Source organism: Prionailurus viverrinus, chromosome A3 (genome assembly GCF_022837055.1).
Source record: "Prionailurus viverrinus isolate Anna chromosome A3, UM_Priviv_1.0, whole genome shotgun sequence".
NCBI classification, from domain to species: domain Eukaryota; kingdom Metazoa; phylum Chordata; class Mammalia; order Carnivora; family Felidae; genus Prionailurus; species Prionailurus viverrinus.
This window is the reverse complement of record NC_062563.1, coordinates 11896469-12039099: the sequence shown is the minus strand read 5'-3', so window position 1 is coordinate 12039099 and position 142631 is coordinate 11896469. Positions and strand designations below refer to the sequence as shown.

The following is a 142631-nucleotide window of genomic DNA, read 5'->3' as shown; positions in this document are numbered from 1 at the left end:
GGTTTTGCCATCTGTTTTAGGAGTCAAGGGGTGGAATTTTTTTTCAAGGTCACACAAAGTCAATAGATGACCAGGAGGGAGTCATCAAGGATTTCCCCGTCTGCCTGTGTGTACTTGACCCCTTCATGTTCCTGGTTTGCCCAGGGTTCCTTATCTCCTCCAAGAGGCTTCCCTGATTTTCAATGTTAGCAAGGGGAGGACCTGTATGAAAAAATGACCTTGACATTCAAAGTCCATGAATCCAGAGAACAGCTGCATTCTATAGCCCCTTTTGTGGAGATTTATAGTGCATAATAGATGAAAGTCTCTGGAAAGTTCTGTTGGAAAGAAAACCACTTAAAAAAATTTTTTTTCCTCATCAATAAAATGAGGATACTAAAAGGACCCATCTCACAGAGTTGTCATGAGGATTGAGAGCACAAGTCCACAACCTCTTATCAGAAATCAGTGTTTCGGGGCGCCTGGGTGGCACAGTCGGTTAAGCGTCCGACTTCAGCCAGGTCACGATCTCGCGGTCCGTGAGTTCGAGCCCCGCGTCGGGCTCTGGGCTGATGGCTCAGAGCCTGGAGCCTGTTTCCGATTCTGTGTCTCCCTCTCTCTCTGCCCCTCCCCCGTTCATGCTCTGTCTCTCTCTGTCCCAAAAATAAATAAACGTTGAAAAAAAAAAATTAAAAAAAAAAAAAAAGAAATCAGTGTTTCAAAATTTAGATATTTCTAGATTTTAGAAAAGCCATGTCGTCTATGTTCCACATATTTTAGAGCCATCCCATAATCAAACATTGATATGAAACATATGAATACGGATTCACATGAAAAGGGTTTAACGAGATTATAAATAACCTCAGATCAGGTCAGGGTTTGCTCCCAAATGAGTTTGGGGTGCCAAATTTGTGGGAAACTGTTGTTTTTCACAATTGTAGATAAAGGAATGGGGGCTTAGAACAAAAATAATTACTAACATTTATTGAGCATTTGTTTGTTTATTCATTTATTTATTTTAAAGATTTTCTTTTTAAACAATCTCAACACCCAGCGTGGGGCTCCAACTCAGAACCCCGAGATCAAGAGTCACATGCTCCACCAACCGAGCCAGCCAGGCTCTCCCTTGAGCATTTATTTGAGTCGGGCAATGTTCTGAGCACTTCACATTTAACGAAGGGAATCCACAGGACCCCAAGTGATAGATAGATATTATTGTATCGCCCCATTAGGCAGAGGAGAAGACTGAGGCATACAGGGGCTAAGGAACTCACTCAAGCAGCAGAGCTGGGATTAAATGAGATTATGAATACGAATGGTTTATCACAGTGCCTGGCACATAATCACCATTCCATCAATGGTAGCTATTACTACCTTACTAATATCATCCTCATCGATGGTGGAAGAATTATGATTGATTCTCATCTTCTTCTCTGCACATATGTGAAATTTCCCATTTTGCTATAATGAAAATATCCTATGTGTGAGAAAAAATGTTTTTCTAAAGGTGAAACTCAATTTCTGAATTGAGCCTAATCTCTCAATGGTTCTTCTGATTCCTTCTGTCAAACTTGATGCTGCCCCTGGGCAGAAATGGATTTGTCACCTCAAATTTGACTTCTTTGGGCATAGCCAGGCCAGACACTGGGCACCCTATGACAGTCCTGGAGGGGCACAGCTTCAAGAACTTGCTAGTTGCCTGTGAAGAACGCAGCGAGCTGACAGCCTCCAGCTGCAACGTCTTAAGGGTCTGTCTCAACTTTCAAGGCGAGGCCATGCTCTTCCTGCGTTGCCCCAGGTCAATGACTGAGTATGGCGGGACACCAGGGCTGGCCATCTCACCCAACGTGGGGCTCCTCTAACCAACAATCTTTGCTCCGGAGCCCCCCATGGAGTTGACAAGGACTTTGCGGACCTGCATTGAAGTGAGGCCCCCTTGATCAATTCTGCTTTCTCTCACATTTATTTTTCACAAGCAGAACACCTCTCCTACCTTCTACAAACCTCACTCCGTCTGACACACTGCCCCTTGCTACCCCAGAGGCATTCCCACCCCGCTTCCACATCTTCCCTGCCCAGAGAACCTTGATTTGGGGCCCAGCTAAGGGGTAGAAATCCCTTGATCTTTGGAGGGTGGCTGGCTTTCCAGCCCCAGCAGATAAATCATGACCCATCTTAAGTAAAAGTGCGCATTCTCCTTAAGCAATGATTCGTCCAGAATGGGCATATGATCCAGCTCTCAGCCAATGAAAGGTCAGGGGAAATCTGAGGATCCACTTCATTAATAATATAGAGCTTCAAGGGGGTGAAAGCCTTTTGTCCCCCCATCCCTTCCTTCCTGCTTTGATCGGTGTCCTGTGATCAAACGTTCTATGATGCAGCAGTAGCTGGGATGGGCATGAGTCTGAGGCCAAAAGCCAACCACTGGAGATGACGTAGCAGAAAGACAAGCCTGGGTCCTTGACACATCAAAGCGACTTTGGAGCTGCCGACCTCCAAACTTTTTGTTATAAAGGATAATTCCACTTCTTCCTCGCTTAAGCCACGGTCAGTCAGGCATGCTGTCACTTGCAGTTGAAAATATCGTAACCGGTGCGGTCACTTTCCCCATGCTCTATTGCCCAGATTGCCTGGGGGGAAATAGAAGGAAAGGAAGGAGAAGGAAGGAAACCAAAGTTAGCAAACCCTCGAAGATGCAGGGCTCAGGGTTGCCGTAGAGGTATTTGGACTTTTCCTGGAAGGGCGACATCAGAAAATCCTCCCATCTCCAACTTGCTAACACCTCTGTATGACACGTCCCTCCCCCTGCTTCAAATCCTTCCATGACTTCCCGTCGCTCCTAGGACAGAGTTCAAACTCCTTGTTATAAAGACCTGCAAACACCCTGGCATCGCCCTGACCCTCTTTATCTCATACTTAGGCTCCAGTCAGACTGATCTACTTTTAGCCCTCCAATATCCGATTTCACCTCTAGGCATTTGCATGTGCTAATTCCTCCCCTCTTCCCCCATTTCAACCGGCTCTCTCTTTACTATTTAGGTCTCAGCTCAAACGTTGTCTACTCCAGGAAGACTTCCTTGGTTTCTAGACTCGATCCAGTAAACCCTTGCATCTCTCATTGTACCTTATGTTTGCTTCTATTAAAACACTCACTAAGGGGTGCCTGGCTGGCTCAAGTTGGAAGAGCATGCGACTCTTGATGCCAGGGTTGTGAGTTCGAGCCCCATAATGGGTGTAGAGATTATGAAAACAAATGAACTTAAAAAAAAGAAACACTTGTCAGACCAGTTTTGTAGTTGTTCTGTTCTCATGATTGGAGAACTTGTCTTTGCTTTCCACTATTCCACTTCTAGCTAGTCCTGCTGGCCAAAAGCTGTCTTAGGCCCAGGCAGACTCACAGAGGTAACTACTTCCCATAGATCTCTCCATTAACTCCCTACAGAGCCTGCCGTGGGGCTTGAACTCACGGACCAAGAGATCACGACCTGAGCTGAAGTTGGACGCTCAACCAACAGAGCCACCCAGGCGCCCCAAGAAATATTGTTTTTTAAAAAAGAGAGCGAGACAAGGGGGTGGGAGAGTATTATTCAAAAATTTCAAAGTCACACGAGACAAAGAAAGACTGATGCTCCAGATGAAAGGAAATTAAAGAGACATGACAACTAAATGCAATATCTGACCCTAAATGGACGGGTTCTTGTGCTGGAGGAGAAAAAACACTTTAAGACATTTTTGGATCAATTAGCAAAATTGTATATTATTGTATATAATTGCATATTATTGGAATTAGTAAAATTTGTATATTATTGGAATGCAAATGGTAGAAAAGGTAGATTAAAGATTTTTTATCAATAATTTTAAAGTATGAAGGTTGAGGGGCTCCTGGCTGGCTCCGTTGGTGGAGCACGTGACTCTTAATCTCGGAGTCGTGAGTTCAAGCCCCACGTTGGGCGTAGAGATTACTTAAAAATAAAACGTTAAAAGGAGTGCCTGGGTGGCTCAGTCGGTTAAGCGTCTGACTCTTGATTTCAGCTCAGTTCATGGTCTCACAGTTCATGGGATCGAACCCCGTGTCACACAGCCTGCTCGGGATTTTTCTCTCTGCCCCTCTCCTGCTCATGCTTTCTCTTAGGTGTTCTTTGTCCCATTTTTATTCATCCAACTCTTCTGTAGGTTTGATATTATTAACAAATAAAAAAAAATTCAACACAAAAATTACACTGTTAGAGGCCAAACTCCTAGGTTAGCCCCGTCTTACCCTCTACATGGTAAATGCTTGCACAGGGCTTCAGGAAACCTTCAGACTAACAAGGAAGTTTACACAATTCAGCCCAGAGTGGTGGGGTCCTGATGAATTATTAATGCTTATTCAGCCGCAAGAGCTTCACGAGGAAAGAGTCAAAGAGCAAAGTGGGAGAAGCCTGACTGGCTGTAGAACCAGAACAATCTCAGAGAAGTGGCAGCCTTTTTGGTTCTGCCTTCCGTGCTTTAAACTTCTAAAGTCTGCAGGTAGATCCGTTAGGGCACGTTTGGGCTGCAGGTAACCTGACACTCAGTTAAGAGAGCCTTAAATGTCGATCTTTATTATCTCAGGTAACAATAAGTCAGTAAGTAAAATGTTTTGGGATTGGGAACTTCGGCATCTCAGTATTAGGGCAACGGATCAGTTTCTTCAGTGAGGATTCCTTCGGCCATTCCCTTAGAGTCTCAAAGTAAGTGCTCTAGCTCCAAAAGTCACGTCCTAGTACAACCATGTCCAAAGAATGGAGGAATATATGTATGAAAGAAAAGGGGTTGGGGAGAAAACTTGTCTCTTTTAACAGAAAGGAGAATCCTACCCAGAAGCCCTCAGCATACTATCCCTGCTGCCTCGCTGGCCAGGATTGGGTCCCACGCTCACCCCAAGACTAGGTCAAAGGGAGACAGGATTCCCATGCTGGCTTAGACCAAACAGAATTCATCCTCTGGGACTTGCACGCTGCTCCTTGGTCCCGCAAAATTCGGTTCTGATGGCCAGGAAGAAGGGAAAAGAAGCAATCCACAAAGCCTGCTTTATGGTTTTGGTTATTTCCTGAGTAGGAGCCTAATATTCTCCTTTTGTGATCTGAACCAAAGAATAACTTGGAGCCACAAGGGTGCCAAGAAGCCCAGAGCCCTCAAGATACATGGCCTACACCAGGGACTCCACCCTGACCACAACCGGCCTTGCCTGTCCAGAATTCATTCCCCCATGTTTGCACACACCGCTCAGTACTTCTTCAGGGAACTTCCTCTCCCTATGTCCAGGTGGGGCCATCCCTACCCCAACAGGCATGTGACCAGACCTGGACAATCTGAACGTCACCTTCCTTTGGTGACAGTGACCGGTTCAGAGACAGACCATGTCCTAAGTTAGTCCAATCAGAGTGGATGCTGGAACTACAGTAGGGTTTTCGGGAAATGACCCTCCTTTTCCCACCGGACTTGTACCCAGCAGAATGCAGGCCTGGAGCCCCACTCGCCATCTTGTCAAGTGGAGTCTGAGAACGGAGCCAACGCACTGAAGAGAAAAGGCAAGAGATGGCAAGAGACTGTCTGGCGACCTCATCTGAGTTCGTGAATCCAGCTAGGCCTAAAGCCAGAACTCTTCGGTTACTTCAGCCAGTCCTTTTTCAGTTACTTCAGCCAATAAATTGCCTCTTTTGCATAAGCTAGTTTCAAAAGGGTTTTCTTCACTTAAATAAAGGAGTCCTAAGTTTCTTAACCTTTGGAGAAGCGTGTTTGAAAGACAAATTCCCGGGTCTGGTCCTCAAAGGTTATGGCTGAGTCCCCCCAGGGCTGGGGCCGGAGACTCCACTTTGGAACCAGGTCCTCCAAGGCCCCCCTCGTAGGTGGTCCTGCTCACCACAATCTGAGACTCTAGGACCTTGGGGAAGGACGGCCTGTTTTCCTAACTGGGGGTAAAAGGAAACCCAGATCTTTCGATCACAAAGTCCAGCTACCTTCTTGGCACAGAGTCGGGGAAATACCTTTCATTCTTTCCCAATGACTCAGGAGTTGAGGAAATGAAAAGTAGTTGATTTCTCAAACAGGTTATTCCGCCACCTTGAACGTTGGTAACTCCCCTTGCTCCACAATGTTGCTAAAGCAACTCAGAACACTCAGGCAAGAACGATTTCCCGGCCAAACCCAGGGACTGCAAACCCTGTCACTCGAGGGGCCAGATAGGGAGGGCAAACCCGAGGAGCTATGGGAAATAGGCCTGCCTGTGGGGAGCAGGAGAGCTCAGGATGGACCAGGCTAATAAACGGCACTTCAAATTATACACTGCGCTGGAACCAGGGAGGCACATAATATGCCACCTGGATCTGATTTCGCTTCCTCAGCTCAGCACCAGCATCCTCTGAGGCGGCTTCATCCTCAGAGAACACCGGCCCCCAACCTAACGTCCCAAGAGTTTGGGGACCGCAGCAGAAAAAGGTTCCCGTTCCCAATCGTCTCGGTAGAAGTCCAGGAAGAAGCTGTCATTGGCCTGGTTGGGGGTCACGTGACGACCCCTGAACCAATCACTGTAGCCAAAGAGGTATGGTGGTGTGATTGGTCAGCTCCGAGTCATGTGCCCATCCCTGGAGTTGGGGGATGGGGTCGGTCTCATTTTTACCGCATAGACAGAGACCCGGAAGTGGTGGAGACAGTCGCGTGCGTTAGCTTGGGTTCCCGCACGAGGAGACCCTGACACAAAGATCTCGAGTACAAGTAGATTACTTGGGAGACGATCCCAGGTGGCACCATTTGGAGCTTGAGGGAATGAGACGGGGAAAAGAAGGCAGTCGATGGAGGATGTGTTTTCACACAAGTTACTACTATAGTCAATTGGAGCTTAATCCCATCGGGGAACTCTGGGAGCCAGCATAGAACGTATGCCTCAGAGTTATCCCATTTTAGGGTTGAAAGCGCTAAGAGGTTTAGCTACCAGCGCCTGTCAATCCTTGTTGGAGGAGCTGCTCCCACTGGCGTTAACTGCCAATTGCATAATTTTAAGTATGTAAGAGCAAACTGGTCCCTGGTGACCTAAGAAAGTCCTCGAACATGGAGCGTTAGAACAGCGGCTAGGGGGGCGCCTGGGTGGCGCAGTCGGTTAAGCGTCCGACTTCAGCCAGGTCACGCTCTCGCTGTCCGTGAGTTGGAGCCCCGCGTCGGGCTCTGGGCTGATGGCTCAGAGCCTGGAGCCTGTTTCCTATTCTGTGTCTCCCTCTCTCTCTGCCCCTCGCCCGTTCATGCTCTGTCTCTCTCTGTCCCAAAAATAAACGTTGAAAAAAAAAAATTAAAAAAAAAAAAAAAAAGAACAGCGGCTAGGTCAGGAGATTGGAAATGGGCAGTTCGAGCAGAGTGACCGGCCACCCCAGTTGGGGACAAGAAGGGTTCTGGTCAATGGTAAAACCCAGCTGCAGGATTTGTGGCCAATCCCACGTCGCCTGAGACCCCAACTCCAGTTTGAGAAGTTTATCCTCTGTACTGTCTCCTCTTCCTAACAACCTTCTCTTTCCGGGTATCAACTCCTCTTTGGCTAAAAGACGGCCGGGGCTTCTGCCTATGCTCTGTCCTCCTTGTTGGACCTCCTTGGCCCCCAGCTGTGCCCTGCCTCCTGGGAACCCCAGTGATGCCAGAACCTCTGTCCAGCTCCCCAAATCCCCCACGTCCTACCATCTTGTTTTTCGATCATCTCAGCCCTGGGAGTCCAGGGCTTGCAGAGCGAAAACTGAAGGATCAGAGTAGAGAAGGCACGAGCCGGTGTTTTTCACAGAAACAAAGTCAGGACTCAAACTCCTGGCCCAGGTGTTTCCCTCTGTACCCCTCAAAATCCTTAGTGTCTGTCATTCGGCTAACTAGACATTTCTCCAGAGCTGAGATAAAATCCTCCCACGTGCCCCTGTGCTCAGCAGGCGGCAGAGGGCATGGCGTGTAATGTGGTCTCAAGAAACACTCTGCAAAATACCTCTAGGGTCCTCTTCCCTCTAGCTCCCAAATGATCTCAGGGACTGCTCGACTTGTCCGAACACAACTTATCCCTTCCGTTCCCCAAGCCTGTCCCCCACCACCCCAGACAGCTGGAGGTTGCTTTTCGTGTTTGTTTGTTTAGTTAGTTATTTTGGAGAGAGAGAGGGAGAGAGCAAGCAGGGGAGGGGCAGAGAGGGAGACAGGAGACAGAATCCCAAGCAGGTTCTGTGCTGCCAGCACAGAGCCCAATGCGGGGCTCGAACTCACAAACAATGAGATTTTGACCTGAGCCGAAATCAAGAGTCAGAAGCCCAACCGACTGAAGTACTCAGGTGCCCCTGGAGGTGGCTTTTACCCCAATAACAACAGGATCCTGGAGAAACTGGAGTTTCTCAACATCTGCACTATCGATATTTGGGGACAAATGACATTGGGGGGTATCCTGTCCTGTGCCCTGGGGGATGTGGAGCAGCATCGTTTGGCCTCCACCTACTAGATGCCCCCACTATTGTGACGATCGCAAATGTCCCTGACACTGCCAGATGTCCCCTAGAAGACAAAGTCACCGCTGGTTGAGGACCACTGATAGAGACCATGGATGTTTCCCGACTATTCTATGAAGAATAGCCATAAGCAACTGAGAAAATACGGTCATTTTCATCGAGCTGTAGATACCATCTACGTAACAACCTCAAGCCCGTCACACAAACGCAGCTTGCAGTGAAGGCTCTGGCAACCGCTGCCCGCCACTTGGCTTCTCCCAGTGGGTCACACACAGATTCTGGCACCGGGGCCACCAGCCGCCTCCTCCCCACCCCAACACACGCGCAGCACACACAGAACAATGGAGCCCTCTTTGGCTCTCTGAGCTACTCCACACACCCACTTAGCTTTATTTTCCTGCGCCGGAGAAGGTCTCTAGGTTGTGGGCAACTGTGTTTATGCTAAGGCAATAGAATGGTCTCCCTGGCCTCCAACTTCATGGCCCATTAATACATTTAACCTGAGTTTTTTTACCTTGGCACTATTGACGCTTAGGGCTGGATAATTCTCTGTTGTAGGGGGCCATCCTGTGCCCTGAAGGATGTCCGCCAGCATCCTTGGCCTGTACCCACCAGATGCCAGGAGCACCCTCCCCCCATTATGACAACCAACAATGTTTCTAGACATTACTGCATGTCGTTTGGGGTACGAATTCACCCCCAGTTGAGACCCCTTGTCAATCTGTCCTGCAAACGCTAAGGTTCATAATATCACCATCACTTTACGGATGAAGAAACCAGGGTATGGATAGGAAGGGATAGACAGGAAGACTTGCCTAAGCAGTAAAGGGCAAAGTCCAGGATTAGTGTTAATGTCCCAAACCAGTGATTACCAAATTCTCCAACTGATAAAAGCCTCGTTAACCGAAGTCCCAGACCCACCCAGACCCAATGCCTCTGAACTTTTAGGGATGCAGCGGGCAGTTCTGTATTTCCCAGCTATACAAGCCAGACATCAGCAAACCCCAGAAAACAGCAGTTCTCAATATGCCACGGCTCCCGTCCTCCGTCCTCACAGCTTTTCTCCTCACATGCACCCCCAGTGTGTTGACATTACCTTGCTTATCAAACAAAACCTGCTTCGAATGTAATCACTCATACATACTCCAAATGGGATTAGCTGGATTAGCAAACTGAGTTAATAACTGTCACTCATTGAGTGCCTATGAAAAAGTCAAAGGTGTCCCCAAACAGAGAATGAAGCCAACAGTGTGTCCAAGCACTGTTACTCTAACTTCTGCTGTATGTTGGGCCTTTTAGCTGGGTTATTATTTTTTTTAATATTTATTTCTGAGAGAGAGAGACAGAGAGACAGAGACAGAGAGAGAGGGAGACACAGACTCCGAAGCAGGCTCCAGGCTCTGAGCTGTCAGCACAGAGCCTGATGCAGGGCTCGAACTCGTGAACCGCGAGGTCATGACCTGACCTGAGCCGAAGTTGGACACCCAATACCGACTGAGCCACCCAGGCACCCCTTAGCTGGGTTATTTTTAAGGCCCACAGCAAACACTGGAATGTAAGAACCATTCTCATTTTAAAGAAGAAACTGAGGCACACAACTTTAAGTGAGATCGAGCCCAAAGCCACATACAAAGTGAGAAAAATGTCATTACCTGCCTAAACCCACCACTGGCAAGTAGATGTTATGGCATTATCGTGATTCACTTAGGCTCTATAGGATTTACATGTATATGTGCACTCAGACACAGAAAATTCTAGCTGGAGACAGGCCCAGCCTTCCTCTTAAACACATGGCCATCCAGTGTTCCCCACCCTCAAATTGAGGTTCTGTAGGCAAGAAAGAAGGAGCAGGATGGTTATTAGATAGGTACCCAGCAGTGTCTCCCTCATTTTATAGATGGGAAAGGCCCCACAGCGAGTTAATTGGCAAGGCTGGACCTCGAGCTCCAGTCTGGGCCAGCAGACTCTCTACACTGTTCCAAATGAGGACTGAGTATCTGCTGGAGGCTGTTTCCTGGGGAACAGCAACCAGCCACTGGCCACAGGGACACACAGGAGCCCCCCTCCCCTGACAGCCCACCCCCCCCAGAGACTCTGCCCAGAATCCACCTACTTAAGGAACAGAAGGTGACCCTTTGGTCACTAGGGAACTCCTTGTCCACGTGAAGCCCTGTGAGTCATTCTCCAAGGCTCCAAAAGGACTTCCAGACAGGGGCCCATCCCAGAAAGAAATAAAACGTTGGCTCAAGGCCCAGACTTTCAGGGAAACCAGCTGGCTCACTGGGGTGGGGGCAAGGGGAGGGTCACCTTGAACCGAAGCCTAGAAAAGAACTGTTTTCTTATTCAATAAGTTGCGCATCAACTATAGTTATGCCTTTATTCCTTTATTCAACACATATTATTGACAGGGGCAAGGTAACTCCTTATACCCTTTTGAATTGTATGCGTTTGGTATTACAAAAAGCACACACTCCTTTGTTCAGCTTTGTTTTTAGTTAATTTTTAATAACAAGTGATACATAAGCACATTCTCCTTGTAACCAGCGTGAGACAAGGTAATTCACACCGTGACTCACAGGTAGTCTCTTTCCAGACTTCTTTTGTGCATATCCGTGCAGATCCACAGAAAAGTTTTGAATCGTTTTGTGTGTGTTTGCATGTACGCTATCATGAATTCGTTTGTAATTTAAAAAAAAAAAACAATGAAAATAGAATTTATTGAGATGCTATTACGTGCCAGGCCCATCTAGGTGCTAGAGATACCGCAGTAAACAAGGTACAGCTGCTCTGTGAGTCTAGCGGGAGATAGAGCCAAACAAAGCGATCGTTATAGTACAATCTAATAAGTGCAAAGAAAGTGGAGAAAAAGGGTGTCTTGTGAAAGTCCAAAAGGGTACCCACTCCAGCCCAGGGTGTGTTCGGGTCCAGAGAGTATTCGTCAGGTGACAGAATACCCACTAACTAGTGAAAAAATATAAAGTGAAAAAAAAAAGAAAGAAAGGGAGGGCAATTGACTGGTTTATGAGAAATCGTGACATACAATTGCCCGCACACATGACTGGATCCAGGGGCTCAGATGATGTCAAAATCTACATCTCTGTTTCCTTCATCTCTCTCGTTCTCTCTCTCCATCTTTCAGCTCTGGTTTCCTCTGTTTTGGATCTAGTTTCAGACAGGCTTTCTGCACTTGTTGGCAAAGATGGCCAGCAGCAATTCCAAAGCCAACTCAAGTGTTCTTTGTTGCAGGGATACATGCCCATCCAGGAGCCAATCGCCGTGGCCAGGGGGATGGAATATGCTGATTGGCCAGGCTCACCCAAAGAGCTGGGGGTGGGGGAGCTCATACCGGAACCCTATAATAAGTGTAGGGGAGGGAGTGGTTCCCCATGGGAAATTGAGATGCTGTTTTCTGATCCAGAGGAAATCAACGTTGCAAGGTCAAGGTAAAAGATCCCCACCACTGTAAGTTTCCAGGAGAAGTTGACTTCTAAGCTGACAGGGAGAAAAGAAGCAGAAAGGGCGCATCTGGTAGAGGGAACAGCATGTACGAAGTTGTGGAGAACATTGCTTGTTCCAGAAATTGTGAGTGATTTAGTGTGACCCGTGGGTACTGTGGGAGGAGGGAGAGGAAGTGATGAGGTCAGAGAGAAAGATGGGATGCCTTGCGGGGGGGGGGGGGGGGAGGGATTGCAATTTTAGCCGGGCCCCTCCCCTCCACTTCTCCACCCCCATCCCAGTCCCAGGACCATGACTCAGTCATGGGGTATTCACACTCCCCGGCTTCAAGTTTGGCACAGCTTCTATACCCTGAAAATGTGTCATCCATCAGCAGACCACATCACCCCATTGATCCACTCTGTGGGTTCCTGAATGTCAGCTGATTGTCACAGATTAGACAACAACTCTTCCAGAGTTTCGTAAGGCAAAGGAACTCCAACTTGAAAATCAAGGGAGGATTAATACATACGACACGAGCCGGATGCATAGCACACAGATGTTCACGCAAATTTTTTGTTCAGTTGGAAAGAGGAGAATCACATTATAAGCAGGTCTACAACCGCCTTTTTTTTTAAGTTTATTTATTTATTTTGAGAGAGAGAGAGAGAGAGAGCACAAGCAGGGGAGGGGCATAGAGAGAGGGAAAGAGAGAATCCCAAGGAGGCTCCAGGCTGTCAGCATGGAACCTAACACAGAGCTTGATCCCATGAACCGTGAGATCATGACCTGAGCCGAAATCAAGAGTCGATTGCGCAACAGACTGAACCACCCAGGTGCCCCTGCAGCCACCTTTCATTGAGTGTGTCCTGTCCCCTGACAGCTCAGGCTTCTTTCCTCCTCAGAAGAACCTTATGAGGGAAACGCTTTGGCTGTCTCCACTTCCCAGATGAGAGCAGGATTGAGGAGACTTGCCCCAAATCTCACATGCATGAGCTCTCTTTCATCCTCACTGCGGTGCATCCCCAATTTAGAAATGGGAAAACCGAAGCCCAGAGAATTGAAACAACTTGCCAGAGTCATACAGCAACATATGCTGCTGTGAGGAATGAAAAATGGTGCAGCCTCTGGAAAACAGTTTGGCGTTTCCTGCAAAGGTGAAACATAGCATTACTGACCATAGCACCCAGCAACCCCACTCCCAGGTGCAAACCCAAGAATGGAAAATGTATGTCCACGCAAAAACATGCGCGTGTAGCTTTAGAGCGGTGTTATTGTAGCCAAAAGTAGAAACAACCCAAAATGTTCAATAGCTGATGAATGAATTTCAAAAAACGTGGTCTACAGACAGCCCCTCTGGAAAACAGTATGGAGGTTCCTCAAAAAACTAAAAATAGAACTACCCTATGACCCAGCAATTGCACTACTAGGTATTTATCCAAGAGTTTTGAAGGAGCACATGCACCCCAACATTTATGGCAGCACTATCAACAGTCACCACAGTATGGAAATGTCCAAAGAGCCAAAGTGTGGAGCCCAAATGTCCATCGATGGATGAATGGATAAAGAAGATGTGGTGTGTATATATGTGTGTGTGTGTGTGTGTGTGTGTGTGTGTGTGTGTGTATATATATATATATATATATATATATATATATAATGGAGTATTTCTTGGTGATATATATATATACATTATATATATACATTTTATATATATATATATACATAAATATATATATATAATGGAGTATTTCTTGGTGATCAAAAAGAATGAAATCTTGCCATTTGCAATTACGTGGATGGAACTAGAGGGTGTTATGCTAAGCAAAATTAGTCAGAGAAAGACAAATATCATATGACTTCACTCATGTGGAATTGAAGACACAAAACAGATGAACGTAAGGGAAGGGAGGCAAAAAGAATGTAAAAACAGGGAGGGGGACAAAACATAAGAGATTCTTAAATACACAGGGAGGGGGACAAAACATAAGAGATTCTTAAATACGGAGAACAAACTGACGGTCGCTGGCTGGCTGTTGGGTGAGGGGATGGGCTAGATGGGTAAGTATCATAAGGAAGACACTTGTTGGGATGAGCACTGGGTGTTATACCTAGGGGATGAATCACTGGAATCTACTCCTGAAATCATTATTGTACTAGATGTTAACTAACGTGGATGTAAATTAAAAAATAAATTTTTAAAAATCCAAAAAAGTAATATAAATAAATAAATGAATGAATGAATGAATAATGTGGTCTATTCATAAGAGATACATGTTATAACATGGATGGATCCTAAAAACATGCTAAGTGAAGGAAAGACCCAAAGAAGCACGTATTCTATGATTCCATTTATATGAAATGTCCAGAATGGGCAAATCTCGAGAGATGGAAAGTAAATTAGTGATTGCCTGGGGCTGGGCTGGGCTGGGCTGGGCTGGGGGGGTTGGAGGGAAATGGGGAGTTACTGATGATGATGTTTTGGGGTGATGGTGAGTGTCCGTGGGATCCAGAGCCAACGGCCAAGAAAGAATTCTCGAAGACGTCTTTGGTGCAAAAAGTGATTTTATTAAAGCACGGGGACAGGATCCGTGGGCAGAAAGAGCTGCCCCAGACCCTGCAGAGAGACTGGTTATATGCTTGGGAGTTGGGGGAGGTAAAGTCCAGGGGAAGTTTCCAAAGAGATTTTCATGTGCTAAAGAAGACTCAAGGCTACAGGAAGCCTAGCCATTGTCAAGCTCAGGTTGTGTTTCCCTCTGGCAAATCATTTTACTCTGCCCGCCTCTAGTATTTGTCAATGCGCTGTAGGTGGTAAGGAAATTTAATTTTATCTGCCATTTCCTTCTGTCTTTGTTTCCCACATCAACTGATAATGGTGCGAGGTTTCTCTTTAGGGTGATGAAAATGCTCTTTGTGGGGTGATGGCTGTGCAGCTCTGAATATATAAAAAACCACTGAAGAGTGCACTTGACATGGGTGAACTGGATTGCATGCGAATGATACCTCAATAAAGCTGTTAAAGAAACAAGTGTGACAGGAAGGGCTATGGTTATGACCACGGCCCCTGTTTGAGTATCTGCTTCTATGTACTTGACCAACAAAAGGGGAAAGAGGTAGAACAGAAAAGCTCACAGACATTTCAGGTTTGGCTACATCCAGGAGCTCCAGAAAGGTCAATGGGCCTTGTCACGCTCAGATCTGCCTCGGTTGCCTTTCCTTTCAAAGAGAAGGCCTTGGTCACCCCAGGCTGCCTCACTCTTAAACATCCCCACCACCCTGGGAAGTACTGCACAGCTTCAGTAAAGGTTTGGGGGAGGGTTCTCATTGGCCTGGCAGGGATCACCTTTGAACTACTCACTGTGACCAGGACAATCTGTTGCTCCGAGGGCCTGGGGCTAGGTGACACTATCCATCCCAGAGTCAAAAAGTATGGTCAGCCCCACTCAGACCACATGGTCAGAAGTGGGGGCAAGAGGGTCCCCAAAGGATGGTTGGGGTTCTGGGCAGGTGCAAGCCACAGATGCCCACAGTACTGCGGGATCATGGACCCACAACCCAGGTTTGACTCCTGCTTCCTCCACTTGCGAGCTCTGTGACCTTGGCAAAGTACTAAACCTTTCAATGCCTCACTACCTATAAAATGGAGCTAACAGTCCTGTGTCCCTCACAGGCCCGTTCTGAGGTATAAATGAGATGAATTCAGGGACGTGCTTACAGGGGTGCCTCCCACACGATGAGCAGTCATTACATTGTCTGTTACTATCACACACGCACTGCTAAACCATCTCCGGTTACCCATGTCACTTTGGGGGACAGCAGGAAAGCAGATACTAAAAATATCGATCAAGTAGGAGTTTGAAGGCAACCGTGAAGACAGAGGAAGAGACAACCCTGAAACGTCATGGGTGACTGGCTCAGGAGTGTCCACGGCGCCTTGACCTCCCCCAGCAGAGTATCTGTCATTGTTCTGTAATTGCTCAACCCCATCCCTGGAAGCTCCCTCTCTGACTCTGGGTGGTGATGGGCTCTGAAGTTCATGCAGTTTTAGAAAAAGAATACAAAGCTGTAAATATGACATAAGAAAGTATTTATTGACAAAGAAAAAAATAGCTCATCTCGAGTTATTGGACACTTGGAGAGTCAGGACCCTTTCTTCTGAGATCTCTTTAGGCAATTTTCAGAGAAGTGCTTCCTGACTGTACCCTAGCTGCCCTTCAGTGACCCCAGAACATTCTAGAACTCTTAACACCTCCCAGTACCGGTAAATCGTGGTAAACCTGCCTTTGGGCCCAATAACGATTTTCAATAAATGTCTGTTGAATGACTAATTGGTCAAATAGCTACACCCTGGATTTTCACAATGGACAATCACACCCACAGGGCTAAGAGCCATATGCCTTTTTATTTCCTTCCTTTATTCTTTCATTTAAACAATGAAAAAGTTTTTGCAAAATCTCCTCTCCTTAAAGGCAAAGGTCCTGCCCGACTGACTTCAAGGTCTTTGAAATGAGACTGACCTGGGTTATATAACTTCTGATTCTGGTGAATCACCTGCCTTCTCTGAGCCTCAGATTCCTCCTCCAAGCAATGGGCCTCATTGAAAGGAAGAAATGAGAATCATCTCAAGCATGTAATTGACTTCACACACTCCCTAGAACAAGTGTCTAATAAAGGAACTTCTGTTATGTTTCGCTTTTTACTGGTTTATTTGGCTAGGTCATATCTCTAAAAAGTACAAAAGGTTGAAAAGTGGGTTCTCCTCTTCCTTGTTGCTTTCCCCACCCATTTCCGCCCCCCCCCCCCGACACAACCACTCTTATGGGTTGCAAAAAATAGTTTCAAATTTACAGAAATGTGACAAGAATAATTTTAAGACTGCCAGTATACCCTTTACCCAGATTCACCAATTAAAAAAAATTTTTTTAATGTTTATGTATTTTTGAGAAAGAGAGAGAGAGCAACAGAGCACAAGCAGGGGAGGGGCAGAGAGAGAGGGAGACACAGAATCCCAAGAAGGCTTCAGGCTCTGAGCTGTCAGCACAGAGCCCGACGCGGGGCTCAAACTCACAAACTGTGAGATCATGACCTGAGCTCGGCTGCTTAACTGACTGAGCGACCCAGGCACCCTCCCCCTGATTCACCAATTTTTAAAATATTTTGCCATGTTTGTTTTATCATCCTCTCTTTCTTCATGTGAATATATGTATTCATTATTAATATTTATTTTCCTGAAGCATTTGAGAATAGATTACGTACATTATGCACCATTTACCCCTTAAAATTTCAGCACATACTTCCTAAAACAGGATGTTATTTTCTGTAACTAAGTAAACATGGTTACCAAATTCAGGAAACTTACTTTGATACAATACTTTAATCTACGATCCATATTCCCGTTTTTGTCATCTATTGCAGTAATGTCCTTTAACATCATTATTTCCCTCTAGGACAGGATCCAGCTCAAGACCATGCTGTGCACTTAGTTATTATGTCTCTTTAGTTTTCTCTAATCTGGAATGATTCCTCAGCCTTTCTTTGTCTTCTGTGACATTAACATTTTTGAAGATTACAGCCCAGTATTGCATAGAATGTTCCTCATTGAGGATTTGTCTGCTTAACATTGCTTTGTAACAAATTACCCCAAATTCCTACAGGACAGGAATTCAGAATCCTGTATTCAGAAAGAGCATGGTGGTGAAGCCTGTAATAATATGAGACTTATTCATTCACCTGTCTGTTGATGCTGGCTGCTAGCTGGGGTTTAGCTAGGCTCTTGGTCTGGACATCCACACAGGGCATCTCCATGTGTCCTGAGCTTCCTCACAATACGGTGGCTGGGATGAAAAGACGAGCATCCAAGTAAGAGAGACAGAATGGAGGAAGCCATATTGCCTTTTATGACCTAGTCTTGGAGGTCATGCACTGGCTCTTTGACTGTTTTCTATTAGTCGAAGAAACTACTGTGTTCTGCATAGGTTCAAGGGCAGGGAACGTGGACTCCACTTCTGGAGGAGGTATGCCAATGTCACTTTATAAGCAAAGCATTTGGGGTGCAATAAATATTGGTGTGACCATCTTTGGGAAACACAGTCTGTTCCATTTTGATTCAGGTTATGCCTCCCCGGCTGAAATACGGTTTAAGTGGTTTGTATTTTTCTCAGGGAGTCACATGTGGAGCGACATGATGCCCCTCTCCTCTCCTTGATGATGTTGGTTTTGACGTTGATTTTGAAGGCACAGTTCTCCTTAAAACTGATACATAATCTGATTAGGGGACACGCGAACACCAATGAAATATTTTGTTCCTCATAAATTTCTCCGAGCTCTCAGATGAAGCATTCATTGATCATTTTTGCCTGAATCAGTCTGGGATGGTTTTAAAATATTATGTATATTTTTGTTCACATAAATCTACACATTCCTCCACTTTAGTTTTGTTTGTTTTGTTTTCTTGTAAAGATTTATCTTCGAGTCTATCCCATCGTGGTACAGTCGTTTCCGAGGTTAGCTTTTATTTTAACAACGATGGGTAAGTATACTTTTAGCGATGGTTGCTCATATGCTACTTTGCTGCTTTTCCTCGTGTCTCTGACCTTGATCATGTTGGATGTGCCCCACACCTCAGTCCTCGGGCATCTTCTCCTGCTGTTTCCTGGCTCGAAATAGCACCTCAACACTGACATGCTGGATGTATGTCTTCAGCCAAGACCTCCACATCCACATCAACCTCAGTCTTTTTGGTACCACCTTCAAAACACATCCAGTATCAACACTTCTCTGCTGACACCATTTCGAGCCAAACCACTCTCATTTCTCATCGGGATTGTTCCAGCAGCCTCCTTGTTGGTCTCCTTGCTTTTTTCTTAAAAACTTATTCTCAAACCAGTAGCTGAAGTTAAGATAGAATCAGACCACGTCCCTTCCATGCTGAAATCCCTCTAATAGCTGCCATCTCACTCAGAGGAAAAGCTGAAATCTTCCCCTTAGCCCACAAAGACCCGGGGGATCTGCACCCTGCACTTCTCTGACTTCAGCTCCCTGCTCTCTTCTTTTGCTAGAAAGTTCTATCTTCACATCCTCACATGGCCCATACTCTCTCCTTCTTCAAGTCTTTGCTTAAACATCACCTCCTCAAGGAGGCATTCCTGAACAAAAGTTGCAGTCCCACCCCAACCCGACTATGTCTTGCCTTCCATATCCCCATCCCTGCTTAATTTTTCTCCATAGCTCTGGTCACCATCGAAGCCTTCATTAACAAATCAGCTCTGAGAGAGCAGGGACCACCTCTGCTTCAACACAGAGACGCCCCCAGTACCTAGCACAGTGCCTGGTAAGTTGATATTTATTGGTTCAGTTGATATTTATTGCATGGATGAATAAATGAATGAAGCACCTTTGTACCAAACACAAACGTGCCTACAGCCACCTGCTTATTGGGTACCCAAAAAGGGTTTGAATTAATGAAATAAAGAATGGACAGCACTAATCCCACTCGTGAGATCAGTGATCTCACTGCTGTTCACAGTGACTTATTGAAATTTCCCTGTCTAAACAAGTCTGTCCCACAGTGCAGGGGCTGATAATGCGGGCAGTCAGGCTGGCTGGCACCAGACTGGACCCGGATGTGGTAATCAGGCCACATCACAGGGGGAAGGGGAATTTTGTGGCCAGAGGCTCCAGGGGTGGGCGCCAAGTTGGGTATTCAGGGAAGCTGACGCCTGTACCTCAGGATGAAACAGAAACTGCAGCGGCTGGTAAGGAGGGTTGCCCACTAACGGCTTCTGATACACCACAGATACTTTCTGGAGGAAACTCTTTATTGAAATGTAACATACACACAGAAAAACGCACACCTAAGTGACATTTGCACAAAGGCAACGCACTAGGGTAACAGCCCCTTAGACAAAGGAACAGGACATTCCTGGTCCCTTAGAAGCCTCTTTCCAGCCTCTGCCACCACCCTCACCAGTAACCGTGACCCTGATTTCCAACACCAATGATTATTTTTGCCTGTTTTTGAACTTCCCATAATGGCATCATACAGCACATAATTCTTTTGTATATTACGCCTTTGCACCACAGTATGTTTGCAGCAACAAACTTTCCACCTCACCTCTTCCTCCACAAGCTCAAAGTGGGGGTGGAAACCTAATAACTTTGCTTGGCTGGTTTCAGTGCACCAAGCCATTCCTTGGAGCCTCAAAGCCATTACGTGGCTGCAATCGTCATTGTTTCCACTTCACAGATGAGAGGACTAAGGCACAGAGAGCTTAAACAATCTGTTCAGCTACGAAGTGAAGAGTCTACATTTGAACTCGGGTCTGTCTGATCTCTGAGGTCATTTTCTTACCCACCATGCATGTTTCTTATTGATAAAATGACCATTTATTGAACACTCTACCTGGGCTGAACATTGTTCTTGAGCTTAATTTGATTTTCCCAGCCCCTGAATGAGTAATATACCTTTATCCTTGCTTGACAGATGACGATGAAGCCAGGATTCAGAGAGGTAAGTAACTTCTCCAAGGCCATACAGTCTAGAAAGGCAGGACAATAAAGATTTAAACTTGACTATATTGACTCCAAAGTCCAATGCAGGGTGGTGTCGGTGCCCAGCATGGATGAGCATCTTTCAAATACACCTACTGAGTTTTTCAAAGAAGGGACAGTAACAATAGCAGTTATCTTTTGTAGGGTTTCTCTGAGTCCGATGCTTTGGGTCAAGATTACAAATGATCCCCAGTACGTTCCTGCCTTCTCGCCACTATTAACAGAACAAAGGGTTTTTAGCTGGACACATGGCTTCCCACGGCTTCACCACATATCCCAGCCTTCTTTGCAGTGAGGTGGGACCGCGTGATCAAGTTACAGCCAATGGGAAGCTCTTGTCCCACACAGCCGCAAGACCAGCTTCCGGGTCCTACCTTTCCCAAAGAATGGTCGATGCTCTTCCTTCCACTGTACCCCTTCCGTCTGGCTGAGATGACAGCCATAGTATTGGGGAGCCATCCCGGACCTTGTAGATGAGGATGCCTCTTTAGGGATGAAAGAGCGGCACGGTGAAGGAAGCCCCGGGTCCTGCCCCGTGGAGCCGTGCCTTCCTGGCCCTGGAGCACTGACACCCACACAGTTCCAAGAAAGATTAAAAAAAGAAATTAAGGGGCGCCTGGGTGGCTCAGTCGGTTGAGCGTCCCACTTCGGCTCGGGTCATGATCTCGTGGTTTGTGGGTTTGAGCCCCACGTGGGCTCTGTGCTGACAGCTCGGAGCCTGGAGCCTGCTTCAGATTCTGTGTCTCCCTCTCTCTGACCTTCCCCTGCTCACACCTTTGTCTCTGTCTTTCAAAATAAGTAAACATTAAAAAATAGTTGAGGGAGTTAATAGATGCTCTAGATCACCCGGCTGGGAAGTGCCAGGACCCACCCTCTGGGCCACCAAGTCTATGTCCTTCCATTACACCTGGGATTGGCAGACGGTGGCCTGTTGGCCTTGCAGCTAAGGATGGTTGTCATATATTTAAAAGGTTGAAGAGGGGCGCCTGGGTGGCTCAGTCGGTTGAGCATCCGACTTCGGCTGAGGTCATGATCTCGCAGTTCGTGAGTTTGAGCCCCGCGTCGGGCTCTGTGCTGACAGCTCGGAGTCTGGAGCTCATGCTCTGTCTCTCGCATTGTCTCAAAAATAAATAAACGTTAATTTTTTTTTTTAAACGGTTGAAGAAAGGAGGAGGAGAAGGAGAGGAATACACAACAGAGGCTTTATGTGGTCTGCAAAGCCTGAAATATTTACTATTTGACTCTTCACAGAAGAAGTTCGTCACCCCCTGCATTACATCATTTTTTTAACCTCTCAGTTTCTCTGCCTAGGAAATGAGGGTGTAGGCATTTAACAAAAGCAGGGACATAGGTATCAGAGTCACATAAGGCATGAATTGAGAGAAGCAGCTGGGTTGGGAGGGCGCTAAAGGGGTTATGGTTAAACAGATGCTGTTTATTGAGAAGCCACTGGCTTCTAGAGAAAAGATAGGTTAAGACAGAAGCAGGGTTGCTGCTGTCAGAAAGAGTGACCTTTGGGCAGGGGGTGTGGTTCTCATCTCTGCACAGGGTGCAATGGGGGTGTTGGACGACATCTGTCCTCTTGGTTTTATCTACTCAGAATCAAGTCCCTGTCCTCTGGCAACAGCACCCTGATTTTCCTGGGACCCCCCTTCTCTACTCCCTGTCCCTGGGAGGCATATGGGATGAACTCCATCTCGGCTCCAGGGAGGCCAGGTGCCCTAAGCTGGCCAATGAACACGGCATCCCTGTGCCCACCGGGATTGGTTCGGGGATGGGCATGCATCCCACGTGGACCAATGAGCCAGCCTTCGGGTTCTGGAATCACTGGCATTGCCTTGTTTTTCTTTCTGCTGTTCTAGAAGGGTGTGACGAGGGCCTGCAGCTCAAAAGTGAGTGAGAGACTCAGCTCCTATAACTGACGAACCCCTGAATCTAGCTAGCTGTACCTGAAGCCAGCGTATCCTTGGACATGTGATTCTCCAGGAGCCCATATGGCTCTGTTTTGGTTTACATCACCCTGGCAGATGATGTTGGTCCTCTGCCCACATCCCCCCTTGGCATTCATCGTTGTGAGGCTCAAAGACCTAATGGTTTCCAGTCCCCAACTCCTGTGCTCTCTGTCTGAGGGCTTTGTCCCCACGTGCATTTAGCACAAACAGGTCTAGAATGTATTTAGCACAAACAGGTCGGAGGGTTCACCCTCCCCTGAGAGCAGCCTTAACCAATGACTGGCAGGAGTTGGTGGATAAATACCCCTACTCCCTGGAGCCTCAGGTGGAAGATTCTGAGGACTCTTCTACTCCGAATCCTGGGGTTCCACAGTGGGGTTGAGCCTCCGTCGCCCAGAGTGACTACCTGCTCAGTAACTTCCTTCACATTGCTTTCTTCCTCTTCCCTTTCTCACTTCCTGCGTCCCCCCCCTCCCCCCCCCCCCCCCCCCCCGAGGGATCCTCCTTGGGATCATCTCTTAAATAAATTACACACAAATCCTTGACTCGGATCGGCTTCTGTGAGAACCCAACCTGAGCGCTTCCCAAGATGGGTTTTCTGTCACTCACAGCCAAAAGTGCTCTGGCTGACACAGGGTTCAAGCATTCTTTGAACATATTTGCATCATAACTATATTTTTCCAACCTGCTGTTCAGCTGACAAGCAGCACGTGCACTGGCCCACCGGTGTACAAAGCAGGAAGGGCCCCAAGAAGAGAAACCCCGCTTGGGCTGGCCCTGGGACAGCTCGGCGATCCACCCTGCCTGTTCCCTCCTTCCCACACTTCAGCCTTTCCCGGAGCGCATTCATTCTGAGGCTCCATCCGGCTCTCCCGCCCGCCCTGGGGAGACAGTCCAGCCTGCTCGTCAGACTCTCTTTAATCTGTAAGACCTCACTGTTCCGTCCTGCCAGTGATAAGACAGTCTACGCAGTCTTCCTGTCCCTGACCTTTGAAGGAACAGTGTGCATCCAGGGCCTGTGACGTTACCTCTGGGCATAAAAGCAATAGGAACAGGAAGACTCCTAAGAGGTCACCATTCATTCATTCATTCATTCGATGAGTATTTATTGAGTGCTTGGGCAAGGCATTCTGAATTGAAGACGGTAGAGTCAATTGGAACCCGCTTTAGGAGAAAAGGACTTGTTAAAGGTCTTAGGTAGCACCCTAGATGCTCAACAACCACAAACAGAAGCACCCGATCCAGGAGAAACACCTTCACTGCTGAACTCTTCCAACAGAAATGTTGCCACTGCTCCTGCCACCTCAGCTCAGGACTTAGGGAGGTGAGGATTGGCTGATAGCACCCCCCCCCCCCACTATTCCCTAGAAAGACCAGATACTTCTAGCATTGTGCTTGCCTGCAAATGCCACCACTTGGCATCCCACAGCTTGTTTTTGCCTCTAAGGCTCACCAGGGGAACCTGGGCCACAGAAGTCACTCCTATTGCAAGGACTTCTGGGCAAGGTTTTTTGTTGTTGGTTTTGTTTATTTAGTTTTCATTTTTATGTTTGTTTGTTTGTTTTTGTGTTACTTTCTAGCCTTTACTGTGTAGGAAGCAACCTTAGAAAGGAATTGGAATAGAGTAGGCAGGCAGGTCTGTAATGCCTGCCGTAGGCCCACGACAGTGATGAAGTCAGGAAAGTTCTCTGCTTTCCAAGAGCTCACGGTTGACGGGGGGAATCCAACACTGATGAAGTAATTCGAGAAGGGGAAAGCATTACTTCAGGGAAATTTTTGAAAATTATGGGAGCATAGACCAGGGGGACTTAATCCATTCCAGCAGGGCCTCCTGAAAGAGGTGTCATTGTATGTGACTTGCGAAGGTGCTTAGAGGCTAACCAGGTAAAAGAAGAGCAGGAGGGTACAGCGTTTTAGGCAAGAGGAAATGTCACGTGCAAAGGCCCAGTGGCAGAGAAGGTGAGGGTTTGGGGAGGGATAGAGAGAAGGCCAGGTGGCTGGAGGACAGAGAACAAGGGTAAATGGGGAAGGAGCTAGAAGGGTGAGAAGAAAACAGATCCTGACCTCGTAGTCCATGTTGAGTTCAACTGTCTCCTGAGGACAATGGTGACCTACCAAAGACACATGAGCAGGGCAGTGACATAATAACAACTAATATCTATTGAACACTTGTTCGGTGATAGACCTTTTTCTAAGCACTTAACAAGTACCACTTAGTGTCTATTTGCAATGATCCTAAAGACCAGGCTCTACAGAACAAGAGTGAGTTTCTCAGACCTCTCTCTGCACCTCAGTTTTCACCTATGCACCGTGGGGGTAATAACAGAACTTGCCTCAAAGGGTTATCACGAGGATTACGCCAAGTGGCACACGGGAAACTATGTATGTGTTAGCCTTTTCAACTAGTATTCTCGTCGTACACATGAAACAGCGGAAGCCCTGGGAGATGAATCAACTCGCCTGATGTCACACAGCCGATAAGCAACAGAACGGTCAGAACAGTAGAGGAGAGGCGGCCTGGTGGGGATGGAGAAGCCACATCTTTATCCATCCTGGGAGCGATGGGAACCGGGGACCGCCCCTCGGGGTCCGCACGGTCAGCATTCGTTCTGATTGGTTGGTGCCTGGGTCAAGCCACTTGTTAAACCTTTCAGGACGGCCCCTGCTATTGCTATATATATTGATATCGATAGAGATAGAGATAGAGATGATAGAGATAGAGATAGAGATAGAGATAGAGATAGAGATAGAGATGATAGAGATAGGGATAGGGATATAGATAGATATATAATATTGTGTTGTGGCTTTAACAACTACATAAATAGTACTAGACTAAGGGTTTACTTCTGAAAATTTCTCACTCGACAGTGTAAAGGCCTATTTAGATCTAGATTATTCATTTTTACTGCTCACTGGTATTCCTTTATGGGAGTATGTCACTGTTGATTTACCCACTGATGTCCATCCAGTTGGTTCCACTGTTGGCCAACTACGGGTGAAGCCAGCACACCCATTTTCACATAGGCTGGAGCTCCTCTGGGGTGGATACCTGGAAGGAGGGTACCTGCATTTTGGAGAGTATGGAAAGTTCCCATTTCCCCACTTCCTCACCAATAATAATATACCACCACCATATATGGCGCTCATGTGCCAGGCACTTTCTTGGCATTTAACATGAAAGAACTCACGGAACCCTCCCGCGAAACTTTGAGGTAAAAACAATTACCATCCCCATTTGATAGATGGAGAAATGGAGGCACAGAGAGTTGGAGTGACTAGCCCCAAATCACTCAGCTAGGAATGACAGAGCTCAATACCAACCCAGAGAGGCCGGTTCCAGAAACTGAACTGTTAACCACTCTTCTGTACTTTGGTGTTTTCTGATTTTTCAAAGTGTTGTCTCTGGCTGTGAAACATCAGAAAGTATCTGAACTAGCGTTGCCTACTTTGGACAGACCTTGAGGATCTTTCCATCCATTTGTTGGCCAGTTAGGTGTCCTCTTTGGAAAAATGCCTCTTTTTTTAGCCTTGGCTGCCCCTGAATTTCTGATCTTCAAAGCAAATGCTCCTGGAGTCCAGGACTCTAGGCAGAGCCTGCCTGGCACAGGGTAGGTGCTTGGTAAAAATATACCAGACTGGACTGGCAGTCTCTCACCCACCTTTCCTCCCAGAAGCCTGATGGTGATTAATAACACTTCTGCTTCTATTACTGGCCCATCATGTTTGTGCTGGACACGCAAAGAGTTCCCTGGCTCCCAATCCATTTTCTCCTCTGTGACCTGACTCTAGTTTACCTCCCTGAACTCACTCATCTCCTTGTTTCTCATGAACGCCGTTGGCCATCATCCTGTCCCTTTAGCTGGCCAACTTCACTCCCACCCCAGGGCCTTTGCACACGTTCCCATGGCAACTCCATCTCATCCTTCAGGCCTCAGTTCAAATACCACCTCCTCAGAGAGGCTTTCCTGACTACCCTTTTTCGAGGAAACAGAGGCATGAAAAGATTGAGCACAATGGCCAATAATTACACAGCTGGACTATGGGTAAGGTTTTTGAATTTTGTTATCTTATTGTGTGCCTGTATTCCCAATTCGTTCCGATTTCTAATTTAAAATTAACTAAGAGCCAATCCTGAGAGAGGACAAATGAGCTTCTGAGGCTCTTTTTGCCAATTCCTCTGGCTCAACACTCCAGTGAGATTGAAATAAGATCCCAGCATTTTGCAACCTCCAGGATTTCCTTCCTCCCCACTCCCACCCCCCGACCACCTGACCATTGTCTGCCCTTGGCTCTGAATCATAAACCTAAAAGCAAAGCCTCAGATCCCAAAGCTTATCTGCTAAACAGTTTACCTCCCCTTTAGAGGTTTCTGACCAGCAAAATGGGGATAATTAAAGGACTTACTTCCAGGCTAGTGTGAGGATTCAGTGTCATGGTGCTTAAAAAGCATCCAGCAGAAGGGAAGCTACTACTGTGTTGGAAATCAGACAAATCCTGGCTCAGAGCCCAGCTCGCTGTGTTACCTTGGGCAACTCACTTGGTCTCTCTGAGCCTCAGTGTCCCCATCTGTGAAATGACAATTTTATTTCATCATTGATTTTTTTTAATGCACGGAACACTCTTTTTTTAAGTTTCATTTATTTATTTTCAGAGAGAGAGCACAAACAGGGGAGGGGCACAGAGAGAGAGGGAGAGAGAGAATCCCAAGCAGGCTCTGGGCTGTCAGGCAGAGCCCAACATGGGGATGGATCCCGTAAACTGTGAGATCATGAGCTGAGCTGAAATCAAGGGTCAGACACTTAACCGACTGAGCCACCCAACGCCCCTGAAATAAAGATTTTAAAAATCCATACTGAGCCCATTGGAATGTCTTTTGCTAGAAAGAAGAAGCTGATAAATTCACAGTGTCCTAGCCAGAGTAGGTTATCCCGCCCCCCGCCAGCCCCCTTAAGGATATTCAGCTTAGGCCAATGAAAGACAGTTAGTTAGATAGCCTAGTGCTATCATCCAGGACCCAGGCTCTTTCCATCTCTCTGTTCTGCGGACCAGTGCTGCTTTCATCCCAGGTTGGTTCTCCTTGTGATCACAGGGTGACTATGAGCCATCAGGGTCCCAGCCTTTCATGTCCAGTAGCAAAATTGTTTTACTTCCAGACCCTCTGTTGGAAGAGCGAGGGAGAACGCTCCTGGCAAACATCTCTCTTTTCATTGGCCAGATTGGGGTTACATGCCCATTTTTGAACCAGTCTCGGGTACAGGGATGCAATTCCTACGATTGGCTCAGACTAACTGGGCCCAGGCCTGTGGCCGGGTCAACCGCACTGTCCATCAAACCTGCCTCAAAGTGTGGCAGGGGGAATGAAATGAGATCGTGCTTGCAAAGCTTAGTGCACACTAGATACTCAATAAACAGTATTCCTTATTACTGTAATTATCAACACCGTCATCATTGGGGGCTCTGGCAACAGGCAGATTTCAATTAAACGGTTTCTCCGCCTCTTAGCGTGGCCTTATAAAAGTTGCCGACCTTCGGTTCTATTCTGGAAAAGTGGAAATGATAAGAGCTCCTGTGCCACGTCACTATCGTGTGGCAAATCGTTAATGCTCAATCTGTGCTGGTAATGCCGTATTTTTGTTGTGTTGGGGTTTTTTTGGTGTGTGTGTTGTGTTGTGTTGCCTTCCCAGTCTTCCCAGTAGCAATTTGGGTGGCCTTTTCCCCCCTCAGTAGATGTGGTTCAAGTGAGGGAGACTCCTCCTTCTGACTCCGGGAGTGGATGCATTATCCTCACCTGGATTCCTGCATCCCCCAGGAATGTGGTGGGGGTGGGGGTTCAGGGAATACACGTGATCCAAAATGGATCCAGAATTTTGCTGGTCTTGCCGGGGAAGAGGGTGGTCTCTTTTGTCTCTAGGATTGCTGAGCCAGAGCAGAAGCTGGGAGCTGCTAGGGACTCTCCTGGTCACCTCTTGGTAAGAGGCTGCCCGAGAGTAAAACCAACAAAAGGGGAAGCAGAGATAGGAGAGAAGATAGGCAGAGGCCCGTTGACGCTGTTGAGCTCCTAGATCCAGCCATGCCTGAATCAGTTTTGCCACCGGGCTTTTCCTTAAGTGAGCCAATTCTCCTTTCAAATAGTTTGAGGTTCTGTTACTTGCAGCAATGAGTTCATAGTGCAGCCTAGCCCCGCTAGGGTGGAGAATCAGAGAAGGAGCTAGTCCTCTGAGAGCAGAAGCATGCCTGCCCAAATCAGTTTGAGATTTTTGTTCAACTTTGTTCAGGCCAACGCATGGAGTAGAACTCTAGAAGTAACGGGAGTTAAAAGTGCAAACAGTCTGATGAGTGTCCCTGCAGACTTTTTCTCGATGCTCTAATAAACAGACACACACACACACACACACACACACACACACGAGAAATATTTTTACAAAAATGGAATCACACTCTACGTTTTCAGTTCAGATGCCTTCTCCTCAGGGAGACCTTCTGTGACCGCCCCGGCTAAACAGTCCCGCCTCCATCACACTGTCTGGCATCACAGCATTTTTCATTACCCAGATTAACTTATTTCGTTTAGTTGTGCACTTTCTCTTCTGGCAGAATGTCAGCTGTATGAGGGCAGGGATTTTTCTCTGTTTGCCATTGCTATGTCCCCAGTGCCTTGAACAGAGTGGCTGGCTATCCAATGCCTATTTATCAAATAAATATTCTGTGGCTGGTTGTTTAACTGAGCTGTGCGACCACAGATATCTTTCCAGGGTAATGAATATGGACCTGCCTCAATCTTTGATTCAAATGCATGGCAAACTATTGATTGGTTCGGCCATGTTCATTTTCCCAAACCCAGTTGGATGACTTGAACGAAATAAAAGGCCAAATGAAGCAGGGCTTGGGCGGGTCAGTACCTCCTCACCTGCAACACAGAGCAGGGCGGCTGGGGAGGAGAAACTGGCCAGCCTTTAACAGCCGCATCCTGATTCACAGGGAGAGGACGTGAGCAAACACGGGTGACTTCGTGTTCTAGCCAGAATTTCCCAGGCCAAAACGGTCCTCAAACACACAAAGGCGAGAACAAACAAAAAATTCGGTGACCACTTCGGCCCCGGAGGGCAGAGTTGTTTATTAAGCCCTCCGCTCCCTAATGGAATTAATTCCATTTTTTTTCCATTCCAAAAAACTTTTCCTGGTTACAAAAGTAGCATTGAACTGTTATTATTTTTAAAATTTCCAGACAGTACAGGAAAGCATGGAGAGTGAAAAGCGGTCACAATTGCAGAGCATTTTGTAAATTATATCACAGATTTTTTTCAATCTGCTGATACATATTTAACGCTAAAGTGAATTTGCGCTATGCTTTGTCCAACAGTAATCACTGAAGTTTACTGAGTATTACAATGCATTTGGTAGTTGCTCCCTGTATATACACTCATGTTATTCTGATAATAAGTCTCTGTGGTGAGCACTCGGATTAACCCCATTTGGGTTAAACGAGCCAATATTGATGAAGTGCTTAGAACGATGCACAGCACGTGATAAGATGAGGAAGCTGAAACACAGAGAGGTTAAGTGGTTTAGCCAAGCTCACACAGCCGTAGGTGGCCAAGCTGGGGTTTAGACACGGGTGTCTATAGCTTCAAGGCCTGTGACCTTAACTGCTACATTACGTTGTCAAGGCAGAGGGCAGGCTTCTTCCGACGTCATTCCTGATGATGATACGAGTCACCGTTTTCAGTATTTCCATTTATTCTTCTATTAATGGATAATTGGGACTTTCTAATTTTTCACTATTAGGAAAGAGAGAGGAATTTCCCTTTTGGTCTTCAAATGAGGTAAGAAAACTGGGTGGGTGTTGCCACAACCAGTATTTCTAATCCAAGAGATGTGTAATCCGTGTTTAATGACTTGTGCTGGGCGCTAGTCTAGATATTGAAGCTCCTGAGAGTTTAATGGGGATAAATAAGGAGGTAAGTTTTTAAAAAGAAACAGAATATTACGCTAAGTGAAAGAAGACAGACACAAAATGTCACATGCGTGATTCCATCTCTATGAAATGCTCAGACAGGCAAATCCATAGCGACAGAAAGGGGATTAGTGCTTGCCACGGGATGGAGGAGAGAGAATCAGTCACAAGGTTTCCTGTGGGGGTGGTGGAAATGTTTGGAAATCAGATAACATTGGTGGTTGCGCAACGTGATAAATATACTAAATGCCATTGAATTGTATACTTTTAAATGGTGAAGCTTATATTACGTGAATTCTATCTCAATAATAATTTTTAAAAACGTTTTCAAAAAAGAAAGAAACAGCATTCGACATGCGCCACAAGGCCGAGATAAAATGTTGGAAGGGAGATAATAACTGGTTGGGGAAGTGGGCAGGGTGGTTGCTGAAGGCTCTTCTGAGGAAGTGACATTGGTGATGGGACCTGAATTATGACTAGGAGGCAGTGATGAAAATATCCGGAAGAAGGTAGATGAAGGATCAGTATGTGCAAAGGTCCTGGGGTGGGGACAAGTCTGGCGTGTTCAAGGGGCAGATAGGTGAGCGGAGCTGGAGCCCAGTGAATTGGGTGCTGTGAAAAGGTACAAGGGGGGATCAGAGACTCCTGCAGGGGCGGGAAGTAGACCAAACCAGGCCCTGCAGGCCACTAAGAGGACTTTAGATTTTGTTCTCAGTAAACAAAGGAGCCAAGGAATGGTTTGAGCAGGAGAGTCACTTGATCTGAGAAATGCTTCAAAAGGACTTCTTGGACTGCCGTGTGAAGTAAAGAGCAGGTGAGTAAGCGTAGAGGCAGAAAATGTAAGCAAAGACCTTTGACACTGTGCCCGAGACTGGAAACGCTCAGTAACTGCCAGTCAGCTTTCATAAATTAGCAATATGCCAGCTTGTCATATTTATTTAAAAACAAGAAGTCAAGGCCACGGTTATTTGATACTTCTGTCTTTGACACTGCCTCGCCTCGCTACTCTGTGAGTCACCAAGCTCTGTCCGTTCTTCCTCCCTCACCCCTCACCCCTCCACCCTTGTATCCTTCCAACTGCCCCTACTTTGCAACCTGGTGACAGATAGAAACACTAGTTTCCAGGCTGCCCCGGGCATGGCTTTTTTTCTTTCTCCCTTTTAAAAGTATCTTTTCTTCTCTCGTATTTTTTTTCACACTGTATTATCATTTGCAGAACAAAACTATTAAAAAAATAACAAATAAGCAAAAGAATAGATCCACAATTCAGAGACTACCATTATTAAAACAACATTTTAATATATGTTATTCCTGTCCTTTCTTATTATTCAGTTTTAGATTTTGATTGTATCAAAATTATATAGTCACATAAATTGAAGAGTCACATTTTCTTTTCTTAAAAATATTTAAGTTTATTTATTTATTTTGAGAGGCTAAGCAGGGTAGGGGCAGAGAAAGAGGGGGAGAGAGAGAATCCCAAGCAGGCTCCGTGCCATCAGCACAAAGCCCAATGCAGGGCTCAAACTCGTGAACTGTGAGATCGTGACCAGAGCTGAGATTAAGAGTCAGATGTTTAACCGACTGAGCCACCCAGGCGCCCCAATGAGTCACATTTTCTAAAAACAGAAATCTTTGCTCCCCCCTTCCATTTCCCCCTCCCCGAAGACAACCACTTTGACCACTTTTAGGGGACCTTTTGATATTTAATTCCATAGCTCTAAATAACACGTTTCTATTTCCACTTCTAATTTTTTTTTCAGTTTCCGGTATAATCTGCTTTCCCACTATAGGATGTGAGGATCCTTCTCTCTTTCCCCCCCCACACTTGGCCACAGCACATATGCGTGCGCTTCCCATCCCCCCCAACCCCCCCCCCCCGCCGCCCTCTCAAGACGGTTATATGGTAACTTCAGTGAGATCAATATATTCACTATTTACATAATTGTGACTATGTAAATGCCATTCACAGCTGAGCTCCACGGTAAACTAAGATGTCCTTTGCTTTCCTGCACAGCTTTTTAATTTTCCCTTGAGTTAATCATTGTCTTGTTCCCTACTCCCGCCCCAAGCCAACCTAATTTTCTCAACATTTGTTATCAGTTCAACTCCATACTCTTTGCCAGGGTCCAAGTGTCCCCTCAACACCTTCAAATGCATCAGAAATTGTATCCATTGACCTTGTGGGAGAAATCTCTCCGGAGCCTTCAGACCTGTTGGAATCTGGACTGGTACCTGTTGGTACCTAGCTGTCATTCTGGATCTCCCTTCATTTTCTGGGAATGCTATTTGTTTCTCTCTTGTACCAGGTTTTGTTTCCTGGGTCATGTGTCCTCCTTGTCTGATTCCCCCCCCCCCCCCCCCACCACCTTTTGGTAGCATAGCCTTCTATAGCTCCCTGAGAAAGGGTGTTGGGAAATTGAAACGTTGTGCCTTTCCACGTCTGAAAATGTGTTTATTCTTTTTGTTCCCTTGATGATTGCTTGGCTGGGTACGGAATTCTAGGATGGAAATCATTTTCCTTCTGAGTTTTGAAGGTACTACTCCATCATCCACTTGCTTCTACGTTTTGGTTGAGAAGTCTAAAGTTAACACGGCTCTCAATGCTTTAAATGTGACCCACTTCCCCCCACTCTCTCCTGGAAGTTTGTTCTTGGTATTTTGAAATTTCATGATGGTGTCCTTGCTATGCATTTATTTTTAGCCAACGTACTGGGCACTCAGTAAACTTCCACTCTGAAAACTCATGTCTTTCGGTTCTGGAGAATTTTTGTGAATTGCTTTATCCGTGATTCCTCCCCTTCTCTTTCTCTTCTTTCTTGATAAAATGCCTATTTTTTCAGATGTAGGATTATTTTAGACTGGTCCCCTAAACATCTTATCCTTTCTCTCCTATTTTCTGTCTTTGTCTTTTTGTCCTACTTCCTGGGACAAACCCTCAAATTTATCTTCCAGCCCTTTCATTACATTTTTAAAATTTCTACTGTCATGCTTTTCATTCCCAAGGGCCCCTCTTTGTTCTCAAGACATTTCTTCTTTATGGCGTCTTGTTCTTGCTTCAGGGTAGCTCTCTGAAAAGTTGTTTTTGCTTTTTTGATTTTTTTTTTCTCTTGCACTGTTTCTGTTTCCTCTGGCTATTTTTCCCTATTTGTTTTAGTCTCGATTTTTTATGTAAAAAGGCATGCTCTGATGTCTGATATGTCTTCATTTTCTGCTCATGTTTAAGTGTAGGGAACCTAGAAGCTGATTATTGTGTATGTTGGAAAGGGGGCTATTGCCTTGGAGCTTTTGCGGGGGACCCCCGATGTTAAAACACCTTTAGGTGATTCCTCCGAGTCTAGTCAGATTTTCTGGAGAAGACTCTCCCAGTCTCCTACCTGGAACAGAATGAATGGCCTGGCTGGCCCGGTTCTTCTGTCGTGTGGGTGGGGCCACCGTATCCAATTTGCCGGGCCCCCCTGGATGTGAGCAATGGGGCCGGCCCTGCAGATGTAGAGAAAGACGAGGGGAGCATAGCCCAGCATGCAGACCAGAAAACGGCCCGCAAGAAGGTACCCACATCAAATCCCTGGACCCTGTGAACGTTACCTATCTCTGCAGCTAAATTAAGGCTCTTGAGACGAGGAGATAATCCTGGATTATCCAGGTGGGCCCTAAGCACCACCACAGGCATCCTCATAAGAGAGAGGCAGAGGGGGCTCAGAAACGTGGAGGAGAAGACAATGCGAAGATGCAGCAGAAAGAGGGATGTCCACAAGCCGAGGAGTGCCAACAGCCACCAAAAACCGGAAGCCACGAGGAATGGACTCTCTCCTAGAGCCTCTGGAAGGAGCACAGCCATGCTGACACTTTGGTGTCTGACTTCTGGCTTCCAGGACTGTGACAGAATACGTTATCGTGTGACACCCTACAGTTGGTGGTGATTTGTTACGGCAGCCGCACGAAGTTGCTGAGGTTACTATGTGGTTACTAGTGTCCGCTGCTTTCGTTGTAGTGCCGCTGCCCTAAAGCATGCTGGGGTCCACAAGTCCAGACACACTCTGTTTTACTGTCTGCAAAGAATAGACTTCAGTCTTCTGCCAGCAAGGGTGCCCACATACCTAGAATGCCGGGTTGGTGGGGGGGGGGGGGCGGAGAGCATGCAAAAATCTGCTTCTTTTTAGCCAATTTCCTTTATTTCACACCCTCTTCTCCTCTGCCCACCTCCCACTCCCCTTTCAATTTTACTTTCAAAGGTACCTGGTGCCACCAATTCTTGAGTGTTTTGGAGGAATTTTCCGGGTGGTGGTGCTGGTGGCAAATCAGGCTGACCATGGCTTTCCCCTCTGCTGCCTGAGAATTGGATTTTCTCAGTTCCGTGGAGCCCTTTAAACCATCCGCTTTCTCTTCCCCCAAATATTCTTTCTGTCATCTCCTCTCTCTGTTCTCCAGGCTTTAAGAGCTTATGCTTTTTAAAAAATGAATCCTGTCATTGCCAACCTAGTGGGGCCTAGAGGAGGAACAGAGTAGAAGCATGTTTAGTTGGCCCTCTTCTCCCAAGTCGCAGAGGGCTAATCTTTAAATGGCGCTCTCTACATCTGCTGCAATCCCATTCCTCCTTCCCTAGAGGCCCAGGTCTGACTCAGCTCTCCATTCCCCATGCCAGGAATGGAGCCTGCACACACACGGTAAACAAGGGGATGTTTTTTAATGGATCTTCTTCAGCAGCAGTTACCTAGTGTGACCGCCACAAGCAATTGTGGAGGGGAGTGTCCTAGTTTCGTTTGCCCAGATATGGGAGTGGAGAATTCAGACACCCAAGAAAGAGAGTCAATATAGGTGTGTTATCTGTCAATTACATCCTAATTAAAATGACATATATGTTATATAATATATATTTTATATAATATAGGTGAGATTGTAGATGAGATATATTATAATATATATTATTATTTTATATAATATAAAGAAAATATATTTCATATAATTATATATTTTTATATTATATTTACACAATATAATATATTATTTTATATAATACAAACAAAATAAAATTTTATAAAATAAAATATAGTTATACATTTTTATATAATATATCTCATCTATAATATCATCTATATTATATAAAATATATATCACATAGTTTATATATTGTTTTATATAATGTATTTAAATTTTTTTAAATGTTTTTTTTTGAGAGAGAGAGAGAGAGAGAGAGACAGAGTGTGAGTTGGGGGGGGGGGTAGAGAGAGAGGGAGACACAGAATTGAAGCAGGTTCCAGGCTCCGAACTGTCAGCACACAGCCTGACGTGGGGTTCGAACTCATGGACTGTGAGATCATGACCTGAGCTGAAGTTGGATGCTTAACCTACTGAGCCACCCAGGTGCCCCTATAGAATGTAGTATATAGTATACGTATAAAATCTGTGGGGAGAACATAAAAATTCTTAAATTGCTAGATTTCAGAGTCCTGGAATCTACATGGTATTAACTTGTTCAGTTTCATTTATAAACTGTATTTTCAGGGTATGTATTTTTGATTAAAATATAATTAGGAAGAAAGTTATTTGGGCCTTTTTCTATTATGCAGAATGCTAATGCTTATGTTTGTCAAAGGTATTATTTCATTTCCTATGCTTTCAATGGTCTAAAAACCAAACATGAATATAGAATTTAATATAAGTAATAAGAGTTGCTGTATGGGCATCAATATTTAAACTCTAATAACAAAAAATGTAACTTTTCTATTTCTCCCTGTGCCTTACAAAAAATTATTCATGAATTAGACAAGGAAGTAAATGTCTGTGAAGTCATAAAAACAGAGTAATGTTAGTTTATATCACCTGGTAAAATATAATGAAATTTGGGGCGCCCGGGTGGCTCAGTCGATTAAGCATCCAACTTCAGCTCAAGTCATGATCTCATAGTTTGTGAGTTTGAGCCCCTCATCGGGCTCTCTGCTGTCAGCGCAAAGCCCCCTTTGGATCCTCTGTCTCCTTCCCTCTCTGCCCCTCCCTCGCTCGTGCTCTCTCTCTCAAAAATAAATAAATATTAAAAAAATATAGAACGAAAGAGAGAGAGAGAGAGAAAGAAAAGGAAAGAAAGAAAGAAGAAAGAAAGAAAGGGGAAACTATGGGGGCGCCTGGCTGGCTCAGTCGGTAGAGCATGTGACTCATGATCCTGGGGTCATAAGTTCAAGCCCCACGGAGAGGGCAGAGAGCTTACATTAAAAAAAAAAAAAAAAAGGGGGCGCCTGGGTGGCTCAGTCGGTTAAGTGGCCGACTTCGGCTCAGGTCATGATCTTGCGGTCCGTGAGTTCGAGCCCCACGTCAGGCTCTGGGCTGACGGCTCAGAGCCTGGAGCCTGTTTCCCATTCTGTGTCTCCCTCTCTCTCTGACCCTCCCCCGTTCACGCTCTGTCTCTCTCTGTCTCAAAAATAAAGAAACGTTAAAAAAAAATTTAAAAAAAAAAAGAAAAAGAAAGAAAGAAAAGAAGAAGAAACTATAATGAGAGTGTCATGGGTCAAAACTCATGATATCCTCAAAGCAGATTTTCAAAACAAAGTAATAATCCTGGATGTTTATATCAGCCAAAAAGAAAGAAAGAAATATATATGTAGGCGTATTGTCAAACAGGTCACCCCTGTGGGAAGCTTGCACTTAACCCCACTGGGGAGCTCTGCTTAGAACACACATTTCAGGGGTGCCTGGGCTGGCTTGGTCAGAAGAGTGTGCAACTCTTGATCTCGGGGTCATGAGTTCGAGCCCCACAGTGGGTGTAGAGATTACTTAAATATATGAATAAACTTTATTTTTTTTAAGTTTATTTCTTTATTTTGAGAGAGAGAGAGAGAGAGAGAGAGAATCCCAAGCAGGCTCCATGCTGTCAGCACAGAGCCTGAGGAGGCTTGATCTCATGAACAGTGAGATTGTGTCCTGAGGTAAAATCAAGAGTCAAGATTCATTTTTTTTTAAATTTTTTAATGTTTATTAATTTTTGAGAGAGACAGAGACAGAGTGCCCGTGGGGGAGGGGAAAGAGAGAGAGGGAGACACAGAATCCGAAGCAGGCTCCAGGCTCTGAGCTGTCAGCACAGAGCCCGACGCAGGGCTCGAACCCACGGACCATGAGATCATGACCTGAGCCAAAGTCGGACACTTAACTGAGCCATCCAGGTGCCCCAAGAGTAAGATTCTTAGCTGACTTAACTGACACCCAGGTGTCCTAATAAATACACTTAAGAAAATAAATACATAAATAAACTTAGAAAACAAAAAAACAAAAAACCCCGCACATTTCAGACTTGTCTCACCCAGCGGGTGACAGGGGGGGACATTTATCCTCCACTTGTGCCAATCATTGGTTGAGGGCTGTTCTGGGAGCATTCACTCCCCGCCACAGCTGGCTTGTGCTGTGCTGAGAGGAAGCCTCTAAGAGGTTATGAACAGGCATCAGCAGAGTCTGCTAGGGGAGAGAGCCAGAGAGAAATTCAGAGTCCCAGGCCCCATACCTGGGACCCAGTAGGTCAGTAATAGGTCTGGACTCTATTTTTTCACAAACCCTCTCAGAAGTTGCACCTGATACCACTGCATTCTACAAGCCCAACCGTTTCATTGCTGCCTAGTAATTCTAGGACCTGTGACCTGCTCTGTGGCCAACCAGATTAAAATATTCAAGTTCACAGGCATTAAAGAATTATACCAACTCATATGTAAATCTATGTGAGACAATAGTAAATAATAAACGTGAAGGGAAGGTCAACACAGATTGTGTTTTCCCCATGGGGTTGGTAAGCAGAATAAAGTCCCCCCCCCAAAGATGCTCACGCACTAACCCCTGGATTCTGCAGTATGTTATATTACATGACAAGGGGGAATTAGGGTTGCTAATCAGTTGACCTTGAGATGGGGAGATCATTCTGGATTATCCAGAGGGGCTCAATGGAAAGAAGGAAGGAGAGTCAGAGCCAGAGAAGATGACCAAAGCAGTGGTTGGACTGAAAAACTGAGACTAAAACAAATAGGGAAAAATAACTAGGGGAAACAGAAACTGTGCAAGAGAAAAAAAAAAAAAATCAAGACGGTGGAAGGGGCCACAAGCTATGGGCCAGCAGCCTCTAGAAGCTGGAAAAGGCAAAAAAGCAGATTCTCCCCTACAGCCTCCAGAAGGAACGCAGCCCTAGCAACCCCCTGAACTTAGCCCTACGACACTTCTAACCTACAGAACACAAAGACGATAAATTTGTGTTGCAGGGTAAGGGTTCAAGAAATGATAGAAGAGGTAAGGAATGGAAGAAAGACAGAAGAGAGAGACAATCTCCTGCCAGGGAACTTATATCCTAAGAGAGGAAACAAGATGATCAACTCAGGAAGAAAAAAAGAAGGAAGGAAGAAGGACAAAAAAATATATATATCTGATAGTGATAAGTGCCTCAGAAACACTGACGTTTAGGACTTTATATCAGGGGTCAGCAACCCTGGGAGGGGCAAATCCAGCCTGCCACCTGCTTTCATATGGCTCATGAGCTAAGAATAGTTTCCGCATTTTCAAATGGTCGAAAACAAGTATTATGAAAATGACAAGAAATTTAAATTTCGATATCCATAAAGTTTTGTTGGAACAAAGCTGCACATATTTAAATCATCTGTGGTTTCTTTCCCACTGCAACAGCAGAGTTGACTCATAGCAGCAGGGATTTGAATGCCCACAAAACCTAAAATATTTACAGTGTGGCTCTTGACAGAAAAGGTTTGCTGGCCGCTGCTTTAGACAGAGTGGTCAGGGAAGTCCTCCCTGAGGAGGTGATCTTTAAGCTGAGACCAGAATGGCAAGAAAGAGGAAGCTTGGGGGGGTAGGGAGGACAGAAAGAACAGAGAACTAAGGCAAGAGCTTTCTCTCTAATTCTATAAGAGCCTTCCCAAGAGGGGCTCTGGCAAAAACCATGATGGGACCCTGAGGTTCTGAGGGTGCAGTGGTGTCCCAGGGTCACACAGCCGTGGGTCCTCAGTTGGGATAGGGAGCCAGGACTGCATGCCGTGTCCCAGCCTCTTTTAAGCCTGGCACAGCACAGGAGTCTAGGAACTGCATGTTGAATGGCTTTATTTGCCTTCCTGGGGGTAATGACCGGGAAATTTAGATGAGTTCCCAGGAATAGGTGAGAAGGGCCTGGGATTTGACCTCAGGCCTAAGAGCAGGTGTTTTATGGCCTCCTGCTTGGTGGCAGGCCCAGGATGGTCACAAAATCCCAAAGTGGCCCTGATAACAAGATGTGGCAAGGACAGTGGGTGGAATAGCAGGTAGAATGGGGCAGCCCTCAGAGAATTCAGGAATTCTCTTTCATCCTGAGTAGCCCACAGCTAGCAGCTCAATACAAAAAGATCTCCCTACCCCCAGTCACAGGGCCCTGGCTCCAGCCAGGTGGGGTTTTCTGAGGCTGGAAGAGGAATAACAGCCTCAAGCTCTCAGGCCCTAAGTGTGGCTCAGAGAGAACCCCACTCTCCATCTTTTATGGGCCAGTTCCTCTCTGCCAGGCTCTGTGCTAAAGGAGAGAAATAGACTGTTAGCCCCATCTTAGAACCAGAAAAATTAAGGCAGTAGAGGGCAACAAGGAAGAGCAGTGTGGCAATAACAAGTCTGTGGTGGCAAAAACACAGACTCTGCGCCTGAATCCCAGCCTCAACAGTTCCAGCTGTGTGACTTTAGGTAAGTGGCTTAACTTCTCTGTGCTTCAGTTTATAGAAATGCCTTGAAGAAGAAGAAGAAGAAGAAGAAGAAGAAGAAGAAGAAGAGGAGGAGGAGGGAGGGGGAGGAGGAGGAGGGGGAGGAGGAGGAGGAGAAGAAGAAGAAGGAGGAGGAGGAGGAGGAGAGGAGGAGGAGGGGGAAGGGGAGGGGGAGGGGGAGGAGGAGGGGGAAGGGAGAGGGGGAGGGGGAGGAGGAGGAGGGGGAGGAGGAGGAGGAGAAGAAGGAGAAGAAGAAGAAGGAGGAGGAGGAGGAGGAGGGGAGGAGGAGGGGGAAGGGGAGGGGGAGGGGGAGGAGGAGGAAGGGGAGGAGGGGGAGGGGGAGGAGGAGAAGAAGGAGAAGAAGAAGAAGAGGAGGAGGAGGAGGGGGAAGGGGAGGGGGAGGGGGAGGAGGAGGGGGAAGGGAGAGGGGGAGGGGGAGGAGGAGGAGGGGGAGGAGGAGGAGGAGAAGAAGAAGAAGGAGGAGGAGGAGGAGAGGAGGAGGAGGGGGAGGGGGAGGGGGAGGGGGAGGGGGAGGGGGAGGGGGAGGAAGGGGAGGAGGAGGAGGGGGAGGAGGAGGAGAAGAAGAAGAAGAAGGAGGAGGAGGAGGAGGGGGAGGAGGAGGAAGGGGAGGAGGAGGAGGGGGAGGAGGAGGAAGGGGAGGAGGAGGAGGGGGAGGAGGAGGAGAAGAAGAAGAAGAAGAAGAAGAAGGAGGAGGAGGAGGAGAGGAGGAGGGGGAGGGGGAGGGGGAGGAGGAGGAAGGGGAGGAGGGGGAGGGGGAGGGGGAGGAGGAGAAGAAGGAGAAGAAGAAGGAGGAGGGGGAGGGGGAGGAGGGGGAGGAGGAGGAAGGGGAGGAGGGGGAGGGGGAGGGGGAGGAGGAGAAGAAGGAGAAGAAGAAGGAGGAGGGGGAGGGGGAGGAGGGGGAGGAGGAGGAGGAGGAGAAGAAGAAGAAGAAGAAGAAGAAGAAAAGAATTAAGGAAACAATAGCTGAGCACCACGCCTACAGGAAGAACTCAATAAACGTTGGCTGGTCCTAAGCATATTCTCTCAGCTTTGTCAACAGCCCTAAGAGGTTTTGGAGTGGCAGGGGACTTTGAGTGTAAGCCAGACAGCTCTCTTCTCTACCTAGTTCGTCAGGACCAAAACCTTGAAGTCATCCTTGACTCCTCGCTTTCTTTTACACGCCACAGTCCCTCAGCAAACCCTGCCTTCAATATGTACCCAAAATCCAATCCTTCCTGTCATCTCTAGCACATCACCTTAATCCAAACCACCATCAACTCTCACCCTGGTTAGTGCAAAAGCCTCCTAAGCTGGCCATAGGCCTGTCATCCACCCAACTCCCCACAGGCAGGCAAAGTTGTCCTGATAAAAGTCAGGTCAGAGCACTCCTCTTCTCGAAACCCTTCTGTTTCCTAACACATCTAGAGTTAACTTCTTCACTCCTTTATTTATTTGATGATCCTTTATTATTGAGCACCTACTGTATGCTAGGTGCTGTTCTGGAGATGAAACAACAGAGCAGACAAAAACCTCCGCACTCAGGAAGTTTACATCCTTGTGGAGGAAAATGCTTTGAGGAAAAATAACTCGGGGAAGGAGAGGGGGCTTGGGTTTTAAACAGGGTGGTCAGCGAAGTCAGGATAAGGAAGGTAAGCATTAAACAAAAAGCCTAAAACTGGGAAAAGGTGAGATCCAAGGGACAACCCACAAGCGGAGCATTCTAGACAAAGGGCTGAGCAAGTACACCAGTAAGTACCTGGTGTGTTCCCAGTTCACACAGAAGCCATTGTGACCACAGTGGAAAATGTGCAGGAGGGAGTGAGTCCATCCACCTCTGAGGGGTAAATGGGGCAGGGTTGAGTCTTGCGAGTTTTCTAAGTCTTTTTTCCTTTGACTCAGATTGGAAGCCAGTGGAGGTTCCAATTTAAGTAGGGCAATGACTAGAGGTGTTTTGTTTTGTTTTAATTTATTTTAAAAAATTTTTTTATGTTTATTTATTTTTGAGAGAGTGAGAGTGTGAGTGAGAGGAAGAGAGAGAGGGAGACACAGAAGCCAAAGCAGGCGTTGAGCTGTCAGCACAGAGCCCGACATGGGGCTTGAACCCGCAAACCGTGAGATCGTGACCTGAGCAGAAGTTGGATGCTCAACCAACTGAGCCACCTAGGCACCCCTTGTCTTTAAATTCAAGTTAGTGGGGCACCTGGGTGGCTCAGTCGGTTGAGAGTCCGACTTCAGCTCAGGTCCCGATCTCGCGGTCCGTGAGTTCGAGCCCCGCGTCAGGCTCTGGGCTGATGGCTCGGAGCCTGGAGCCTGCTTCCGATTCTGTGTCTCCCTCTCTCTCTGCCCCTCCCCATTCATGCTCTGTCTCTCTCTGTCTCAAAAACAAATAAATGTTAAAAAAAAATTTTTTTTAATAAAAATTAAAAAAATAAATTCAAGTTAGTTAGCATACAGTGTAGTATTGGTTTCAGGAGTAGACTCAGTGATTCATCACTCACATATAACACCCAGTGCTCCTCCCAGCAAGTGCCCTCCTTAATGTCCACCACCCATTTAGCCCATCCCTCCATCCACCGCCCCTTCAGCAACCCCCAGTTTGTTCTCTGTATTTAAGAGTCTCTTACAGTGTGCCTCCCTCTCTGTTTTTATCTTTCTTCCTTCCCTTCCCCTGTGTTCATCTGTTTTGTTTCTTAAATTCCACATACGAGTGAAACCACGTATTTGTCTTTCCCTGACTTATTTTGCTGAGCACAATACACCCTAGTTCCATCCGCATTGTTGCAAATGGCAAGATTTCTTTCTTCATGATCACCAAGTAACATTCCACTGTAAATGACTGAAGTTTTAAAGGATCACTGGGGGGGGGGGGGGGGGGGGTCTGGCTGGCTGAGTCCCAGGAGCAGGCAACTCTTGATCTTGGGGTTGGGTGTAGAGATTGTTTAAATAAATAAATAACTCAAAAATGTTTTCCAAGGATCGCTGGAGCCCGTGGTGCAGAAGGCGGTGAGGAACAACAGCAGAGCCAGAGACAAGTTTACGGTTCAGGCAGCTACTACAGCTGCTATGAGATATGACGTCTTGGACCTGGAAGGAGGTGGCAACAGCAGAGGTGGTGTCCTATCCAAAGACCTTACACAAGGGTACCAGCCCTCCTGACGGAGTCCCTCTTACCCCTACAACCCTGCCTCGTTCCTTCCTGATATGCTCAACCCTACAGACCACCGCTAGGCACAGGCAGTCGACTCCACGAACAAATTAACGAAAGACCCAGGACCAGATCGTCATCACCTATTTGAATGACAGGCATATAGTCAGAACTCAGTAATTGTTTACAGAGAGAATACTGCACGATTCTGCGAGGCCCAAGTGGCTAGTCCTCTCTCTACAGCGAGGAAAACTGGGGCTCAGATCGGGGAAGTGTACCCCTGGGGTCCCTCTGCGCAGCCTCGGTTAGACGTTTTCTTCTCAACTTTCGGAACGCAGTCCTCCACACTGGATGGAGAGTGCTTGCTCTCAGGGTGAGTCACAACGACCTCACAGGAGCTTCCCTCAAAACGTCCCCGCCCTGGGATGAAGAAAGGCCAAAACTTCACGGGGCCAGAAGGTCACCAGACGCAGGGCAGTCAGGCGTCCTAAAAGTGCCCTGGCAGGGTCCTCCCACCTTCAGGCCACAGAGACGAAGGGACAGAAGGGCCGCCCTCGCGCGGCCGAGGCCCCGCCCCCCGCTCCTCCGCCAGCCCGCGCCTCCAGCGGAAGCCGGAAGCAAAAGCAGTCCTTGCTAGCCCCCGGCTCCGAACTCGGTGGTCTTGGAGGCTCCGCAGGATGGGGGAGAAGATGGCGGAAGAGGAGTGAGTGGGCATTTCCCGGGCGGCGGAGGCGGCAGGGCTGGGCCCCGGCGGGTGTGACAGCGAGCGCCTCAGGCCGCCCTCCGGCCCTGAAAGGCGGAGCTCCTTGTGCCGGTTGGCCAGGACGAACCATGCCGGCGCCAGCGAGGAGGGCGGGAGGGATGGGCCTGGGCCCAGCCCGGCCCTTAAGCCTCCTGGAGGTCAGATCCTCGTGCAGGGAATCGACAGCCCAGGGCAGGCCTCGAAAGCCGTCTGGCCGAAACCGCAACCCAGATTTCATTTTCCCATTTTTCGGTCTTCTGAATATTGGGGAGAGCTCCGCCGCCTCCTCCAGCAAGTCCCCTACCCCCCCTACTTAGCCAGTCGCCTCTTCCATTGTAACGGTCATTTTTCTCTTCTGTCTCCTCCACCGAGATTCATTCATTCATTCATTAACTGTTGGCCATTTACTCTATTCCAGGCCCTGGGCACATAGTAGTGAAGGAGGCCGACCAGGAGCCGCCCTCAGGTAGTTTACATTTTAGTGGGAATAGACCATCAATAGGCAAGATGATTTCAGCGCTCTAAAAGGAAATGGAAGTGTTAGGGCGGGCGTCCCTGCAGGAAGACGTGACATGCCAGCTGAAACTTTAAGGACAAGAAGGAGGGATAGGAGAGGGAACAAGCAAGTGCAGATGGCTGGAAGCAAGAAAGGGCTTAGTGTCTTTTAGGGACAGAAAGAAAGGCAGGATGGCTGGAATAGAAAGAGTGAGGGGCTAGCTGAGATGAGATAGAGATGTGTGAGGCGTCCAGTGTCCTCCAGGTACTTCTGGGGGAAGGACCACTCTTTAGTCTGTCTCTGCACGTGCCGGGCACAATCTATTGCATGTTACAGATGCCCTACCTATGTGGAAGGGTAGGTGAAAATTAAGAAGGAACCCCCATGGTTGAAATCTGACTCCCTCACCTGACATCTTTTCAGATACGTGTCTTCAGCTGGGTGGTCATTTCATCTTGGCAGCTTATTTACCCAGTGTGTGCTCTATTGCAGACACTGAACTGGGCCTCAGCAGCGCAAGGCAAAAGAGGTAGTGTGGCCCCAGTGATTTCAAGTTTGGTCTCAAAGCTTGATTCTGCCGCCGGCTGGCTGAGATATTGGCCACGTTATGCAGCCTCTCTGAGTTTCAGTTATTCATGGGTAAAAAAAGTAATAGTCCCCATCTCAGGCATGGTATGCCTATGAAATGAGAGGTTGTGATGTTACCTAGTCTCTGGCATGAAGCATTACTCAATAAACACTAGCTGTTATAATCACAGTTGCAATGATTATTATATGAATATTGCCCTATTTAACAATCCCACCCCAGAGCAAGGAGAGCACTGAGAAACGGGGCAGATGCCGTATTACAGGGGACGTTACATTTGAGCCTTTGGAAATCTGGGAAGGATTTTGTCAAGTGGGGTGAGGTGTTCCAACCAGATCAACAGTTGGGTAAATTCAGGTGGCTCGTCAACTTGCAGCTATAATTCAAGGAAAAGAATGTAAACTGGAGAAATAAAGGCGCCATGTAAATAATGTTGGATCTTGGAATGTGATGACAGTCCAGTGTGCCTCTGTTTGAATCCCTTATTAAATGCCAAAGAGCAGGCAGCATTTTATTTCTACGCTGGCCCTAATTCCCCCCTTGTTTCTGTCCCATAAGCGGCTGGGTTCAGAGCACCTGAAGCCACTGGTACTCTCCTGCTGTGGCAGGCAGGAACTTTCAGAATCAGTTTGGTTCTAAGACTTGTGAATCCATCATCCTCTTTGCCAGATTCCCCTTCTGCGTGTGCGTGCGTGCGCATGTGTTGGTACTCAGGGCCCATTTCCCTTTATCTAATACTGCTGCTTTTTATGTCCAACAGGTTCCCTAATACAACTCATGAAGGTTTCAATGTCACTCTCCACACTACCTTGGTTGTCACTACGAAACTGGTGCTCCCGACCCCTGCCAAGCCCATTCTCCCCGTGCAAACGGGGGAGCAGGCTCAGCAGGAGGAACAGTCAAGCGGCATGACCATTTTCTTCAGCCTCCTCGTCCTAGGTGAATGTGGAGACACCCTCGTCTGCCATCTTGAGTGTCTGTGTGTGTTGTCCATAAGGTCCACCCTATCTAAGGCACCATTTACTTGACGTCAAGTCTTCCTTCCATTTGGTTTTTGCGCTTCAGACACTGAGGGACGATGATCAGTTCATAACATAACAGGGTACTCCTTTTTCTTCGTAAAATCGCCGAGCTTAGCAATTCTGAAGAGCTCTTTCTATAATGTCTTAGATATCATTTGGAAGAAAGGAAGGATTTTTGACCTAGAAAGAACCTTGAGCATCTTCTAGTGTAGTGGATTTCAGGCTGTGCTCATGAGTGTGTATGCTTGTGTAGATGGTGGTGATAATGGAGGCGGGGTAAGTCCAATGGGAGGACATCTGCCTTTTTGACCAGAGACAGCATTTTGTCACTTTGCTCTCAGGTTTCCATGTAAATATTATTTAATTAAAGGTTTTGCCGCTGAGTAAAAGATCAGACACCCTTGCCCTAGCACACTTTTTTCCTTCCCCTTTAACTTTCCCATTAACTGTGGTTGTGACTTTCACCATATCTGTGTACCACTGTGCTGTTATCTACTTACGTAATATTTTTCTTTGAACAGATTCACTCCTTTTGTTCAACCTCCTCCTGTAACGGGTGAGAAAATCTAGGTCCAGAGAGATGAAGTGATTGACTCGCCTGGTTTTGGGGAGACTAGAGATTAAAATTTGAGGGGCGCCTGGGTGGCGCAGTCGGTTAAGCGTCCGACCTCAGCCAGGTCACGATCTCGCGGTCCGTGAGTTCGAGCCCCGCTTCGGGCTCTGGGCTGATGGCTCAGAGCCTGGAGCCTGTTTCCGATTCTGTGTCTCCCTCTCTCTCTGCCCCTCCCCCATTCATGCTCTGTCTCTCTCTGTCCCAAAAATAAAAAAAATAAAAAAATAAAAAAAAATAAAAATTTGGGTTGCCAGACATCAGTCAAGAAGTTTAGGTAATAGGTAATAGTTTAGATGCCTCCCGGAGACCATAGAGAACTGTCTTAGACAAAAGCAAAAAACAAAAAAACAAACAGATGAAACTATGTAACCACTTTGGACTAGCTAAGGAAGAAATAGCTTTGAATTTGACCCAAATCCACACTCTATTTTGAAGAGTGAAGTTGGCATATTTATATTTTCTGGTTAATGGTCAAATAGTTTTAATATAATAATTTTGTTTGAAATCCCAGGACTCGAGGTGCCTGGCTGGCTCAGTCAGAAGAGCATTCAACTCTTGATCTCAGGGTCATGAGTTCGAGCCCCACGTTGGGTGTAGAAATTACTTAAAATCTTTAAAAAAATAAATAAAACTCAGGTTTTCAGCCTGAGGTTTCAGCCTTATCTCTCATAGATTCCAAAAAAACTTAAAAAAATAAATTTTTTTATGTTTATTTACTTTTGAGAGAAAGAGAGAGACAGAGTCCGAGCAGGGGAGGGGCAGAGACAGAGGGAGACACACAATCCGAAGCGGGCTCCAGGCTCTGAGCTGTCAGCATAGAGTCCGGCTCAGGGCTTGAACCCACGGACACGAGATCAAAGTCGACCGACTGAGCCACCCAGGTGTCCTAAAAAACCTTTTAAATAGAATACAGAAAAAGTACACAAACCACAGGCATTCATTGTCCCGTATGGACCTGATATGCCCAGATGATTTTTTACCTTGTGAATGTAGTTGAATTTTGTTTCTGTTTCTAGGGGATGACTTCAACAATCAAGGACTCTTGTTTCTCCTTTTTACTCTGTGATGGTAGTTGAATGTAAAGAAAAACAGTTCTTGGTCAAGAAATCTTTAGTACTTGAATCCATAATCTTGAAGGACGAGTATTCTTAGTCTCTTTACATTGTTGTCAGCTTCATAATGGCAGAGAACATAAAAGGCAGAGACCAGGAAGAAAACTTTGGTTTGTAGTCTCCTTTTTTCATGGGAAGATAAAAAGAATAAGTCAGACTTTCAAAGTAATTTTCAGGGTGTGGAGCATTTAAGGTTGGTTTGTGCCTGAGACCACAAAACAGGGGGTTATAGTGCTTTTAATCCCGGCCAAACCCAGCACAGTGGTAACACATCTTTGGGGCCAAAAAGGTCTAAACTATTTACTAGTTGTGTATTTTACTTGGATATCTTTTCAAATAGATGGTAAACCTGGACTTCACAGTCACACTAGTGTCAGGTGCGTTTTGTTTTCACCTAATCAGACTGTTGGCAGTCTAGGAATTGGTGTCTCCATTTTTTATGTATAGGTCAGCATGCATTAGCAGAGTGGAATGCTTTCTTTTTAAATAAATTTGAAGACATTTTTTCTCTTGTGTATTATCAACAAAATATGTATCTTGTATATTGATTCCTGATTAGATGTCCAAACATATAAATCTGATAAAAAATTGGAGTTCATAGGTATTTTGCTGGGGCGCCTGGGTGGCTCAGTGAGTTAAGCCTCCAACTTCAGCTCAGGTCATGATCTCACAGTCCGTGAGTTTGAGCCCCGTGTCGGACTCTGTGCTGGCAGCTCAGAGCCTGGAGCCTGCTTCAGATTCTGTGTCTCCCTCTCTCTCTCTGCCCCTCTCCTGCTCGCACTCTTGTCTCCCTGTCTCTCTCAAAAGTAAATGAAGATTAAAAGAAAAAAATTTTTTAAATAGGTATCTTGCTAACTCACTGAGTACATGAACTGTAGTGAATTGAGGGAAATTGGGGTCCATGATTTATTCTAGACTTCAGGAACTCCTAACCTGGAACACATTTAACCACTTTTGTTTACTGTTTTAGTCAAGTCAAATGAAATTGTAACTTTTATGTCCTTTAAGCTTGTCAAAGGATTACAGTGTGTTCCCCTTTTTTGAGAAAGGATGCCAAAACTCTAGTTACTTTTGACTTTAGAAGCTTGAAATCAGTTGACTTACATTTAACCCTTGCTGATCTTGGACTCTGCAGAAACAATGGTGAGTCATTTTTATTGACCTACTAGAGTTAACAATTAGCATCATTTGGCACATACATTTTATATAACTCCATTATGCACATGCATTTTATTTAACTCCATTAAACTTAATGGAGTTACTAAAATTGATATGCCTGTTTTGATGAAGTTTCCATAATGATTACTTCAGGCATGAATGTTTAGAAACATTAACTTGTGGTATACCTACCCTCCATACCTCACAGAAACCTTTGCCTCTTGCTCTGTTTTTTCCAAGGTTACTTGAAAACATGTACTTGTGTGTGTATATACATATATACCTTCATATGCACATTCATTTGTAAAGGCACATAGAGCTTGGGTTTTGTTTGTTTTAATACAAACAGGATTCAGTAACTTGCTTTTCCATCTCACAGATGCCTTGGAGATCCTTTTAGGTTCTATTTTTTTATATCTGCTTTTTTTTGAAGAATGTGTGTTAAACATAAAATATATACCATTTTATCTAAAGTGTACGATTCAGTATCATCGAGGACTCTCAGCATTATCTAGTTTCAGAACATTTTCATCACCCCAAAAGGAAACTCAGTATCCATCGAAAGCCGTCACTCCCCATGTTCCCCTACCCCCTGTCTTTACTAAACACTATTTTGCATTCTATCCCTGGGAATTTGCCTACTCAGAACATTTCAGACACAACTAGAATCATGCAACATGTGGTCTTTTATGTCTGGCTTCTTTCACTTAGCATCATGTCTTCGAGGTTCATCCGTGTCGTAGCGTGTCTTAAAAGTACATTCATTTTTATGGCTGAGTAATAATTTCCTTTATAGATATTCCACATTATGTTTATTCGCCAGTTGACAGACATTTGGATTGTTTCTGTGTTTTGGCTATTGTGAATAGGGCTGCTGTCGACATTTGTGTATAGGTTTTTGCGTAGATGTATGATTTTATTTCTCTTTGATACATACATACATACAGGAGTGGAGCTGCTGGGTTAAATGGTCGCTCTGTGTGTAACTTTCTCAGGAACTCATACCTTGCACAGAGGCCGTACCATATTTCGTTCCCATCAGCAATGGCCTAGAGTTCCGGTGTCTCCGCGTCCTTGCCAACACTTGTTATTTTCCATTGTGTTTTGTTTTACTTTTTAATTGTCACCATCTCTTACTCATTGGTCGGTGTGAAGTTGCATCTTGTGGTCTCGATTTGCATTTCTCCGAGGACAAATGAGGTTGAGCATCTTTTCATGTGCTAATTGGCCATTTGTTTGTTTGTTTGGAGGGATGTCTATTCTGGTTCTTTGTCCATTTTCAAATTTCATTGTTTGTCTTTTTGTTATTGAGTTGTAAGAGTTCATATGTATTCTGGTTGCTAGACCTGTATCAGATTAATGATTTACAAATATTTTCATCCATTCTTTGGGCCATCTTTTCAGACCTCATTCTTTTAAACGGTTGAAGACCATTCCCTGGCATTGCTGAACCTCCTACTTAGCACTCTCTGTTGATAGATGGTTTTCCCCTTTGTCTTAAAGGGGCAAATTGTTGTTTGATTTACAAGAATAAACTATTTATTTTTAAACTTTGAAGTTTTTTTTTTTAATTTTTTAATGTTTATTTTTGTGAGAGACAGACAGAGAGAGCGTGAGCAAGGGGTGGGCATAGAGAGAGAAACAGAACCTAAAGCAGGCTCCAGGCTCTGAGCTGTCAGCACAGAGCCTGACACGGGGCTCAAACTCACCAACTGTGAGATCATGACCTGAGCTGAAGTCGGACGCTTAACCGACTGAGCCACTCAGGTGCCCCTAAACTTTGAAGTTTTTTTGTTTAAGTTTATGTTTATTTATTTTTGAGAGAGAGCAAGAGTGCGTAGGGCAGGGCCGGAGGAGGGTGGACAGAGGATCTGAAGCAGGCTCTGTGCTGATGGCAGAGAGCCCAACGCAGGACTCAAACTCACGAACCATGAGATCATGACCCGAGCCAAAGTCAGGAGGCTTAACCGACTGAGCCACCCAGGCACCCCGAGAATAAACTTTTTCAATTAATTTTTTCATCTAGCTTGGTGCAAAGAAAGATCAGAAACTGAGTGAACTCCCTAGATCTATATTCAGCCCACTTATGTACCTGCCTTTTTAGACAGTAGGCCTGCTCACTAGTCACATGTTGTGCTTACGCATTAGAACATTTTTCTTGCTCTTGGTATTTAATGTAGGATTTTTCTAACTAGGTTAAATATTTATAATAAAGTAACACCACAGATTGATAGTTGAAAGCACAGAATGCAAGAAGGACAAAATTTCTATATTTACAACTGTTTCCTTTTTCTGGCCACCTGGTGCTTTTTGGTGGGCCTAACAATATCTAGTCTGTCAGTGCAGGCTCTGAGGGTGGCCATTTAACCACTATGCGGATTGTTTAAACATTTCCTTTTACAAAAAAGGCAACAGTTATACTTAGTACTGTTAAGATAGTCCTGTGATTGATGAGATGCTATCCCACCTAGGTGCATAATAAAAGAAAGCAATACGCACACTTGCATTTGGGCCATGAAATTACATTTAGGAATTATTTATGTGAAAATATACTAGTATGGGGGGGAGGGTCCAGAGATACTTATCTCTTTCAGTTTTACATTCTTCTGTTTCTTTTCGTGACCGCCCCACTGTGAGCAAAATTAAACATGACTCCTGTTTTGGTGACTGAGGAATGAAGACAGGCGGAAGGGAGGTGGTGGATGCCTATGGCTAAAGGCACAGGGTTGGGGGGCCCGGGGGGCTCAGTCAGTTAAGTCTCCAACTCTTGATTTCGATTCAGGTCATGATCTCACAGTTTCTTGAGTTTGAGGCCTGCATGGGCCTCTGCACTTGCACACCCTCTCTCTCTCAAAATAAATAAATAAAACTTAAAAACAAAAACATAAAGGCACAGGGTTGGAATCGGGCTCAACCCTGCAGCACCTACAGTGACATGACCTCTTGAAGCCTGTTTTTGTGCCTATAATCAAAGGAGATTATGGTAATAATAGCTAATTAAGAGGGGTGTTGGGGGCTAAATGAGACTGTGTTTGAGAAGTACTCAGTGCAGTACCTGGCCATGGGGAGCCCTCAACTAGTGGGAGCCCCAGTACCTAGCTGAGGAGCAGGCACCCCACCTTTAGGTCTCTGATGTTCTCCCACCAGACCACAGTTTTGACTTAGTTCTCTGTGGACTATACTCTCACTTCATTCTCTGTGAAAAGAGAACCAATCCCATGGTGGCAAAACACTTTGTGGCAACATATTCTGTTGCAGTTATATTTGATTAAAGGAATTGATTTCACTGACTTCCTCCTCCCATTTCAGATTTTCCAGGTGATTACTTCCAAAAAGTTGAAGACCATTTCTCAGAATTAGAGATTTGAATACATGATTGTATAAGGTTTATGCCGTTAGGGAAAAAGATTAGATGTCTGTTGCTCTTTGAGCAACCACTGGAAAATAAACTAGTTCAGGCATATAAAAAATCTGGAGACAGTGTTATAAAACACTGTGAATCTCCTTCCAGGTTAAGAAATAAGAGATTGGAAAAAGAACTGAAGTTTCCCATGTCATTGTCCGCTGTCCATTTTCCTTAGCAGCAGCACCCGCCCCCCCCCCCCCCCCAGAAGTAACCATTGCTTTGAACTTGGTGTTTGTTATTTGAAATTGTGCTGTTTTAACAGTGTCTTATTTTTTCCCACAGCTATCTGCATCATATTGGTGCATTTACTGATCCGATACAGATTACATTTCTTGCCAGAGAGTGTTGCTGTTGTTTCTTTAGGTAAGTGCTTGTCGGTGATCCTATAATAAAAGCAGTAATAATACCATTTTTTGAGTGCCTTCCTAGTGCCAGAAACATGCCCGATTTCATTGAATCCTCACTGCAACCTGCCACGAGGGTGTTATGATCCCATTTTACAGATGAGGACACCGTGACTCAGGAGTGATGACCTCCTAAAGGTCACATAGAAGCCGCCCCCCCCCCCCCCCCCCCCCCCCCCGCCTTCTGCTTCTAGAACTACCCTCGGGGCACATTGACCTCTGTCACTAGGTTATGCAGACACCCAAGTCTACTAAGGCAAGTAATGGACACTTAATTCATAGGGTCACTGAATTCTACAGCCAGAAGGAACTCTCACTTCATGGTCTAAGAAGGAGAAATGGCTCACTTTAATGTCAGAATGAGATCCAAGGTGTTCAGGAGTATTCCATTCTACCTCACTTGCATGTCTTTCTTGTTTCCTGTGGCAATAAATTGTTAAGATAACTAGCCTCTGTATGTCAGCTATATTTCAGTAAAATTAAAAAAGGAAAAAAAAAGGTAATCAGCTCCTATTTAGAGGGAATGAATCAGTGTAATAATAGATGTGACTCACATGAAAGTTAATTGAAATGGTTAATGAAGGAAGAAGCAGGGACCTTACTTCTCAGTAAGTATTAAAATCAAGACAAAAATGTGTTTGGGGGTGCTTAAGGCATGGTAAATAAGGTTTCACGGAGACCCGCTAAGGCATTTATCAGTTTGTGATATTGTGTTGCTTTTACTAGTTTCCACTTGCCTACTAATGAGATTTAATTTTCCCTTATCACCACCGATGCTCTCTGTAAGTTAATTTTCTTTGCCTTACAGGTTTGGTTGAGTAATATTTTTATAATACATTGATGGTTTAGCTTAGCTTTGGAAATGAATGTTCAGACTTTGATTCCCCGTCCCCTGTCATCATCTGCATTCCTACTAAGCTGGTTCAGCCCCTCCTGTGTTTTCCCTGGGCTTCACATTACCCCTCTAAGTGGTGCCTAGTTCTCACCTATGAGCTTTTGCACTGCCACCTCACGTGAGCCTTGTAACCCCCAGTGATGCCATATCTTAAGGAAGAAACACCAGTGGATAGTACTGATCTTCAGTCAGAGTTGGAAAACAATTTTACTCAGAGTTCCTATTCTCTGTTTAGCAGGCTCTTGAGCTGCACATCCCGGCAGATTCTAACAGCCTTAGCTAACGAGATAGAAAGCCTTCGAGGTCTGAGGATGGTATGATCATCCCTTTTCTGCTATCAGGACACTGAAAATAACCTACACAACTAACACCTCCTCTGGGACATTCAGTAAAGACTTAAAACACCACTCCAAGGAATGTACAGTTTTGCAGTCAGCTTTCATAGTTACTTAGAATAAGAACTATAGCTGATGTGTGTTTAGTTATTGTGCCATGGGAACGACGGTTCTTATAATTTGGTTTGGAATGTCATGTTCTTCACTCTTTGAATGTTTGGGTCACTGTAGGTCAGTGAACACCAGTGCTTGTACTAGGAGTTATAGCAGACGCTGTCGGTTGCCTACCCAAGAGCCATTTCCCCCTTCTTCCTTGAAAATAGAACCCTAATTTTGATCAGGTATCTTGCCACAGTGCACTCAAGGAAGGCGTGCCCCTCCAAGTCAAGACTGGTCTTTGCCGGCGTGATCATTCCACTCTCCTTTGCCGTTCATTGATTGGTTGAATGAGGTGAAGGCAGCAAGGCAGTGTGAAACCCCATCCTGGCCGGTGAGACCACGGGGAAGAGTGTGGAGGTGGAGTGTGCCTTATCCTCTCTGATGAAAAGTTTCCCATACCTTTGATTCAGTTGTGTGACGATCTGATGCCTGGAGCATTGGGAGCCATCTTGCTATCACTGTGGCTCAAAGACAAAAGCCAGAATGCTAAGGGTTGCCAAGGAGACAGATGAGAAACCCAGATTCTTGACTGCATTATTGTTTTGTTGAATTGATAGCCCTGGAGCTGCCTGTTGTATGAAATAAGAAACATCTGTTGTTGAAGCCATTTTTAAGCAGGTGTTCTTTTACTTGCAGCTAAAAGCATCTTAACGAACATAGGGCTCTTTCCATTCAAGGGACAAAATCAGTTCAAATTGATTCAAAGAAAAATTGGCAGGGGTGGAGTTGCACACCCATTGGCCTGTGGAACCAAAAAACCTACCAGTGACACTGGCCTCAGACTCAGGTGGATCAAGTCTCCTGGACTCAATTTTTCTCCGCTTCTCAACAGTGCTTCCCTTTGTTTTGGCTTCAGCCTCAGGCAGGCTCCCTCCGTGTGATAAGCCGTTCCAGCTTCAGGCCTACTACCCTTACAGGGGCAGTCACAGTGGGAAAAAGTGGCCTCCTCTTCTTCCCATTTCCACCAGAGGTTGTAGGATGAACTCTGACCTCCTGGCTTCCCCATTCTGGACACAGGGTGGAATGGTGTTGGGGACTGGCCAAGGCTCTCCATCCACAGGGTTCATTTCTTCACTGATGTAGCAGAAATAACTGCAGCCTGTAGGGCCAGGTCGTGGGAGGGTTGATGGCAAGTAAATCTTGCTTTCAAAACTTTTGTTAGCTAACTCAGGTGATTGGAATGCTAAGGGTAATTCAAAGAAGAGTGCTGGGGTCCAGAAGGTGTTTTTTATTATGTTAGAAGACATTTGGTTAGAATTTAGAAATGCTGACAAAGCTATCAAAATAGTTTTATATTTCATAAAGCTATGTAAATTGAAGGAAAGCTTTTTTTTCTCTTACTGGAGCAAAGTGTAACAAAATATTGAGCTATCCACCATTTCAAGAATTTCCAGCTTTTGTGCCAACGAAGAATCTAGATGAAGCTGCCAGAGAAAATAGAGTTTTCATTCTTTAGGGATAAACTCTCCCAGCCTACCTCTTCTAGCCCAAAGTCACTTTTCAGACTCCAGTCATTGAGAGAGGATTGGCCTTTCCTGATACAGTTAAACATTCAGAGTACCTAAGAAACTATTGGTATAGAAAAGGACTAGCTACACTTTTTTTTTTTTTTTAATTTTTTTTTTTCAACGTTTTATTTATTTTGGGGACAGAGAGAGACAGAGCATGAACGGGGGAGGGGCAGAGAGAGAGGGAGACACAGAATCGGAAACAGGCTCCAGGCTCCGAGCCATCAGCCCAGAGCCCGACGCGGGGCTCGAACTCAGGGACAGTGAGATCGTGACCTGGCTGAAGTCGGACGCTTAACCGACTGCGCCACCCAGGCGCCCCAGGACTATCTACACTTTAAAAGCACATTTTCCCCCTTCTATTGTCTTGTAATTTCAAATGAGCCTCCAGACTTTTCTCATTCTGTCTAAAAAAAAAAAGGTATCAACATGAAATTCTAAAAATATTTTCTTGACCCTTCTTCAGAGCTTTTGGATACTTTCTGTACTTAGGGAATTTTGTAGCTTAGGCCTTTAAAAAAAATTTTTTTTTTTTTTTTTTTTTTTTTGCACAAAGAGCTAGACAGAAAAAGAACAATCCTTTTCATTGACAACTTCAGCTATTTTCATTCTGCTTCATTCCCTTCCAAACCATATGTAGATTCGATGACTTTACTTGGTTTGAATTTGTATCATTTTTTTGTGTTCTTTCCTTTTTACTAGTCTTTTCATTAAAGTTCACATATTTACTTCTGTCAGTGCTGATTCACTCTATATTTAGGACTGAAATTTACAAGGAATAAAAAGGAAATAATTGTACTGCCCGCTATCCTGTGTCACGTATAGCGAAACAGGAGATTTTCCCTCCCACAATCATACTTTATTTCAGAGAGAGGAAAGGGTTCAGAGAAGGGGTTAAGTAAGGGCTGGAAATTTGCCCTTTCAAATGCCAAGGCCTAGCCTGAATACTACTGATAATTAGAAACACTGGATTTGATTGAATCATTGGTAGGATACACAAAAGTGCTTCCTTGTCATAACTTTCTTAACTATGTGCCTTTAGTATTATTGACTCGTTCTTGTTCTGACTAAAGGATTTCAATTTTTTTTTTTTTTTTTTTCCAGTAGGAGAATAGTGCTCTTTGTGGGGCATCTGGACGGCTCAGTTGAGTGTCTGCCTTTGGCTCAGGCCATGATCTCACACTTCGTGAGTTTGAGCCCCACATCAGGCTGTCTGCTGTCAGTGCAGAGCCTGCTTCAGATCCTCTGTCCCCCTCTGTCTGCCCTTCTCCCCCTTGTGCACGCACTCTAATTTACATTAAAAAAAATTTTTTTTAATATCCATTTATTTTTGAGACAGAGACAGAGCATGAGTGGGGGAGGAGGGGCAGAGAGAGAGGGAGACACAGAATGCGAAGCAGACTCCAGGTTCTGAGCTGTCAGCACAGAGCCCGATGCGGGGCTCGAACACACGAACTGTGAGATCATGACCTGAGCTGAAGTCGGACGCTCAACCCAGTGGGCCACCCAGGTGCCCCCTTCTCTCTAAAACAAACATTAAAAAAAAAAGAAAAAGAAAAATGCTCCTTGTGTCAGTGGGTGTTTTGAGTGGAAAGTGATGAGAAATCACTCAATTCCTGAGTTACTAACTAAAGGTAATTCCAGAAAAAGCAGATGTAGTAATGATATTTAAAAAAATTTTTTTAATGTTCATTTGTTTTTGAGAGAAAGAGACAGAGAGACAGAGTGTGAGTGGGGGAGGGGTAGAAAGAGAGGGAGACACAGAATCCCAAGCAGGCTGCAGGCTCCGAACTGTCAGCACAGAGCTCCGTAGGGCTAGAACTCACAAACTGAGATCATGATCTGAGCTGAAGTCAGACGCTTAACCAATGGAGCCACCCAGGCGCCCCTGTAGTAATGACATTCTAATTGTATTTAAGTTCTTAAATTTTTTTTTTTTAATTTTAAGACAAAGGGAGAATCGTAGCTGTAACTGTAACAGCTTTTGTTACTTTTTAGACTGTTAAAGTCTAATGCTGACGTAGCTTACAGTGTCTCCCAGGAAACTCCTCGAATCTGAGGTGCTTTGATTTTTATTAGAGAAGAAACAGGCATTCATTTGTTGGTATTAGAGTAGCTGTCTTAGAGGCAGAGGCCAGAATTGGTTGTCAAACTGACAAAATGATCACGTTAGACTCTCAGGATTTTCGAGGCTGTGCTCGAGGCAGGGAGGAGTGCCAGCACAGACTCAGTTTCTAGATACACGGGTCAGAGGGGACTATGTTCTTGGCACATCTTGTTGCTGTTCTACTGCCATGGACTAAATGTGTGCCCTCTGCGTGGAAAAAGTTCCTCCTTTTTCCTGGAGTCCTGCCTTGACTTACCTAGTTTTATGGTCATCTCCTCTTGGCTAAGCCTTTTACCATCCAGAGGTTAGATTTTATACTCAAATCTTCCAGTTACACCAAAATAGATCGTCTAAATTTTAAAAATAACAAATAAATAATAACTTAAATAATTGTATTCTGAAAGTTGCTACATTGGGGCTGATTTCTCTGATTTCCTCTTGTACCACATAAATGTTCTCCTCTGTGCTTGAAAAAGGAAAAACATTGCTCTGAAAGGGTGAGCTGCTTTAAAAACGAAACGTTTGGACAGCCTCTCCCCCCAGAAAACAAACTGCCCTGAGGGATGGGTTCTCATTTTAGAGTCTCTTTGGGGTAACTACTGTAGGTAGCAGAGTCAAGGACTGGGTTTTCAAACTTACCTTACCAGAGCATAACTTGGTTCTATAATTACAGCTGACAAAATGTGCTAAAAATATATTAAAGTATTTTCAAAAAATCATCTGTGGTTAAAAGAGGATCATGTAAGTAAGTATATCCCTTTTTGCCTCATTATATAGTAGCAGACCTGTCTCCTCATGATGATCAGGGTCAGTCATCCCTGCCAGTATCGGTAAGCCTTTTCTAGGCCTGCTGGTCTGTTGACTCAAAGAGCCCCAAGGGACCAGGCAGCAGCCATTGTAACGCCTACTGTGTGAACCCTGGTGGAAAGGTCACCTTCTGGGAGCCAGGACCTTTCGACCCCCTGAGCCTATAGTTTCAGGCTATGGGGGCAGAAGGTCTCCAAGTGGGAATCCCTACTCCCAAGTGAGTCTCTGAGAGTGATGTTGCATGGGGCCACTCCTACAGTAAGTAGGTGCTGTGCCCCGCTAACTCTTAGGGACGTACTGCCCTATAATGGCCATTGGCTTAAGGAGTCAGTCACATCCTGGGGGGGAGCTCCAGTCTTCATAGGATGTCCTCTCCGAGCTGGTGCCTCAGCTTCTTTATGAGACCCTCTTACCACTCTGGCTGGCTGGCGGCTTCTGGATGGGGTGGCGTATTAGTGTAGGACCACGTGGGGTCCATGGTCGCACGCCCACTGCTGCACCTCCCTTGCCATAAAGTGAGTCTCTTGGTTTGACACGCTGTTGGGCAGTGTCCCGCTTTAGTGGACCAGACACTTGTGAGCCCTGGGACAGCGGTGGGATCAAAAGACATACCCGCCGGCATACTTGTCCATCTCAGTCAGAATGAACTACCAGGGTGGAAGGGGTCTGATACAATCGAGTGGCCATCATTCCGCTAGCTGGTCTTCACAGGGGATGGAACCACATCAGGTGCTGGGTGTTGGTCCGTGTGGCTGTCCAGTCACCCATTCACCAACAGCAGTAGCTAGAACAGCCATGGTGGGAGGGAGTCCACGCTGTTGGACTTGTGCACAACTCCCGTCTCTGCCATCATAGCTGCTGTGTTCATGAGCCCGTTGCATAAACACTGAAGCGGCCAAGGTGAGAGGCTGACTGAGTCACCCATGAACCAAGCTGGTCATGGGGAACTCCCAGCGAGGCCGTATGTAGGAACGGAGGGAGAGGTGTTGATGTCACAGCTGTAGAGGACGCAGAGGCCCGGGGCACCTGTTCATGCAGTGTGCTTGTGCCCGCCGGACCTGGCCAAGCCTGATCTGTAATGTAACACCTAGACCTTACAACGCACTGCTGCTGGGCCCACCCGGCCTTATAACTGGGTGGTTATGGCAACGCCACTTAGGAAGCACAGTTCTGGGCACATGAGCACTTGACGCCCCATGCTCAGACACTCTGTCTGTACCAGAGCCCGGTAGCATGCCAGGAGCTATTTGGGTTTTTTCCTCCCGTGTTTTTCGAATGCCGTGTAGTTCTCTGCTGCAAATGGCATGACCTTGTTCCGGAACCCTAGGGACCTGTGCTGAGGAGCCCTCCTATTGAGGCTTGCCCGAGACGTCACACACCATCCCTTTCTACCCCAGATACTTCCGGTGCCAGGGGGTCTGCCAGACGGTATGGCAGAAGCAGCAGGCTGCTTGCACTGCAGCGGGGCCCTTTCTTGTGGTCCCCACTCAGAACGCTCAGCCTCCCACAAACCAGTAAATGGGTCAAAGTAGTCTTCTCAAGTGTGGAATACATAGCCTCTAAGCCTGGAGGAGGCCTACCCAGCATCGCGCTTCTTCTTAGTGGTGGGAGGTGGAAGGTGCAAATCTTGTCTTTTACTTGAAGGCAGTGTCTTGTCATGTTTCAGACCACTTGACCCCTACCTTCCCAGATGAGCGGTCCCCTGAAACTTTCTGTCGTCTGAAGCCTAGGTGTCTTATCAAGACATCCACTTGCCACTTCTTGCTTGTTGTGTCAGATTAGCATGCTGTCCACCTAGTCTAGCGGACCCCGGTGTTGTCCTGGGCAATGTCCATATGGTCTAGGTCCTTTGGGACTATGTTAATGGCAGAGAGCAAGAGTTAACATAAGGTGCCTACCTTATTTGGACTTCTGTGTAATCTTGAAACAGCCTGGGGAGGTCTTTATGCCAGCAGGGAGGTGGGGGCACTTCAGCTGGCCCAGAGGGTCCACAGGAATCTGGAGATTGAAGGTGCTCATGTAAATCTCCCCCAGATGACCCTCCACCACGTCTCAGAGTCGCCCATCTTCCTTAGCAGGGCCCGGCAGGAGAGGACGTACGTAGCTTTACCCTCTTGAGCTCAACTTTCTCAAGATATGCCCCTCTTGGAGTTAAGTCCGTGCCTGATCTTCGCTCTAGAAGCCCTCCAGCTGCAGCAGGTGAGGGCCTGCTTACATGTTGCCAAGGAGGCCCTCCGACTCCCACTTTGCTCTAAGTTGGTGATTGTCTGAGCCTGTCCTTTCTTTTCAAAACCTTGGCCGGGGCGGGGGGCGCACCTGGGTGGCTCACTCAGTTGAGCGTCCGACTTCGGCTCAGGTCATGATCCCACAGCTCGTGAGTTCGAGCCCTTCATCGGGCCCTGTGCTGACAGCTCAGAGCCTGGAGCCTGCTTCGAATTCTGCGTCTCCCTCTCTCCCTGCTCCTTCCCCGCTCCTGCTCTGTCTCTCTCCTTCAAAAATAAATAAGAACATAAAACAAAAAACCTTGGCGGCCCTCCGCAAAACCACACCATTCCACTGTTCTCATTATTTCCCCCATAGCCTGTCCAACACCACACATGCTGCCTGAGCCACTGCCTCCCACCCCGTGTCCCAACCCAGTCACCACGAGGGAGTCTTAGCAGTGGCACTGCTACCCCAGCTGAGGGACTACCAGTGCTTTCCCACCAGTGCCGGGGTCCTCACTGCCAGCCGGCTGCTGAGAGATCCACCTCCCTCCTCGGGGAGCATCCTTCGAGTGTGCTTCCTGGAACCACTCCACTCCTGGAACCAGTTGTCTTAAGTTGGGAGCCTAAAAGCAGAGTCTTGAGACAGGAGGTTGGGACATGTAATTTATCGAGGGATGCTCTTCATGAATAAATCTGTGAGGACACGAGACTAGGGGAGGAGAAGGAGCCAAACACCAGCAGGGATCTCAGTTTAAGCCCAGCCTGAGCCTCAGTAGGAGGGCTCTGGGGCAAGAACCCACACTGGTTGTCCCTCTTTAGGGCGAAGGGGCTGGACTCCTAACGCCCTGTTAGCCATTGGCTGTGAACTGGTGCAGGGTGGGCACAGCTTCCTGATAAGGTGCCTCTCGGCAGCTGACGACACTCTTCTGGAGAAGGAGACAGGTGCGAGCACTCAGCTCGACCTCAGCGGCTCACACAGATGGGCTGTGTGAAGACAGCTGGGCAGGCCTCGCGGCGTGAGAATTAAAAATGCCTGTAGCCTTGATCCACCCATCCCTCTTTCAGGGGTTTTTCCTCTGGATGCCCCCGCACACGTGGGAAATCATGTATTTACTCAGGTGGGAGGGGCAGTGATAGCAAAAACCTAGAAAAAAAAAGCCTGGAGACTCAAGTTTTCACTGAATACTCTTTGGTACCTTTAAAAATTTTGTACCATGTGCGTCTGCTATATAGCCAAATAAAGATAAAATAATTCACTTTTAAACAATTCTGTATCGGGGCGCCTGGGTGGCTCAGTCGGTTGGGCGGCCGACTTCGGCTCAGGTCAAGATCTCGCGGTCCATGAGTTCGAGCTCCGCGTCGGGCTCTGTGCTGACTGCTCAGAGCCTGGAGCCTGTTTCAGATTCTGTGTCTCCCTCTCTCTGACCCTCCCCTGTTCATGCTCTGTCTGTCTCTGTCTCAAAAATAAATAAACGTTAAAAAAAATTAAAAAAAAAAACAATTCTGTATCTGCTATTTACTAGGTAAGTGATGCCAGGCGTTAGCCTCAGTTTCCTTATCTGTAAACTGCAGCTGATAGTGCCTTCACGTCCTAGAATTGCAGATATTAAACATGGTAATGCATAGAAATCACTTAGTGTGATGCCTGCCTGCTGAGTAATCAGTAACTATTAGCTGCTGCTATTAATATTATCATCTGTGTTATCATGGTTTATTGCCTTGCTGGGTAATTGTGGGCATGAACTAAAATAATGTGTATTTTATACATCAGCACAGTGCCTGGCACATAGGAGGTGTGTGTGTTTCTTTTTCACACAGGGCAAATAAATATATGTATATATATACACACACATACACACACACGTATACATACATGTATATTATGTGTGTGTATGTATATATATGTATGTACCAGTTCAAATATATATATATGTATATATATATGTGCATCTTTTTTAAGGGAATTGGGATCAGGTTTTGCAACCTGATTTTCTTCCTTAAAACATTTTAAATGTTTTTCCTGTAACATTAATTATCAGGATCGTTGCACAGTGATGCTGGTAGAGCAGCATTGCACCCTGGGAGGGAGGTGAGGGTTCACGGGTTGTAAAGGCAGGTGTAGTCTGCCGGTGTCTTAGCGTCATGAACTGGTGGTAGGATGTCGAGTCCCTTGCTAGCTCTGAGCCATTAGACTGGCTACTTCAACTCTGAGCCTTCATACCTGAAGCATTCTCTGGAGGATTAGAAATAACTTAAAGCGACAAATCCTAGGGGCGCCTGGGTAGCTCAGTCAGTGAAGCATCCGACTTCAGCTCAGTCATGATCTCACGGCACGTGGGTTCAAGACCCACGTCAGGCTCTGCGCTGACAGCTCAGAGCCTGGAGCCTGCTTCAGATTCTGTGTCTCCTTGTCTCTGCTCCTCCCCTGCTCATGCTCTGTGTCTCTCTCTTTCTCTCTCTCTCTCTCTCTCTCTCTCTCTCTCTCTCTCCCTCTCTCCCTCTCAAAAGTACATAAACATTAAAAAAAATTAAAGAGAATTGCTCAAGTAGTAATAGTAACAGTAGTGATAATGTCACATCATATTTTACAAAGCTTTCCAATGCCTCATAAATAATAATATAGAAACAAGCTTAGGCAATAGAATTATGATTATAATCAATAGATGTAATAATAATTATGAATAATTATTTTTCAAATGCAGCTGCTCCATATGTAATTACAAAAGCATTAACCATGGTATTAAAGTTTGGTATACATTCACAAGGGAAAGAGAAAGTTGAGGTTTTAGTAGAGCAGAAAAGCGCTAGCTTTGAAAATGAAATCGGAAACCAGGAAAAGAGGTTCAACTTCCCCAGTAATCAGGAGTGATTACTGAATGTAGATTAACTGTCAAATGCAAAGTGAAACAGTGCAATGCAACTTCTCGCCCATCATATTGGCAACAGTGTTATTCGGATGATTATCCAGGGTTCGTGAGAATGTGGGAGCGCTCTGGTGCCCAGTGTAAGTTGGTGCAGCACTTGGGAGGACAATTTGGCAACATTCTCAAGAGATAAAAATGTGCTATGCCATGCATCGTCTCTGGATCTGCCCTAGGGCAACACGCTTCCACAAAGAGGCGTGAACTGACAGGTTCATTGCAAGTCCGCTGTGAGCGGCACACGATGGGAGACAGCGATCATCTGGGGACTGATTTAAAAAATTGTGACTCTTGAAAAAATTAAAATGTAATTCACATACTGTAAACTTCACAGTTTTAGGGTGTACAGTTCAGTGTTTTCAATATGCTCACAGGGCTGTGCGACATCACCGCTATCTAATTACAGAACGTTTTCATCGCTGCCAAAAGAAGCCCTCTACCTACCTACTAGCAGTCACTTCCCATTTCCTCCTTTCCCCCTACCCTGGCAACCTCCGTCCTGCTTCCTGTCTCTGTAGATTTGCCTAATTCCACACATTTTGTATCAGTGGACTTGTACAATCTGTAGCCTTTCTTTTAATGTAACAGGTTTATTGAGATATATAATTCACATATGAGTTACCCATTTAAAATGTACTCTCCAATGGGTTTTAGTATATTTGCAGAGTTGTGCAACCGTCACCACAATCGATTGTAGACATTTTCATCACCCCAAAAAGAAACCCTATTCCCTTTAGCTATCACCGCCAAGCCCCTCTTCCCCAGCCCAAGACAACCATTTCTATCTCTATAAATTTGCCTACCCTGCATATTTCATATAAATGGGTCATAAAATACATGTCTTTTGTGCCTGGCTTCTTTCACTTAGCATTTTTTTTTAAATTTTTTTTTAACTTTTATTTTTGAGAGACAGAGAGAGACAGAGCACGAGGAGGGAAAGGGCAGAGGGAGGGAGACACAGAATCCAAGCTGTCAGCACAGAGCCCAATGCAGGGCTCGAACCCATGAACCGTGAGATCATGACCTGAGCCGAAGTTGGACACAACCGACTGGACACAACCGACTGAGCCACCCAAACGCCCCAAATGTTTATTTTTGAGGGAGGGAGACACAGAGTGTGAGCAAGGGAGGGGCAGAAGGAGGAAGACATAGAATCTGAAGCAGCCTCCAGGCTTGAGCTGTCAACACAGAGCCCAACGCGGGGCTCGAACTCACGGACTGTGAGATCATGACCTGAGCCGGAGTCGGATGCTCAACCGACTGAGCCACCCAGGTGCCCCATCACTTAGCATGTTTTCAAGATTCATCCACCTTGTAGCATGGATCTCTCTGTCTCTCTGTCTCTCTCTCAAAAACAAACGTTAAAAAAAGAAGTCCTTAAAATGTATACAAAATTTGGAAAGATAAGAAATAAAAAGCAGCTGGGGAACCCTGGAGAGGTTAGAATGAGTGCTTTCATGCCACCTGGAAAGTTGAATTGGGCAACTTGTGTTTTGAAAATAGGTTCATTGGCTCCCTTTACAGCTCAGATCTATTTTGTCTTCGTCTATCTTTTGAAGTAATTTTGTTACTGTCTTAATAATAGGTACCAGTTCAAATAGTAGAGAGGCTTATAAAGTTAAAGTTGCTTATCTCCTCTCTTCACCTGAAACCCCTCCCTGTGCCACAGCAATGAGTTAGTTAGTGCAATTCCTTTTCCCGATAAACTTCTCTGTTTAGTATTGTCTTCTCGCCCCACCTCACAAAGTGTGTTTCTTCAGCTTTCTGTTGTCGACGTGGAAAAGCTCCTTCCTCTGCAGGGGGAAGTAGGTCTTTGTCTTTAAGCGTGGACAGTGGTCTTCAGGCTTGCTTTGTATCACCCCCTACCAGAGATTGTGATTTAGGAGGTCTGGAGTGCTGCTCAGGTGTCTTTTTTTATAAAAAGCTCTCGTGGTGATTCTAGGGAGTCGACAGGGTTAAAAATCATTTATCTAGTGAGTAACAGAGCAATCTTAAATTGTACCCGTGATGCTTCTTTGAGAATTATTTTTGGTAGGTTCTTTATGAGAGAGTAATGAGCCTGTCAGCCTTAAGGAAACACGCCTGAACTTAGATGGTCTGTTGTGTTCCAGGAATTTCACAGAATTTTTACTTTAGGTTATTTTTAGCATCGGGGTTTTATCTCTAACGAAATGCTCTACATAGAGCTGCCATCTGAGTCTAAGAAAGTGATCTGGGATTCTTTTTTGAAAATGGTAGGAAAAACAGCATAAGGCAAACCATGTAGCAAACCGACAGGCGGAAAGACTGTCCTTGGGTCTGGTTTTGTCAAGCTTTCCGTTTCCCCAGCTGCACCCCGGCCCCCAGATTGTCGTTGACTTCATTACGGTGTGTTTACCTGAGATGCAAGTGAGAAAGAAACTTGTGACTGAGAACGTCACACTGATTTCCATTCTTACATTTTCAGACATAAAACTTGCAGAAATCCATAAAAGCTATTTAAAGACATAATAATCAGATTCTCTAGGATGGTAATAAACCTGAGTAATCTTTCTCATGTCTTAAATTATGTTCAACTTTACATTTTCTCTTCCAGGTATTCTCATGGGAGCAGTTATAAAAATTATAGAGTTTAAAAAATTGGCAAATTGGAAGGTAGGTTTACCCAACTTACGATTTTTATTGATTATCTTTAATTTTAGTGACACTGATGGTTAGTTACGGCGGCTTATCATTGCTTCACTATGAGGGAAGTTTATATTGTCCCATGAATGTTTTAACGTTCTGTTGGATTAGGGTTGATATCATTACATCGGACTTCTCTGAAAAAGTATAAATCTCACAGTTTCAAGTTAACATAGGAGCACTCAGTGTCAGATTTTGTTATTTATTTGCATTTTTGTAACCTTAGACTAACCTGCTCTCTGGGGGAAAGTCTCTAATTAGCATAAAACATTTATCAGTGGTTACCGCTGACAGTGGAAGATAAAATGTATTTGTCCAGCACCAGAGTTTAGAGTATGCTTTATACACTGTAGCTCATGTTGTCCTCATAACAACCACATGATGTAGATGACCACATTCTGTCATCACTCTGGTATTACAGATAAAGAAAGCGACCACAGAGAGGTTGAGACACGTCCAACATCACAGAGCTAGAAAGTAGTTGAGCCTTCTGTCCAGCCCCTCTGGCCCTGTGTGTTCTCTGTTCTCCGCCATACTGTGCTGTCCTCAGGGTGTGGGTGTTCATACCCTCGTGTTCACACAGTGGGTAGAGCGTGAGCATCATCTTGTGGTACAAGGACTAAGTGAAACCCGAACTTAAATGTGTGTACATCCATATTAAGTACTGAAATTAAAAAGTATGTGACGGAATTGATTTTGAGGTGGGGAATAAGGTTCATTTGAAAAGATTAAAGAGTTATGTGGCTACACTTCATCACATTCAAACTCTTCCTATTTTGATTCTGCTTCTAGGTGCTAGGATTCATTTACCTGTGAAACTGTAGAGTGTAAAATGTGCAAAACAAGTCGCACACGCTGACCTAACACACAATTTGAAACTGTTATAAATAATACTTAGGAAATATTGTATGTATTAAATGGAATCTCAAAATCTATGTTGAGCTCCTGCTATTACAGAACTGCCCTGAGCTGGGGAAGGGACTGGGCAGGCCTCACTAGAGCCCACTGTGCATCACATCTCTGCCCTCCTACAACTGGTTAAATTGAGCCACCCTCACAGTGGCTCATTCTCGGGCAGGGGACACAGACTGTAACCCTTACCCTACTCCTAGATACAGCCTGATGTGTTTTGATTGTGTTTGATTTAAAATCAGTTGCTCAGAATTGGAATTGACTTTTAAACAATTAAAAAGCATTAGTTTTATTTTAAAATATTTTCTATCTATATAACTTACTGGGAATTTCACATAGAAACCTGAATCTCGAGCTTCTCTTGAAGAAGCAGAAACTTTTTTTTTTTTTTTGGAACTTATATCTGTTATTTAAATTTATTTTATGTTTAATACATTTATTTAAATTCAAGTTAGTTAACATACAGTGTAGTACTGGTTTCAGGAGTAGAACCCAGAGATTCATCACTTACATAGAACACCCAGTGCTCCTCCCAGCAAGTGGCCTCCTTAATGCCCATCACCCATCCAGCCCCGTCCCCCAACCCGCCTCCAGAAACTCTCTTAGCACCAGGCCCACATTCCACCCTGCAGAGATCCAGCAGCTGCCCCTTCCGGGAGTGCTGTGTGGCCAGGGAGGCCTGGGAGATGGTGGCCGCTGTTCGGAGTGGTGGGAACAGAGGAGGTGGGGGGAGATCGTCTTCCACTTTTGAGTTTTATATGCTTCGGTTTTGTTGAATTTATTGTTTAATAGATGTTACTTTTCAAGTTAAATAATAGTAATATATTTAATAGTACAGGCAAGTGAACCAGAGTTGGGTAGTGAAGGTAATGGAGTGCCTAAAGGGCCTTCCAGGCAGCCTGGGCTTGACCTCAGAGAAGGGGTCTGTCAGGCCCTCTGATAGATGGGGCAGGCTTCCTGGAGGAACAGGTGTTTGTGGAAAGCCAAAGCAGGAAGCAGGACACCTGTTTGGAAACCAGGTGCTGCCGGGAGCAAGATAAGAAAAACAAGGAGCTTGATGTTCATTCCGTGGAGTTCTTTTGCCAGACTGTCCTGCTGGGCCTGCCTTCCGCCTGTGTTATCATGTACTTACATATTTATTTCTTGAAAGCAACTTGCTTTTTTTATGTGTATACATTTTCTTTTTTTTTTTTTTTTTTAATTTTTTTTTCAACGTTTATTTATTTTTGGGACAGAGAGAGACAGAGCATGAATGGGCGAGGGGCAGAGAGAGAGGGAAACACAGAATTGGAAACAGGCTGCAGGCTCTGAACCATCAGCCCAGAGCCCGACGCGGGGCTCGAACTCACGGACCGCGAGATCGTGACCTGGATGAAGTCGGACGCTTAACCGACTGCGCCACCCAGGAGCCCCTACATTTTCTTGTAGTAGTTTTTTTTTTTAAGGCTTTTGTTGTGGTAAAATATACATAACATAGGGGTGCCCAAGTGGCTCAGTATGTTAAGTGGTTAACCTACTGACTCTTGATCTCTCACAGTTTGGTTAGTGAGATTGAGCCCCAAGCCCCCTAGGCTCTGCGCTGACAGCTGGAGCCTGCCTGGGAGTCTTTCTCTCTCTCTGCCCCTCCCTGTCTCTCTCTGTCTCTGTCTCTCTGTCTCTCTGTCTCTCTCTCTCCCTCCCTCTCAAAATAATAAGCATTTAAAACTATATATACATAATGTAAAATAGCGTTTTAGTTATTTTTAAGTGTACGTTTCACTGGGGTTAAATACCATTCACAGTGTTGTATAGTCATCACCATTATCTATTTCCAGAACTGTTTCATCATCCCAGACAGAAACTCGACCCAGTAAACAGCTCCCCAGTCCCCCCGCCCCACAGTCTGTTCTGGTTTCTATTTTTTTTAGTATTTTCTATTGTTTTCGTAGCCCCCTATTCTACTTTCTGGCTTTATGAATTGACCACTTCTAGGTACTTTATATAAGTGGAATCATACATTTGTCCTTTTGTGTCTGGTTTATTTTACTTAGTGTGATGTTTTTACGATTCCTTCATACTGTAGTTTGTGTCAGAATTTCCTTCCTTTTTGTGGCTGAATAATATATACGGCTCTTTGTCGATCCATTCATCTGTTGATGGACCGTTGGGTTGTTTCTCCCTTTTGGCTCCTGTGAATAATGTTGTGAATACTGGTGTGCTACATATGTTTATCTTAAAGGAAACATTATAATGCTGTGGAAACCAATATTTTTATAAATAAATATGATAAAAACAAAGGAGTAGAGATGCCTGCTGAAGCCCCTGAGACCAAGCCCGGTCTGTCAGAAAGGGAGATCAGCACATTGGAGAGAGGCTTTACTGCCTGTGACACCAAACTGTGGTGTCTTAGACTTAATTGAGACCAGAAAATGAATCAAAAAGAGCGGACTTTCTCAATCTGGGGGGATCAGTGGTATATGGCATACACTGCCCAAGTATCACCTAAAATCACCTTATACCATTTGCGGGGACGAGTTGCCAAAAAGAACCTGCGATCTTTCTGGAACACCATTCACTGCAAGGCGGTACATGCATTTCCTGTGGCTACGATAACAAACGACCAAAACTGGTTGGCTTAAGACCCCAGAGAGTTATTCTCTCAGAGTTGTAGAGGCCAGAAATCTGAAATCAGGATGTTGGCAGGGCCGTGTTCCCTCTGGGAGCAAATCCAGGTGGTAGGAGAGAATCCTTCATTAGCTTTGTAGCTTCTGGTGGTCCCAAGTATTCCTTGGCTGTGGCAACATAACCCCTTTCTCCTCTGTCTTCACATGTCCTTTGTGTCTGTGTGTCCTTTCCTGTCTCTTATAAGGACACTCTCATTGGGTTTAGGGCCCACCCATCCAGTGTGATCTCATCTGGATTCTTCCCTTAATTATATCTGCAAGGACCCTCTTTGCAAAGAAAGTCACATTCTGGGGTTCCAGGTGAACATGAATTAAGGCTGGAGGACCCTGTGCAACCCACTGCAGGTGGGTTCTATACAGTGGTCCCACTGCACAGATCCTGAGAATAGGTTGCCCCACAAAACACAGATCGGCCCATTTCTTTTCACATGGTCCCAGTCTGAGGCATGAGCTTGTTGCACAGGCAGCTATTTTAAGACTTAATAAGGCATTTTCAGCAGCCATCATTTGCTTCTAGTTTGAGCCTTTGAATGTTGTTTTAGGCTTTATGGCCACAGCTGTACATTTGTAAGAATACACTTAACCATTCTTCTGAATAGGGATTTTGACAAGAAATCAGACTGTCAAGACCGTAGCATGAAATTTTCCTATGAAAAAGGGCCTAATTTTGCAGTGTTAAGGAGACTCTGTATTACATGTAGTCATTTCGGATTTGAAGACCAATATGGATTTTCCCCCTGATACACCAACAATTAGAGATGTTAATATAGAACATGAAATTATGATGTCATTCCTCCCAAGATGGCCACATTCTAGAAATACCTTTCATAGTGACACTTAATATTTGAATCTGGAAGCATAGCAAGGGGCTGACTTTATAGCCATGTCCCGAGTCACAAGGGCATCAGATGGCCATTATTTCATCACAGCCAGGTTTAGGAAAGTGGCACAGTTGTCTGTGACAGGCAGAGAAAAGGCCAGGGCAATTTTAAACGTGTATAGGGTTTAGTCTTCCTCCAAGTGGATTGTTCTAAGGCTTATTGTTAACTTTTTTTCTGGAGGATTTCAGTTTGTGGACTTGTTTTTGTAAGCGTTCTGTTTTCATTGAAATGTCTTCTGTATTAATATTAACTTCCTTTCCTAAGTAAAGAATAAAAAGCATACAGGGTGTGTTTGGAAGCACTTCGTTCTTATTTATTTTGCTGGTCACCTTTAAAATCACTTGTCCTACATTTATTAGTGCAGGTTTTGTGGTGTCTTTGGTTTCTTCTGCTGCTTGGTTCTATCATCAGGTTCTTTTTTAAACATTAAGTATTTCCACAGGGCCTACGAGGACAATTACTTTGGCTCTTCACTGACGGATTTTATTTCTTAATATATAAATTCCATGCTTCTGAAAATACCCATTTTACATTTACAGGAAGAAGAAATGTTTCGTCCAAATATGTTTTTCCTTCTCCTGCTTCCTCCTATTATATTTGAGTCAGGATATTCATTACACAAGGTAAGGCCCAGGCATGCACTGGTGCTTTTGGTCTAGGTGGCTGCCCAAGTCGGTGAGACCAGCTCCTTAAGAGCTTGGGTGTTGACCTAGCAGCGGTGGCTCTGTGTGAGCACCCCGGGGGTGCGCTGCCTGAGGGAGAGGGGCGCGCGTAGCAGTTAGTGGGTCGCTTTAATGGTTTCAGGCAGTGCGGCTTATTAAACTAGTATTTTCCACAGAGGGTTACTTTTCCTAGGAAGTGACGGCCAAAGTGATTTTTAAGTGTACACGGGCAATACATTGACTCTTCTTTTTGGACACAGACTGACTCATGTTAAGAGGACAGTGTGTCCCAAGCCTTTTGATTCTCAGCTTCCCATGTGTGGCTTTTGTCCCTCCTTCGGCCTCTCCATCCTTCAGTGTCTCCCCTCTCAGTGTCCTGCCCTAGCTCCCCCTCTGATACCCCTTATCCCCGGACTCCTTTTCTTCCCGCCATCTCCCTGGCCCAGCTTCTCCTTACCAGACTGGAGCCTCATCCTTCCCCAGCCCTCCAGCTCCTTCTGACCCATCACCTAGTCTAGTCCCACAGTTACTCTGCTCATTCTTGGCTCCTCAGCCTAGAGAGCAGCCTTACCGGCCCTTGCCCACTTCCCCGCCTTGCCCCAGCATTTCTGGTCTCTGCCCTCCAGCTTCCAGTGGGACTCATTCTGCCTGGGCGGGAGCTTCTCACTTTTAAGCCAGTTTGTGTGTATGTGGGGGGTGGGGGAGAGGTGTCTTTTTCTTGACGTTTTAAGTTTATTTATTTATTTTTGAGACAGAGAGGGAGAGCGCACGCATGCACGCCCACACCTGTGCGAGAGCAGGGGGGAGGCAGAGAGAGATGGGGTGGGGGGAATCCCAAGCAGGCTCCATGCTCTCAGCACAGAGCCCAGTGTGGGGCTTGATCCTGTGCACTGTGAGATCATGACCGGAGCCAAAATCAAGAGTCAGATGCTCAACTAACTGAGCCACCCAGGTGCCCCTCTTTAAATGTACTTAAGTTTTAGGGGCGCCTGGGTGGCTCAGTCGGTTGGGCTTCTGACTTCAGCTCTGGTCATGATCTCGTGGTTCGTGAGTTCAAGCCCCGCGTTGGGGTCTGTGCTGATGGCTCGGAGCTTGGAGCCTACTTCAGATTCTGTCTCTGTCTCTCTGTCCCTCTTCTACTCGCTCTCTGTCTCTCTCTCAAATGTAATAAATAAATAAATAAATAAATAAATAAATAAATAACTGTACTTCAGTTTTAAAATAAAAAAATGACTCAACTTAAAATATTAGTAATACATCAGTTATTTTGTGAATGTGATTAAAAATTGTGAAGGTTGGAAAGTTTGGCCTACCCTTCGACAGAGGAAAAGAGCCTGGACTTTAGAGCCAGAGAGACATAGGTCTAATCATGCACTGCCTCCTACAGGTGTCTTTTGGGTAGAGTCAAAATTAAAAACAAAAAAATCCCCCAAACCCTACCTCCTGGGTTGTTTGAAGGTTTGCACAAAATGAAAGAATGTATGCAGAGCATGACCCACCACATTAAATAATCGATGGTGTTCCTTGTTGTTGTTAACATCATCTATTATTAATATGACCACTGTCATTATTGATAACTTAGTAAATGAGTTAAATTTAGTTATGAGAGTTTTGTTAAAACATACTAATTAAATCTTTAGTTTTCCACCTGGATACTAAAACATAAATATTTTAAACTGTTCAGTCCAGGGGCACCTGGCTGGCTCAGTCAGAGGGGCGTACGACTCCTGATCTTGGGGTCTTGAGTTCAAGTCTCACGTTGCATGTGGAAATTACTTAAATAAGTAAACTTTAGATAGATAGACAGATGGATAGATAGCAAGCCCTGGACAGCAAACAGGAGTTTTTGATCATATAACGTACTATCTTGACATACTTTGTAATAATTCACCTTTTCTGGGGCGCCTGGCTGTCTCAGTTGGTGGAGTGCACAACTCTTGGTCTCACAGTTGTCTGTTCAAGCCCACATTGGGTATAGAGATTACTTTAAAATCTTTAAAAAGAATTAGGCACCTTTTCTTTATTAATTAAAAAATTATAATTGTATAAATTTTGGACTTTGATCAGATGTGAAACACAGTTAATTCCTTCAGTACGTATTAATTATCTTCTATCTGACGGGCATTATGCCAGTAACTATGTTATATAACAGCAGACCAGGTCACTGCCTCCTCCACTGAGCTTATAGCTTAGTGGGACAGACAGACCTCAGTCAAATAGTTACATAAATGAATATAAGATTTTGGGCGTGGGGCACCTGGGTGGCTCAGTTGGTTAAGGCGTCTGACTTCGGCTCAGATCATGATCTCATGGTTCATGAGTTGGAGCCCCCCATCGGGCACTGTGCTGATGACTCAGAGCCTGGATTCTGTGTCTTCCTCTCTCTTTGCCCCTCCCCTGCTCGCTCTCTCTCTCTCCCTCTCTCAAAAATAAATAAGCATTAAAAATAATAATAATAATAATAAAAAAAAAAGATTTTGGCCATGTGCCAGGAGAGGGTCATTGTGCACTGAGAGCATAGGATAGGATTTGCCCTGGCTAAAAGATCAGAGCAGGCCTCCTTCAGGAAGAGTCAAGCTATCCTCAGATCTTAACATGATTCGGGTTCACCAAGCAAGGAGAAAGGAAGAGGGGTCCAAGCCCAGGAAGCATAATGTGTTCTAACAACCATAAGCTACCAGGGTGACCAGAACCCAGAGAACAAAGGGGAGGTGTGAGGCCTTCACAGGGGGTTGAACCATCCAGGCTTTGGTTGGGTTTTGAGTGGAAGTGGGAGGTCAGGGTGGAGGCATCATAATCAGGCTTGGCTTTTCCAAAGCTCATTCTGGAAGCCCTTGAAGAGCTAGAGGGGGAGGGGCCCCGCTGGTTCGGGCAGTTCCTAGCAGCAGTCCAGGGTGAGGTGATTGTGGCTTGCACGAGGGCCCCAGCCATGTGAATGACTCGGGGAAGGTCACACCATGACACCTGGCTCCGCGTTAGGCGTGGGGGTGAGGGAGGACTGCCAGGTCTCCAGCCAAACCAGGTAGGCGGCGGTGTCCTTTGCAGAGAATCAGAGGGCTGGGTGGGGGATGCGTGCCTTCGCTGACTGGACCGGCGTCCCTAATCTGTCCTCTCATTTCTGCTTTTTCAAACAGGGTAACTTCTTTCAAAATATTGGTTCCATCACCCTGTTTGCTGTCTTCGGTACGGCAATTTCCGCTTTTGTAGTAGGTGGAGGAATTTATTTTCTGGGTCAGGTAAGAAAAACATCTTTGAAAAATCCTGAAAATCTTACGTTCTTAGAGATAGTGCAGGGGGATGGGGTAGGGACAGACACCTCGTGGGGCCTGTGTTTCATGTTCAAGGTAAACACTGTCCTGGAAGGAAATCCAAACTCATATGAGGCACAGTAAAAGCATGCTGAAATTGTTTCTAAGTGTCCTCGAAGAGCTTTGGTGTCTGGAATTGAGTGGATCTTCTCCATCATACCCAAAAGTATTTGATCTTACCTGCAAACCAATAATTTAAGACCTAATACTAAAATTAAAGCAGAATATATACCATCAAGGTCTTTAGATTATAACAGTATCAGTTGTGTTCTCAGGTAAATGGAATCAAAGTTAAATACTGTGTCTCACTAAAAATTTGCATTTTAAAAATCAAACTCGATTCTGAATATGTTCACTCAATTCTAAGCTGTCCACCTATAGAATTGTATACTCCGGATTTTCCACTATTGCTAAGCCAATTCCCAGTGTCATCAATTGGATGTTCTGTACTTTGAGTTCAAATTAATTTGAATTAATTTAAACCAAACCTACCCAGAAAGGTAACATGTATACTTTTGTACTCTGCATGTGTATGCACGTCATAGTTCTGTTCTTTTATGGTTACTTGCACAAAGTTTGCCTGCCCCCATTCTGTGGACTGAGGGTCAGAGTCGGGCATCTGGGTGACCAGCAGGCCTCTCGTGTGTGTCAGATGTGTTTGCTTCTGTTGGTGGCTGTCGGCCAAAGCCCGCTGCATCTGATTGTCCCCTGAACTGCTGCCACAGTGGCACCAGAATAGATCTGTCTGTCATGCAACCTTCATTGCTCAGCTTCTAGTAGGAAATGGGAATAAGCTTCAGAAAACTATACTTAATTTGGCTTGCAAAGGTAGCATTCTTTTCTGTACTTTTGTTGTATAATGATTGAATGCATGCTTAAACTGAAACTTAGGAGTTTTCTTTATGTTTCAAGTGGTTTGGGGACTGAAGATTAATGTCCTTATTAGTTTCCAATAAAGCACTAATGGACATTTTAATCTTCTTGGCTGTTCTCCAGGGGTTTTTTTTTTGTGTCTATGTGTTTGTGTGTTTTATTTTACAGGCTGATGTAATCTCTAAACTCAACATGACAGACAGGTAAATCTTTCATACTGTCACCCCTGTGTGACTACTTTTCAAACTGGGGATAGTTTTCTCCACCTTGATTCCTGGGTGCGGTATTTCTCTATTCTGTCTCTCTTTTTGTTTTGCGGATGATTTCTGCTGAATTAACTTGTGGCTCAGAAATTAATCACAACCATATTGTGGAATTTTGAATATCTCTAGTCAGAGCATTGCTGATTGGAATAATTGATTTATTTTAAGCCTTGGAGGGAATATCTCTGGTCAGTTAACTGCACCCCGTCCCCAACACCACTCACTGCACCTTGCATTATCCAGAATCATCTTCACCTAATTTCTGAGTCTTTTCAGTGGCCACAGTGAAAAGTTGTCCTCTTGATAGATTCGGGATGGAGGGGGGAGTGAGGTGTGTATCTTTACTCTGGGGTTCCCACCAAGCCAGGTGTGGGGTAGGGTGCAGGGAGCAGGCAGGGCCAAGGTCTCCACTGTGCATATCTTCCTCAGTCTGAAGCTACTCCAGTGAGCACTCAGAGTTGCCAAGAGCCCAGCTCAGGAATTTCCTTCATCAACTTAGCAAGAAGCAACCAAGGCCTCTGTCTCCTGGATGGTACCAGATCCAGTGCTAAGAAAGTGCACAAGCAGAGTGAGGCCTGGTTTCGTCCCCTCCCTGGGAAGTCTGGCGAATGTACAGCCTTGGTCTGTGTTTCTGCACCATGAGTGCTTGCCTTTGTGGCCTGGCTGGGGGCTAGGAAGCAGGGCTCAGGTGTCCGCCCCAGCTCTCTCCTGTCAGGCCGGTCAGAGCCGTCAGTCTTCAGCAACTTGGGGACTAGAATCTCGAAGCCATTTTCACGGGAAGTGTGCCTCTGAGAACAGCCAGTGCAATCTCTTCTTCCCCCAGGGACATAAATTTTGGCGCTTTTGTTGTAAGATAGTCTTGTTATATAAACAAGTAGCAAAAATCACATTCTTATTCTATAAGGAGCTAGAAATAAAGCAGCACTGAGGCCCCGCATTTTGTAAGTATTTTGCAAGTGAAGAGAACTGCCCCGTACCTAGTCATACAAAGGAAGATGTCACAGCATTCAGTCCTTCAACCTGTTCTGGGGCAACTGGTTAGAGATACAGAAATGCTTGATAAATTCTTGTGAAACGGAATTAAACCGATGTTTGTTGGGAGGTTCAGGGAGAGAGGAGTAAAAGAATTGTCCCTTAGACAAGCAGAATAAGCCAGGTAGGGATTCTCTCTCGATGTGCAGGCACTTCCTTTCCCGTTAGAAAGTGACCTTCCCGCAGACTGGGAGTGCTCTGGGGAAAATTAGCCAGCAGTTGCAAACCTGCAGCCACAGGGCCTGGCCAAGCACTTACCAGAGGGAACTTCCTGGTGTCTGGGGGTGGCCGCAGTGGGGATCTGAAGCGTGCACCCTGTCTGAAAGGGACAGCCACTTCTCAGCTCTACCTGGTCATCGCCATGTGGGAATGCAGGCACAGAATTACTGGATATTAACAACATTTTTTTTTTTTTTTTCAAAAGAGGCCAGGTTTCTAGATTTTAATTAGGGAATTTCCTACTTTTTTTTTTTTTTAATTTTTTTAATACTTATTTATTTCTTTTTTTTTGTTTGTTTTTTTCAACATTTATTTATTTTTGGGACAGAGAGAGACAGAGCATGAACGGGGGAGGGGCAGAGAGAGAGGGAGACACAGAATCGGAAACAGGCTCCAGGCTCTGAGCCATCAGCCCAGAGCCTGACGCGGGGCTCGAACTCACGGACCGCGAGATCGTGACCTGGCTGAAGTTGGACGCTTAACCGACTGCGCCACCCAGGCGCCCCAATACTTATTTATTTCTGAGACAGAGCATGAGTGGGGGAGGGGCAGAGAGAGAGGGAGACACAGAATCCGAAGCAAGCTCCATGCTCCGAGCCGTCAGCACAGGGCCCAACGCGGGGCTCGAACTCACAGACCGTGAGATCATTACCTGAGCTGAAGTCGGACGCTTAACCGACTGAGCCACCCGGGCACCCCAGGAATTTCCTAGCTTTTAAATGTTAACAACTTACTTTTTTTTAAGTTTATTTATTTATTTTGAGAGAGAAAGAGAACACACGTGTGCATGAGAGGGGCAGAGAGAGAGAGAGAGAGAGGGAGAGAGAGAATTCCAAGCAGGCCACGTGCTGTCAGTGTGCAGAGCCCAACGCGGGGCTTGAACTAACTCACAAACCTGCAAGATCCTGACCCGAGCCAAAGCCAAGGGTCAGACACCCAACTGACTGAGCCACCCAGGTGCCCCAAAAGCTGACAACTTATAATCAGTTTTTCAAAACACCACTTAGGTCAAACATAAGACCCACAGACCTCTGCACAATAGAAAACATAAAAATAACTTTGTTAAACAGAGGATTGTATTGTAGAGACGTTTCTGCTGGAGAGAGATGTCACTTGTAGATACATCTGAGTCCCTTCACCTCAGTCTGTTTCCTTTTCGCTTGGTTGGTGTTGCTGTCTCTTTTGAGATGATAGAATAAATCAAGAAAACACACTTCTCAGTTGAACTTGTAGCTACTGACCTTTTAGAGGACGAGCCATGAAAGAGGGTGAGGCAACTCACGCCACAGCGAAATGACTCCTTAGAGTCCGACCTCTCAATGAATCAGGCTGTTCATACTTCAGTACTCCAGGAAAACTCTGCCCCAGTACAGAACCCCAGCCCAAGCTGAGTGTGTTAGATGATTTCTGCAAAGCATTGCCCCCCAACTGTTTATATGAAAATTCCAAACACACAGAAAAGGTAAAGCATGTGCAGTTCACTCCCAAAAGACCACCAGCTGGGTTCTACGATGACTGTGTCACTGAATTTGCTTTAGCACAGGTCTTTCCATCCGTCCATCCCTCTGTCCATTCAACAGTTGGTCTTTTAGCTCCTGCTCTGGCTTCAGTTCAGGTTCCCACAGGGACCGTGACAAAGAACATCAACCAGGCCTCTTTTAGCAAAACTGACACCCAACACAACTAGTTTTAGCAAAAAACCAAAAAACAAAAAAGGTTGTTGGCTTATAGAACTTAAGGGTCCTGGAGTGATAGCTTCTGGCCTGACGGCCTCCAAGACTCTCTCACTGTGTCTCCGTCCGTTCTTCCTGACGGGCTTCATCCTCGGACACACTTGCCCCACGTGGCAGCACTGGTAGCTCTGGGCTCACCCCCCCCCCCCCCCGCCTCGCTTTAGCATCGCCGCCCAAGGGGCCAACCTGATTCCCAGTGGCCTGGTTAAATGCCCAGTGATGGCCCTCTCTGACCAAACTCGGGTCCCCTGCCCACTCCTAGAGCCCCACGCAACTATACGGGTGGAGGGTTGGAGAGGTATGGCTCCCCAAATGGAAGTTGGGGTGCTTGTTACCAAAACCAGGGGTGTGGATGCTGAGCACAGAGAACCATAGCTGTCTGCTTGGCCGCACTGTCCTCAGAAATGGAGGAAAGGGACCAACCGAGCCGCACAAAGTCAGCACCCGACACAGGAGCCACCAAAGGCTCCCAGGTTCCTCCTCCGTCACCTCCCTCTCTCCGTCAGAGTATCCTTTTCAGACGTTGTTTTTCCTGAGGCCCGTGGCGATTTACCCCGGGGTGAGGAGAGGGAATCAAAGACAAAGGAAGAGACCAGCTCTGTGTCCAGGCTGCAGCAGGAGGGCCTCAAGGCCGGGCTGCCCACAGAACAGGGCCCCTCGGGTTGGCAGCCATTCGGTGGTGTTGCCTGTCCTTCTCTCCCTGGCCTTCCTCTTCCCTCCCTCCCTCCCGCCTGCCTTCCACAAATTCCTCTGGGTCGTGCTCAGTACAGATCCTGAGAATGTACCCATGACTAAAACATAGTGCCCACCTGCTTGGCACTCAGAGTGAGGGCAAGAGGCAGGTGACATGTGTCAGCCTCGGTGAGAACAGGGCAAGTCTCGAACTGAGCTCTGGACTGGGACTGTCTTTTGGGGTCCGCCCCTCAGCTTGGGACCCAGCTGTCCTTGAGGTGAGCAGGCTGTCCCGCACGAGTCCGCATTAATTCAACACAGGGAGCTGCCCGGGAAACCAGCATGCCAGATGACCGACTTACAAAGCAGGCTGCGGCTGGCAAGGCAGCCAGGCAGCTCGTCCCCCCGGCTCTGCTCACCCTGAGCCTGGGCTCACGTGACTGTGCAGAGCGGCTGAGCGTGGGCAGGCCCACCACCACGCTGGGCGAGTAGCTCCCCCTTCCCTTCCAGGCTGCGAGCTTGGTGAGGGCATGAAACAGAGGCGGATGGTCTCTGGCTTACGTCTCTCCCCGGGTCTGTCCCCTTGAGAGCCCCTGTTTTGCCTTACGTGGTGGAAGGGGGCAGACCTAATCTGTCTGCCGATCTAGAAAGGAAGAGCCGGGCACGGCATGTGGCATTGAGGGGATCGCAAGGCCTGCAAGGACTCCCAAAGGGTAGAAAGAAACAGGCAGAGAGGATAAGTCATCCAGACTCCTGGGGAGGCCCACGAGGCCCTGCCTCACTTGCCAGCCTCTGACATCTGCCGCTGCCTCTCACGGGGCCGCTGCCACACTCACCGGCTTCTCAGGCCGCCAAGTTTGCCCCCACCTCAGAGGGAGCTTGCTGCTGTCTCTGTCCCCAGATCCTGACTTGGCCATCTGCTTCCTGTCATGTAGGCCCTTGTTTAAGTAAGTGTCATCTCTTCAGAGAAGCCTTTTCTGACCATCCGCTGTGAGTGGCCCACCCCCTGCCGCCCACCAGATCACTCTGATCTCCCGTGTAACGCTTGCCATTTTTCCAAACTGGCCTTAGTCTCTGGATGTTGCTGTAACCAGTGTCTCGGTGAGGAGCACGGACTTGGGGCCAGGCGGCCCGTGTTTGGATCCTGGGTCTTGCCACTTCTCAGCTCTGACCTCGGGCAAGTTGCTTACCCTCATTGTCCCTCCACCTGCGCTATGTAACCGTGGTGGTGATGGTACCGCCTCACGTGGTTGCCGTGTGGAGCACTGAGTTCCTCGATGTCAAGGGCTCGGAACAGTGCCTGGGACGCGGCAAGCGCCACGCGAAGGCTTGCTGTCATTACGGCCTCAGTGCCTGCAACATGCCAGGCAACTAATACCTCTTTGTCGGAGGTAGTTACACCTTCCTGGGCACTGTTGGGGAAGCCCCTGGCCCGGAGGGAGGCAGCCCTGGTGTCGGTGTCCCCCAGCCCAGCCACCCATCCCCTCGAAGCACGGCAGAGTTGCCGCCGACTTCGGCACTTTCTTAGATGCTGCAAGTCTGAGTAGAGGCTGTGGTCGGTCACAGGGGGCACTCTAGTGGCCTGGTGGCAAGGGGAGAAGCAGAGGTCACACCCAGGAGTTCGTGGGGCCTGTGGGTGAGGCCCCCCCTGAGCCATCATGCTTCCAGCTGCTCTGACAAAGAGCTAGGCTGGGATGTCTGTAACGTCCATCTATCTGTCACCGGTCAGATAAAGTCTTGGTACTTCGGTGGAAAACCAGGCCGTTTCTAACAAAGGCTTGTGGAGCGGGCCTTTCACCGCCCCACCCACAGTGTCAACCAGCAGATGTTACAAGTGGGGAAAATACACCACCTTCTGGAGTTACTTCAGCCCCAGTGTGTATTAGTACGTTAGACCACATGCAGTCTTGGCTTGGATGTTTTATATGTAGACTATGTGACAAGCACTGCAGAGTTACCCCTTCTTTTTCTCTTCTTTGCAGCTTTGCATTTGGCTCCCTGATTTCGGCTGTGGATCCGGTGGCCACTATTGCTATTTTCAATGCACTTCATGTGGACCCAGTGCTCAACATGCTGGTGTTTGGAGAGAGTATTCTCAACGACGCCGTCTCCATTGTCCTGACCAAGTGAGTGTCCTTTCTTCAAGGACGGCACTGAAGGTCCTTGTAGCAAAGGGACAGGTATTTCCATGCAGTCCTTGTCGTCTGGGTGATGGGTTCGCTCGCTTCTCTGTCTTCTGTCCTGAGAAGCCCTGTCACCCCCGGCAGAACTGTCAAGGTCCCGGCTGATTCGAGGAGAGCCTGCCTTCTAGGACCTACCTGGCAGCAGTGGTTTCAAGTCCACCTTCTTGTCAGCACCCCTGGGGGTGCTTATTAGCCAGAGCCCTCCCAGGCCCCACCCTCACAGCTTCTGATTCATTTGTTTTGGGGTAGGTCCCAAGAACTTAGGCTTTTGGGAGTTTGTTTTGTTTTGTCTTAGAGAGAGAAGGCTCGAGTGAGCAAGGGGGCAGAGAGAGAGAGAGAATCCCATGAGGGGCAGAGAGAGGTGGGGAAAGAGAAACCCACCCAAGCTCCTCACTGTGAGCTCGGAGCCCAGAGCGGGGCTCGAGCTCAGGATGAGGGAGCAGCCAGTTGAGGGATGGGTGTTGGAACAGCTTTGGTGCAGATGAAAGCAGTAAACGGAGGCCCTGCTCTCCCACTTAGGAGCTGTCGCAGGTCACCTTCCCGGTTCACAGCCGTAGAATAAGCTAGTGATACTGACAGGCGTGTCCCACCTCGAGATGCTGTTGTGTGAAAGCTACCTGGGAAACTGTAAATTTTTTTCACATGTTCATTGGCATTACTGCCCTTGTTGATAGGACCTGAGAAATTATAGGTGAATCATAAAATGTCAAGAAGCCATTGAGAAAGAGAAATGAACTTAAGACCGTCTCAGATGCATTTATCAGACTCAGGGCTGTTTTTCTTGAACTCTGTCTTTTGTGGCGTTCATTAGCACGTATGGGCAGGAGACCCAAACAGTTTTACCAAAAACAGAGAAGGCACAAAGCGGTTGGAGAAAACAGCCCTGGACAGTGTTTCCCAGACGAGCTTTTAGGAGTCCGTCCATGTTCCGCTCAAGAACAGAATCTCCGTTATCTGAACACTGGCTTGTTTCCTTTGTTAAGGGATTCCTTGCTAAGCACAACCACTCTGTAGTAGTCAGCATTTTCTTGAAGGCTTTATTAGAGGTTACATTTAGAATTTTTACGTTAGAATAAAATGACATTTTTATAGTGGAAGGAACCCAGGGTTTGGAATCAGGCTGACCCGGGTTCAAGCCCCAGTGATGCCACTGATAGCCGTGCGACCCTGAGCCACTCTCTCTGAGCTACGTGTGTCTCAGCAGTAAAGCGAGGGTGATAATGCCCCAGCCCAAGGTTAGATTTGTGGATTGAATAACTACAATCCTGCGTGAAAAACATCGGACATCGGTGACTGTGAGACCCTTTCCTCTTCTACACCTGCCCCCCAGGCACGGTTTCAGGTCTTTGTCCTAGGTTTGTCCTACTTTTGCAGGAAGAACTTTTTCAAATGTTACTTAATTAATTGCAAGAGGTGCTTAGCAGACCTTAAACGAAACCAAAAAAAACCCAAACTTTAAAATATTTTTGTTATTCTGAAAGTAATACCTTTATTCTTTATATAAAAGTTAGAAAACACAGAGAGAGAGATTACGTGCGACACTATTACCCAGAGGTAATTACAGTTAACAATTTGGTGGGAGTATACATACATTTTATTGAGATGGGCTTATATCCCGTATACTGTATTGTAACTTTTCCACTGAGCAGAGTTGAAAAATAATGTCACATAGCATCATTTTACTTGTTATAGAGTATTCCTTTCTACAAATGTACTATGATCTGTTTAGCAAGTTCCCCCATTATTGGCTTTTTCACATTTCTCTTGGCAAAAATTTCTATGGCTTTATTAGGAAATTCTCAGACATCATGCTGTAGATAAGGCCTTTAAAAAGTCTGATGGCAATATTTTTTTCTTGTTTAGGATCTACTCTGAAAGCCTTTTAGCTTTTGGGTTTTAACTTTGGTTCCGTGTCTTGACTACACATACTGAACATTCGTGATAAAGTATTTTGTCCAAATTGGAGGTGACATCATGAGTTATTTTTACACATTGGGAGCTCAACTCAGCTGCTTTATGTCTAATTTATTTTGCTTTTAAAAATCTGTCAGAAGGAGGATCTCTTCTGAGCTTTTCCAAGAGGAAAGAAAAGGTTAAAGGTTTTCTGTTAAAGACTTTGACAGAAGGGTAAAGATGAGAAGATATTTTCTTTTGAAAATGAGAAATGATGGAGTCGCTGTAACTAGCCAAAGTTTCTTCCTGGAAAAGTGCTTTTTTGAAGGCCAAGATCGCCTGTGATGGCAGTTCCCAAAACTGGCTCCGTGCGCCACAAGCGTGTGTAGCTTCCAGCCCTCGCCCCCCTTCACCACTGCTGGTATCCGGCCCGGGGTGGAACATGCTCAAGGCCGGCCGTCCACCCCCAGCGTCTGGCGAGGGCCCTCCATGTGCCAGACGTCACTCAGAGACCCGCTGGACTAGACGGAGCTCAATCCAAGGTGGGGGAAAGCTGCTCACGGAAAAGTGAGCACAGTGCCTTGAGTACGAGAGACAGACAGCCATGCTGAGGCTTCTCAGCTAAGTTGTCCTGTGAGCCGGTCGGCATATTCAGGTTGAAGAGGAGAGAGGGGGGAGGGTCGGGGAGCGGTACAGGAGAGGGCCGCTTCAGCTTTCCTTGGTTATCGGGTAGAATCACGTCTTGTTTCAGAGTGGGCTTCACAAATGATTGCTTTCAAAGTGACCTGACACGTTTATCTTTGCAGCTGAATATGTGAATGAATTACCCCTTTTTTTTTTTGAGGTTTTCACTTTCAAAAGTTCCAGAAAGCTATCTTCTGCTTCTTTGGGGGTTTTTAAAAAAATTTTTTTTAATATTTATTTATTTTTGAGAGAAAGACAGAGTGCGAGCAGGGAGGGGCAGAGAGAGAGGGAGACACAGAATGCGAAGCAGGCTGCAGGCTCTGAGCTGTCAGCACAGAACCCAACACCGGGCTTGAACCCACGAACCACGAGACCATGACCTGAGCCAAAAACGGACGCTTAACCGACTGAGCCACCCAGGCGCCCCTGCGTTAATTTTAATTAAATTATTTTTAGCTTTGATTTGCTAGTATGACGATTTATTCTTACAATAATTGCTGTGGAGGAAACCTTCTTGTGCTCTCCGGCCGCAGCGTAAGCTCACAGAATGGATCCTGAAGCAGCCTTGTCTCGTATTCTTCAAAGTGTGAGAAAAGGACCTGAAAAACAAAAATGTAGAAATTTACCAGGTCAGAAAGAGTCCAAATTCTAATTTCATTCATGTTGAGTTGAGAAATCGTTGGCCTCTGTCCTGGGTCTCCTGTCAACCCTTGGTGTGACCTCACCAGTGAGTCACTTCCGTGGGGCCTCCGCATGAACGGAAAGCAAGGCTCCAACCAGCGTACCAGCCGTGGCCGTGATATGGGGGTCGGGGCCGGGCACTGTGTGCAGGTGACGTGCAGATCCATTTGGGAACTGTGGGTGAGCACTTGCCCGGTGAGAACCCCCTGCTGGCTCTCAGCACTCCCCAAGGTGGGGCGTTGACCTATGGTCTGCTGGGAAAGAAAGGGGTGGGGGAGTTGTGGATTCAGGTCCCTTTGGAAAACTTGTGCGAGAAAAGTTAGATTCCTTTTTTGCAGGAGTTTTCAGAACCTTTGTTACGTTACACTGTGCTGCGAATCACTACTGAAAACTTCCTGAGGTTATTTGACCAAGCTACCCTTTTATCAGAGATTATCCCACTTTAAAATGATAGCAATTCATGAAACACTGATTCATGAAACTGAGTATTTCTATTGACAATTCTTTGTTTTGTTTACGGATTCAGCAGAAATTTACTGAGTGTCTTTGTATACTAGGCTCTGCCTTAGGCCCTGGATATGTGGCAGTGAACGAGATGGATGCAGGCATGGGCTTCATGAATGACTCATGACTTTGGCACTTGCTGTGAAGAAGTAAGGGACCAGGAGAGCCTGTAATATGTGAAGGGGTCAGGGCGGCTGGCCCTGAGGAAGTGACACTGGCCCTCGGTTCTGAGGAACAAACTGGGGAGTTAGCTGGGGGCAGGGAACAGTGAAAGATGACCTACAGAGAGGTGCCCATGACAGTGGGGTCCTTTCTGAATGAGGACATGGGGTCATGAGGGCAGAGGAGTCAGCTCATGCGTAGACAGACTGGCCTTCCTCCTGAAAAGCAGCAGGAAACTGTTGCTGGGTTTGAACTGGCCAGTAACCCGATCAGATTGTGTATTTTAAAGGGATCATCCAGGCCAGTGAGTGGAGAATGGGTCGGTCCCTTAGGAAGACAAGGATGTTTGGACAGAGTGATGGAGCACAAGGCCCGGAACAGAGGATGGTAAGGGACGGAAGGAGAGAAGTGGATGGGCTTGAGAGTAGTCTAAGGGTAGAATCCATTAGGAGGAGGGTCTTTAATGACCGAATAACTTTGTTGTAATGGTATAATGGTTTTCCCTTTGGGGAGAAAACCTTGAATTTAATGGCTTCCGACATTTTACTTTGTTCTGTTAGCCTAAAAGGAAAGTTCTTTTAATTCTCCCTAATGCCTCCTAAATCCACTCTCTCAGCCTGTACCCAGTGACACTTCTTTTTTTTTTTTTTTTTTTTTTTTTTGTAATTTAAGTTTATTTATTTATTTTGAGAGAGAGAGAAAGAGCCTGAGCAAGAGAGGGACACAGAGAGAGGGAGAGAGAATCCCAAGCGGTTAGCGCAGAGCCTGACGCGGGGCTCGAACTCATGAACTGTGAGATCATGACCTGAGCTGAAACCAGGAGTCGGACAGTTAACCCACTGAGCCACCCAGGCGCCCTCCCAGGTCGCCCCATTCTCATCTGATTTCCTGCCATGGCTTCAATGATCCCCCCCAGCGGGATTCCCCCCCCCCCCCCAGGATCCCCCCCCACCACCAGACTGGAAACACTGCCCATGGCTCCCTAGTGCCTTTGGGATGAACTACCGTCTCCTTAGCTTGGTTCATCAAAAGCCTTTCACACGTCCGCCGTGGCTGCTGGTCTTGCCTTTTCTCTTGCCGCTGTTCTCTGCACTGGCACCCCCGCCCCTGTCCCGTTTCTGTGTTCTGTCCCTGCTAATCTATGAAACTGAAGCTTCCGGAATGTGCTGTGCATTCTTGGGCTCCTTGCCTCTGCACATGCTATTCCCTCGGCCCTGGGCACTTTCCCTCATTTCTTCACCTGTTAACTCTTCTTTTTTCTAACTCTAAACCTGGCTCACGTGTCATGAGGAACCTTCCTTGACCGCCACCAGGCTGAGTTAGATGCCCACCCTGTGTTTCTGCACCCTGTGCCCTTCCCCGAGTGGTCATTTGTTCCCGTCTTGTTTGTCTTCCTCACCAGACTGAAGGAGCCCTTCCAGGGCAGGGACTCTGCTCTCTCATCTCTGAACCCCCTGAAACTAACACCATGCCTGCAACAAAGTAGACGAACAAATAAGTGACCCAACCCAATGATGGCATGAGCGAATGAGCGCCTAAGCAAGAATCAAGTTTTGAGTTTTAGTTAACCTCTAATAACTTTGTCTATAACATTTTAACTTCTTCCTGTTTTTCTTTTATTTCCTAGCACAGCTGAAGGTTTAACAAGGAAAAATATGTCAGATGTCAGTGGGTGGCAAACATTTTTACAAGCCCTTGGCTACTTCCTCAAAATGTTCTTTGGCTCAGCAGCACTCGGCACCCTCACTGGCTTAATCTCTGCACTAATATCCTTTTAATATGATGAGCACACGTGGCCGAGAAGATTTTCTTAATTACATTCATCTACATTCAGCCATTTTCTCCCCTTCCTTATGGAGGCCGGGGGCCAGTTTTAGTCTTAAGGTTGAGTTTGAAGGATCTTTATTTAGTTTGGATTTGAGGATCACTTTAATTGAAACTCAAGGATTTTTAGATTTAACATGTTAAGATTTAGGACGTCACTGTTCAAAGCGTCAGATCTCAGTTGGATCTGATTTCAAGGGAGCGTCTCAGTTCAGAAGATTTTCAGTTTCTACTGCCTCACTTTTCACATTCAGAGAACTGGAAATTAATTTCCTCTGAAAATACCAGCTTGACTAAGTCTTTACCCCACTGAAAGTGTTTATCTGGAACACCAGAAAAGAGACTTTTAAAATGAGCTCCATCCAAGTTATTCACACTGATTGCATTGTTTAACAGCCCATAAGCTTTTCCAGCCGGAGGAGGAAAAGGCTCGTTAAGGCCAATGACACCTTCATTGCTGTAGAAAATTTGTCCTGTTTAAAATAGGAGCAGGCACCAGACCATCTCTGTGGGAGCCTAAGCCTGTGTCTCAGGGAGTTGGCCGCCTGGCCCTCGTCCACGAGCAGTTTGTTCCACAGATGGCCGGGAGAACCACCCCTGCCTGTGACAGCCATGCTTGTCTGCCGTCCTGTTGAATTTTGCCTTCACCTCCTTTGTCCAGAAGTCTAAAGGCTCTATTGTTGGCTGACAGCGTCTCATATTGTACCAATAAACGGGATGGAAAGGAGAACTTTTTCTAGTTAAGCGTTTTCCTCCATATTCCTCTCGGGGGACAGGGGGGCGGGAAGCATCGGCTGTGATGGAGCCAAGTAGATGGGTGCTGTGAGCCCAGCATAGGCACGTGGGCTGTATTTGAATACAGAGAAGATTCTCCTTCCACAAGGGCGTAGGTTTAGAAGTCTCCAGGAATAGGAAGGAGGGTCCTTCTGCGGGGCCTTTTACCCTGGAGTTCTGGGCATCCCGTTAGCGGTCTCCTCTGACGTTGGAGGAGGGGTGAAAGAGTGACTCGGCCCTGGAAGGGACCTGCCATTGTGGGCTGTCCTCAGTCTGGCTGCGGCCCCAGCTCTGCCCCCGCAGCCCCAGCATACTGCCAGCCTTCCGAGTCAGCATTTTTTAAACACGTTGACTTAGGTTGATTTTAATTTTTCCCCCACCATTTGTCTTAGGAATTTACAGCTCTTAGTGTTTTGTCAGCTTCCCTTTCTTAAAACAACAGTCTCCCTGCAAAGAAGAAAAAAAAAAAATCCATAATGACAGGTTTTCATGTGTTACCTTGGAATGTCCCAAACTCTTTTGTGTTCGTTGTTTACCGTATGTATTTGGAAGGCAGCGGTTTTGTGACTTTTCTACATGTCCCGTCAACTGTCCCTTGGTTCTTTTTCCTTGACAACTGTTATTTACGTGCTAAAGCATATTGACTTGAGGAAAACGCCTTCCTTGGAGTTTGGCATGATGATCATCTTTGCTTATCTTCCTTACGGGCTCGCTGAAGGAATCTCGCTCTCGGGTAAGTGACAGAAACATGAAATGCTGGGGTTGACGGCGGTCCTGCCTGGTGAAAGAGGTTATGTCAGTGGGGTCACTTTCAATCCCAAGAGACAGTCACAACTCAGAAGAGCTTAAGCAATAAAGGGGATTTACCGGCCCTGTAAGGACACCTCTGAATTTAGACCTGGCTGGATTCAGGGGCTCAGTGTCATGGTCACATTTTCTCTTCACCCACCATCCTGTAGTGGAGATCAGAATATCACTTCCAGTGCTGCTGCTTTCCCAGAACAAGGCCTCTAAGGGGCCTTCACTCAAAGGATGGGGTCAGCCTGCCAAGGGCAGTGAATCCTCTAGCCCGGCCCTAGCCCCTGGTGCCCACTGATGTGCTATATTCTATCATTACAGTTTTGCCTTTTCTAGAATGCCGTACACATGAAATCATGTAGTACGTAGACTTTTGTGTCTCCTTTCTTTCAGTCATCATAATGCTGAGAGACATCCATGTTTTTGCATGTATCAGTAGTTTATTATACATTCTTACAGCACCACATTTTATCCATTCGCCATTTGAAGGACACTTGGGTTTTTTCAGATTTTATAGCTATGAATATTTGTGCCTATTTTCAAGTATCTTGGATAAATACCTAAGGGTGGGGTCGCTGGGTCATATAGTAAGTATATATTTTATGTTATTAGAGACTGCCAAGTGTTTTCCAGAACGATGGGACCATTTGGCATCCCCACCAGAATGTTAAGAGAGAGTTCCAGTTGTTTCACGTCCTCATCAACACTCACTCTAATGTTTAAAACTTTAGCCATTCAGATATGTGTGCGGCAACTTGATTCTGATGTGTTTTGGAATAATTCTCTTTCTATTCTACTTGGGGTTCATGGAGCTTCTTGGGTTTATAGTTTATGAGGTTATAGCTCTTCACCAAATTTGGTAAATTTTTACCCATTCCTTTAAATAACTTCCTTCTGTTCTCCCATCTCTTCCCCTGTTGGGAGCCCAGTTACTTAAACTATGATAGACAACATGCTATCATCCCATAATACACTTTGCTTTTCTAATTTTTTTCAATCTTTTTCTTTTTTTCTTTCCAAGCTTTACTTTGCTTCGGCCAGTTTCTGTTTCTGTGTCTTTGTGGTTTGGATCTTCTGCCTGCCCATTATCCTGTTGGTCCCATCCAGTGTATCTTTCATTTCAAATATTATGTTATTCATCTTACAGAAGTTCCCTTTGGGTCATTTTTATATCATTGATTTCTCTCCTCATGTTCATGATTGTCTCTACATTCTTGAGTATATGGAATACACTTATTTATTTAAAAATTTTTTAATGTTTATTTTTGAGAGAGAGAGACAGAGTGTGAGTGTAGGAGGGGCAGAGAGAGAGGGAGACAAAGAGTCTGAAGAAGGTTCCAGGCTCCAAGCTATTAGCACAGAGCCCAACGTGAGGCTCGAACTCATGAACCGCGAGATCATGACCTGAGCCGAAGTCGGACGCTTAACCGACTGAGCCACCAGGCACCCCGTGGAGTACATTTATAAGAGCTGCTGTAATGTCCTTGTTTGCCAGTTCCATCCTCTCTGTCCATTCTAGAACTCCTTCTGTCAGTTAACTTTTCTTCTGCCTCTAAGTCATATTTTCCTGCTCTTTGCTTGCCTATTAATTTTGTATTGAATGCCGGTCATTGTAAACTTTATTATGTCGTTGACTACTAGATTTTCCCGTATTCTTCATAGAGTTCTGGATTTTCTTCTGCCGTGTCTCTAAGTTTCTTGGAATCCATATAATCCTTTTGAAGTTTACTTTTAAACTTTGTCAGCAGGTCCAGACTAGCACTAGGAAGTAATGCAGTGCCCTTCTGAGGACTCTGCCTCCTGTCTCATGTATTACAAGGCCACCCCACTCTGGCCTGCAGGAACGCAAACTTGCCAGCCTTATGTCTCCTTCAGGTTTGTTGGCCTATTGCTTTTAACAGTCCAGGATTCAGGGGGCCACTCTTGCAGTTCTCTGGAGCTCTCTTTCTGTGCAGCCCCTCCTCTCGGGTATCCTGGCTGCTTCGGGTCCCCCTCTTCTCAGCTACACTGACTGTGCTGGGCTCAATTTGGAGTTCCCCTCCCCGAGCCTCAGCCTGGAAACTATGTCAGGGCAGTAAAGTGGGCTGGGGCCTGGAGCAGGAATGGCCACTTTGTTTCCCTGTCAGTAATGTTTCCCTTCTGACAGTCCTACCCTGCAGTGCCCAATGCCAGAAGACAGTCTCGTTTCATATCTTTTATCAGGTCTTCTAGTTGTTTATGGCAGGACGGCAATTTTCACAGCAGTTATTTCTTCATGGGCAAAGTGGAAGGCCCCAGTGGTTTTTAATGACTGTTGAGCAGAATTCTCCCCACAGATCACTCTCTGGAATTACACGTGGGAACTCTGTGAGCAGATCTTGCCAAGGAGGACGCAGAGAGGACTCTGGCCATTTTCAATGGAGAACTCTTTGTAAACCTCATGGGGTTTTTTTTGTTTGTTTGTTTGTTTTTAATTTGATTTGTGCCCAAGCCAGTTCTCTTGGATAATTTTTTCTCAGTATCTGCCATCAAGTTCCTTCTCTTCTCTTTCCTGAATTTTGGCACTTACATAAACGTTACCTGTGAGTCATTGGCTGTAGCCTGGCTATTTTTACCTCTGTTTTTCTAAATTGCTCCCCACCCCTTTGAGATGAACATTGAGTACCTGCTGGCAAAGATAAATTTCATGCCTCTGTTTGGAATTTGTGATTAAAACAGAGGAGTGTGTTTCTTGTTTCCAGAGAGGCAGTGTGAGTTCTGTGACTAGGGTTTTGTTTCTTTGAGGACCTTGGCTGCACACGCCAATAGGGCCGAAGACAGCACGTGCAAGCCAAGAGCGCACACGGCCACCTCTCGACAGTTGGCCTGGCCGTGCCCACGTTAGTCTTCGGGATATCTGTCACACAGGGTTTTCAGAGAAGGCTAGGATGGCCCTGATGTGTTGTGAGGACCTTCTAGTCCGTCGGAAAAGGAGAACATCAGGAAAGGTGATGTTTGCTGTCCCTCCTTCCTTTCCACGCTGTGCTTTCCCTGTCACAAAGGCTTGAGCGAGCAGTTGCCAAGAACACGGAGCAGGATGCTGCCTCCAAATCATACACCTAAATCACGTGTTTGGAACACAGCAGTTAAGGACACCAGACAGACCTGGGTATGAATCCCGGCCCCGCCTCTCGTTAGCTGTGTAACCTCACACGGCCCATGTAACCACTCTGAGCATCCACTTCCTCCTCATGAAATGGGGCCACCCCGAGGCTTGTGGTGAGGATTAAAGGGAGCGATGCAAGGAAAAATCCTGACCGAGGGCATCAGTGTGTGTTATTAATAGGGTGACCGCACATCCTGGTGGCCCTAACATGTAAATTAATCACTCTCAAAAATATCCTGGTTTCAACAGCCAATTAAATAGTCCCCCTAGTTATGAGTTAGTGTTAGCTATTCTCAGAATCTTTGTTTTAATTCTATCAGTGTTAGTTATTCTATTCATTTAGGCCAGTTTTGAGGGCCACTTTACCCTGTAAGGACTGAAGGATGAATAGACCCCCACCTTTGTCAGTTTAACCAACTGTGGGCTGAGGGAGAGGGATTGGGGCAGAGTGACACTCTGTCATGATGGGTCACAGAGGATGGAACTTTTGGGGTTGAAGGATGAGCTTGCAAAATTGACCAGGACGTAATACGTTCTGCAAAAGGTTGGGAAGATGTGGGCCAAAGGTTTCCGGAATGTGTTGTGCAGCCCTCACGTGCACAGGTGCATATCCAGGGAATTCCTTTGCAGCACTACCTGTGAGAGAGAACATTTGTGTGTTGGAAGCAACCAAATGTTCGTCAGTTATAGGAAATTAAGGAAGTTGGGGTCTGTTCTCAAAATGGAATCCTGTGCAGCCGCTGAATAAATGAATTTGACCTATTTGTGCTGCCACAGAAAGAACTCCAAGATGTATTGTTAAATTTTAAGAAAGAAAACTGGAACACCGTGTATTCATCCTTTCTACAAATATTTATTAAATGCCTAGCCTGTGCCGAGAACTGTCCTTGGTACTGGGGGATGCAGTAGTCAGCAAGACAAGGGCAGAAGAAAGACAGTTCTTTCGTAAACTCATACGGTAACTTCAGGTAGTGAGAAGTGACAGGAAGGAGAGAAATCAGAGCCATGTAATAGTGGCGTGGGGGGGGGGGGGTAGACACATCATGCCTTAGGGGATCAGGAAGGTCTCCTCAAACAGGTGGCACCCAAGCTAAGACCTGCATGGTGAGAAGGGAGTCAGCCAAGGAAGGGTCTGGGGCAGGAATGCTGAGCAGTGCTAAGTGTCCCAGATCAACATGAGGGAACTTGACGCCCTCCAGGAAGAGCAGGAAGTACAGCATGGCTGAGGCACAGGGGTAAGGACCCCAGCCCACGGGATTCTTAGGCCCGAGAAGGAGTTGGGATTCTGTTATATGTGCAAAGGCAGGTCGGTGTTGGGAGGCCTTTTAAAGATCCCTCTGCTGGTGATAACATGCCGTGTACCTAATGCAATCCTATTTATTGCTTTTTAAAGATAGATAAGCTTTATAATGGCATAGGAAAAGAACTGGCAATCTGTATAGGGAACTGTTAACAGTAGTTACCTCTCTAGGCGAGGTGATGTGAATGGAGATTCTCTTGTTTTACTCTGTACCTCGGAGTCTGGATGTTTTAAAGCAAACTATGTTTATTTTGAGGTCATTAGCAAAGAAAACTGACTATGGTCTGATCCAGACTTCAGGAAGTTCATCATATTTTACCCACAGTAAGGCACAGTACACTGGAAGTCGTACCACATGACACGTTTCATTTTCTGCCTTTGGACTTGAATCTCTATTCATCACCATTCTTCATTATGTTTAAAATAGTGGGTTTAACTGAGACTAGAAATAGATTTCCCCTCTCCCTCCTTCCCCCTGTCCTTCCTTCTTTCCTTCCTTCCAAGAAGCTGACCTTTTTACTGCACTGTTATTTACATCCTTAAATGATTTTGCCTTCTAGAAGAAGTACACGTGTCAGAAATTCTTACAGGGCATTTTTTTTTTTTTAATGTTTATTTTTGAGAGAGAGAGAGACAGCGTGAGCAGGGGAGGGGCAAAGAGAGAGGGAGACACAGAATCTGAGCTGTCAGCGCAGAGCCCGACGCAGGGCTCAAACTCACAGACCGCGAGATTATGACCTGAGCCAAAGTCAATGCTCAACTGACCTAGCCACCCAGGTGCCCCAAGGGCATTTTTTAAAATACCCAGGCCCTTTGTCTCTGTAAGTGAGCCCATTTGCACCATTTTCCCCATGGTGTTTTTACAGCATGTGTGGAGGGCACCTGCAGGGGGTGAAGGTGGTCTGGGTGGCGGAAAAGCTACCTGCGCTTAGGGAGCACTCAGGGCAGACACTTGAGCTGCCCCTTGGGCTTTTGCACCCTCTGCTGACGCTGACTTTTCCCTTTCCCCAGAACTCAAGAGATGTCCCCACCTCAGACTAGCCCGGGGTAAAGGCGGTGGCTGGCTGTTCACTCTTGCATTGGACAGAGGGCTCATTTTCATATGGTCCAAATTCAGCCTCCAGATGGGGTTTGTTTATCTATACGGAAAAGTTGTTAATATTTGAGTTGGTTGTCGTCATTAGAAGCTGGGAGATTTCCCATAAGAAACAGATTTCTGGCATTTCTCAAAAAGCCAGAAGGGAGACTGGTCAGCACTTAGGCCCCCCACCCACAGGGCTGCCATCAGAACTTTGTAGGTGGGCTTGTGTCTTCTTCACCCACGTGCTGGTCACCCTTTTTTTATTTTTATTTTTATTGTCTGGCCCCTAGAGATTCTGTTTCCAAACCCTGGCCTAGGGCACCAGACTGAGCAAGCCAGCCAGACCCCTTCTGAGCTATGCTTGTCCCCTTGCTGCAGAGTGCTGAGGCAGGACGGGCCCGAGGGTGGGCAGGAAAGGTCCCTGGGGCTCTGGCAGCGGGTGCTAGCATTCAGTCCCAAGGCAGCTCCCACATTCTGCTGTCACGTCTGACTTCCCAGAGCCTTTGGCTTTCTTGGAGTTGTCATTTAATGTTGGGACTCCAGCGGGTGGTGATGACCTCTGTGGGTGGGACAACAATGCCGGTGGAAGGCCACTCGCGTCACAACCCATACGTGACTCAGGCTCCTCTGGGGCTGACCTTTACTTCAAGGTGAGCACTGCAAGGTCTCAGCTTTGCCAGTGAGTTGATAACCCTTCTCGAAGCAGACTGGTGAAACAAAACCCCTTGGAAGCCCAGAAGCTAGGAACTTTTGCCACTGGACTGTGATGCTAAGGCTCAAGTCCGTAAAAACTGAAGTGTGTCTGTGCCTCTGTTCGTGATTGAGCCTCAGTTTTCTCATCTGGACATTGGGACTGACAGCACCCACTCATGGAACCATCAGGGGCTAGTGAGGACAAGCCGCGTCCAGTGCCCGTCACAGGACCAGGGCTGAACAGGTGTGGGCAGTCTCGCAGCTGTTCAGTGGAGTGCCACACCCAGCCTCTGGTCTCTCCCCTTTTTCACGTTGCTTTGCCTTCCCTGTATTTTGTTGCAGCGTCAGAAAGGGTCAGCAGTCTGGAAGGTCACCCACAGGAGCGGACTGGGAAAACAGCCGGAGGCTTTCTTGTGTGTGTTTTATCTAGCGGAGCAGTGGTTCAGAGCGACTCTTGACCTGCAGAGTCCTCTCGGTGCCCTTGAGGAGCAAGGAAAGCTGTCGCCCGTCCTCTCCTTTCCCTGTCCCATCTTGCCAGGTGTGCCTTATGGGAAACATTGCTGGAATTTTCTGCCCAGCCTCCTCTGTAGGAAAGAACGAAAGAGCAAAGGAATTTGCTATTTCCCAAGAGGACTGGGAGATAACCTGGCTCTGCCGCGGCTCTCCCTCAGGCCAGCAGTGTCTGGTGTGCCGCACACAGAGGGGGCCTGCCTGTATTTAGAGGGTATCGTTTAGACCACAGGCTGAGCCCTTGAAATGTCTCCGATGCAGTTCTGTGATCACCCTTTTCCAAATGGAGAGTCAGCCAGTAATCCCTGTCTGTCTACAGAGTGGCAGGACTGAGTTAAAATTTTGCGTATAAATTTTGACTTGTAATTCATATATTTGGGCAGCTTATTTAATGCCTTTGTAAAAGTCTCAGCTTCCTTACATGAAGACGAGACCCCCTTTCTGCTGCTGAGGCAGAGGGCAGCACTGAGAGGTAACCCAAGCACAGAGCTTTGGGAGTAGTTAGGGGCAGTGGGCAGATGCAGAGATCAGTCCTGAGTGACCAGCAGAAGGGGTGGACTCTCTTGTGGAGCTTTAGACAAAGGACACGGGGGCGCCTGGGTGGCTCAGTTGGCTGAGCGTCCAACTTCAGCTCAGATCACGATCGCACGGTTCATGTGTTCGAGCCCGTGTCGGGCTCTGGACTGACAGCTTGGAGCCTGGAGCCTGCTTCGGATTCTGTGTCTCTCTCTCACTCTCTGCCCCTCTCCCACTCACACTCGCTCTCTGTCAAAAATGAATAAATGTTCAAAAAAAAAATTTTTTTTAAGAAAAGACACATAGCCTTTTATTGTCATTCTTCTCTGTTTATATTATAGGAGTAACTCCTGGTGATTATGGGAAAATTAAAAATTAAATAAAAATCCACCCATTCTCCACATCCATTCTCGTGCTCCCTTTCTTCCCCAAGAGTGGTTCACCTGCACCCCTTCTCTCCATGGGTGATGCAGACAGCTCACGCCTGTTCAGCCCTGGTCCTGTGATGGGCACTGTACGTGGCTCGTCCCCATTCCCCTCTGACAGCTCCATGAGTGGGTGGTGTTAATCCCACTGTCCAGATGAGAAGACTGGGGCTTGGAGAGGGGAAGAAGCTTGGCCTGAGGTCACCCAGCGCCAGGAAGGAAGCTGCCGGAGAGGGGGGCCTTTAGCATTTCTCTACAACCTCTGGGAGGCCCCAGGTATTCTATTTTTCGCCTTTTTTTTTTTTTTCTGAAAACATGTAATCCCAGAGGGTCCAGTGACTTGTAGAAAAGTGTGATATTATTTGTGTATCACGTAGCAGGTGCTTTTCTGCTCTTCTCATGTCTGCTTTGCCTCTTGCTCCCTCGCTAGGCATCATGGCCATCCTGTTCTCGGGCATTGTGATGTCCCACTACACGCACCATAACCTGTCCCCGGTCACCCAGATCCTCATGCAGCAAACCCTGCGGACCGTGGCCTTCCTGTGCGGTGAGTTCTGCTCTGTGTGGTTCTGCACAGGCCTGCCCACAGCTCACTGCTCTGCCACACCCTGATGCGGGAGGCCTCAGATTCTCCCTCTCAGGAGAGACAGCAGAATTCCTCAGAGCCACATACTGCACTCCCTTACCTTTTGTTTGTAACCCTGGCTTTCAGATTCCATCATGTAAACCTAACTCCTGAGAACTTTCTGGAACATTTGATGGCCTACAATTTTAAGACTAAAAATAATGAGACGCATATGTTTGTAATGTTTTAAAAAAGTGACAGTCCCAAAAATGTGTTCCTTGGCACTGGCATTGGTGAGGGTTAGGTGGGACAAGACTTCCCAGTCCGACAAGAGTCTGGAAAATCCTGGGGAAAATACAGTTTCAGCTTGTGAGCTGCAGGAGCATCTTGAGTTACTGAGGAGGGAGGTGGGGAGTATAGTTAGAGCATTTCCCCAACCTGTCCACAGGCCCCTTTTCCGCTAGAGCGGCTTGAAGGACACGATCCGGGAGCCCGTACACTGATGCTCTCACTGTCGGGCGGGGCCTGCTATGAGGACTGTTTCTGTCAAACAGTTTCAGTGTGAGCTCTTGCTCCCCCACACTCTGTACCTCCCTGCCTCCTCCCTAGTTAAGAGCCGGCAGCAAAGGACACACGTTCACACGGTCCCTCCCCTCCGGCTTCCCGGGTGGCAGGGCCCTGGCATCATCGCCAGCATCTGCCTGGCACTGCGGCGGGGTTCGTCTCATTTCCGAGCACAGGCGCCACACCGTCATGTGCTGGGAGGCAGGGCCAGACGGTGCAGAGGCTTCCTTCTGCAGCCCAGGGGGTTCACATGCCCAGAAGTCAGATGACCTGCCCGCGGTTAAGAATTGATTCAGGAATCCAGGTCTGTCTCTTCCTGGTCCGGGGGGTCTTTTTTCCACAACGTCCGACTCACAAAGTCCTAGCCAGGGACGCTGAGCCTGACTCTCACAATTAAAGTAATATAAAGCAAAACACCCATCTATTTTGTACCCACCGGACTGGCAGACCTTTAGTTTGCTAATACCCACTTCCACCGTGGGCATATGGAACACAGGCCCCACTGACAGGCGTGGGCACTGATGCCATCTTCTGTGGAGAATCATTACAGCATCAGGCTGGGTTTCAGAGCCGTATGCTCCTTGACCCAGCAATGCTCCCATCAGGAATTTAGCCTGGACATTTGTCATAACCGGTAACAGCAGAAACAGAAACAGCTTAAGTATCTATTGGTGGAGGCTTTGTGAAATGAGCCATGACATACCGATATAATGGAATGTGTGCTGCCAGGGAAAAGCGTAACATAGATCGGAGTAGGTTCTAAATGAGCTTATTTGGAAAGATCACAAAAATGTTTATTAGATAAGAAGAAAATTCAGGGAGAAGGGTGGGAGCAGCTTGTGCACTTGCTTTAAAAAGAGACACGTTTGGAGGAAAAACATGGCTGAAATGTTTTAAAACAGCCTCTGTTGTAGGATGTTCAGCTATTTTAAAATGCAGTCTTTGTCTCCCTGATTATTAGACTATTCTGGGGGACATCACAGGTTGAGCAGGGAGACTAGTGCTGGAAATTCATACGATGCTTTTTCTTGGGATATACAAGTGCCTGCTTGCACAGACAGTAGGTGTCAGACTCTTTCTGACTTGTGGGGTGAAGCCAAGAGTTGGAAATACCCTCCTTGCTGCAGACCCTGCGGGCGTAAGCCATCTTCCCAACCCTGTGGCAGCATTAACTACATGAAGTCGAGCATTTAGCTTAGTCCGCCCCGGCAAGGAAGTCAGCAGAGGGCCCTTTCCACATTAGTTACGTGGTGTCTGCGGCCATTTGCTCTGAACTTTTGCCGCTCTGCTGTAGTCGTGATCCTTGCTAATCACAGTGTTCGACAAATAGACAGGTTCGTGTGTTCATCATCTTCCCGGGTGGGAGAGTATTGATTTGCATGCGTTTGACAGTTGACCCACTGCCTGGGGAGATTCTGAACAAGCACGGGTTGTGTGTGTGAGAGGGAAGAACAGAAGACGCCAGGCACACGTTCCACCAGGATCTCGGCTGCAGGATTTTCCAGAAAATAAGCAGAGTGTTACAGTGGGCTCTCACTCGCCGTGAAATGTTTGCTTGCTTAACAATTTAGTACTGTGTTAGAAGAAAATAGTTGGGGCTGAATAATCCATTCTTTGGTTTGTTTCAGAAACATGTGTGTTTGCATTTCTTGGCCTGTCCATTTTTAGTTTCCCTCACAAGTTTGAAATTTCCTTTGTCATCTGGTGCATAGTAAGTATTTTCCTTGTTTTTTATTTAATTACTTATTTGTAGATCAATAACCACATGTTCTGGATTCATTTATGTAACTGTTAACTGTTCAAGGTCAACAGCTACATAGACACTCTTCTGTTTAAAGTTTCTTTTGTTAAAAAATCACAAACATACAATAACAGGAAAAGGGATGGAATTAAGTGAATGAATATCCCTGGGAATGAATTTTTACTTCTTTTTAAATTTCAAACGGCCTTGAATTTATGGTCTTGTCTAAAAAGTAAAAGTTTGTCTGTTTTCTCTGGTGGTAAAAGCAGATCTCAGAATTGGAACACATAATTGATCATAACCATGTAAAAACATCATGCATAGAAACAAAAACCATGTTAAAAGATATAGCTCAATGTTCACAGTGGTTATAGAATTGGGGATGATTTTCTTTTCTGCTTTTTCTGCATATATTTACTTATTACTGTAATTTTCTTCCAATGTGTCCATTTTGGAACGTGACCTTGGACACTTGTATGAAGTAAAGATTACCAGGCCCTTACCTCCCCGGAGGTTCACCCAGAACAGTCGTCCCAGGTGATTCTTACCATTCAGAAGGTTTGGGAAACTTATCAGTGGACTCGAGGCGGCGGGAGGAGACAAATTAAAATATACCTTTAAAAAGGGAAAAGAAAAGTTTAATCATTCACAGTAGAATAAAATCTTTTGGAGAATGGAGTGGGGGAGAATAAATGTTTAGCATTTAAAACAAAGGTCCAGCTCCCTCGGGCGTCTGATGGAAGTGACATGAATGGCTTCTAACGTGTGGGCATCTAGCCTGGCGCTCCCAGGCCCGCCTTCCCTTGGTGTGAGCTCACCTCCCATAGGCCCGCCTGCTGATTCATACTGTAATCCCTAATTTCATCTTTGTTGTCCTTTTAGATCCACTGTTAATTTAAGACATGTGAGAACACACCTTGTTGTTGCTGAATTATCATAATTCATCTTCGGTTAGCTTTTATTACCAATGCCACTTAACAAAACCCAGCTGTTGAGAGGCAGGCTTTTTTTTTTAGCACTTTCACCTACCGTGTGCAAACCAGTGAGGCCTACCTGTTTGGCATGGGGGGAAACTGAGGCACAGAGAAGCTAAAGAACCCTGAGGAAAAGTGTTTCTCCTTGCAGCAAGAGCCCTTTGCTTTTGTCACTGTTATCTGTCCTCCGAACTCAGGTTTCAGGACAAAGAGAACAGCAGCAAGAGCCATTTACAGAAAGTCTAGCAGCCTTCAGTGTGCTCCCTGGGTAAAAGGGGCCACATGTGGTCAAACCCGAAACCCAAGTGCGGGAATGAAAGATCAGATTTCAGTGGGTGAAACGAGATGGCTCTCTCGGCCGTGGGCTGCGAGCAAAGGGAAAAAGGGAAGGTACTCCGGAGGGGGAGCTGGGGCTCCCCCACCGTTGCCGGAAGCTTCCCCGTGCTATTCAGACGGGTCACCTTCCGCTCACTCAGTGGTCAAGGGCACGGGCTGTCGGGGCTGACCAGGTTTGGGACATGGCTCCACAACGCCCTGCCTGGGTCAGCTTGGACCTGTTACTTAAGTTCTCTGTCTCCGCTTACTCCTGAAATGGAGACAGTAATACCTGCTTCATAAGCATATTGCAGGGATCTAAACTGAACAAGATAGAATGCATAGAAAATGCTTAGCACAGTGTCTGACATAGAAATGTTACATGATTGGGAGCCATTGTTATTAACTCGGCCATCCGAGGCACACAGTCCAAAGCAGGCTCAGTTTGTGCTTGTTAAAAGAATAAACTTAGAGTCTACCGAATATACACGTGTGTATCGTATGTATGTTATTTTAAGTTAGTTTAGTGAGAACCAAGATGAAAACAAAGAGAGCAAATTAACAGTAGTGCTAGGTATCCACTTAGATAAGATTTAAACCTTATCTAAAGCTGCATTTGTTAAGACTGACTTTGGAGATGGTTAGGAGCCAAAAGCCATGGCAAGCAACTGACCAGACAGGGTGTGTGTGACCTCCTTCTAGAACATACCTACACATTCCTTTTGCTTGGAGAGCAGCATTTACGAGAAGCATTACGTGGGCCCTTCTCAGTGATCCCTCCTTTCCCTGAGGAGTGGGGCACCCATGGGAGGGCGAGGAGCACCTTGTCTGTCCCTCCAGAGCTAGCCCATTGGGAATGATTAGCGCAGGCCCGTCCCATGGCAGAGCACCTTGGGAGGAGTGAGATTGCCCCTAAATTAATCTCTGGATAGTTTGGCATGGCCTCTTGCCATTCAGTTTTGTTCTGCTCTCATAACTAAAGCCGGCTTTGATGCCTTGTTAGTCGTCTCTTTCTGGCGACGGAAACGTAACGTACAAAGTGCTATCCTTTCCCAGAGTCCTAGACACTAGCGTCTAGAGCAGCACGCCCCAGCTGGGTCTCTGCCTAGCACTGTCATTCATGTCTCTCATGGCCAAGGGGAAGGCTGTGTTTATTACGGGTGTGTCACAAGATCTGTGTTAGCTTCAACAAGCTTGAACTTGGAAGACCAGAGGTTTCTGAGACTTAGTTGGTTGTTATTCACAGGTACTTGTACTGTTTGCCAGAGCGGTGAACATTTTCCCTCTTTCCTACCTCCTGAATTTCTTCCGTGATCATAAAATCACACCGAAGATGATGTTCATCATGTGGTTTAGTGGTAAGTCCAACGCTGAATGAACAGTGGAAGGAAAATACGTCGTATAAAGGCACACGTCGTGTAGAGAGAGCCCTTTGACGATGAGCAGGCCTCAGAAGGCAAAAACCGTACGAGCTCCCGCTTAACAAGCACCTACTGTAACCCAGGCCCCGGGCGAGTCCCTTGCAGACAGGACCCCTCACAGCCTCGGTGCCATGAGTAAACGGGTAGAGTGCACATCTCCTCCACACGTGAGGAGGCTCAGGCTCGAGGGCAAAGGCCTTGACTGGAGTCGGGGGATGACAGGAGGCAGAGCCAGTATTTCCTGTCTCTCTGTCCCTGCTCCTCTGGACAGACAGGGCCGCCCGGGTGAGATGCGAGGCACAGCTCTCACCTGCCTGCAAGTAATGAAGGGCTCAAAATAAAAAAGGTCTGTTTAAACTTTTTTGCCAGTACAGGCTGGGTTTGGATATTTTTTTAATTTAGTCACTGAGTTCTGAGAGTCGATTGGAACATTCTAGTTTCTGTGCAAATTCCTCTACCTTTTAAAGGATGGGAATGATTTCCTATTTGGTACCTAATGAACTGGCTCCTTAGGCATCTTTAAATTTGTTTTTGAGCAATATGTCCAGCTCTTTGTACTTTCTTATTTAAATAATATAATTTAAATATTCCACGTGGGTCGGGGTATAGCAACATGCCTTATAAGCTGTTCTCTACTCAACAGCATTATCTATAATTCCTCACAGATTTCTCTCCTCTTTCAAAAGGCCTTGCTTAAAATATTTATGTGTGTCTGTGCGAGGTATGTATGTATGCAGAGCGAGAGAAACTTTTTTCTCAATCTTTCTTGCCAGTGAGAAAAAAGTTTTTGTAAAGTAGTTAGTTGATTTCAAAGAACATCTAAGAGATGTTGTATCAGATATTTTACATGTTATGTGAGCTTTGTGGGAGAGGGGCGCAGGCTAAGAGACCTCTGTGGCACGGGGCGTGCTGCTTTAAACAGTGAGGGCTGTTGACCCCAGCGGTTTTCTGAGCCCCCTCCCCACAGATTTTCACCCTCTCTTTGCTGGATCCTCAACCTCTGTCTCTACTGAAGCATCATCATTGAAACTCTTGAAGATTCTTCTCTTTGCCTCCAAAAACCCAGCAACTTCAACCCAGATCCCTCCCACACACCCCCTCCAGCTGCTTCCCGTCTCCCATCGCAGCCAGACCTCTTTAAGCGGGCTGTCCTCACCTGTTTTCTTCACTCTGTCACCCCCTGTTCACGGGGCTGAACTTGGCCTTGCCCAGGTCACCAGCGACCTTCTGCAGCCAGACCTGGTGGGCACTGGGTAGCCCTGGTCCAGCCCAGCTCCATGGCTTTGAGCTCCTTCTTCCCACCGACCTGCTTTCTGCCCGGAGACCCTCTTCCCTGGGCCTCCGGGCCATGCTCCTGGTTGCCCTCTTTCCCCTTTGGGGTCTCCGCGGTTTCCCTCTCCTCCTTTATAGACCCCTCAGTATCGGCTTCCTCAGGACTCAGCCGCAGACCTGCTGCTGCTCTTGTGTTCCCACAAGCTCGCTCATCCTGCGGCAGTTCCCATACTCCCAGAGCTGTTTGCTCTTAGATCCTGACTCCTGTGTCTAAATCCTCCTTCAGTGCTATGGAGACACTGCGATCTCATTGTCTAGGACTGAACTTACCTTTCTGCCCAACCTGCTTCTTTTCCAGCATCCCCTTTCCATGGAAAACAATAATGTGTATTACAACAAACGTGTGGCTAACTCAGTGTTTGCTGTGTCTACACCTGTCCTGTTCCAACACATTTTATCCTCAGGCCACCCACCTGGCAGGCCCTGTTTTTAGTCCCGTGTGACAGGTTGAGAGGTTGAGTTGAGTCTCCCGCTTTAACCTGAGAGGCCTGGGGGAAAGCAGGGCATTAGGGGGTAAATCCAGGAGCTAGACTCCAGACCCTGTGCCTAGACCACTCCTAGGACGCCCCACCATCGTCCGTGCCCTTCCCTTCCTCGGCCACCCCACCTCCCGCTCGCCCCTGTGGCCTGTTGCTTCCACTCTCCATGTCTCTCTTAATGCCATCCCCCTGCTGTGTCCCCATCTTGGGTCTATACACTGCTCCTGTGGTCACACCCCCATCATGCTGTGATGCTCCAGCCTCCGTGTCTGGACCAGATCCTTCACTGTGTGCCCCCCCCCCGATTCCCCCTTCTTCTGGCATTCACCATCTCCCGGGTCCTTGTCTGAGGTCTCCCCTCCCTGGGACCTCCCCTCTCTGGCACCAGGCAAGCCAGGAATTTTCCCAGGAAGTGCTGTTTTCCAGCTCAGTGTAGCCCTTCAGCCCAGCTAGCAGCCTTGTGGGGGACCACACCAGGAAGGAAGAAGGGAAGAGTTCATGAAGCAGTTCCCGGCAGCCTCTGGCCAGCAGCAGAGCAGCCCCGAGCCTGTCAGGAGCTGTGCAAGGGCAGCATCTTCAGAAACCAGGGGCCGCTGGCCAAATTGCCTTCTTTGTGTGGCCCCGGGAGGACATGTCTTTCTCAGTCTCAGTTCCATATCTATCTATCTATCTATCTATCTATCTATCTATCTATCTATCTATCGTGAAGAAATGGAGGACCAGCTTTACCGGCTCTCCTGTGAAGGTCCAGCGAGATTGTGTGCGCAGAGCCCTTAGCACAGGGCCTGGCACACACACGGGGAGTGTGAGCCCTAGGCTGGATAATTCTCACGCATGCACATCTGGGGCTTCGTGGCCCGGACAGGTCACCTCCTGTGAGCTGCCTGGCCACCCTGTGAAGTGGGAGTGGCATGAGCTCAGGTCCCACTTCTCTGCAGCCTGCTCACCTCACACCCCTGAGCCTCACGGGAGGACCTCGCACTCGGCAGTGGGGTGCGTTAGAACGTGCGGCCGGCCTGAAACGAGGCCGTGCCCGGATTGCCAGGGCGCCCGGTCGGTGACGCAGCTCCCTCCTCCCTGTGCGTCTCCTCTGACCCCCTTCCCTGCCCCCAGGCCTGCGGGGGGCCATCCCCTACGCGCTGAGCCTGCACCTGGACCTGGAGCCCATGGAGAAGCGGCAGCTCATCGGCACCACCACCATCATCATCGTGCTCTTCACCATCCTGCTGCTGGGCGGCAGCACCATGCCCCTCATCCGCCTCATGGACATCGAGGACGCCAAGGCGCGCCGCAGGAACAAGAAGGACGTCAACCTCAGCAAGACGGAGAAGATGGTGAGTGGCGCGTGGGCCCGGGTCGGGGGCAGGGGCTTGGTCTCCACCGCAGCTGGGAAAGGGGGAAATGAGACACGATTTGAGGACCTGAGCACCTACGCACGCACGCGTGCACGCACGCAGAACCAGAATTCCGAGGGGGAGCCTGGGGGGCCCAGCGTTTTGTGGATTCCCAAGCCCTCCCGGTGATGCTGATGTGGCCGGAGTTTGAGAACCACCGACCGCCTCACACCATCCACATGCCCTCCCCGCCCCTCCCCCCTCCCGCACCCACACCACCGCCCAGGCCCGCCAGCGCAGGCCACGTGGCTGTGGCTTCAGAGCCACTCCTCCAGCAGAGCAGCAGATGCTACATTCATACTCTGGTGGCCTTTGGTCATCCCTGCGGAGGGCGGGCCTGTCCTGGGCCTGGGGCCTGGAGCGGTGCTGACCTAGATCCAGTGACCTGACACCGCCTCCCCCTCCAGACCGGCCCTGCCACGCTACTTGTTCTCATTGCCCTCCAGTTCCCACCGGGACCGTTCCCCGCCCCCCACGCTGACCAGGAGACGCCGGCCCGGGGCAGAACCACAGCTGGTGCAGCTATGGGCAGAAATGACAAAAGAGCCTCCCTTGTTCCGTTTTCTGGGAATGAAATAACCTAGGTGGCAGTTCCCAGTCCTGCCTGCACATTAGAATCACCCTGGAAAGCTTACAGACCAAACCCCAGCCCACACATAAATTCTGGTTTATTCATAATTCTGGTTTATCCCTGGGTATCCATCGTGTTTTCACAAACCTTCCCGCCTCCCCGTGGGCTCCCAGGAGGCGCTTTGCTGGCCACAGACACCCCGCACTGATGCGAAAGCACAGTTAGGGCTGGGGACGCTGGTGGCCGGAAGTGAAGGGCCGCTGGATGGGCTGGGTGGTGTGGGGCCCCCCAGGAAGACGCCCGCTGATGACCCTCAGACTCCCTCCCCTCCCCCCGCAGGGCAACACCATCGAGTCGGAGCACTTGTCAGAGCTCACAGAGGAGGAGTATGAAGCCCACTACATCAGGCGGCAGGACCTCAAAGGCTTCGTGTGGCTGGACGCCAAGTACCTGAACCCCTTTTTCACGCGGCGGCTAACTCAGGAGGTGGGACACTGGCCCGCGCCCCCCAGCTGAGGGTCCCTCCCCTTCCTCCCTCAGGACCTGCCGTGGCCAGGAGCGGGTGGGCAGGGGGGAGCCAGCCGGGCCAGCTCCCCCCTACTCGGCCCTCTCCCCAGGCCGGCAGCTGGATGCGCTGTGGAACTCAGCATCTGCTGTTTTTCCTTCACTGCCATTTTTAGCGCTAGTTTAATAATAGACCCGTCAACAGTTTGGTTTTCCTGGATGATAGACTCAGGACATTGATCGGCTACTGAGTCTGAGCTGAAAATTTCAAACATGCGGGGCCTCAGGCATTGGCTTAGGGCTCTTGTTCCATCCCCCTGGGCACAGCTGTCCTCTGGGTGACAGTGACACAGTCTCCTGGGGACCAGCCTGGGCCTGCTTTGCCGAAACTGCCATCCGGCCCCACCTTGTTTCTGAGCCATTTTCCCTCGCCGGCGGTCACGATCGCCGTCAGCGTGGGAGCTCTTGCCGAGCCGGGTGTTGTGCCAGATGTTAATCATTGTAGCTGCGTTTCATCCTCCCGACATCTTGTGTCATGGCCGCAGCTGCTCTTTGACTAGACACTAGGGGAGACTGAGGCCTAGAGAGGTGAACTAACCACCCGGGGTCACACAGCTAATACATGGCAGAGGTGGAAGCAGAGCCCAAGGGTGTCTGATTCCAGAAGCCATGTTTTTTAACATCACGCCATCCTGCCGCCTACTCCGGCTTCTGAGTGACACCCCCTGTTAATCTTACCCCTACAGAGAAAAATCCCAGCTTCAGTTAGTCGGTTAAGACTCTGAAATTGCCCGTGGCCATGTACCCTGCCTCCCTGAGGTATAAAGCAGCCCCTCCCCCGCTCCCACCGCCTTCCTCGGCCCTAACCCTGACCTGACCCAGACCCGCTGATGAGGGCTCGGCTGTGTCTTCTGCCCCAGGACCTCCACCACGGACGTATCCAGATGAAAACCCTCACCAACAAGTGGTACGAGGAGGTGCGCCAGGGCCCCTCTGGCTCTGAAGACGACGAGCAGGAGCTGCTGTGATGGAGCAGGGCGCCCCGTCGGGCCCCCCCACGGCTCCCGGGACAGACACTCCGCGAAGGCCCCCGGTGCTGCTTGCATCGGGCGGCCTCCTCGGGGCAGATGGAGGCGGGGTGAAGCAAAGGCCACGGTCCTCTTAAACCCGGCGTCCCCGGCCCTTGGAGCCAGCCGTCTGCTTCGGAAACGGTCCTCCCCCCAGGCCTCACTGAGCCGGACCTCTGCTCGCCGTGTCGCTTCTCAGCTCGCAGATCAGAGGGGCCACGTGTCCAGGTAAACTCTCCTCTTCCGCACCCAGGGCGAGCAGTCCTCTGCCGGGCTGCGGCGCGTGAGGAGAGAAATGGCGCTGCGGAGCCCGGCCGTGACCGGGGCGGCCAGGGGAGCGCCGGCGCGCAGCTTCCGCCGTTCCCAGCCACGGCCTTCGTCCCGGGAGCACCTGCTGAGGCCGGGATGGGTGTCTGTTCTAGCGGGGCGAGGAGCCGGCCGTTTCCCCTTGGTCATCGAGGTGCCTCCGGCCTCAGCAGCAGCAATTCTGACCTAAGTGCTGGGCTCGGAAATCTGGAAAATGTCACACTCCCCTCTGTGATGTTGCTTGCACTCCTTGAGAAAGAAAAGCCGAGTGACAAACTTCGTTACCTCTGATTGGCCCCTCGCGGGCTGTCTCCCTGTGTGGCAGGCGGTAGCTGCCCTTCTCTGGGAATATGGTGAATGTTCACGCCGGTATGGAGCAGGGGCACATGGGCCCTTCTCTAAAGCCCCATTGGAAGCTTGGGTTTTGGGGTGAGGAAGCCTAGTCTGTGGGGTCAGAGCGCCCTCTGGAGGGAGAGGCTAGCGTTACAGGGCTTATGCAGGCCGGCATCTGCTGTCTTCTAATTGAGTTTAAATTCATGCACTTTTACGAAGTAGCGAGAGCCTAGCAGTTACCTCCCTCACTCGGTGGACCTTATTGTCCATAGGCCCCATTTCCTGGGCTCCACGCAGTCTGCCCACCGTTTACCTGCTACCACCTTCCTTCCCTCTCCCACTTCTTTTCCATCTTGGGTCCCAGCTCGCCCAAGAACTGGAGCAGGGGCCAGAGCGGCAGCCCCCTGTGCTCCTCCCTGCTACCCCCACCCAGGACTCGCTCGCGTGCACACACCCTGCCCTGTCCCCGTGGTCCCGGCCCCTGGGCTGTCTAGCAGGGGGAGCTGCCCATCATGTCCAGATGAAGTGGTCACTGACTTTCACATCCGCGCCTCACACCTGCTAGCCTTCACCCATCTGTGGGCCAGTGGCAAATCCCCTGTGCGGCTCAGGGTCCCTGCCTTGGGACTCGGCACCCTCCGGCATGGTTTACTTCATCATGTGCGGTCCTTGGTTCTCTGTGGGGACACCGTGGGCCAGCACGGACCCTGGGCTGTTTCCATCTCTTCTGCCTCAGGCGGCAGGGCTCTGGACGTTAGCAAGGACTGAACTCTCCAGGTCTCTGCTGCCCAGCCCACCAGGCCAGGCCCCTGCCCGGACCCCTTCCCCTTTCCCGAAAGAGTGAGGCCTGTCAGGCTGGAAGCATATGGTTTCCTTTTTATGCATGAAAAGTAAATCTGTACTTGATAGGATTAAAATATGGCCATTTCTCTTTTTGTAACCTCCTACTTTAACCCCTTAATTTAAGCCAAACAGGAGCATTCTACTCCACCTCATACCTTCACTGGAGGAGTAATGCCATGCGTAATTCTGGCCTCCATCATGTCCTACTTGCTTTTAGAGGAAAAGTAAAAGAAGAGGTCAAAGAGGGAGGGGACCTTGTCCACCCCTGGAGGGAGGTGGGCAGGGATCCCCGACTAGAGTGTTCTCTCATTCCCAAACCCATAAGTAATCTTTCTTCCTTGAAATTCATGGTGTGATCTCAGAAGTGCAACTTGCATTGCAAACTCAATAGTTTACCAGGAAATTTAGTGGGGAGGGGGCTGTGAGTTCATAGATAATAGCAGTGAAAACAGGATCTCCTCTATTCAGACTGCCCTTGTCACCAGGTCCCATCTGGCCTCCCACTTTTAGCTGAGACCTGAAAACGACACTGAAGTAGAGAAGGGTCCCCAGGGTGGAAAGTCCCCAGGGCCTGGCTCAGTGGGCAGGGGGCACCTTTCCTGGCAGTTACCAGCACCAGCTTGGGTCTCCTGTGCTGGGTCTTCTGCCCCCCCCCCCCCCGCTGGCTAAGGGAGGTTTGGCAGGCTGGAGAGCATTCCCAGGAGGACAGGTGTGCCCTGTGTATCTCAGGTCAGTCCCTTTGCCTTTGCCACACGCAAAGCTCATGGAGATGGGTTTTCCTGGTGGATTTTTAAAAGTGTCTTTGCCTGAGAATCAGAAATGTGCTGTTGGCTACCTTTAGCATACCTAATAATTCTACTATTGGGGGCAATAAATGCCTAGTCGATTAAAAAAAATATCCAGCATAACTCCAGTTTCCCACAAATTTACTTCGTTCTGGGTCTAAGCCGTGGGACAGGGAAGCCACAGCACATAGACAAGGTCACACTTTAGGGTGAGGTGAAGGCTGTAAAGTCAGTGAGGGCCTCTGGGGAAGCTGGCCAGTCAGCTAGTTAGCCAGTGAACTAGAAGACGTGCTTGACTTGGGGAGCCATGTGGCAGCAAGCACCCCTCCCCATCCAAGAGCGCCCCCCCCCCCCGCCACTCCACAGCAGGCCTAGCGATTTTGAACTCTTGAAATAAGTCACATGGCCTGTCGTTGTAGGACTCCCGGGAACAACCGTACCCCAAAGCTTGTGGTATAGGTGTTACAGGGAAAGGAGGCGGCTTGCCCTAGGTCCCCCAGAGATCACGTTTTGGGCTAGGCTAAGCCAGGGCCAGGCAGGAGGAAGGTGGCTCAGTTCCACAGTGTGGTGCTCACTCAGCCCAGCAGCAGAAGCACAAACCTCCCGCACCCAGGCCAGCTACCTCTCTTCACAGTGGAAATGCTGGCCAGGCCTTGGCTGACGTAAAGCCAAGGGGCAGGGCCTGGCCCATAATGTCGGTGATCCCAGAGGACCCTAAGTCAGCCTAGGGGGGGGTCCTGGTTTGCCTGCAGATTCCTTTGTGTGCCATGGAATGTGGAGAGATTCGTGAGTGGGGCTCCTCCTGCCCTCGGAACCTACGTCAGAGCTACAGACTTGGCCTCTGGCCTCGGGGGGTCTCGGTTCCACATTCCCACAGGGGCCTGCACATTTGGCAGAGTCCTCAGCGGGGTGGCCACAGCCGGGATCCCACTTCTGCTTTGGTGGGGAGACTGAGCGTGAGGCAGGGTGGCGGCCAGCTTCTCCTCGTCCGAGTTACGGATGTCAAAGGCGCAGGCCTTAGAACTGGTCCCTGATTCAAGTACAAGGAGGAATCAGCATCAATGATCTGCCATTAATTAGGACTTTAAATGCAAAAAAGAGAGAGAGAGAGAAAAAAAAGGCACCCTGATCCTCCCCTATTCCCTCCAGAACACGTACCCCTGTTTCTCCTGCTGGTTGACGTGTAGGAAACCATATCTGAACCCTTCCCAAAACAGCAGCCAGAATCATTAAGAAGCTGCTGTACCAGGAACTCCGTCTCCAAAGCCCTAGGCGATACGTCTGAAATGCAGACACCCCTGTGAGAGGAAAGCCTTAAACAGAGCCAAGTAGCCACCCTGCCTTCCGTTTGGGTTCCTGCGATTTCTCACGCAGATGGAGTCAGACATTCAAGAGCTTCTGTTGCTGTTGGCCACGTGACAGAAGAAGGATGACTTTACATTTCCCCTGGGCCGTCCCATCCCACTGCCCACCCCACTTTTTCACTTTCCCGCCCCAGCCAACGTGGTCCCGGAGGGAGAAAACGTACTTGGCCTCTCTCACCGGCGAGTCGGTCTCCCAGGCGGCTCTGCGCGGACGGACGGGCCCCACTTGGGGTGAGAGCACCACGTGCCCTCAGGAGCCGCTGCAGGAGCCTGGGCCGCGTGACCGGACGGGGAACGTGCAGACGGTTGCTCAGGAGGGGAAGGTCACCCGTCACCTTCGCGGGCCTGTGCTCCCAGGAGCCTGGCAGCCACGTGGAAGAGCCACATCAGCACGTTCTTGGCGCTCCCTTCTCGAAGCCCCGGCCCTGCTCTGAGGAGCCTTCCCGCTACCGGCCCGGGAAGGCTTGTCACTCGCTTCGGGGCTTTGAGGTCGGTGGCTCACCCGAGGCTTTAATGTTTTCTCCAGCACAGCCTGTGCCAAGCTCGAGTTGTTCTCAAGGTTAATCAGAAGTTTGAATTCTTTTGAGTAACTGTCTTTGTAAAAACGAAGGAATGTTTACAGTGCTGCTTTTTTATTTGTTTTGAGACCTTGGCGAAGGGCAGGCTTCTCCTTCGTCCTACCCCACGCCACGTTAAGTCGTAAGAGGGATCTGTCAGGTCCTGGTTCCTGAGAAAGGGTTTGCTGCTCCTGTCGATGAGATGGGGGTGGGAGGGGGAAGGTAGGTCAGAGATGGGAGCGCCTGTAGCTGCTCTGCCGGAGCCCCTGCTTCACCTCACTGGACTCTTTAAAGAATTCAGAAGCGGATGGCAAACAGTAATGTCACTGGATACTTATTTAGAAATAAAAACGAGCGCTGCTGAATCAGAGCCAGTTTCTGTGTTCGTGTTCAGGTGGCTTCGCAAATACATGGGACTCGGCTGTGTCACCACCTACCAAACTCGGGGGCCAGCAGCAGACGTGTCACAGACCCGGGCCTGATTCCTGCCCCAGCCCTTAGCGAGGACCCCGGAGGCCTAGCCTCCTGCCGGCCCACGGCTGCTTCTCCCCGCGGGGGCTAGGGACCCATCCTCCCCAGGGCTCCCTGGGCTACCGGTCTCCTGGCGCCTGGGACAGCAGATCAGCCCCCGCGGGCCTCTGCCGGGCGGTGAAACCAGGAACACGCGGGTCCGTCCTCCAGGTTCTCGATCCACACACACAGCCGGAGGAGGCTCTGGGGAAGGTGGTGGCGTTAACCTGTGGGAAGCCTGGAGCTTCCGTTTGTTTTTACCCCCCACCCTTCCAAAAGGCATCCAAAGCTGCTTATGGTAACAGGCGCAGACACAAAACATGTAATAGTGAAAGCAGGCAGGATGGCCTGTCCTGATCCCAGGCACTTCACCAGAGAGTGAAGAATGGTTTTTAACATCTTCAAGTAGTTGAAAAAAAATTCACAAGAATATTTCATGACATGAAAATGATAGGAAATTCAAATTTCAATACCCATTAATAAAGCTTTGCATTTTTTAGTTAAAAATTCATGGGCTGGGGGATGCCTGCGAGGCTCAGTCGGTTGAGCATCCAACTTCGGCTCAGGTCATGACCTCGCAGTTCGTGGGTTCGAGCCCCGTGTCAGGCTCCGTGCTGACAGCTCAGAGCCTGGAGCCTCCTTTGGATTCTGTGTCTCCCTCTCTCTCTGCCCCTTCCCCCCACTTGCACTCTGTCTCTCTCTTTCTCTCTCAAAAATAAATAAGCATTAAAAATTTTTTTTCATGGGGGTGCCTGGGTGGCTCAGTCAGTTTAAGCGTCTGACTTCAGCTCAGGTCATACCTCGTAGTTAATGGGTTCGAGCCCTGCATTGGGCTCTGCTGACAGCTCGGAGCCTGGAGCCTGCTTCAGATTCTGTGCCTCCCTCTCTCTCTGCCTCTCTCCCACTCACACTCTGGCTCTCGTTCTTTCAAGAATAAGTCAATATAAAAAAAAAAAAATTCATGGAGGGGCACCTGGCTGGCTCAGTCGGTAGGTAGAGCATGCGACTCTGGATCTCAGGACCATGAGTTCAGGCCCCACGATGGGCATAAAATTGTTTTTAAAAAATTATGGAAATTTTTTCTCTCTCATTACATAAGTACTGACGTTAACTTTTTTTTTTTTTTTTTGGCCTCTTGGCTCCCAAAGCTGAAAATATTCACTTCCCAGCCATTTACAGAAAAGCCTGCCCTAGAGAAATTCTTACACACTCTTGCCCCGGGAGACACCTGTAAGAATATTTGCAATAGCACATGATTAGAAACAAGCTAAATGTTTCTCTCCAGGAGAAGCTGTGGCAGTCACGCAAGGTATTCTGTGCAGCAGTGAGAAAGGATGGATGAACAAGTGAAACTAGCATGAACGTATCAGCACAGATAAATCTCAGAACAGTGAGAGGAGGGGACAGCAAGCTGCTGGCGAGCACAGTATGACGAGCACATATAAAACCATGCAAAACGATGTGACATGAGGTGCTTAAGGATGTGGACAAGTGTGGTGAAAGTGTGAAGGCTGGGAAGGTTGACACTGGGAGCAGGGGCTCATCTGGGGCAGGGAAGGGAAGGTACAGAACTGCATTTGAACCGCATTCCCCCCACTCTGGCTTCACCTATCTCTGATGTCTCATTTACTAACGGAACCATGGGCAGCCAGGAGTGAACCCTACCTGTGAAGTTGCAAACCAGAGCCTCTGTCATGCCCCACTCAGTAGAGGGGAGGGGTGTGTAACTGTGACTCGCTCCGAGGGGCCACCCCACGCCATGACTCCCTCCTCTCAGTCAACATTAGGTCTCGTCATAGGTGGCGAAATTAAAATCCGTGATGGCTTTCCTGGAGTCCCTGAGAACCAGGATTCTTAGCATGGGAAAAACAGACTGATGAGGTTAAGTAAAAATCCTATAGTCCTGAGTTTTAATTTAAAGTAGAAGTGTGATCTTATGACATATTTTGTTCTGGAAAGAACGTAAACTCTGCTCATAAAAAAGACCAAGAAGCAATGACTAGCCCAGTGGCAGTGAGCATCCCTAGCTCTCAGACCGTGGTCTCCAAATGTCACTTCACAGTGACAGGACCCCTGTCTGGAGAAACGTGATTCCAGGACCTGGGGAGGAAATGTGCAAGATGAACTTGGAGCACCCTGTCCTACCAGAGAGTGGAAGCAATCAAAGGTTTCAGGGTCAAGTCAAAAGGATTCAGGAAGGACTGGAAGAGGTCCCTACCGGCCAAACACAGGCATCTGAGCACCAATAACAATAATGTATAGGACTGAAATATTTAAAACATACTGAAATCAGTGAGTTCATACTTTAAAAAAATCAGTCGCTGTTGGGGGTTCTAAGGCATCAGCTCATTAAGTAAAAATAAGGCAAAGAGGGGCACTTGACTGGCCCATGACTTGACTTTTGATCTCAGGGTCATCACTTCAAGCTCCACGCTGGGCCTTAAGCTTACTAAAAAAATGGGAATAATTGGGGCGCCTGGGTGGCTCAGTCGGTTGAGTGTCCGACTTCGGCTCAGGTCACGATCTCACGGTCTGTGGGTTTGAGCCCCGCGTGGGGCTCTGTGCTGACAGCTCAGAGCCTGGAGCCTGTTTTAGATTCTGTGTCTCCCTCTTCCTCTGACCCTCCCCTGTTCATGCTCTCTCTCTCTCTCTCTCTCTGTCTCAAGAATAAATAAATGTTAAAAAAAAAAAAATGGTAATAAAGGCAAATAATTAAGCGTTGATCTCGCTTAAACTAGACTACTGGTAGTCAAATACTGGCTGAAAGTTTCATTTTCTTTTTTAAAAAATAATTATAAGTTTACAGGAAGTTGCGAAAACAATAATACTAAAAGGTCCCAGTACTCTGCACCCAGTTTCCTCGGTGGTGACATCTTGCACAACTGCAGAACAGTATCAGAACGAGAAAACTAACATTGGAGCAAGCCACACATCTTGTTCACACTGTACCAGTTTTACATGCACTAGTGTGAGAGGGTGTGTATTTAGTTCTATACAATTTTATCACACATGTAGATTCACACCACCACAAGGAAGTTTCTTTTTATAGAAGTATCCCAGTTGCCAAACAAAGAAGGGATACTAGCATGGGAATATCTACATTTTGCAACTTCCAATGAAATGACTGGCCTGAGGACTAAACAGTCCTAATGGCTGTTACTCTCCCAAAGGGAGAGAATTCAACATCATGTGCCTCCTGATGAAAGAATACAACATCCCCAAAACTCACACCAAATCTGAGCAAGCCTCAAAAGTCAACTACCATGAGATATGCCACATTAATAGAATGGAAGACAAAAAAAGTCACCTCAGTCGATGCAGAGAAAAAGCATTTAACAAAATTCAAAACACTTTCATGATAAAAATACTCAACAAAGTAGGAATAGTAAGAAATTGCCTCAACATAATAAAGGCTACATATGAAAACCTATGTGTCTGGGTCACCTGGGTGGTTCAGTCGGTTCAGCATCCGACTTTAGCTCAGGTCATGATCTCACAGTTTGTGAGTTCGAGCCCTGCTTCGGGCTCTGTGCTGACTGCTCAGAGTCTGGAGCCTGCTTCAGGTTCTGTGTCTCCCTTTCTCTCTGCCCCTCCCCTGCTCGCACTCTCTCTCTCTCAAATATAAACATTAAAAAATTGTTTTAATTAAAAAAAAAGAAAACCTATGTGTCCCAGTGAACATCATACCCAATGGTAAAAGACAGAAAGCTTTTCCTCTAATATCAGGAACAAGACAAGGATGCCTACTCTTGCCACTTGAGTTCCACACAGTGCTGGAAGTCAGCCAGAGCAACTAGGTAAGAAAAAGAAATAAAAGGCATCCCAATTGGAAAGAAACAAATAAAATTGCATCTATTCTCAGATAACAAGATCTTATATGTAGAAAACCCTAAAGATTTCACACACACACACACACACACACACACACACACACACACGAAACCTGTTAGAATAAATGAATTCAACCAAGTTGCAGGATACAAAACTAGCACATAAAAAAAAAATCAGTTGCCTTCTATACATACACAATGAGAAATCTGAACATGAAATTATAAAAACAGTATCATCAAAAAGAATAAAATCATTAGGAATAAACTCAAGCAAGGAAGTGAAAGATTTGTACCCTGAAAACTATAAAACGTTACTGGAAGGAATTAAAGAAGACACAAATAAATGGAAAGATATTTTGTGTTCATGGGTTGGAAGACTTCATATTATAACAGTGTCCATACTACCCAAAGCAACCTACTGGTTCCATGCAATCCCTGTCAAAATCCCAATGGCATTTTTGCAGAGCTAGAAAAAAATGGTCCTAAAATTTATACTGGATCTTGGGAATGCAAGCTGGTGCAGCCACTCTGGAAAACAGTGTGGAGGTTCTCAAAAAACTAAAAATAGAACTACCCTACGACCCAGCAATTGCACTACTAGGCATTTATCCAAGGGATACAGGTGTGCTGTTTTCTAAGGAAACATGCACCCCAATGTTTATAGCAGCACTTTCAACAATAACCAAATTATGGAAAGAGCCCAAATGGCCATTGATGGATGAATGGATAAAGAAGATGTGGTATACACACACACACACACACACACACACACACACACACACACACAAAATGGAGTATTACTCAGCAGTAAAAAAAAAAATGAAATCTTTTGCAACTACATGGATGGAACTAGAGGGTATTATGCTAAGTGAAATTAGTCAGAGAAAGACAAATATCCTATGACTTCACTCATACGAGGACTTTAAGATACAGAACAGATGAACATAAGGGAAGGGAAGCAAAAATAATATAAAAACGGAGGGGAACAAAACATGAGACTCTTAAATACGGAGAATAAACAGAGGGTTACTGGAGGGGTTATGGGAGAGGGGATGGGCTAAATGGGTGAGGGGCACTAAGGAATCTACTCCTGAAATCATTGTTGCGCTATATGGTAACTAACTTGGATGTATATTTTAAAAAATAAAAAGAAAAAGCTGGTGGGGGGAGGGGAACTCCTCCTCTTCCCTGAGAAATCGCTTTTCACAACTTGTGACAGGCTTGTCACAGTATGACCACAGAGCTGATATGAAGATGTTGGAAGAAAATGAAATATTATTTATCTGTATTGTGAGCTGGAGAAGAAAGTAGAGAGTGGGGCCATCATGCACCAACCAGATCGTCCGTGATTCTCCCAGAGTAGCAGCTGGGTCAGGGACCACTGGCCTTGGACTCTCAGACCACATAGGTCAGGGAACATTTTCTATAAAGGGACTGATAACAAATATTTCCAGCTTTGAGGGCCACACAACTGTTCAACTCTGCTGCTGTAACCTGAAAGCAGCCACAGATAGGAGCATGGCTAGGTTCCAACAAAGCTTTATTTATGGACATTGAAACTTGAACTTCATGTAATTTCCACATGTCATGAAATATTGTTCTTCTTTTGCTTTTTTTCCCACAATTTAAAAAGGCAAAAAAAAAAATTTATACTGGATCTCAAGGGGGTACCCTGAATACTTGAAACAGTCCTCCTGATTTCAAAACATATTATATACAAAGCTACAGTAATCAAAATACCGTAGTAGTAGGGGGCGCCTGGGTGGCTCAGTTCGGTTAAGTGTCCGACCTCGGCTCAGGTCATGATCTCGCGGTTCGTGAGTTCAAGCCCCGCATCGGGCTCCGTGCTGACAGCTCAGAGCCTGGAGCCTGCTTCGGATTCTGTGTCTCCTTCTCTCTCTGCCCCTCCCCCGTTCACGCTCTGTCTCTGTCTCTCAAAAATAAATAAACACTGAAAAAAAAATTAAAAAAAAAAACAACCTGTAGTACTGGCATAGACTTAAAGACACCAATGGAACAGAATAGGGCCCAATAAACCCTCACAGAGATGATCAAATGAGCTTCAACAAGGGCACCAAGAACATACCATAGGGCAAGGGCAGTCTCAACAAATGGTGGTGGGGAAACTGGAGATCCAAACGCAAAAGACTGAGGTTAGACCTTACCTTACGCCACATATAAAACTTAACTCAAAACGGATTAAAGGCCTAAATGTGAGATCTAAAACTATAATCCTAGAAGAAAACACAGCGAAGAGTTTCGTGACAGTGAATCTGGCAAATGATTTCCTGGATGTGACACCAAAAGCACGGGTAACAGAAGCAAAAGTACACAAATGGGACCACAGCAAACGAAGACTGCGCTTCAAAGGGAAGCCGCCTCTGCCGCTCAGGCACCCTCGCCCACACTCCTCGCCCCGGCACCTCCCTCAGCCTCGGTAAGGGGCTCCCCACAGTCAGCTGAAGGCTGCCCCAGAGAGTCCTAAACGCGGTTGTCCAGACACTGGACTTCTCAGAAACAAGGCGTTCTCCTATGAGGGAATTTCAGTTTCTCTTTCCTTCTCGGCACAAGTCCAGGGAAGGGACTCGTCGGATGCCCTTTCTCTGCGGCTCAGGCGGCCTCGCCCACACCCACGTGCTCACCTGCTTCAGCGAGTGGCTCCGCCTACTTAGGCCTTTTCAGGCCCAGTGGAGATTCCAATTTCCACTTGCCTTTTCACTTTACATACATCAGCTGGGATTGCCCAGCGAGCCTGGCTAAAAGCGGAGCCATGCGGCCGGGGAAGCAGTCGAGATCGGGCCATGGCTCCGGCTTGGGTTGTGGTGCTGGTGACCGTGGTGCTGGGCTTGACCAGCGCGGGCCCTGTCCCCACTCCCGGGCCCCCCCCAACCAGGAGGGGCTGCCACGTGGGCAAGTTCCCATCTCTGTCGCCGAGGGAGCTAGAAGCCTTCAAGAAGGCCAGGGACGCCTTAGAAGAGTCACTCCCGCTGAAGAACTGGAGCTGTGGCTCTCGCCTCTTCCCCAGGACCAGGGACCTGATTCGACTGCAGGCCTGGGAGCGCCCTGCGGCCTTGGAGGCTGAACTAGACTTGACGCTGAAGGTCCTGGGGAACATGACCGACTCATCCCTGGGCGTCGTCCTGGAGCAGCCCCTTCGTGTGCTGCGCCACATCCACTCCGAGCTCCAGGCCTGTGTCCGGGCTCAGCCCACGGCAGGACCCAGACCCCGCGGCCGCCTGCACCACTGGCTGCACCGGCTCCAGAGGGCCCCAGAGGAGTCCCAGGGATGCCTCGAGGCCTCCGTCACGTTCAACCTCTTCCGCCTCCTCACGCGGGACCTGAAGTGTGTCACCGGTGGAGACCTGTGCGTCTGAAAACCTGGACCCGACCCCAGCCCGTCCGGGACCCAGACCTTCTGTATGCACCAGGCCTCATCCTCCCTTAAGTTATTTCCTTTCAATCCCTTATTTATGGACCTGCAGCCCCGCTCCATAGCCATAAGAAATGTTTATTTTTCTACTTTTGTGCAATGTGCAGCAAATAAACAGTAAGGAAGAGAGAAAAAAAAGAGCCAACTACTCTGGAGACGGAGAGAACAGAGGAACATGTTAAACAACAGTGGGAGCTGCAATCGGCAAAGTGCAGACTCTAGCGAACTCTAAAGGACTAAAAATCCAGCTTGACAAAAACATTTCAAGGAAAAAAAAGAGAAAGATAGGGTCCCTATACTCTACAGGAACAGCTTTGAGGGTAACGGTGATTTAAAGGTCTATCCACGAAATGCAATGTGGAGACCTTATTTGAGCCCTGATACAAACTGTTTTTAAAATATGAATTTAGGGGCACCTGGGTGGCTCAGTCGGTCAAGCGTCCAACTTCGGCTCAGGTCATGATCTTGCAGTTCGTGAGTTCAAGCCCCGCGTCGGGCTCTGTGCTGACAGCTCGGAGCCTGGAGCCTGCTTCGGATTCTGGGTCTCCCTCTCTCTGCCCCTTCCCCGCTCATGCTCCGTCTCTCTCTGTCTCTCAAAGATGAATAAACGTTAAAAAACAATTTTTTTAATATGAATTTATACAACTGGACATCAGAACATTGACTGCCTATCTATCGCTATTAAAGAATTATAAAAATTTAGATGTGATAATGGTATGGTGTTTTAAAAGTCCCTTGTCTTTTAGAGACACGTACTGAAATATTCCACTGAAGCAGATGTCTGGAATTTCCTTCAAAGGAATTTAGGAGGGAAGTGGATGGACAGGTAAAAAGGAAACCAGGTTGGCCACAAGTTGGTAGCTGTTAAATCATGGAAGCTGGGTTCATTTGTACCTCTTTTGTAAATAAGATGGTTTCTTAAATGAGAATATGGGCCGGGGGAGGGGGGTGGCGTTTAAGCAAGATAATGGCTCCTTCCTCTCTTACATAAAAACTCTGGAGGTAGGCAGGGCAGGCTGGCTATGATGGCGGCTTCTTAAGCATCAGGGACCCAGCCGCTCCCAACCGCCCCTCCCTCATCACTTGGCTTCCGCCTCAGAGTCTCACTGGGCCGCTCCATTCCAACCAGGAAGGAGGCTCGGGTGGGAAGAAGAAAAGATCCTTCAAAGGCATGTCTGAGAAGCCACACGAACCACTTCTCCGTCCCACTGCCCAGACACGGCCACATGGCCACGCCTGGCTGCAGGAGCAGCTGGGGAAGGCAGTCTTTACCCCGGATGGCCATGTGTCTAAAAATCGGGGCTTCTATTACCAAGGGAGAAAGGGTGAGAGGAGAGGGGGGTTCAACTCAAAGCGTCTGCCACAGCTCTTCTCTCTCTCTCTGAGACTGGCAATCGGGCGGGCGGGGTGCCACAGATCGGTGCTCGAAGCGGGCAGCAGGGCTACTGGGCAGCTGGCGGGCACGATGATGTTAAACATGCTTGTCGTTTACATACACAGATTAAGCAATCTGCTCCGAAGGCACCACTCTGCTCCGGGCGCAGCAGCGAGTGTCTGGCTTCCTCCGCTCTCCCAGGCTAGGTGCGCATCTCTAGGAAGCCGCTCTTCCTGGCGGTGCCATTTCCTGGGCTGCAGCCAAAACCCAACCCAGCTCTTGGGCCTCGGTCTGGCCCGAGGCCTGGATTATTTATTCACCGGTGCACGAAATGGAGAAACCTGCTATTCTCTGACCGCTGAGGGGCCTTGTAGGGGCCGACCCGGCAGTGGTCACCGTCATGCAGAGACCCTGCTGCTACCAAAAGCCAGGATGTCCCAGGGCGCCTGGGTGGCTCAGTCGGCTAAGTGTCCAACTTCGTCTCAGGTCATGATCTCACGGTTCGTGGGTTCGAGCCCCGCGTCGGGCTCTGTGCTGACAGCTCGGAGCCCGGAGCCTGCTTCGGATTCTGTGTCTCCCTCTCTCTCTGCCCCTCCCCCCCCTCAAAAATAAACAAACATTAAAAAAAAAAATTTAAGAAGCCAGGATGTCCCAAATCACAGCTGCTCTTCTACCACCCTCAAGATCTTTGCCATGTGTCTTGCAAACCCTCCTTTGGAAAAACACGTAAGTTGATTTTTAAAGTGATCTCTTGTCATTGCTGTAGATGGAAAAGCAGTACAGCCTGCTCCAGACAGAAGGTAACGGAACACCTAGCTAAGACTCTGCCTAAGGCTCCAAGCCTAACACCTGCTTCCTCTTTGGTAAAGACAAGCTAGCATTAAATGGATTTTCTCCTTAAGGCATTGAAACGGATTGAAAGAAAAACGTAATCAATTTTTTTCATAATGTCCTTCAATGTTATTTAATGCCTGTCAGTCACCACCAACAATCATTTCTCCTGGAGTATGTAGTCCCACTCCTAAGAAACGTGGCTGAACTTGGCACACCTCGGTTTCCCCACCTTACAGGTGGGGATCGTAACACTACCTAGTTTACAGGATGACGGAGACTATTCTGTGGAATCACGCATGTGAAGAGTCAGCATGCAAAGTACCTGGCTCACAGCGTAAGCACTCGAAAGCGGGGCTCTCATCAAGTTATCAGTTTTGTGGGAGAGAAAATGAGAGTCCTGTCATCTGAGCATCTGACAGCTTGAGCAAAACAAACAAACCATCCAAGCAGCCCAAACTTCAAAAGCAGCAGGGAGGGAGGGACATAAAACTCCAAACACTTTGTTTAATAATGGAAGACACTTTATTATTTTTTTGAGTCATCTCTCAACATTTCAACTCTTGATAGAAATCAATCGCAAAACATCTCTTTTTAAATTAGCATGTATTTACCCATCGCAATCACAGCAACCTCATACAGTAAGGTACACACCAAGGACACGGTCAGAGATCTCCTATTCCAGTCTCTAAACGCGGTATCTCCATGATGACATGTGTGCCGGACTTTCTCTCCCAGGACGAGGTGGGCACTCCTGCTCCTGCCCACCAGTAGAAGCTACCTGGCCTCACAGTTGCTTAAAAGTTCCTGTAGTGCTGGAGCGATCTGGGAACGGAAAACTAGAAAACTAGAGCTCTCAGGAGTAAAACAGGCGTCGACACTTCTGAAACGTGGGAAGGAAGAACACCAAAGATGACGACCCCAGAATGGGCTGGTCTCAGTAATAAAGGTGTTGAAACTCAGCTGTATATACACATTGAGTATCTACATGTGCTCTACTAGATATATAAAAAAGAGCCACAGAAGATTTGGAAAACCTTAAAATCACTCCACTGCATTGGAAGAACATCAGCAAATTCACAGTGGCCTCAGGATTCAGCCAGAGCTAAATGTGTTCGAGAGCCGAACACCTCCTTCTAGCAGAAAACCCACTGCACGTAAATCCCTAGATTCTGTACATCACAAACACGTATGGCTAAAATATGTTAGTTCACAAGGAAGCGGTTTTTAGTTTCAAACTCTTGCCCCACTCCTGCTCGGCACCCCAAAAGCAACATCCAGGGGTCATTCACAGGAGGAGTTTAAGGGGCCTTCAGGTTTGGAAGCGCTTAGGCTCAGCTGAGCATCTCAGGAGACGTCCGTCTGATGGGCACACGCTGACTCGGGCCCACTTTTAGTGCAAAAAGATCACCGACGTGGCAGAGGAGTCCTGGAAACAGGCGAAGAAGGCTGAGATGGAGGGGCGGGGAGATCCCAAATGACGTTCCTTCTCAAACGAGACTCAAGAAGTTCGGAGTGCAGGTTCACACGCGGCAAATGGCAAAGACCAGGCCGTAGGTCCGCAGGGTGAGGTTCCTGAAGGGTCACTAGGGTATCACAGTCCACAGGTGCACAGAACTCCCGGCCCGCACTAGCCCCCTAAGTGTCTGCTGGAGGTAGGTATATAGAGATTTATTGGAGGGAAGACAGTGGCTCGCCACCAATTCTGGGACATCGTCTGTTCCTCCTCTGCCCCCACACTCTCTGCTCTACCCTTGGGCTGTGGTGTGTATAGGATACAACACGGAAGGGGAGGAGACCCTCCCTTGGAAGACTAAAGAACCCAGGCCATTTGTATAAATAGCTACATGATCAATGTTTTAACCACTGTGAAACACACGGCAAGTTGAATATTTATTTAAAAATAAATCTCAAAAATATCTATTTACAGTACAGTAAGAGGGGCATGTGCAAACAACAGAAAGGGGGAGAAGTCCATTCTGCCGTGGACGGTCCACGCTTCAGTGCGTCGGAGCAAAGTGCACAAACGCCATGGGCTAAACTGAGCTGTGGCGGCAACAGGATGCCGTTCGGTGAATACCGGACTCAGTCCACCTTTGAAACCCAGACGGGTGGAAGTCAGGGGCGGGGAGTCCAGGAGGGGATCCTTGTGTCCGGGAAGGGGGTGGCCAAGGGATGAGCCACTAGAAGAGGCCCAGTGTGGCAGGAGGGCTCATTTCACAAGCCAACAGGCCTCTAGCTCGGCGCTCCAGGTGGGCGTTTGGAGGGGACCTGGAGGGCCCTTCCCAGTCCAAGTTGGCTTTGCAGTAGGAGAGGTGGGTGTGGCAAGAGTCTCAGAGACAGAAATCTTCAAAAACAAACAATGGAATAGGGAGTGGAGAGATTAGCAAAAATGAATCTGAACGGAAGTGCCACCCTCTCCCTTGTCAGGTGACAAAGCAGCCATCAAAGGAAATATCTGGGTCGCCAGGTGAACGCGCACGTGGTGCGGGCGACCCCACGATCCCCTGACACCTACACGGTCAAATGCAGGCCTCTGCTTCCGAGATCAATACGTGAACACTTCTTCCCTGGGGGAACCCAGAAAGTCAGTGGTGTAGCCCTTGGAGCAGGGGGGTGCAAGGTCGAGTCTATCTGTACACGAGATGGGAGAGCTGGGTGGACTTGTAGTTCAGCTGGTTGTTGGGCATGAACTTGTGCAGCTCACTCTTTTTGCAGCAGGGGTCATAATGGTAGGCGCCGAGGCAGGTGTCGCAGGAGACTTTTGAACACTGGGTGCAGGTGTTGGTGGCACCCGGGCGGTTACAGAAGCCACAGCGGGAGGTGGCTGTGGCCGAGGGCTTGGGTTTCGGGTGGAGGTGCGGCAGCCGGTCGAGGCCCTGAGTCTGGCCCGCGTACTTGTCCCGCAGAGACGACCCGTGGGCCAGGCTGTCGTGGGCAGAGGCCTTGCTGGGGAAGGCGCCGGACCTGGGGGCCGGGGGACCGGCAAGCAGGCCGTCGCAGCGCTGGCAGAGGGAGGAGCTGCAGGACAGACCGCAGTTTTGGCACTTGGACAGGGCGGACTCTTTGGCGGGGGGCGAGCGCTTGTGGTAGGGGGCGTGGGCATCATTTCTGAGCAGCCACACGTCCGGCCGCAGGGCGTCCTGCCTCCGGGACGCGGCCCTCGGCTCCGAGTCCGTGTACAGATCCACGTCATCCTGAGCGGAGAAGTACGTGCCACGCAGCGGGCCCAGACCATTGTTCGGCGAGGGGGGCGGCAGGTCATCCAGGCTTCCGTGGGCAGAGCTGGACACGGCCAGGAGCGAGGGGGACGGGCGGATGATCTCGTCCTTGAGGCCGTCGCCCACGTCTGCGGCCACCGGCTCCTTCCGCAGGCTCAGCGAGGCCTTCAGGGGCGGCTTCCGGCTCTCCCAGTAGCTGTCATAGGCGTCCACCGACCTCGAGGGCTTGGTCACCCGTGGCTTGTAGTAGTCCTTGGCCGCCCGCTCGCTGGCTGACTTCTGCAGCGCCACGCGGGCCATGGAAGCCGTCAGGTGCTCCCGGCCCTCAGCCCGGCGCCGCAGGGCCTCCGAGCAGCCCCGCACGTCCTCCGCGCTGCTCTTGCGCTCGCTCACCACGTCCAGCTCGGAGTAGCCCTTGTCCTTGACTTGTGAGTGGATTTCCAGCATCTGCTCACACTCCACCTTGGCCAGAAAGAGCTCAAAGGAGACCATCTTCACCTGGAGGGTCTCCACAAGCTCTTTGAGTCTGTACGCAGTCCCTAACTCGGGCACGTAGCCCATGTAATGCAGGATGGCTCGGATGTCCTCTTCCAGCAACGACGACTTGACATAATAAACGAAGGGGCCCGTGTAGGTCTAGGAGAAGGAAGGGTACAGAAAAAGGCGGGATTTGCTCTCTGAGGCACACGTGGTCTGAGCACACCCAAGTGGGGGGGGGGGGGGAGGAGAGAGGAGGGAAAGATCTCAGCAGCCGCCCCCCCCCGTGTAGCAGACAGAGGCCAGCTGGGCACACGGCGCCAGGGGAGCTGCACGGCACCGCCTTGAGCGGGAGGCCACAAAGCCACCAGCTCCCCGTACGAGCTTCCGCGGCTCTGCGCCATTTGAGGAAACAGGGCAAAAAACGCGGTGAAGAGAGGGGATCGGAGCCGAGGCGGAAGGCCCAATGAGCAGGAAGAATATTCCTTTCTGGATTTCTGAGGAGTTCTGAAGAACAAAAGCCTGGCTTTGTGGAAACTCTCCTGAGCCATCGCTGCCTTCAGCACGATTCAGAATTCTCTCGCTCTCTTAAATCCATCCTCCACGCTCCTGTCTCTTCCCACTTGGTCCGAACCCCCTCTCGGGGGACCCTGGCGTCTGCAGCAGCCTCCTAACTGGTCTCACCGCCCCGCTGGTCTCCTTCCCATATAACAGAATGCTTTCCAAATGTAAACCCGATCCGGGCCTGCCTTGCCTCCCAGCCTACTTAGGGCAAATTCGAGCCCTTTGCCCTGGGCTTGGAGGTCCCGCGTAACCAGGGTGCTGCCTGCCTTTCCAACTTCACAGCTTCAGACGGGAGTTGCCAGGGGCAGGGACTCAGTAAAGAGAGGACACTGGTCAGACAGGCAAGGTGGGGAACAGAAGGGGGTACTTCTAGTTGTTGGACCAAAGGCGGTGGGCAAGATACCCGGACGGGTCTGCAGGCAGAGGAGGGATGTAACTGGCACAAGCCCTCTCAGGTCGGACTGGGAGGGTCAAGAAGGGAGACCGGTGGGCACGGCCCTTCCCCAGACCTTACCTTGATGCTTCTGAATTCCTTCTTCCACGGGTAGAGGAAGAGGTTGACACCGACCGTTTCCAGCACACTGAAGGCGCAGGCCAAAGCCCGCAGGCTGGAGGAGCTCAGCGAGCGCAGGGAGCTCTCCACCACCTCATAGAACTGGATCAGCCGGAATCGATAAAAGGGATCCACCTTGTGCAGGCTGAGCAGGGTCGAGGCTGCGACCCGCAGGTACTCATCGTTGCCAGGCCGCTGCTTGCTGGGGGCGGCGTCCACTTTGCCCTCGTGGAACTGCACGTACTTCCGAAATAAATCATCCTTGTATTTTGTATCCATTGAACTGGGCTTCCCCATCCGATCCAGGGACGGGGGGGGGCTACCTTATCTCCTCCATGGCTTCTGGGCTCGAGGCAATGACATCGCTAAAAGCACTGACATGTTGCCCACCTGGACTAGGGGCATGCTCTGGAAGGGGAAGAACAAGAAGCACATCATTCCTCGAACGGGTCCACGTACCAGCTCGTGGCTGCCGAGGCAAAACGAAAGTCAGAACTGGCCTGAGCTACAACTGGGCACCACCAGCCCCGGGCCCCTCTCTGCGCATCCATGCAACACATTTAACTGAACACGTACTATGTTGCAAAGTTGTGGTAGAAACAAGACAGGTAGGTCCTTGACTTTGCTGAACTCATAAATGAAGAATGTGATTAGGAGCACCCAACCTGGTTTTGTAGGGAGGAGGAGAAAGTTTAAAAAATCCCCCCCACCCCCTGGAACCAGAGCGTATTATGCTAAGTGAAATAAGTCAGAGAAAGACAAATATCCTATGATTTCACTCATATGTGGAATTTAAGAACCAAAACAGATGAACATAGGGGAAGGGAAGGAAAAATAAAAACAGGGAGGCAAACCATAAGAGACTCTTCAATACAGAGAACAAACTGAGGGTTGCTGGAGGGGAGGTGGGTGGGGGGATGGGCTAAATGGGGGATGGGCATTAAGGAGGGCACTTGTTGGGAGGAGCACTGGGTGTCATATGTAAGTGAGGAATCACTAACTGGGTTCTACTCCTACACTGTATGTTAACGAACTTGAATTTAAATAAATAAATAGATATCTCCCTACCCCCACCCCAGGCAATGAAGGTGAGACATGAAGGATGAGGAGTCTGCCAGGCCAAGAGGTGGGAGGGGACTGTAACGTCAGAGGTGTCCCTAGGGAGGAAGGCCCTGAGCTAATGCTGCCAGGCACTCATGCACACTAATGCCCTTCATCTTCTTAAACCACCCTAGGAGACACAGGCACTACTACTCTGATCCCCGCTTTACAGGTGCAAAAGCCAAGACAGAGAAATGTAAAGAACGTGCCCAAAGTTACAGAACCACGAAGAGGCAGGGCTGAGACGAGAGCCCTGGCAGCTGGGCTCCAAGGTCGACGCCCTTACCCACCACTCCCTGCTTTCCTGAGGCAGGAAGGAGCTTGGCGAACACAAAGAAGGCCAGGATGGCTGAAGCGGCCAGGGGGAGGGAAGGGAGTGACCAGAGATGAAGCCGCAGGCACCAGCAGGGCAGGATCCTGTGCCTCGAGGCTCAGAGAGCAGAGCGTGTGAAGAACTGTGTATTTTATTCCAAGAGGCATGTGAAGCCCCAGAAGAGCTCAAAGCAAGGCAGGGAGGGCCGTGATCACATCTGCAACTTTAAAGAAAGACCACGCTGGCTGGTGCCCCCTGGAGGATCTCTGACAGCCTGATACCTTAGGAAAGGTTTACAGTTCTCCAATAATACCTATAGCTTATTCCCCTATACTTAGGAGAGGTTTACAGTTCCAATGGACAGGACAGAACATTCTGAGTTGGGGCACACCAAATTCGTACTTTTTTTAAAAAAAATTATTTATTTTAAGAGAGAGAAAATTAGTGCACATGTGCACGAGGCGGGGGGGCGGGGGGGAGAGGGGGGTTAGAGAATCCCAAGCATGTTCTGACTCGAGGCTCGAATTCATGAACCGTAAGCTCATGACCTGAGCCAAAATCAAGTTAACTGACTCAACTGCTGGGCCACTCAGGCGCCCGAATCTGAACACTTGCTGTCTGCGGGGCCACTGGTTAGAACACGCACAGAGTAACCAGCATGGTCGGTGCCACAATGCTGGGAGCAAACCTGCATTCATCGAGGGTACTGCCGGGGCCCCAGGAGGCAGCACAGCACAGATCTGATCTATGAACAGATCCAGAAGCCTGACTGCCTAAGTGTGAATCCTCGGTCTGCTTCTCTGGGCCAGTCAGATAAATTGCTCAGCCTCTCTGGGCTTGTTTTCTCATCTGACAGTGGGGGTTGATCATAGTACCTAGAGTTCAGAGTCGGTGTAAGGATGATGATCAGTATATAAAGGTCTTCACAGAGGGCTGACTCGAAATATGCCCTTGAAAAACATGAACAGCTATTCCTGGTATCTGAAGGTGCTATACCCCTGCCAAAATGCCAAGCGTTTTCTTTTATTTTTTTCTTGAGAGAGAGACAGAGCAAAAGCAGGGGAGGGGCAGAGAGAAGGAGACACAGAATCTGAAGCAGGCTCCAGGTTCTGAGCTGTCAACACAGGGCCCGACACAGGGCTTGAACTCGTGAACAGTGAGATCATGACCTGAGCCAAAGTCGGACACCTAACTGACTGAGCCACCCAGGCACCCCTAAAATGCCAAGCATTTTCAAGAAGGTAAGGTGAGCGTGGGCAAATATCTCCAGCCAGGTGGGGGATGTGCATTTTCACAGTCGCCCATCCTGACCACAAGCTCCACGGGTGCAAGGACCCTGACTGAATTACTCAGTAAGGTAACTAAGCACAGAACCAGAGGCAGGCAGGGAACGTGCTTCAGAAACACCTGCTAGCTAAGTGGACGAGGCTCCTGCTGGCTGTGGAGACCACATGGGACTGAGAAGGAAGCACAGTGAGAAGGGACAGGCCCAGCAGTCCTTCAGATCTGAGTTCAGCTCAGGAAGTGCTAAGGGCCCACAAACCTGGCAACGATCATGAGGTCAATAAAATCATCCACTCTCAATGAGCCACTCACCTGGCTTCTTCACAGTTTTGGGGAGACTCCAAGGATCTTAACCAGGAAGTGAGGGGTGAGATGTGCAGGAGAACTGGGGACAGAGAGGCCACTTTCTCCCAACCACTGCCCTCCCAAGGGAGCCCCGTGCTTCAAGAACACATACACCCAAGGAGCACAGGAGGCACATGAAAATCCATTAGGATAAAATTCTACCTCCTGACCAAGGCCAAAGGCTTCTCACGGTCTACCCCTGCTCATCTCTCATAGCTGTCCTCCCCTTCCAAGTTCCACCCACACAAACCTTTCTGTTGTTCCTCAAACACACAAAGCTCACTTCTGTCTCAGGACCTTTGCCCGCGTTGTTCCTTCTGCATGTTCTTCCTCTGATTCTTCCCGTAGCTGGCTCACATTCGTTTTTCGGGCCTTAGCTCCAATGTCACCCCTCAGAGGCCTCGCTGACAACCCCAGCTCAGTGACTCCCACTTTCCTAGTCCCTCATTACCCCATTATCCTGGGGTAATCGCCAGCTGAAAGTGTCGTTATTCATTTACTAACTTCCCCTCTTTGTACCCCCACCGTAACCCAGCATGCTTCACAAAGGCAAGGACCACATCTGTTTCATTCACCACAGTGCCTGGAACACAGCTTCGCACACAGTAGGTGTTTGATAAAACAGGAGAAATGAAAGAGGCATTCGTGATGCCATGCCTTCAGTTTCTCATTGAGCTCTCCCGAGATTCCAGGGAGGTCAGCTCCATGACAGGACATGCTGTTAAGTAGCCAGAGCTACTGGACCCAAGATTCCAAGCCTGACCTTTTGAGGCCCCCGTGTTCCTCCCATACCTCCAGGACTCCTGGGCTCAACAAGTATTCATGCAGCACCTATCTCATGCCAGGCCCTCGGATGGGTGCAGTGGGGGGATAATCGGGGGGGGGGGGGGGGGAGGGAGCTGCAATTGGGAAGCCACAGCCCTGCCCTCAATCCTACCTACAAGAGGTCACTATCAATGCATGTATCGCAAGCCGAGAGAAGACACCACTGTCCTTACCAATAAAAACCGGTATGTATTTCCTATTTTGTATTTACAAGAGAAACTTCCACCCTGCCTCTGGTCCCAGGGACTATTTTTTGGTACATCTGAGAAAAATGTAAACAAAGGGACATGAAGCCTCCTAAATGCGGCTGTGATTTTTCTCTGACGAAGTCAGCGCTGAGCCTATAGAGGCTGATTTTTTTTTTTTTTTTTTTTTACAAAGTCAGCCACTCTCAAGCTCAGTGTCTGCTGCTCTGTAATCACATCACAGTCCACACCCGTGTTTGTTGCTGGCGCACAATAAACAAGGAAAAGGGATCCAAATAGCCCAATCGGTGTTGGTGTTCCAAATCCTCAAGTCAAGGATGGGAAACCCATCTATGATGAATCTTGCGTCAACCTAGGTAGGTGAGGAAAAAGGTGAAAGAAAATGAACGCTAAGAGGTAATTAAAGAAAGGGAGACGGGAATGAATCGTCACTGAGGTCCTACTACTCACTCAGCACTGAGTCTTCCGCTTTACCTGCATCATCCCATTTAATCCTCACACCAAAGTTCAGCCATGAAACAACCAGCCCAACAGAGCTCCCAAGGGTCCGAGCCGGAATTTGAACTTGGGTTGGCAGGCCCTGAGGCCTGGGTTTTTTCCCCGTTTCCCCCACTCATTTATTGCTACAATCTACCATTCACTAAGGGACCAGTACGTGAGGGCCCTCTGCTAAGTGCTCAATGAAAATCAGTGAAAGCCACAGGACAGCCCCAAGGTTAAAGAGGAAACTGAGGCTCAGCGAGGCCAAGTCACTTGTCCTGAATCACAGGGAAGGAAGAAGGAGGATCTGAGGTCCGCACCAAGGTCCGATGCCCAAACCCTGACTCAAGCTCTATGCTGCTTCTGGGCTGCACCTGCCGGACAGCTCTACTTGAAAGGGCTAGGCTAAGTTAGAACATCCCATGGCAGGGCAAGCAGACTTGAGTTCTAAAAATTGCTATAGTAGCAAAATTCCCATCTTCCCACACCGAAGGGGGCTGAAGAGCTGCAAATCTCTTTAAGATGGAAGCTCAAGGGCCAAGGGAAGAGGCTGGCCAGAGACCGGCCAGTGGTAAAGCAGCTGACATCATCCCTCCTGAATACATTTTCTGAGAATACAGGCTGCATTGTAGCTGGTCATAGCTGGTGTCTTTTCTGAGCATAGAGCCAGCAATTTATTCCCAGCACTCTGCAAGAACAACAAAAAAACACGCTCTCGGCAAAAACAGCGTGGTTACAGGAGACTAGACAGCGCAATGACAGAAGCCGTTAATTTCTCCAAGCAACCCAAGGATTGGAGCGCCATGACGTCCCAGTCTGGTGGGGGGGGGGGGGAGGGGGGGGCGGGAAATGGCACTGTGAACATCCCTAACAGCGTCAGGCGGGTGCCCAGAGCCAAGAGGCCTGGTCAGCACTCCCTGCACCCACAATCTGGACTCCCTTGGAAAAGCAACTCAATGAAGAGAGAAGATGTTACATATACACTCAGGGAGGTGGTGGTTTTTTCATGACGATGATAATTTTTTTAATGGTTTTTGTTTTTGTTTTTAATAATGTCAAAGGAAAGCTGTATCTGTTTCAAATCCCACTGAAAGGAACTGAAATGATTTGGGGTAGCAAAGCATTAGCTTGGCTTTACCTTAGCTGGCCCATTCAAGCAGAAACATCCCCCAAGCAGCATCTGAAGGAGCCCCCTCCCTGCACAGACATAGGCTATTTAGGACGCATCATTGCCCCGGTCCACAGGTTTACAGATCTCTGGTCTAGCTTCAGCCAGCTCAGAGTTCCCTCGGCCTCCAAACAGCAGCAAGAGGAGAGCAAGCCATTCAACCTCTTCCACCTCCGTACCCCACTCTTTTGCACTCATTCCAAACCCGAGGTTCCCGAGACACATCCAAGGCACCTTGCACTGCCTGTGAAACACCAGAGGGCCCCCATACCCCAATCAGATTCCAGAGAGATTCAGAGAGAGGTCTTGCAAATCTCTGAAAATAACACCAGCTATAAGCTGCTGCAAACGGGCTTCCCTACTGGCAGCTGCCTCTCAGAGAGGCTCTGAAGGAAGCAGTTTCCACTCCCTGCTGGGGACAGGAGCTGGCGGCTGCTATTCCCAAGCTGGCAATTCCTACAGTCTCTGAGGGCCGTATCAGTTGTAAAAAACACCCCAGTCCCAAACTCAGGCCCCATCTGGCTTTGCGAATGAATTCACTGCAGCTATCACTTATTGGACGCCAGCTGTATGCCAGAGACCGTGCTTCACAAGCATTATCTCATTTCATCCCCACTACGGCCCTAGCAGGCAGGTTCACTCTCATTTAAGTAATTAGGCAAATGAGGCTCAGAAAATGAAATGACTTGTCCAAGGTCACACAATAAGTACAAACCCAGATCGGCTGCCAGACACTGGGCTGGGGACCACTGCGCGGTAACTGCCTCGCGGTGGGGTCGGGTGGCCTCCCACTTGGTTAGTCGCCGAAGAGGGGGTGTTCCTCCTGAGCTGCCCTGAGCCACCCATGGCCGGTCCCAGGAATCTGCGAGGCAGTCTCCGGGGGAGTGGGGATCCTGAGGACAAGCTGGGCCCTCGGGACGCAGAAAAGGCGGGCCCGCCCGCCGCCCCCGCCGGCCGCGAGGGGACCCCGCTCTCGGGTTGGCCGAGCCCCGCCGAATCGGGCGCCCCCTCTGCCCTGGGAAGCGCCGGAGGCCGTTTGGGCTCGCGGCCGCCCCGCACTCACCCGGCACTGCCGCCAAGGACGCCCCGGCCGAGGGTATCCAGAAGGAGCCGCGGCCGCCGCCGGAGCCGGGCCCCGCTGGGCTCTCGCCGCTCCGGCCGGCTGCAAGGGACCGAAGCCAGTACCCCGAGACCAGCGGCGACCCGGAAACACTAGGCCAGGAAGTGACGCCTTTCGGAGGCGGGTCCAAAGGGAGGCTGGGCCGCGGCTGCGCGTCGTACCGGAGCGAGGCCGATGGCCGCGGGCGACGGAGGGAGAAGCGGGAGGTAGAAGAACGAGCGGAGGAGTCGCGGAATCCGGCTCTGGGGCTTGCAGGGCCGCCGCCTCGGCTCGGACTAGCCCCGGAAACAAACGAGCCGGACGTGACGCACGCCAGCCCCGGGATGGTGGCTGGCCGGTTGTCATGGGAACCGGTGTAGAGCCGGGCGGTGGAGGCTAGGAGCTGCGAGCGCGGACTGAGTGATCCCCGGCCTCCGCCTCCCGGACTCGTCCCTTGTCCAGATGATCTGCGAGCAGCTCTCCCGACTGAGCCTGAGCAGGAGCTGACAGTTGGAGTCCTCACCCCATTTTACAGACACAAATACCGAGGCTTAAAGAGAGCAAGTGAGGTGCCAGGATCACGCGAGATGGAATCCGGCCTCGAGAGGACTGTCTTTAAGAACGGGGCTCCCAGCTTTGCCTTTGCCACTTACTAGGGGCGTGACCTTGGGCAAGTTACCTCGCCTATACGAGCCTCAGCTTTTTCACTTGCCTTTCATATTGCCTCCTTGCTTTGCGACTTTTCATCAAACACCTTAGTACCAGCATGGTCTACACTGGCTTCAATCATGGTGTGGCTTGGACTTGTCTATACTCCCACCAAACATATTGACCGTGAGCTCACCGAGGACTCAGTTTTTGTGGTTCACCATTCCACTGAATCCTTAGTGATTGTCTAACACGTATCCAAGACTTTGTCAGACATATTTGCGATTGGACCATGATTCTGTCTCTCAAACTTAACCCCAGACATTTATTGAAGTCTCGGAGCCCACTCCATGCCCTGTTCTCTTCCTCCATCATGCTCTGCTACCCTTCTGGCCTCTGTGCCTCTATATGCTGTTCCCTCAGTGTAAATGTTTTTCCCCCTCACCTCTTTCCTTCCCAAGATAGATAAGTAGATAGATAGATAGATAGATAGATAGACTCACTTTAAACCTGACACCCCCACAAAACCTGGAGCTCCTTACTCATCTGTGTTTCCCCTGAGCTCTGCACGCGTCTGATCTGGATGTGCCCAACAGATGTTCCTTGATTGCAGAATTCTCTCTCTCAGTCTTAGTGTCGCCAGCTAAAGCCACTGGGTCTTGTCTCAGAGGAGCCAATGACAAAATACACAGGGAAACATTTGGAGAACCAGCAGCCCGCTATTCAAACAGCAGTGATGACTGTATCTGTTGCTATCTGAACACCACTCAAGGTCTTTGTGTACTTCAACCTTTATCAGCTCAGGTTTAGGCTCCTCTCTTAATTATCTGCAAAGTGATGGCGAGGAAAACTGTCCCACAGAACTCTCTGCCTTTGCAACAACTCAAAACTTTCCTTTGGAAACTGTTACAAGACTGCACAATGGTGGCTAGGAAGTCCCTTACAGCTCTGTGGTTCTGGGGCAGCCAAAAGGGAAACAGATTTTTAAGGAGGCTTTACTAGTAGGAAACCCTGGTCATTGAGATGCAGTGACGTTTTATATCAGAAAGGACCCAAAGTCTCCCCAAGGGAGTCATGTTTCTCATCTTTTAGACAGGGTTGAAGGCCTGAGATTTCTCTGCTTGGTGATGTGGAATGATAGAAGCATCCTTTTCAGATTTCATTACATAATGATTAGCAGATTATATAATAGACATGTGACAATGATTAGGCACCTCTACTTCCTCAGAGCCAACAACACGAAAAATCTACCTACTTCTTTCTATTTTTTACTTTTTTATCACAAAAAAATAATGCATGAATATCAATGATACAGATGTGTTTAGAACAAAAAAGGAAAGCAACCCTATGACCCAGCAATTTGATTTATTGGAATCTACCAGAGAAGCAAGCATAAGTACACAGACCTGTTGCATCCTTGTTTGTATTGCAAAAGCAAAAACCAAAAACATGCTAAATGCCCATCAATAGGGAAATGAAGTATCCATCCTAATGAATACTATGTATCACTTAAAAAAGATCATGTAAACCTACCTTACTCTGCAGTACATTTTGTGGAATGAAAAAAGAAAGACATCCCCCGAAATGGAATACAAGACATCAACCAATATTATATATGTTCTAAAGGTACGTGTATATGTATAAAGTCAACAGGAGACAATAATGCAAATATCGATCATTTGTTTTTTAAATCATTCTACAAATACATATTATATGATTTTTATTAATATCTCCCCCCCCAAAAAAAGTAAGCTCCATGAGGACATAACTATACCTGTTTTTCACACAATTATATCAACACTATCCCCCATACATATACTACCCCACACAAAATAGGAGGTTCAACAGTATTCGTGTGTTTGTTTTTTAAGCAAGGCTCCACATCCAAAGTGGGGCTCGAACTCATGACTCTGAGCTCAAGAGTCCCAGGCTCTACTGACTGAGCCAGCCAGGCGTCCCAACAGTATTTCTTTCTGATGGAAATTTTCACTGAATGCCGGGTTTGATGTTAAGATTTCAGGGGCATGACTATGAACAAGATGGACACAGCCCCTGCCTCAAGGAATGTATAGTCTCCTTACCAGAAAGAGAATATTAATAAGACTAGGTTCCTATTGTCCAAATCTGGGACAATCTGAACATCAAAATAAGTAATGTTACTGATGAATTCTAATACTTCGGAGGGAGGGGAAGAAACCATGATCCCGTACTAATACTAAACATAAAAGCATGAAATGCTGTGTTTGTCGGAGGAACATGCCCCAGGGCTACATGTGGCCAGGTCTGACCCCTGCACTCAGGGTGGATGAGAAGCAACAAGTCAGTTCATCTAGTTAGATGAATGCACAAGGCAAGCCGAGAATGCGTTGATAGAATGGCAGCCCAGTCTCTGAGGACCTCAAATGTCAGGCCAAGAGTCTGGGTTTGCCCCTGTGAGCACCGGGGAACCACTGAAAGTCTGTGAGCAGGAAGGATGGTGGTTACAGCCCTTGCTCTCCAAACCAGGTGTTTGGTGCTTGGTAGATAAGAAACCAGCACGTAAGGCCCCTAGAAATATGGCGCAATGGAATAGAAATGACTCTGCGGCCAGTGGACCTGGGTTCAAGTCCCTGGTACAGCATTTAGTAGCCCCATGAGTTGGACAAGCCACTCAGTCTCTCTTAGCCCCTCTACAAGCCTGGACTCTGGAACCAGAATGCCTAGATTGGACTTTGCTGCTTCCTTGCAGCAAACATCAATATAAATATATACAAATATATATAAATATAATATATATATATTAATATAAAGCAAACACAGCAAAATAGGAACATCCAGGAATGTGGGTGAAGGAAGGGTGTATACCAAGGTTCATTGTATTACTCTTGCACCTTTCCTCCAAGTTAAAATTAAAAAAAAAAAAAGAAAAGGTTGAGAAAAGCAAGTATCAAAATAAACTGAAGAACATACTCTCAGTTGGCCATATCACAAAAATGTGAACCAAGATTTATTTAATTTTTTCAAAATGTTTACTTATTTTGAGAGAGAGAGAGAGAGAGAGAAAGCACACACGCTCATGTGCAAGCAGTCGAGGGGCAGAAAGAGGGAGAGAGAGAATCCCAAGCAGGCTCCACGCTGTCGGCACAGAGCCGGATGCGGGGCTTGATCTCACCAACCCAACTATGAGATCATGACCTAAGATGAAATCGAGAGTCAGCAACCCAACCGACTGAGCCATCCAGGCACCCAGCTATGTTACTTTAAATGTAATTATGCTGGAGTGCAAATAGGCAAGTGCAAATATCATCTGAAAAGACATGTTTCTTTTTTTCTTACTTACAAGTATATAACTTAAAATTTTTGATACTAGGAGATAATTCTCATTAAATGTTAATATTTGCTAGCCTTTGTAGTAAATTCTTTACATGCATTAAGTTTTTTGTCTTTTAATTTTTATTTTGAGTTATAATTGCACAGATCTTAACAAGTTATAATTCACTGAGTTTTGACAAATGCACTCACCATTTCTTTTAAAATATAGAACATTTCCAGGGCGCTTGGGTGGCTCCGTCAGTTAAGCAGCCGACTTTGGCTCAGGTCATGATCTCACAGTTCGTGAACTCCAGCCCCACGGCAGGCTCTGTGATGACCACTCGGAGTCTGGATCCTGCTTTGGATTCTGTGTCTCCCTCTCTCTCTCTGCTCCTCCCCTGCTCACACTCTGTCTCTTGCAAAAATAAACATTAAAAAAAAACAATAATTGAAAATAAATAAATAAATAAATAAATAAATAAATAAAATAAAATAAAATAAAATAAAATATAAAATATTTCCAAAACCCCAGAAAGTTCCTTCATGTCCTTTCCAGTTAAGTCCACACGCAGAGACACTCACTGTTCTTATTTCTTTCACCATGATTAGTTTAATCTGGAATGTCATGTAAGTATAATCATTGGGGTCTGGCTACTCTCAGCATACTGTTTGGGGGACTCATCCACATTATAAGTATAACATGTTAATAGTTTGTTCCATTTTATTACTGAGTGGTATTCTATTGTATGAAGATGCCACAACTTATTTACCCATTCACATGTTGATTTACTTTTGGGGTATTTCCAGGTTAGATCTATTTGAACATTCTCTTACAAGCTACTATGAGCATTCTCGTACAAATCTTTTTTAATTTTTTTTTATTTTTTCTAATGTTTATTTATTTACGAGACAGAGAGAGACACAGCATGAGCAGGGAAGGGGCAGAGAGAGAGGGAGACACAGAATGTGAAGCAGGCTCCAGGCTCTGAGCTGTCAGCACAGAGCCTGATGCGGGGCTCGAACTCACGAACCGTGAGATCATGACCTGAGCCGAAGTCGGACGCTTCACCAACTGAGCCACCCAGCCGCCCCTCTCGTACAAATCTTTTAATGGACATATGTTTATGTATCTTTTGGGTAAAAATTTGTGAATTTTACTTAAATTTTTTCTTCAGGGAAAATTGGAGTCACAGAGTGGACTTTTCCATAAATGGTGTTGGAACAAGTGGATAGCCATCGAGAAAAGCTAATGTTGGATCCACCCGTCACACCACATACAAAAATTAATTTGAGACAGATCATAGATCTAAATATAAAGGCTAAACCCACAAAACTTCTAAATGAACATGTTGGAGACTATCTTTGGGCAGATAAGGATTTTTTTTAGGACACAAAGCCTTAACAATAAAAGCGGGGGGGAAAAGACCTTATCGAAATTAGAATTTTCTGCTCATCAAAAGACAATTAAATTTGCTTCAAAATAACGCAGGTGGTGGGTGAAGGGAGGAACTGAGGAGGGTATAGAACAAATAAAACTTCATAAGTTGATAATTAATAAAGCTGGGCAATAGGTACATGTAAATTTATCATTCCATTCAATTTACTTTTATATATGTTTAAAATTCTCCATAATAAGTTTTACAATGTGATATATATGTAAAAAAGACACCGTTAAGAATATAAATAGGCAAGCCACAGACTGAGAAAAAATATTTGCAATACATATATCTGGTAAAGGATTTGTATCTGGAATTTACAAGGTGTTCAAAAATTTGGTGGGATTCTAAGAGTTAGGCCTTAAATAGCTTTAAAGTATGTAAAGCTCAAAATTGCTTGTGTGCCACATGTGTGGGTAGGTCTATAGCAGCACTGCCCACAGAACTTTCTGAGGTGATGGAGACGTTCCATATCTGCTGTATGGATATACATAGCCGCTAGCTATAGGTGGCTATTGAGCTCTAGAAATATGACTTGTAAGACAGAGGAAATGAATCTTTAGTTTTGTTTTTAATTTATTTAAATTAAAAAAATTTTTTTGATGTTTGTTTTTGAGAGAGAGAGAAACAGAACACAAGCAGGGGAGGGACAGAGAGAGAGGGAGACACAGGATCTGAAGCAGGCTCCAGGCTCTGAGCTGTCAGCACAGAGCCCGACGCAGGACTCAAACCCATGAACCATGAGATCGTGACCTGAGCCAAAGTTGGACGCTTAACCCACTGAGTCACCCAGGAGCCCCTAATTTATTTACATTTAAATAACCATAATATTGGATGGTTCAGGTCTATGGGATAAAGTCCTGAAAATAGAAGACATAAATCAAAGGGTACATGCTCTTATAACTTAGATAATTATAGGGAAATGGCCCACAAAGGAGATTATATTGTCCATCACTGCATAACAAATGACCACAAACTTAGTGGCTTAAACAACACATGTAGATTATCTCACAGTTTCTGTGGGTGAGGAGCATGGGCATGGCATGACTCGTTCACCTCAAGCTACAGAAGACAGATCTCCTTCAGATCTCCTTAGGATCATTATTTAGCTGAATAACTTTTTAAAGGATCTGCCCCCACCCACCTACCTCACTGCCCATTAGAGACCCCATATTTCTTCCCTGAACCTTGCAGAAGGCCTGGCACACAAGAGACCCTCAGGGACTCTTTGTTGCCTGAATGAATGAGTCTACGTTGGTGGCAAAAATTGAGCCTGCCAAGGAGCGCCTGAGTGGCTCAAGTGGGTTAAATATCTGACTCTTGATTTTGGCTCAGGTCATGATCTCACAGTTTGTGAGTCTGAGCCCCGCATCGGGCCCTGAACTAACAGTGCAGAGCCTGCTTGGGATTCCCTCTGTGTGTGTGTGTCTCTCTCTCTTAAAATAAATAAATAAAAAAAACTAAAAAAAAAAAAAAATCAAGTCTGTGAAGTCTTTGAGTAGGACCGACACCCCCACTCCAGGCTCACAGAAGATCTTAGATGATGTGGGCAGCCTGAGAGAGGCTGACAAGGGCTCCAGGGAGGAAGAGACTGTTGTGGGAAATGGTTTCCTTGAGGACATTAAGAAGGGAAGGTTCGTTGATTTAACACACATTATTAGGTTGATTGTGGTTTGAAAAACAGCGAGTATGAGTGTGGAGGTGAGAACTGGCAACGCATTTGCAAGCTGAGAAGGGATAGGGAAGAAATTCTCACTGGGGATGCTTAGGAAAAACAGGAAGTGATGTAGCGCATTCAAGCTCGTCTCAGCACTGATGGGGGGAGGGGAGGATAGTGTAGGCTAGCGGTTCTCAAAGCATGGCCCCTAGTCCAGCAGCAGCAGGCCTCACCTGGAAAACGGTTGTAAATCCTTGGCCCTACCTCCACTGGCCTGCTGCATCCGGAACGCCCAAGGTTGGCTTCAGCAATTGGTGGTTTAAGGAGCCTTCCAGGTGACTGATACTCTTAAGTGCACAGGTCCCGAAGCCAGACTGCATGTGTTCAAATCCTGAGTACCATTTTCCATCTGTGTTAAAAGGTAATTTCATTTCTTTCTGCTTCAATTTGCATAGCTGTCAAATGGGGATAGTGGAACCTAAGTCATAGGCTGCAATGAGGATTTATGTAAAATGCCTAGAATGATAAACACAAAAAAAGTTCACTATTAATATTTCAATCCTGTCCTTTTGTCTCTGTGACTACGTGTATACGCTCGTGGTAAGTTCATCTCAAGAGCCCAAACTGGAGGCGGTCAAACTGAAGCCCAGGCCTGGGGCTCCCCTGCCAGGGTCTGGCGGCAGCTACAAGGCTAACAGAGAGTCTTGTAAATACCTACAGCACGTCTCTGCCTCTGCCAAGGCAACCCCATCCCTGGAGGGGAGACAAGGCATATTTGGCTGGAAAGAGATCAGATGCATGGATGCCTGCCATAGGAACAGGAAAAAGAAACAGTAAAGTGTAAACATGGTCCCCCTTGGGCTGCTGCATATACGCGCCAAGTTATTTATTGGTGAAAAGATGCTCACATGGATCGCTAAAAATAATCCTCTTGCATTCAATTAACCTGGTTAACAAACAGGATTTATTTGTCCTGTGTAGTCTACAGACTGTGAGGCCTCTGTGGCCTTTCAGAGTGGAAGTGTAATTGATCAATGATTATCCTGGTTAAGAAAACCTGGTTAGAATTGTTAGCGGAGCCTGCCTTTTAACAAGATGTATCTTTTGGTAAATGGGCTGGCCACAAGAGCCAATTTGGTGCAGTAGAAAGTGGAGAAAGTTGGAATTCAAAACATCTGGGCTGCAGGTCGGCCACCTTCTTGTGAGATTCGGGTCTCAACTACCTCAGGAAGCCTCAGCTTCCCTGTCTACACAGAGCAGGAGTTGGGCCCCATCACCAGGGCCAGGAAGTGTGTGTACACAACACTGAAAAACGGTGACTTCCTGAGGGAGCCGAGCCTCCCATTTCTGCTTTCACTGGGCCAGTTCAGGGTGGCCGTGGCCTGTCTTCAACGCCTCTTGTCATCGCTACTTTCGCTTCTTAGCGTCAGCATGAATTAATGATTCTGTCTTGTTTCCACTGTACTTTTAAGGTGCTCTTAGAAATAAGGCAGATTTTTTTTGGAATGTAAGCTGGTGCAGCCACTCTGGAAAACAGTATGGAGTTTCTTCAAAAAACTAAAAATAGAACTACCCTATGACCCAGCAATTGCACTACTAGGCATTTATCCAAGGGATACAGGTGTGCTGTTTCGAAGGGACACATGCACCCCCATGTTTATAGCAGCTCTATTGACAATAGCCAAAGTATGGAAAGAGCCCAAATGTCCATCGATGGATGAATGGATAAAGAAGATGTGGTATATATATACAATGGAGTATTACTCGGCAACCCAAAAGAATGAAATCTTGCCATTTGCAACTATGTGGATGGAACTGGAGGGTGTTATGCTAAGTGAAATTAGTCACAGAAAGACAAACATCATATGACTTCACTCATATGAGGACTTTAAGAGACGAAACAGATGAACATAAGGGAAGGGAAACAAAAATAATCTAAAAACAGGGAGGGGGACAAAACAGAAGAAACTCATAATATGGAGAACAAACACAGGGTTACTGGAGGGGTTGTGGGAGGGGGGATGGTCTACATGGGTAAGAGGCACTAAGGAATCTACTCCTGAAATCATTGTTGCACTGTATACTAACTAATGTGGAAGGCAGCTATGCTCACCACTATACCACCAATGCTATACTAATTTGGATGTAAATTAAAAAAAATAAATAAATA

The 142631-nt window shown here is 47.5% G+C and overlaps 3 protein-coding genes across 9 annotated transcripts; 2 read left to right on the top strand and 1 right to left on the bottom strand.

Annotated features, from left to right (window-relative positions):
* The first annotated feature begins 41019 nt into the window (after window positions 1-41019).
* SLC9A8 (solute carrier family 9 member A8) lies at window positions 41020-112187 on the top strand. Of its 6 annotated transcripts, XM_047851807.1 has the most exons (18): window positions 41020-41141; window positions 43020-43563; window positions 44351-44398; window positions 45775-45953; window positions 52608-52688; window positions 66244-66302; window positions 71328-71411; window positions 74585-74686; window positions 75755-75834; window positions 81533-81676; window positions 87285-87423; window positions 88883-88988; window positions 97133-97249; window positions 99460-99542; window positions 102108-102219; window positions 105207-105427; window positions 106398-106544; window positions 107483-112187. In XM_047851807.1, exons 4-18 carry the CDS (start codon window positions 45923-45925, stop codon window positions 107588-107590), a joined length of 1614 nt encoding a protein of 537 aa, XP_047707763.1. In that variant the 5' UTR covers window positions 41020-41141; window positions 43020-43563; window positions 44351-44398; window positions 45775-45922; the 3' UTR covers window positions 107591-112187. The 6 variants fall into 6 exon arrangements, with proteins under 6 accessions (XP_047707763.1, XP_047707762.1, XP_047707761.1 ...); XM_047851804.1 differs by lacking the exons at window positions 41020-41141; window positions 43020-43563 and adding an exon at window positions 43799-43893 and having other exon boundaries at window positions 75800-75834; XM_047851803.1 differs by lacking the exons at window positions 41020-41141; window positions 43020-43563 and adding an exon at window positions 43799-43893.
* Window positions 112188-118091: 5904 nt separating this feature from the next.
* LOC125161760 (interferon lambda-1-like) lies at window positions 118092-120017 on the top strand. Its single transcript, XM_047851809.1, has one exon. It carries the CDS (start codon window positions 118959-118961, stop codon window positions 119529-119531), a length of 573 nt encoding a protein of 190 aa, XP_047707765.1. The 5' UTR covers window positions 118092-118958; the 3' UTR covers window positions 119532-120017.
* A 3656-nt stretch (window positions 120018-123673) lies between these two features.
* On the bottom strand, window positions 123674-133524 carry SPATA2 (spermatogenesis associated 2). 2 transcript variants are annotated; one of them, XM_047851409.1, is made up of 3 exons: window positions 133394-133524; window positions 126570-127016; window positions 123674-125650 (listed from the first exon to the last, which is right to left on the bottom strand). In XM_047851409.1, the coding sequence occupies exons 2-3, from the start codon at window positions 126903-126905 to the stop codon at window positions 124424-124426; spliced, it is 1563 nt and encodes a 520-aa protein (XP_047707365.1). In that variant the 5' UTR covers window positions 126906-127016; window positions 133394-133524; the 3' UTR covers window positions 123674-124423. The 2 variants fall into 2 exon arrangements, with proteins under 2 accessions (XP_047707365.1, XP_047707366.1); XM_047851410.1 differs by lacking the exon at window positions 133394-133524 and having other exon boundaries at window positions 126570-127372.
* Between the last annotated feature and the right edge of the window lie 9107 nt (window positions 133525-142631).

Coding starts and splice junctions, on each gene's coding strand:
- SPATA2 (XM_047851409.1), bottom strand. CDS start 126,905: ATGGGGAAGCCCAGTTCAATGGATACAAAATACAAGGATGATTTATTT. Junction 125,651..126,569: donor AGGAATTCAGAAGCATCAAG/GTAAGGTCTGGG, acceptor TCCTTCTCCTAG/ACCTACACGGGCCCCTTCGT.
- LOC125161760 (XM_047851809.1), top strand. CDS start 118,959: ATGGCTCCGGCTTGGGTTGTGGTGCTGGTGACCGTGGTGCTGGGCTTG.
- SLC9A8 (XM_047851803.1), top strand. CDS start 43,868: ATGGGGGAGAAGATGGCGGAAGAGGA. Junction 45,954..52,607: donor CTTCAGCCTCCTCGTCCTAG/GTGAATGTGGAG, acceptor TTTTTCCCACAG/CTATCTGCATCATATTGGTG. Junction 66,303..71,327: donor AAAAATTGGCAAATTGGAAG/GTAGGTTTACCC, acceptor TTACATTTACAG/GAAGAAGAAATGTTTCGTCC.